This window comes from Mesoplodon densirostris, chromosome 1 (assembly GCF_025265405.1).
Source record: "Mesoplodon densirostris isolate mMesDen1 chromosome 1, mMesDen1 primary haplotype, whole genome shotgun sequence".
NCBI lineage: Eukaryota > Metazoa > Chordata > Mammalia > Artiodactyla > Ziphiidae > Mesoplodon > Mesoplodon densirostris.
Window position 1 is genome coordinate 94,666,300 of NC_082661.1, and position 144,179 is coordinate 94,810,478.

Here is a 144,179-nt window from a genome sequence, read left to right on the forward strand (position 1 = left end):
AATCATGACTTTTATATATCAGGCAGGTCATGTAATTTTGAAATAAATATTCAACTCACAGTGAAGCAGACTCACAGAGCCAAAAAAAAAAGTCCTGATGTGTAACCACTGGTAGCTTAAAAAAATTGCATTGAAAAATTCATGCATAGTATTTTACCACCAAATCACCCAATTTTATAGCATATGTTTAGGGAATAGGAGCACTAAACTCATCAAACTTACCTAATTTTGGATGCTTCATAAATAAATAATGAAAGAAAGTCGATAAATCCAAATCTCCTTTCCACATATTTATTTACATAAACTTATACTTTCAAGAATTTACATAATAATTTATACGGGGAAATGTTCTGCAGAGATTTTTGTTATCAATTCTTGTCAGAGCACTTAGACTTTAGCCAAATTTATGAATTTTGTTTTACACATATTGAAAAGGAGACAGGAAGATAGTGATTTCCTGAAAGTGACAAATCAAGATACTGGAAACTTGAGTGGAAAAAATTCTCGATTTCCACTTGGAAAGAGGACATCTGAATATCAGTGTTATTGAAGCCAGCAGTGTTATCAATAAGAACGGTGCAAAGAAAGAGGTGATATGGTCCATGGTGTCCTGGGGTCCTGGGGTCCTGCGATGATACATAGATATGAGCAGTGTTTAATAGAAGGATAGTCTGGCTATTATTTTACAAGCTTTGCTCCATGGAACAAATATTTATTTACCTATTTCTGATTTTTAATTAGTTTTTAAATTATTTTAAGTGTATGTTTTTGTAGTAAAATATAAGTATGCAGTTTTAAAATTTATTTTATTCCTTTAATTAGGTTACCCAATCTTGGGGCCCAGAAACTATTCAGTTTCTGTTCCCAATAACTGGCATCAGCTCACATGTGGTGGCAGCAAAACCTGAAAGATGAAGAAAAACTCTTGACAGGCTTCTTAAAAGCCTAGTTAAGAAGTAGCTCCAGCCTCAAATATAGGGGAGTAAGAATGTCACCGCAGGTCACCACAGAGGCCCTCCCCAATTACACATGACACTGAAGAGCAGGAAGCCTTTGAGATTCCCTTCAAATGGGAGCAGTGCTTTGTTCTGCTGGAGAATAGGCGCATGCCTGGAAAAACTCCCTCAGAGTTTGCCTTGAGTAAGTTCAGTAATTGTACTCAATGGAACACAATTTTCCCAAAGGCATAGGGATTCTCTGAGGGAAAACACTGGGCTCCTTAGAGAGTTCTTAGAACATTTCAGAATTTTCTACTGAGTTTGTATTATATACTCTTGGCCCACTTTAGAAAATAATATAGTATATTTTTGCCTTTAAATATATTTGATTTTCATTATACTTTCTCTGCCTAGATCCTGGAACTAGGGCACAATTTACCTCAGCAGAGTCTTCTATTTCCTTTTATGCATTACTTCTTTGGAAAGAGGTAAAATCACTTTGCTGACAAAATAATTTCCAGAACTTATCTAAACTGCATTCACTGATGCAACCAGGTTATTCTCATCTCTAAAAATCTTCCCAAATTTTGCTCTTCGTATTGAATAATTTCTTCCCTTTATAACCCTCATCTAGTCTGCATGGTTTGTATTATCTACATTATCTCCTAATGATCCGTTTGTTCTTCCAAAAAACAAACCTCTTCTTTTTGTTCCTTTGTCTGATTCTTTAAACGTGCACTAAATGTCCTCTTTGCTCTTTATATATCTAAAATGAGTGATTGCTCACTCTTCACAGGTACAAACCATCTTCTAAGAAGTCTAGTTTCACTAGTGAAACCAAATGAAGAGCCCTTATTCAATCAACTATGGCTCACCACACTCACTGATCAATTTCTCAATATGACCCTACTTAGCTCCAGGAAATGTTTTCACTCAGGTTTCTTAGATTATTTTTTTTAATCTGGGAAGTAAAAATTCTGTTTTGAATATGAGCTCAGTACTGTACCCATAATGGTGGAAGGGAGGGGTAGGATAGAACATAACTACACATCTTATGCTGACTGGTCAAGCATGCACAGGGAAATCAGACAAATGATCCTTTAACACAGCGGTCCCCAACCCCTGAGCCACAGACCAGCACCGGTCCGCAGCCAGTTAGGAACTGGGCCACACAGCAGGAGGTGAGCTGCGGTAGCGTGACGGAAGCTTCATCTGCTGCTCCCCATCGCTCCCCATCGCTCGCATTACTGCCTGAACCACTACCTGCACCCCGCCATCCTTGGAAAAATTGTCTTCCACAAAACTGGTCCCTGGTGCCAAAAAGGTTGGGGACCACTGCTTCAACCCCCTGTTAACTGGGGTGGGCAAAGTGGGATCTATGTGGGATTTCCAGAATGAGCCTTCCATTCTTTAGAATTCCCTCTGGTCCCTTAGAGTGTGCGTCCTTCAGTCTCAGAGCCGAGGACTTTTCAGAGTGGGTTGGAAACCCACTTAGTTCCTGTACCACTGTTCTCTCTACTCCCAGTCTTCTGTGGTTATCTATGACTCGAATTTATCTGATTCCTCTATGAATGAGCTGAGGGGGATGGGAAACGAGCTTAAATCACAATGACTGAGTGTCTATATCAGACAATCAGAAAATGCACACTGCAACATTGCCTACTTCCCAACACATACCCCAGGCATGAATTAAGCAACGGCTCTGTCTCTTTCTTGTCATCATAAATTGACCCATCCTGCCACCTTAACTTTGATTTTCATATGCGCCCAACTTCAAAAAGGGAGAAGGGAGAGAAAAAGAAATCTTATTTATAACACTTTTCTCCTGTAGAGATACCTTTGAACCCTTGAAAGTGGGACTGGCCATTTTCATGTTAATGGGTAGAAAAGCCTGCTGAATTGGGTTCTCATGGATAGATTTAAGGAGTATGTATTACTTCCCTGCTTAAAACCCTCTGACGGCTTCCGGTCACACAATGAAATCCAGTCTTCATCACACTCTACACGACCAAATACAATCATATCCCTGACTTCTCCAATCTTCTTTCTTACCACACTTAACTGAACATTCTTCTAGGGCTCTGTTAGCCTGACTGCTGTTCCTTGAATACACCAGATATGATCCTGTCTCAGAGTCTCTGTGCTTGCTACTCCCTCCTCTTAGAACACTTTTCTTCTAAAAGTTTACCTCCCATCGCTTGTCAACTGTCACCTCCTAAGAGAGGCTTTCCTGATCACTCTACTTAAAATAGCTTGCTCACACAGCTTGTATTCCTCATGTCCTTATCATTCATTAGCTGAGGTTGTATTATGTAAATCATCAGCGCAGAGACTTTATTCTATTCACACTGCCACATTCCCCAACATCTATAGCAATGCCTGGCTCATAGGAGTCAGTCAGTAAGTATTGACTAATTTTGTTTCTATTAATTGGTCACCGTATTAACTACTACTATATCTCATAAATGGGCTATGGTTGAAGTTCGTACTGCCTCAGAAATGCCACCCCTTGGTCCTGAGAGTGATGATGGAATGATGATTTGGATGCCTATGGAAGATATAAAGAGTAGATTTCACTATAGCATGGTTCTTATCATCCAAAATGGCTGAGAATATTAAAGGCAAAATATGACATGTGGGCTTAATTCATTCAGGAAAAACCATCAAGGTGACACATCTTCAGTCAGTTATAACCTGTGATCCATTGAAATAAGTTTGCATTGATATATTGTCTTTAACAACAAAGTCATCTGAAACATGGGTGGCATACCTTGAGGACAGATTTCTTTACCTCCTCCAGTAATAGTAATTCCTAAGATGAGTAGTTTTCCATCTTAGAATGATGTTATAGGGGAAAAAATGACTTATTTCTGTTTCGGGGCTCTCTGCCTTCATCCATTCTGACCAAGAGACAGGTTTAAGAGTCAGTTACTATGGAAGGTTTTCCAATTATTTTACTGAGGATCAAAAAGTTTGGGCCTCCCTGGTGGCGCAGTGGTTGAGAGTCCGCCTGCCAATGCAGGGGATACGGGTTCGTGCCCCGGTCTGGGAGGATCCCATATGCCGCGGAGCGGCTGGGCCCATGAGCCATGGCTGCTGGGCCTGCGCATCCGGAGCCTGTGCTCCGCAACGGGAGAGGCCACAACAGTGTGAGGCCCGCATACCGCAAAAAGAAAAAAAAAAAAAAAAAAAAAAAAAGTTTAAGGGACCTCCCTGGTGGTCCAGTGGCTAGGACCCCACGCTCCGAGTGCAGGGGACCCGGGTTTGATCCCTGGCTCAGGGAATTAGATCCTACATGCCACAACTAAGAGTTCGCACGCCACAACTAAAATAGATCCCACATGCCGCAATTAAAAAAAAAAGACCCCGCATGCCACAACGAAGATCCTGTGTGCCGGAACAAAGACCTGATGCAACCAAATAAATTAATTAATTTTAAAAAAGTTTAAGATGACTACCTATCATACTCAAATGGATCCACAACCAGAGAAACTTAGTAACATTTATTTAAAAATCAGCAGAGACTACTGTAATAGCAAATAAGCTTACAAAGCTGGCACATGAGTTTCCCAGTCCATGCATATGATGGCTTCCCTTTCTTCACATTTGAACAGAAGGTCTAGATGCCCATTAATATCTACTTTGGGGTAAGGGAAAAAGAAGGCAGGCACAGATGTTTGCTATCAACATAACATTCTCAAACAGAAAAAGACGTTCTCACATCCAGCTAAAGTCCTAGGAATTGCAGACTGGAAATTACTTTGTCAAGACTGACCTCCTCTTGGCTTATTTCCTCTGCGTTATTATGCTTACAAATCTTTTCTTTGGCTTGAGTTGCAGTACCACATGGCCTTTCTGGCACCATAGCCATGCTCATGCAATGGTAGCAGGTGGAATAGGAAAAGCTGTCCTGTACCACAAAGTGTCCCATGGATTTAAACACATTAAAATTTCTTTTGGCATTCTGATAAAAAATTAATTTAGTTAAATACAAGCTGAAAATAGTATAATTGACTTGAAAAGAAATATTGTGACTTGTATCCCTTTCCATTCTAAGAAATTTCTTCTCTGACCATGAACTTCATCTCAATAACAACATTAAACTGCCATGTGTAATTTCAATTAGATCCCAATTTTGACTAATATGTATGGCTCTTTATATAGTTGAGTAAAAAAACAAAACCCCTTATTTCTGTGAATTACAATCTGCACTGCATCCCAGTAGGTCCAACATTGTTTTGGTCTTTTTCCTTCAGTTGTGACTGTACTCCATATTCTTAAAGTTAGGAACATAAAGCCTGCAATCAGCTTATTAGTGGATTTGGTCATTATGCTCAAATTATACATCAATTTTACCTGGATTACTTGAAGCTAAGTAACAAAACAAAACCTGCCTCAATATCTGCTGCCTTAAAGGTTATTGAATTCAATCGTATTGAGATAATAGTTTTAAATTAACATTTATATTGAACTTTACAGATATGTTATTCTTAAATTACTGAAACTGGTTACTCAAATCATAGAAATGGCATCCCAACTAGATCTTCTTGCCTCCAGCCTTTCTCTTCTCTCTCATTCATTAGCTTGTCACCAAAATTGTTTCTCTAAGTCACAGCTTAGCATATATGTCTTCTTTCTTGGAAACTTGAGATGGTGGCTTCTGAATTACAGAATTAAGTTCAAATCCCTTTGCTTAGCGTTCAAGGCTATTTGTAATCTTAGATCAACCTACTGTTTTAACCTCATCTCCTGCATGCACTCTGCTTCTCCCACATCTACCTTCTATGCTCTGACCTTAACCAACAAACCATACATTTCTAGTCATGTACACACAAGCTTTCATGTCTCTAGAATTGTGTTCATGCTTTTTGCTCTGTCTGAAGTCTGAGATTCCTCCCCTTCTTCATTTGGTTAAACCCAACTTAACCAATATACCACCTCCTTTATGCAGCCTACTCCAATCCTCTACTCTTTTCCTTACCTCAGAAAGAAGTCATGACTGTCTTCTCCAAGTTTCTGCTTAAAGAGAGAGGTGTTACTAAAAAGTAATAATAAATTTCTTCCCCCTGTACCAGTTGAGCTATTGGACCTATAATATTTTGGGGTGTTCTGTTTATTTAAAACTGAAAAGGCTTCATCAAAGGCTTATGTGTAAAACCTGTGCTCCATTATTCATGTTAATAGAACATGTCCCATAATTGTTCATGTCGGCTGGGCTGGGCTGTTAGCCTTGTGATTCACCTAAACTGCAATGCTTACCCGTTCACACAGAGGTCGTTCACATAGAGTACTCAGAACTCATTGCTAGGCCGTGTCTGGTTGCCCTGATTTCCTTGGAACTTAGCTATAGCCCTGATCTCATAGACCCATTCTCATCTGCCCATCTGCCCATGTAGAGGAAATGAAGTGTGATTTGTCCTAGGATAGAGGAAGCAAAAAGATACAGTGGGATGGTTTTAGAGGGTTAGGGAAAGCTTCCAGAAGAAAGGATCCTTGAGACTGAAGTAGGAGTCAGTTTAGCAGTTAGTAAAAAAGTTAGGCAACAGGAAGGAGCAAGTCTCAGTGAGATGAGGTAAAAAACATCAGAGAGGCAAAAGTAATTCAGTCTGGCTGGAGCAGTGAGTGTGTAGGTGCATGTGTGTGACTGTGGCCTCTCCTGGGGAGAGAACATGAGAACAGGAGAGGCCAAATGTTCTAAGGGACATTTGTATGATAATTATCATACAAGGTAGAAAGTGATAAGTGCCATATGAGAGATAAAAATAAAATGCTAAGGGAGCTCAGAGGAGGGAGAATTCACACATTTATGTGTGGCTGACCTATTTTTACTAACACTATGATAATCTTAGCTATGTGGCTCATCTCAACCATGGCGATGTTAATTCTGCAACTACTTTGACCTTCTGTAGGGGACAGTCTTTATAAAAACATCCTATTTATAATATAAACTTGGTCCAACTACTGAGTGTCTGCAGGCTGACAGTGTAATGGCATCAAAGCTGGAGAGTTTCAGTGGGTTTAAGCTCTAGATGAGTGGAGGGAACGGAAATGGAGACTTAACATTAATCAGACTTGGGGGTCATAACTATTAGGTGTGAGCCAGTGTGGAGTTTTAATCACTGGCAGTGGGCAAAGGGAAAAATTGGGAGAATCAGAAAGTATAATTAATGTACAAATGGTAGGCTTTTTTTTTCTGGGTACAGTTGCTAATGCTTTACCCATGGAGGAAGCAAGTTTAATATGTGAAGAGACATCCTTCCTTTTACTATAAGACACCTTCTGTGCACCCTATCTGTGCAGACACCACCAAAATACAGGGACTATACCCCATCAACAGACCCGTGTGCATAGCTGGTGGTCAGCCTCTACTTTCCCAGGCATGAGCAGGCTCAGCTCCACTAGTTGGTGAGCCCAAATTTGCTAGGCCTGGTAAATGGATGTCCCAATGCACTAGATGAAGAGATTAGAAATAGTTTTTCTGCTCTGAGTCCAGCTTTGTGCTCAACTGAACTGTGACCATTTCTTTTAAATCCTGCTGAACTTGCCTAGCTTCTAAGACTAAATGTCACATCCTTCCATCTTTAAGCATATCGCGCTATCTTGTCAGCAGACATAATTATTACTTTCCACCTGCCCTGGAAATAATAGTGATCAGAGCCAACATCTTGTACTTAAACCTGAGCCTTCAACAAACATTTCTAAAAGGCAAACATAGTAAATGCAACATAGTGGAAAAGCTCCAGACTTAGAGTTGGAATCCCCGTTCACTTGCTTTAGTAATTATGATATGCTTTAGAGCATATCAGTGAATCTCTTTGAGCCTCTGTTTAATCATCTGCAAAATGGATTGTTCTGGGATTAAATGTGAAATATAAACATAAGGCTTAAAATGCTGCAGAAGGTGGGGTATTATTTATTGAAGATCAATGGATTTTTGGTATTGAGAAAAAATTTTGCTTTCCCCCCAATGGTGTATACTTGGACATTTATTATAGCCATTCAATCTATACATCAAAGTGAAGACTCCATTCTTCCAGACATGCAATTGGAGGCACTTCTATAAAGTGGAGATGAGTGTGATTTTATTTAGCTTTTCAAGGCTATAGGCCTGCAAGCTCATTAAAGAAGTGGTCATCTTGTTAAATTTAGTCAGCTGAAAATGAACCTTGTATTCCTTTTCTAAATGGTATATTATTCCATGAAATTCATTTTCATACCTTTCACGTAGAACATGAACGTTTAAGTGAAAGAACATTTCAGAAAGTAGAAAAACGGACAGGATAGTAATTACAACCACACTTTCCTTGTGCTGACAGCAGCCAACTCATTTATTAAGTCAATGTAGTCAAGTAACAGCAATATCACACTTGATTGAAATCTTGGCCAAGTCTGACAGATGTTCTCTACTCATTGTCAATCTCAAGTATGTTTTAATGTGTTTCAAGTGGCTGGAGCTCCCCTCTGCAGATGCCACTGTTGCAGAGATCATGAACAAATTCTTCAAGGCAATGGGTTTTGTATTTAATAAGTGGTTCATGGTAGGTAACGGGTAGAAATCATCGCTGGAAATGCAATCATAACTCTGGAAACAGCCGTTCTCAGTCTGCAGTTGATGAGCCTCCTTCTAATCAGTTAAGTTCAGAGTAGTGCCCCAAAGCTAGTCTGTGTGTATAACATCTCTGCCTAAAAAGTTGATAAGAGTATTTCAAAACCTCAATCTCTTTGGAGATTTAAGAAGATTCTGACTTTAGGAGACTCACAAGCCATAGAAACATTTAAAAAAATTGCTTCAGTATTTTTTACCATTATTCCTCAATGAAATTTCAATGTCTAAAGGTGAGAGAAGGAAAGCTTACAAAGTAATTCCTATTTACTCCTATGTATTTCTATCAATACTAGGTTCAGTATAAGGTTTTAGATGCTTTTTTAAAAAAAAAGTTTTCAGAGAAATAGTTTGATATTTCTACTGGTTTATAGGTCTGCTCATTTCACTTTAAAAATTATTACCTGTGTAGAGAAAAGCCATGAGGATAATATTTTCTTTGGTCAATCTCTATCTCAAACAAATGGTTTATATATTTTGTATACTATGCCATAAAAAAGAATATTGCTTAGCTGCTGTGGTGTATTAGTTTTTTCCACACCAGGATAAATCTACTTCCTATTACTAGTCTGTATCTCCAGTTTAAATGTAATAGTTCATTTCTTTTTTTTCCCTTATTCTTCTTTATACATCAGATATAAACCTTTTAATGAGCTAGAGTGTCTTTACATAATGGTCTGAGTTGAAAAACAATTCCTAAGAAATTACTTTGGTCTTATGATGCAGCAGTCGTTTAAGAGCAGAAAAACTTCTGAGAAAGGTAGGTGTAAACCTCGCTATAAGTCAGAGGACATGTGTTGGAGTCCTAATTTCATTTATCCAACACATTGTCTAAAGGGAATGAAACTTGCAAATATTAAAGGTTTTATCAGACTTTTGCTGTTTACAACTTTTCATACTTCACGCTTGATTTAAAATCCAAAGCCTGTCAGAAAGCCAGATGGCAAGTAAGGACATCTCTGATACATTAATATTGTTTAGCTACTGCAAGGTAGAAAAGGATTTCCTTGTTTTTGAGGAGGTGTAGGGTGGAGTAGAAGAACACCATTGCCCTGAATGTCTTCTGGGGAGTGATGATAGTGAGAGTTCCTGTGAAAAGATGATTTCTTAAAAAATATTTCTGTATTTTTATCTGTTAGGTTTCTATAGCTCCATCCCTACAAGTTTCCAGAGCCTGGTTGCTGCATAGAGCAATTAGCTTGTGCCAGAGAGCTAATGAGTAGTGAGAGAAATCTCTGGGTTAAATGCAGTCTGTGACAAACACAGTGGAATCTGAAAGAGCTGCTTGTTAGTTAGAAATTAGTCATGGGCTGGCCCCAGGGGTTATGGGTAGTAACTTTAGATCATCCATTCTCATCTTTCTTTGGGCAGCCTTGCCCTTCTCTCAGGCATGGTATGCCCTCTGGGGAGTTGTTAATGGCACTGCCAAGACTATACAACGTTTAAATGGAACATCAACTGAGGAAAAAATTCTTTGTGGCTTGGAAAGACAATCAATAAGATGGGTATGGAGGCTGGGAGGAGACCTTTCTTCTCTCCCAAAGAGAAGGGCAGTAAGGGGTGAGGTCACTCATTGTAGGCTGATTACTGAGTGCAAAGATGGTGGGTTGATTGAAGGTGTATAAGTAGACCACAGAATCTATTAATTTCGGAGAGTATATTTGTGTGTGCTCATTCGAATGTAAAGTTGAAGGGTGGCTTAGATCAACTGTAATATTTAAGCGGGCCTCTCACTGTTGTGGCCTCTCCCGTTGTGGAGCACAGGCTCCGGACGTGCAGGCTCAGTGGCCATGGCTCACGGGCCCAGCCGCTCTGCAGCATGTGGGATCCTCCCGGACCGGGGCACGAACCCGTGTCCCCTGCATCGGCAGGTGGACTCTCAACCACTGCACCACCAGGGAAGCCCTGCTGGCATTCTTTTAATTTGTGGGCAGGATACATGGGCTGAAAAATTCAACCTCTGAAAAAGTGCAGCTTTGAAGCTGTAAAAAGCCACTAGCTGCCTTAGCTGATTACATAGCAGGCTCTTTAGACTGCCAATCTCTCGGCAGGCATCCCTGCCTCATGTTTTCCTATTTATTTTTGCTGAAACTCTACCATGGATTTTAAGCTAAAAGAAAAAATAAACATGCAAGCATTTGTTTAAGAAGAATCTGGAAACTCTCTGATACGCTGTGTGAGCTGAGACACACCGGTGTGGTGGGTTATTGTATGCCACCAGCTGTAACCACTTAAGCTGGAGAGCACTTTATATTCTTCTTTAAGGCAATAATTGTTAAGTATATTTTCTGCTTGTAATCAATAGCTTTTATATTCAACATAATATTTCTAAACAAAAAGAGATGTTACGTTGAATGTGAAAGCCACTGATCCCAGGGAGCAAACGTCATTTCCACACGCCACTCCACATTACTAGTACCAAAATTGCATAGCGCTGTACCAATGTGACAAATGCTACTATCATTAACTGGTTCTTCAATCTTTGGGAACCAAGAAAGAAAAGAAATCTCATTCCCAAATTTCCAGTGAAACTTACCAACCCTTTTGAGTAGGGTCCCAACAAGGGTCCTCTTGCCAGGCGTCAAGCCAATGGAAAGACACTGAGTTCAGTTGGAAGCACAGGAAAACATTTTTTTCTTTGATCAAGGAAGGGAGAGATGTGAGTTCGTCCTCTAGAGCACAGGATCCTCATCAAAAGCGGTGGGCGGGGCTGATTTACAGGGATCTGGGCGGGAGGGGCAGAGTTCTCACTTGTCGGGTACAGCTGTGCTGCTCACGCTCCAAATCTCGCTCACGCTCCAAGTCTCGCGGTGCTGGCAAGCGTCTCTGCGCACGGCTCGCTGCCGCCATCTTGAATCACAGTGCCGTGAGCAGCGCTGCTGCGTGGAGGGTCTGAGATGCAGTCTTCCGCGCGGCTGTTTTGCACTAGGAGGGCCAGAGGCAAGGCCTCTGCTCTGGGCCCCCTATGAGCAAGGAAAATTAGACGAAGCACAAAGGAAAAGGAAAAGAAAAAAAGGTAAGACTTTGTTTTATTACCCAGATTCTATTTTTATTTCCTAGGGATCGTTCATGGGCTTTGCGGGTGTCAAAACCATGACTTGCATAGAAAAATAATGTCATGAATGTTATATAAACCAGAAAATATGATTTGAGGTTTTTTTTCTAGAGGTAGTGATGAGCTTTCACAGACCTGTGTGTGTTGTTTGTGTGTATGAACCTATTTATGGGTGTATGTGTATGTATAGGATCTCATGGAACACTTCCCACGTCTGTTCCATGACGGACCTGAACTCCCCATTACATCTACATCTGTATACCGTCTCACCCTGTCACACATATATACGTATATGACACATACGTGACCCGTTCCCACACACATATATTTATACTGACTTATACTGTTATACCCCCTTATCCCCTGGTCTTTCACATTACTAAGGAAAAAGATTTCCAGTGTAGCTGATTCTTGTCAGCAATATGGCCTCTGAGTGGAGTTGAAGTTTTTCCTCTGTAAAAGCAAGCTCTGTCATGTTACAGCATTTGTTTTTTAGCTTAGTATCGCTGGCCAGTGTGTAAAGTGGAGGCACCTGGCTGAGTTGGTAAATGATATGCGGTCCACCTGTAGCTTGCTGAGCTCAAAGCTTCATCCTCCTGGAGGAGAGAACACTCTTCTTTTACCTATGTGAAGATGCCATGGCAGAGATGTGTTTTCATAAAAGGGGAGATCTTTTGATCTGAACATCATTTCCTGGTCTACCAGTGACCTTGCTTGTATCATGACCTATGAATTTAGCTGATGAATTAGGCACTAGTATTTTTCATAAAATTTATAATTCACAAAAAATGATCATTTGTGGGTGATAAAAATCAGATGCAATGGATTATTTTCAAACTGAGAAAATAATGAAAAGATGTGAAACTTTGTAAAATGTAGCTAAGCCAATAAGAGGTGGAATTCAGATATCAGCGAGGAGAAGTGGAATAACCAATAATCTTTGAATTAGAAATTTAAAATATAATGCAGCCAATCTTGCATCATAGATTCCATCATGATATTGACCACTGTATACATAGTGAAATCATTATAGAAATTTATTTCTCCAGATTTGATACTTTGGAAATATATTCTGAAATACAAATATGAAGGAGTCAGGTAGATTAGAATGGGGATTTTTTTCCCTATACAAATAGATAGATCAAAGTTACATTAACAGTACATTCTTTTAAATGACTCTGTGCCAACAATATTTAATCTCTGGTCTTTTGTCTTAAAATACAAAATAATGTGAAAAACTTGAATAGCATCAGTTTTATACTTTGCTTTACATATGGAGTCCCTGAACTAAATGAAGGTCCTTATAAAGAGCTAATAGCTTATAAGCTGGCCATCTTGAAATTTTCCTCATGATCAGGATTTTTATTTCTAGGTCCACAGTCTCAAAGGCAGGTTCAGTGGAGTCACTAGGGACCAAACAAGATGAGACATCCAGTAACCTCTCACCATGAAAGCAGGTCCCTCTCGAAGGGGATACAGAGGAGAGAAGACAGCTCTCTGATTTTACTCTGTACATGAATAGACAAATTCAGGCTCCAAAAGAGACCACCTGCTACCCTTTATAGGTGCTAAGAAATACCAGGCTTAAAATTTAAGAAATATGATACTCTAAATAGAGAAGGGAAAAGACAGGTAATGAACTTTCAGAATAGACAAGTAGATTGCACTGGTTGCTATTAAAATTACACATACACAGGCAGAGAAACGTTCGCTCAAATTGTACAGGGATGCCGTAGTGCTCTAGGGTAATGCTTTTAACTTATAATGAGGCATTGTGAAAAATATCCCTCTTTTGCACCTGTGTCTATGGGTTTGGGGGCTCACTCACCAGAACGTGAACTGCTTTTGTGCGTGTGTGCATGTGTGTATGCGTGTGGGAGGAAAAGTCATTTGTTTCCTAGTGTTTCATTCCTGAGCAAAAGCCGCATAAGAAGAGTTGTTTGCTGTATGAAAGAGTATTTTACACCGTACTAAATCTAGGAGTTTATTATTTTGGGGACAGACTCACATTTCAGGGTAAGACCTGTATGCACCTTAGTGTATTCTGCCCTTTTCCTGGCAGAAACATCCTGTAGAGATCTCCAAATAGCAATTACCTCAAATCATATTACCAGAAAGTGTCTTATTCTCAGCAGAGAGGCATTATTTCCAAAACATGCTCTGAGCAGTCAGATTCAACTGTAAATCTTAATTCTCCTAATGCTCAGGTACTGAGGGGGTTTGTTGATGTGGAATAGAAGCACTAAGTAGAAAGTTATACATTAAATTTTTTTAACTGTTGTACTTGAAAAGTATAATTTTTTGCATAGTTTAGGAAACACATCTAAACCATACATTCCCCTATTCCAGTGTGATAATCCTAAAAACATTATTGAACCAGCAGAAAGGAAAGAAAATCAATAAGCAAATTAATTAATGATAATTAATGAACTGGATGAATTCATGACAATTTGTAATTCCTTGTACAGACATAATATGGCATGGATATATCGGTTACAGCAAACTTTATAACTACCAACCTCATCACAAATATCACGTATACACATGGTGTCTTTTATATTTTTGGAATTTTCTGGTTTTGCACTTCTTAATCTAATCCAAAAAACAACTGTAATTGCTTAGAATATGCAAAAAGTACAGCTTTTGCAAGCACTTTACGGGCTTAATTTAATCCGCATGGCCAGTGTAAGGTAAAAGTAGAACAGGATGCTTTAAAAACAAATGGCACTTTCAATTAGGGTAAATATATTCCTGCTAATATTTAAACCTGAAAGCTTTCTTAGTTGCAATATGCTATTGTGATAACTTGGATTATCACACCTGAGGATGAAACCTACTTAACATATTAGGTGTGCCTCAGACGAAAGCTTCACTCTTTCTTTTCAGCTCTGTAGAACATGGAGTTCTGAGTCATCAGGCCACATGCTATGAACTGACTCCTAATGTTTCTCATACTGTGACTCTTGTCTAAAGCTAGTGACCTGCTTTGCATCTGAATATATGTAGTCAGTTTATATATACTGATGTTAGAAATGAGAATTAATGGTTTTTATAAGCGCAGTTGAGAGAACATTCCATCTAAAATGCTGAAAACTCTAATTTAATATGTGAAAATGAAGCAGCCAAAAAAGAATTTTTTATATGTTCTAGGCTTCAAGCGGCAGCCTTTCATAAAAGAGGTGAGATGACAGACAGCAGATGGATTTATCTTTTAGCTACAAAACTACAAATCAGTTTCATATAAACAGATCTCTCAGCCAAAGTTAGCTTGACAGTAATTCTCTAAAATTCATCAGATCAAGGAAAGTGATTATGTCTGATGACATGAAATAATGTAAAAGTAGAATATATCACGATTTCAATATATGAGACTAGATAATCCATTAAATACAACCATTTTAATGAAAATGCTTTTCATGTACCATTTACTCTTTAGAATGATACATAATTCTAATTCTTTTCAGAATAATCTGAAACTACTAAAATATAGTTTTCAAGTTGCAAACAGTATTAAATGTTTTAAAAATTTTAGGAACATCAGAGGTCAGTTTGAGATTTTAAAAATATTTTTATCTTACTTATTAGACTAACATTTGTACTTTGAAACTGTATATGGAATTTAGGTAATTAAATTTCTTTTAAGAAAAGATACAAGATGCATTGTGCATAAAACGCTTAATCGTTTGTAGTTTAAAGCTTCTTTTACTTCTCTGTAATATTTGGGGGCAGACCCAAACCAACTCCCAAAAGTGATGGAGAGAGATTCTGTACATTACAGCAAGGCTCTCAGGCTGCCCTTAATTCTGGTATAATGACATCTGGCCAACATTCTAAGATGAAATTTTCAATAAATACTGGCTACTAACACAATTCATTATGGTTTCTCCTGGTAAAGGATGTGGGCAAAAATTGCTTTGGCTCTAAAAAAGCTTTCACTTCATTATGAGACTGGATCAATCACCATCAGTAGAAGATACTCATTGGGCTACTTCTTTTGCAGCTGTTATGCACTTCGTTATCAGGGCCTGTTGAAGGCACTAAGAAATTGTTTCTATTAGGCAGGCATTATTGCTAGACTCCTTTAAACTAAATTTGTTTTTAAGTGTATTTCTTTGGTAAAGAGATGGAACAATCAATCTGAACTGAGACCAGTGTGAGATCACCTGCTTATCCCTATAAAAGCAATGCCATTTAGATGGCATTTTATCTGTATTTCTGCAGAAAAATAAATGTAAATATATTTTTCCACTAAACTGAGAAAGGGAAGTCAAGTTACTCAAGGATCACTATGCATTTGAGCAAGCGGAGAGGTTAAATTTCATGTTCAGCCCCTCTCTCCTTCTCTTTTTAACTTCTCAAGGAAAATTTTTAAGGAAAATTTAAATGCTGCTATAGGTGGAGGTTGCAGTATAAACTAAAGCTTGAAACCATATCTACCTGTCTCATCATTTCATGTCTTTTCCATTGATTTTGTGTCTGCATTTTGGGGATCATACAAGGAAAGAATTAGATAAAACTTGAAATAAAGTTTTTCAGACATTGAAATGGGTTTTAATAGTCACCTCACCAAAGAGAATCTGATGTATAAGCATTATTTTGCATTTCACACATGTGGTAAACATAATATATTGTAGCAGATTCCTTTGGACATGCTATATTTAAATTTTTATTGCTTTCCTCTCTCCTGAGTCCTCTAGAAAAAAATTGTAGAATCTTATGTTACCCAGAGTGTCAGTCTCTTCAGTCTGATTCCCTTTATTATCAAAGAAAAATTCAAAAGGTCGTCTACCATTTCATAGGTAGTTTATTCTGAATGTGCCTGAAGAAAAGCATATAAATTAGAATATGTGAGCATGTTCAAGGGTTCTCACATGTCAAAGAAGTATGAATTATTATTATTTATTATTATTATTATTATTATTTTGCAGTATGTGGGCCTCTCACTGTTGTGGCCTCTCCCGTTGCGGAGCACAGGCTCCGGACACGCAGGCTCAGCGGCCGTGGCTCACGGGCCTAGCCACTCCGCGGCATGCGGGATCTTCCCAGACCGGGGCACGAACCCGTGTCCCCTGCATCGGCAGGCGGACTCTTAACCACTGCGCCACCAGGGAAGCCCAAGAAGTATGAATTATTGCAAATGAAAGAGATATTTGAGAACAAGCATGCTGCAGTGATTGAGAGTGACAAGTAAAAAATTCCAGAATAGAACTTCTGAACCATCCCCAAATATCCAACATGGGATTTTGTTTTGCCACATCTCTGCTAGCAAAATAAGAGAGGAAATTTACCATCACTTGTCAAGTTGCTCAGTATTTCATAACTGTTAAGGCACCAAAGCATTATTGGATAAGCTTATATTATTCAACCTTCTTTAAACTGCTTGGGTATATGGTAAATAATTGGCTGGAAAATACAGCTGGAAAACCTTCTTTAAAGTAGGTAATTCACAACTCTTCCATAATACCATACTTGCGTTGTATAGGAGTCTTGTCAGAAAACATTATTTTGCTAAATTGGTAGCACACACAGGTTTCTCTACAGGCCCTAAATGGAATAGAACTTTACACGTTTGGTATAGATGAACACCAATTTCACTGTCAGGTCTAGAGAAAAATTGACATTGTTAATGAAACACTTCTGAAGATTTGCTAAGTGGTTAACAAAGAAAATGAAGTAGGTCAGGGAGTTTACATATTTATACTAGTTTAGGCAACATCATGACTATAACAAATCAACATCATATAACAAATGACTCCTAGAATGTTTTAATGGCTCAAAAATATAGAAGTACTTCCAGTTTGTTTAAGTGCTTTGCTCCACGCAGCCATTCACAGATTCAGGCTGATAGTGGCTCTGCCATCTTCCTTGAAGCTTTTAAGCTGCCCTGGGTATTGACACCCAGCAGGTAGTAGGGAAAAGAATATGGATGGCTTTAATGGGCCAAGGCTGGAAATGTGAAGTTTACTTCCACACGTATTTTGTTGGCTAGCACTCAGTCACGTTGTCACAGCTAATTAAGTGAGGCTGAGAACAGTAGTCTAGATATGTCCAGGAAGAAGAGGTGAGCAGCCGTCTGGTCTAGGCAACAGAATTGCACAGTACTCATAGGACCACAGGAAGGATGATAGAACTTTATTTATCTGGATGTACAGAGATTGCCATAGGTTATGAGATGGGAATTTTAACTTCTGAGGTTGGGACAAGAAAATGGAATTAAGCCTGAATTAAAAATTGATGAAAGAAAGCTTGAATTTAATGATTGGCCACCAGCCATCTCGTGTTCTCCTCATTCTCCTTTCTTCTTTTCCCCTCCATTGTGCTGCTTTTTGGAGAATTGTAAATTATATCACAAGCTGTAAATACTTTCCAGTTTGATTCAGTCAGTGTTAGGTATTTTCAGCAATAGTATCAAAACTTTAAAAATATTTATTCATACTTATGTATTAATATATGGGTCCATATTAAAATTGAAATATTATACAGAATCTCAGTTTGCAAATCATGCAAAATTGGACCTGTTTTGGTTGAAGTAGGGACCCAGAGTCTCTCCCATTCAACGTGCTCTAATCCCCCCTCCTATCCCGTGTCAGACCTTAAAGCATCTCTAGGAGACAGAGTTGAATCAGCTGTTATACTTTAATATCACCAAGAGTCATATGGTAAGAGCCAGTTTTTGTGTACTTAATCCTGAATTCAGGTGCCACTATGTCTCCAAGTTTTCCAGCCCATTTGGGTCATTGTGTGATTCAGTTCCTTATGCATCTCAGCTTCATATATGGTATACTAATCAATATTTCCAAAGAATATGAGAATCTATTTCTTCTCATCACTTCTCATTTCAGTTTGTTAAGTCAGATGAATTCTCCATTGACCTTTTTCATTTATAATCTTTTACATTTCCTTCTGTTTGTTCTGAGTTGATCCAGATGGGCAATATATATAGCTCCTATGCCACAATTTTCATCTTAATATTCACAAAGGACAATTGCGTGAATAGACTTTTACTGAAGATGAGGGGTCATTCTGGAAGAAGGCTGTGTTTCATCCGAGCACAATAGAGAGACAGTTGACTCTGATCTTTAGCCACCTCCATCCTCAAACCCTTAAATGTGGCTAGACCAGCTCCAGGGACTCCCCACTGGCTGTTTCTCCTCCTCATGTCCCAGCCGCCTACCATCTTGCTGGGCCCTCTTCCCTGCTTCTCATGTCCCCTCTGGTTTTCCAGGTTCCTAGGACAGCTGTCACCCTCTCTCTATAGGGCAGCTAGGGGAAACTGAAATTTTTCCTTTTTTAATTTTGCAGAGTTTTTTTTTTTTTTTGGCTTATTCACAGTCTATTCTAGTCATGCCAAAGAAACTATCTATTCATATATAAAATAGCCTTTTAAGCCAGTTATTTGCTAGACAATACATTTCTTTACCTAAGAATTTTTCCACCAGATTTTAAAGAAACACTCCCTGCTCTTCTCTCCCACCCTAATCTGAGGCTTGTACAAGAAGAAGCTTTAGACGTAAGATTTTCTCTTTTGCAGCTCATGATTAAAGAAATATATATTGGAATGAACACACAGTAGGACCTGTATACAGAGACAAAGAAATTAGATAAAGTAAGACAATAAAGTCCATGTCTGGATCTCAATAGAGACAATAAATATACATGGGTATCATCCTCCACACTGTAATACCTCCTTTCTCTGCTTTCATTGTGGATACTACCTCTTGGGTTCCAAACTTTCTTTGCATTATTGTACCCTTTGAATGATTAATTTTTAAATAGAGGGGTTGCTCCTCAAATATGTTGAGCAGGAATCTTGACCAGGATGCTTAAAAAGAAAAACTCTTTTTCCTGATATATAACATTTATGATTTTTGTGATCTCACTATGCGCACATTTCTTGCTCTATTATCGCTTTCTGGGCTCTCCATCTGATTTCCATAATGTATGTTCATAGTGAACATGTTTATTACAACAGATTGCTAAGTTAACTTATCATGGCTTTTCTGCGTTTATATTTTCTCCTGATTCAGAATTTTAAGAGATACCAAGGCAAATCTGACAGTTCCCAAATAAAGCTGAAATTCTGTCTACAATGGGAGTACCTTGGGACCCTGACTGCCTTTGGCTCTATAAACGCATGCTGTATGCTAGTGTTGCATTGATCAGAATGAGTCCGCCTGCAGTGAGCCCTGGGCATGCTCTGGGCCTTGAAACTTAAGAGGAGTGAGGGACGGTGTAATCATTGTGAGAGCAGCTTAGATACAATTGATCGATCCTCATGACACCAACAATGAACCTCTCTCTAGAGGGGCATATTGCAGTTGTGAAGTCAAGCAAGTATAAGTGTGATGGGGTGGAACTTCAGTTTTTCTCCAAGTAAAGATACTACTCCAGAGGTCACAGCTGATGAATGATCAACTGCTCCATTCTTCGGGTTGTCTGCAAAGATAGGCTGGTGTTTACAAAAACGTATTGATAATTCCATGAAAGGTCTTTCTTAATTCTAAATATACACCTTTCCTTTGGGCTGAGAAAGAAAACTAATAAAAGATATTTGGCTTGCTGCAATCAAATATTGGGAACAATTACACTAAAAAAAATCTCTCTTAGGGCTTCCCTGGTGGCTCAGTGGTTGAGAGTCCGCCTGCCGATGCAGGGGACACGGGTTCGTGCCCCGGTCCGGGAAGATCCCACATGCCGTGGAGCAGCTGGTCCCGTGAGCCATGGCCACTGGGCCTGCACGTCCGGAGCCTGTGCTCCGCAACGGGAGAGGCCACAACAGTGAGAGCCCCACGTACCGCAAAAAAAAAAAAAAAAAAAAAAGATCTCTTGAAAGTGAGATGCTGATGGTCCAATGGGTTTGGGGTAGAATGAACCTTTACAAGTTAACATAGCGGCTTCTCCTGTAGTGCTTTGAATGAGTGCTAGTGGCCATTTCAACCTCTGGGTGGAACATCTCAGTGATGAGGAGCTTACCATCTTGCAAGACCATTACAGTTTTATTTCCTTGGAAATTGTACTGAGCTGAAATTTGTCTTCTTATTACTTACAGTTTTAGTCTTAGTTCCAGCATTTGGAGCTACTGCTCAGTTCATTCTAATCTTCTTCTGAAATATTTCAAATATTTGAATGCAGTTCTTATGTTCCTGCTATACCTCTACATTTCCAGTGTTTGTTAATTCTAATATTCCTCAAATGACATAATTTGTAGAACTTTCATTATTTTTGATAGTCTCCGAATAACCCCCGTGTGTTTTTGAAAATGTGGAATCCAGGACAAAATGCAGTGTTCTGGATTTGGAGGTAAAAATTCACAGAACAATGGAAGTATACCTTTCCTTTTTTGATATTGATATTTATCTACAACTCAGTTAATATGAGCTGTTTTAGCAGCCACATCTCATTATTATCTTATGACGGGTATTTTTAAACAAGAAGTGCGCTCTCACTCTGAAATTGTACATTTGACTTTTTGAGCTGTTATTCAGTCTTTATTCCCATCAAGTTGCATATTGCTTGTTACAATCCACTCGTCTAGCTCAACAAGAATTTTTAAATTTATTGTCAATTATTTTCAATAAATGGATCCATTCCTTAAGTTAGAGTCACCTATACTGTTAATAAAAATGCCTATCTATTTAGTAAAAATGCCTTATATGGTTAAATCAGATCACTGATAAAAATTGGAACAGGGTAGAGTGAATATATATGTCTCAGCTGATATCAGTGTATTATTCACTGTTTGGATTTAGTTCATGCAGCTATCAATCCTCTGAATTCTACTGTCATCCAGCCTCCAATTCTCCTAGAAAATCATAGGGAAATTGGTCATATTTCTTTCTGAAATTAATATCTACTCTGTGTAGGTTATTCTTCTTTTCTAACATAAAGATTCTATCTCATAGGAAATGAAATTGGCATGAACAAATATTGGGCATTTGTTCTCAGTGGAGCCATTGTAGCTGCTAGTAATTAGTTTTATCTGAAAAGTGTCCACAAAACATGTATTTAAAAGTTTATTCTCAAGAATTTTCAGCTACGGATAAAAGGAAGCAGAGAGGGTTGCAGGGACAAGGGCACTTAGCAGAAAGAACCATGAGAAGTTAGATCTACCTAAAGGACTCAATTCTAATTCTTACTGGTAGGAGAATATTAACATAATACTTTGTGTCTTAGCTTGAGCTGCTATGTCAAATTAACATAGACTGGGTGACTTAACAACAAATCCTTATTTCTCACAATTCTGGAGGCTGGGAAGTCCAAGATCAAGGTGCTGGCAGATCCAGTGTCTGGAGAGGGTCTGCTTCCTAGTTTGCAGATTGCTGTCTTCTTTTTGTATCCTCACATGGTGAAGAGCAGAGGGAGAGAGGGAGAACAGACTCTCCTGTCTCTTCTTATAAGGGCACCAATTCCATTCGTTCCACCCTCATGACCTAATTACCTCTCAAAGGCCCCTGTTCCTAATACATTCACATTGGGGGTTAAGATTTAAACATAGGAATTTTGGGAGACACAAACATGCAGTTCATGATATCTTGTAACAGTAAGATTGGTTCTGGAAGGAAGCCTGACCCTGATGGATTCGTTGCTGTGTTCTGTGAGGAGCGGGAGTATCACAGACAAGCAGAGCAGGGAGCAAGGAGGCAAAGACTCATGCTAGAATTTCCAAAATCTCCTTTCTCTCAGTTTTGAATATTGGGGATAATTTTGACTTTTTCAGTTTTTCTGCATCTTATCCTATTGTCTAAATATTTGCCAATAGCTGTTCCACAGCTGTACGTGGATGTTCTTTCCCTGCCCTTGCATACATTTCATTTCTGCTTGAGACTTAAAGTTAATTTAAAGCAACTTGGCTTTCTCTTAATCATCTTCTTATCTACTTTAGACTTCTGTCTTCTGGTAACCAAGTCTGCTCTATCCTTTCCAATTTCAGGATCACTGTTTGTATTATAGGAAGTGGAAGTAAAGTAGAAATTGAATAGCTTTGCTTTCTCTCTGCTTCTGGTAATCGTTATATCATGTATCTTATACTCTGAGGCTGTACCTTCCCTTTTTCCAAGCACTTAAATAAAGCAAATGTTCACTGTGTGCTGACTGTGTAGCAGATACGGAGCTATGTGTTTTATTTACATTATTTTTTATCCAGTCCTCAAAAACTCAGTGTAGAAATATTGTTATTTTCATTTTGCAGATGCAGAAACCAAAAATAAGAGAAATTAGGTAGATTTGTCAAGACCACGCAGTTAAAGAAACAAGAAGCCAGACTTAGAATCAGGTCTGTCTGTCTTAAAATCTTATTCTCATAAGCAGTATGTTCTTTGATGTCTTTTGAGAATTTTTAGCATTTTATTTATTTATTAAAATTAATTTATTTATTTTTGGCTGCGTCGGGTCTTCATTGCGGCATGCGGGCTTTCTGTAGTTGCTGTGAGCAGGGGCTACTCTTTGTTGCAGTGCGCGGGCTTCTCATTGTGGTGGCTTCTCTCGTTATAGAGCACGGGTTCTAGGCGCACGGGCTTCAGTAGTTGTGGCTCACGGGCTCTAGAGCACAGGCTCAGTAGCTGTGGCACACAGGCTTAGTTGCTCCGTGGCATGGGGGTTCTTCCCAGACCAGAGCTCAAACCCGTGTTCCCTGCATTGGCAGGTGGATTCTTAACCACTGCGCCACCAGGGAAGTCCCAGCATTTTATTTTAAAGCTTCACTCTAGGGCTTTTGCCGTCCTAATTATAGTGTTAATCTCCACACACACACACACACACCCGCCCCTCACCCCCAGGTTTGTGATAATTTGTTTTGTCTGTTTTTGGCTATGAGACTTTCCTTCCATTTTAAAAAATACATGCCTTTAAAAAAATCCAAGCTTATTACATTAATCTATCTACAGAAACATTGTTTTCTTTTGGTAATTTCCTGTTGTCCTTCATTTAGACTGTATTTTCAGGATGATTTTTAAAATCAGCTCATTTCACTTGAGCCACATATCTAAACTTTAGGAATTGATAACCTTTATAAATTATTTTAGGTCATCAAAGCAAGTCTGTCTATACTCAGCTGGAGCCAGTCCCCCCTGGTTCACCCTAGTGCTTTCATTAACAAGATGTTTCATGGGAGTGGAGGCCATTCTAAAGGCATCAAGTAAGCAATGCAGGGCCTGTGACCAACTCCCCCCAAAACTGAAGACGGCATTTACTGTAATCACATACAGAGTAGCACACATCTAGACACACTCGTCACTCAAAATCACCTATTTAAGTGTACTGGTTAAACGAGCATCTACAGGGGTGACGCTAGCGTAACGATAATTTTCTGGTTAATTCTGATCCCTGATAGTAATAGTTAGGAGAGAATAGTGTGGAGGAGGTGACAGATTGTATTGATACTTTATTTTTTAGATTAGAGTTTTGGGATTGCTCCTTACCAGATTATTACTCAAGCCTCATTTTCAGAATTTTCTAACCACATTACCTAGGCAGAATTTAGGGTTTTTTGGAATCTAGTCATTAATAAACTGTTCTGTAAATTAAAAAACACATAAATTTGCCACTTTTTAGAAGATAGCATGACTCTCAGAATTATAATTTTTCATTTATATTAAAGTTTTCTAACTGGAAGAGAACACAATTTTGCAAATATAATCAATAGATAAACTTACTTGCTAACCCAGTTGTTTTGTTTATACCTAAAGGTAGAGTTTTTAACTTCTCTCCCTTTTAAATGGATTCAGTGATTAGTAATTAGGTGTAAATGTGTAACTTTCTAATTTTTCTACAGTTGTCATGACAGTAAGCTTTCTTTGGGAAGCTCAGGTGTTTAGAGGTAGCTTTTTTCAAGCACTGAAACATATATAGCACTTTAATTCCTTAATATCCAAGTGTCCACAATATATGTAAAAAGTAACTTATGACACAGAAACAGGCGTGAAGTGAAGCTCTGGCTTAGGATGGGCACCTGGCCATCTGACTCTCAGCTGTGAAACAGGAATAATGATACTACTTACTTCATGCAGTTTAGTGAGGAGTATACGAGAACTCCTTGCAGATAAAACTATAAAGGCATTACTTATATAAAATTTGGCCTTGAATTCTGAGCACAACTGATTGCCACTTTAGTCCCACGAAACGTGTGCTGTGTCTTTCTCACAGCCCACATCCAGTGCCTGCAAATCCCTTGCTCTGATGTAACTCAGTAGAGAGTATCATCTTCCCAGTCAGGTATAGAAAGATATGCACAAAGGAGCTTCTCATTGAGTGTGTGTCTCTTATGTAAATCAGCACATCTTGTTCATTAACCCAGCTCAGGATAATCAGGCCACAGAGCCAGGAGCATATTGGAAGGGGTCCAGAAAGCTCCAAAGCCAGAGAGATGGAAGCATATTGGGATATGTCTGGAAACCAGAGTCTGCCTACTAAATACTACCTTCTTTCCCTGCAATCACTGGTTAGGGGAAAAAAAAAAAAAAGACATTGCCCCCAGGCCCCTGCTCGAAGAACTTTCAGATAAAGTCAGACAGAATCATCTCCCCTTGCTTTATGTACATCATAGGAACATTCTCAAGTAACCAATGCTGCATGCAATTTATTTTCTCTTACCCTCTGTTCTTCTGAATGACACCACTTGGCAGGAGGTTTTGCCACTTTCAGAAGGTTCAGGGCCTGAGTGGGTAGCAGGCTGCCTCAGTGGAGATTTATCATGTAGAATAATTCATCGAGCCATATGTTCCAATGAATATGTACAGAATGTTGTAAATACATCCACTGAATTTCTCATTTGCTACCAGAGGGAATCCATCGTTCACATTTTCCAGCAGAGCTCTTGACTGCAGATGTTAGAAAATATTTTGCTTTAAGTTTTGTTCTGACTGTTCCCTCCAGTATGATTTACCTGGTTTTTATTTTCAGCTAAAGTCTAAGCTTTCTGTGAGTATTTCATTTAGAAATGCCATAAGCTCCCTTGGGTATTCTTGGGCTGATAATTTCCACCAGAATAATCTCTCCAGGCGTTTGCCTGTTGTAACAGACACCACCTGTTTAGGCACTTGTTCCGTGTGATGCAGGAAAGGATTTTATTTTAACCCTGAGCTAAAGCAGCACAGCAATATGTTCTTGTAATTGCTAGAGGTCTTTGATACAGATTCAGTCATAGTCAGATAGTCTAGTCCATGTGCCTCTTCTATTTCCACCTTCCAGGCCAAGCCTGTGGTTGTTCCCTTTGAGTGACATTAACATCAGTTATTTTATTTAGCTAGATCTCAGTTCAGTATCAGCTGAGATCAAACACAACATCTAACTTTTGATTAGTGACCAAGAGGAGAGGGGGTTGATATTGGAGTGTGGATACTTTCGAGTTTGTCCTAGATAGGGTTGGGCCTTTTGGAGGCAAGCATAATAAAACATAGTCTGGAACTGGGAAGAAATAGAGCTAAGAAGGAGGCAGAGAGGATCAAGGAATAATTGTTTCTGCCTCTATTTTGTCGGGGATCCTAAAGATAGTTTGTGAGCCTCTGAAGATTGTTTGCTTCTGTCTTTTTCATATGTGTTTATAGTTAGTTTCCAAAGCATGAGTTTGGATGTCAAGACTATTTTAAGGCCTTAAAAATGGAGAACCGTTCTTTATTACTTGGTTGAGTCCCTAGTACAAATTATTTTAATCTGCACTTTTTCAGCCTGCTTTATTGATCAAATGCTACTCCATTTTCCATTCAGGATAGATAGAAGAAGATAAATGGAGAAAGTTAAAGGAGAATGAAAAATAGGAGGGTAAACTGTTAATGAATACCACAGAGAAAATAAGCCAGTTGTCTTTTTTTTTTTTCTTTTTTTCATTTTTACTCTGGAACCTCAGCGTTCTCTTAAAACCTTTTTTTTTTTGATTTTTTTTTTTTTTTTTTTGCGGTACGTGGGCCTCTCACTGCTATGGCCTCTCCTGTCGCGGAGCACGGGCTCCGGACGCACAGGCCCAGCGGCCACGGCTCACGGGCCCAGCTGCTCTGGGGCCCGAACCCGCGTCCCTGCATCAGCAGGTGGACTGCCAACCACTGCGCCAACAGGGAAGCCCTCTTAAAACCTTTTGATCTTCTTCAAATGCTAAGAGCTGCCAATGTTTCAGAGGAGATTGGATTCATATTGTAAATGAAGAGAAGGGAGACAGCGGAGGTGGAGTGTAAATTGGTTGTGGTTGGAGAGATAGCAAGTTACATGTGAAACATAATTTAGGTATTTGATTATTCATACCTCATTCCCACCTCTAAGCATGGAGTGAAGACTAAACAACCGAATTAGGAACTAAATAGCTCTCAAGTAGGTATCAGCTATAATTTTCTAATATAGTTAAAAAAATACCTTTTAATTTTTCACTCTCCCTGCTTCCTTCAACTGTCTAATAAAGGAGCATTCCTTCCCATTCATAAGTCCCCTGTAGTGATCTGTTAATAACCCAGACCAAAAAAAAAATGCTTGCCATTGGTCTACTACAATTGTGTGAAAGAAGCTAGTGACAGCCGACACAGCTGCTACCGAAAAAGACAGTTTGTTGGCAGTCTGACAGCTGTTGACTGAAAGTTTAAGTACCAAGGCCCTGAATGCCCTGCAGTAATCCTATAGAAATACTGGAAACTCACCAAGTTTAAGACACCAAGATGTGACTGTCATGCCTGCCTGTGCCTTCTTTTATCTAATGTAGCTTTATCTTATCAAGTTAATGTCATTTCTGAGGCAGAGAACAGGAACAAAAAAGAAGTGCCTTCCAGAAAACCAAATTCAAAATAGCACCTGGTTCCCTCATACCACGATTGTCTATAGCGTTAAGTTGCAATTGATGATGTGAGATCAGCAACCTGGAGTTCATTTAAAAAATCCCACTGCTACTATCATTTAAACCAATTGTAAATGTGCTTTCATCTCCATCTTAAAAATGCCCAGTGCTCAGCATAGTAAAAATAACCATTGTAAAATTTGTTTTACCTGAGAATTTCACAAATATTCAGTATAGAAGTGTTATACTACTATGTAAGAAATTTTATGATTTGTCAAATTATAGGGAAAATAAGAAAAGATGAGATTCTGCTTTAGACCTTGAGACCTAAAATTGAGAAATTTATAGATGTGTGTATAGCTCTTTCTATACTTATATAGAGTAATTGGAAATACCAAATGCGCATTTCTGTAATGTGAGTCTGGTTTACCAATCCTTTGTCACAAGGTTATAAGTAAAATCTATAGTCAAGAGTTGCTAGAATAATATCTTTGTTCTGATTCTGCATCATCTTTTAGTTTCTTGCTGTATCTCAAGCTGAATCAGGCTTTTTTTTTTTTATGTTGTGCTGGTCTCTTTCTTGTAGAACAGAGTGCTACACTAATTGAAAAAAAACTTTAGTTTATTTGCATGCAATTGGTTAATGTTCGGTCTCTAGGACACATCAACTTCAACTGCATTAGCTATTTCTGTGCCTATTTGTTACTACACATAATTGCACGATGCTGGAGAGACAGTTCTTTATGTGCTCTTCAAAATGCATGTAAATGCCTCCAGAAAAAAAATGTTTACTGCAGCTGCAATGGGAGGATTTATTTTTTTCAGCCTCCCTGATGTTAGGAGAAAATAAGAATAACTTCTGATTAGATTTCTACCTGGGAGACTTTACTTCATTACTCAGATTTGCATCTCTGATTGTTTCCCACAATCAACTATCACACCACTTCTCCACTTCAACCTGGAGTTGAGAGGTTTCCTTGTATCATCTTCATGATTTTGTTACGTAATTTAATCCCTGTTGCATGTAAGTTACATAGAGTACTACATCAGGCATTGTTGGGTAGCCCAAGAGTTAGTTCTGGAAGCATTAATAAGATTTAAGGAGGTTGGAGTGTTGAAAAGAGGAATTATAAGCTCATGAAATCTTTCCAGTAAAAGTTCGTAGGAGATGAGTGTGGAAGATGATTGTTAAATGGTGAGCAATCCGTGTTGGATGGAGTACAGTTGACTCTTGAACAACACAGGTTTGAATTGCGCATTCACTTATACATGGATTTTCGTACTAAATTCGTACTGTAGTACTGCATGATCCAGAGTTGGTTACCTGGATTGTGGATACGCAACTGTGGATATAGAGGGCCGACTGTAAAGTCATATGTGGATTTTCTACTGTTTGAGCTTGGTGCCTGTAACCCCTGCGTTGTTCAAGGGTCAACTTATATGTACTTGACAAGGTCAAAAAGAGAAAGGGCTGGATGGCTGGATGGCTTGTATCATGAAGGGTCTGATTTTGGACTTTATTTAGTCCATTCCATTGGGGATCATTCAGAATTCTGTTAAGAAGATTGATTTAGTAGTGGTGCAAACAATGGATTTGAAAAGGAGGGGGACTCCAGCCTATCCCTTCTCTCAGAGAAGGAGCTATCAGAGGTTTCTGTAAATTATGTGAGAGATAAGAGAAGTCTAGGTTAAGATGGTGACACTAGGAATAGAAAGTAGGGGATAAATATAAGAGGAAACGGGGAGGTATCATTTTAAAAGTTTGACCATTTACTCACAGCCACACAGTTTCCAGCATCAGTGATGGGGAATTTAAATATAAACTGAAGTGTTCCACTTGTGTGTTGTAGTGGAGTATTTCCAGAAGTAGGCAAGAGAACAATGTAAAGATCCAAGGACAGAGATAAATAAATATGTTTTTAAAATATATTGTATTTGAAGTTCCAAGGAATACATCTAGATGAATATATGAAGCAGGCAGCTGGAAATGTTTGTCTAGGACTTGGGGGAGAGAACAGAGTTGGGGGTTTGGAAGTAGATGGTGTGGGAGTGAATAAGATTTTCAGGGAAGGAATCAATATTGCTACACATGAGCTATTCATTGGCTTTGATGGTTATTTGAAAGGGCATGTTTTATTAGGATTAAGTCACTTTGGTTTGTCAATGTCTCATTAAGTAACAGATTAGTAAGTAGGCACATGAAGAGTGTGGGAAGGAGGAAGGGAACATAGGGCCATCTTTTATGGATGGAACCAAATATGCTGGTCTTGAAGACCTCAGCAGATCATTAAAGAATAGTATCCACAGTTTGCTTGGCATTTGTTTGTCTGCTTTTGCTTGCTTGTTTTTGTATTATACTTGGTTTAAAGATGAAGAGGATTCTGCTTGGACTGTTATTTAAACAATTTTTTTTTGGTTCTACATGAACATGTGGTTCTGCATGAACTCTTCAGAATACTTAGATATGGATTATATTTAACTGCTATATTTAATGAATTTTTAAAATTTAGTGGTGTAAACTGAATTGCAACACAGAGTTCATATTTTAGAGTTACTTTTTAGTTTTTTCATATGAGTATAGATAAATTTGGAAGTTAAAAGGATAAGTAGATGATAGAGTATTTGGTAACTGCCTAATATTCACTCAGTTTGATAATTTAAATCCCCTAAATTGTTGAAAGAATGAGGTATTCAGAAATTATTGTCGTCTCCAAAAATTATTTTTTAGGGACTTCCCTGGTGGTCCAGTGTTTAGGATTCTGTGCTTCCACTGCAAGGGACATGGGTTCGATCCCTGGTTGGGGAACTGAGATCCTGCATGCTGCATGGTGTGGCCAAAATAAATAAATAAGTAACTTTAAAAAATTATTTTTATTTTTCTTCATCTTCATTGACAATTGCTAAATAAAAGTGTATATATTTAAAGTGTATAACATGATAATTTGATATGTGTACACAATGTGAAATGATTACCACAATCATGTTAATTAACACATCTCTCACCTAACATAGTCACCATTTCTTTGTGTGTGTGTGGTGAGAATACTTAAGATCTACTCTCTTAGCACATTTCAATTATATAGTAAGTATTATTAACTACAGTTACTATGCTGTTCATTAGATCCCCATAACTTACTTATAAGTGAAGACTTCTGCCCTTTGACCAGCATCTCCCCCATTTCCTCCATCTCTCAGTGCCTGATACTCTCTATTTACTCTCTCACCATTCTACTCTCTATTTCTATGAGTTTGACTTTTTTTTTTCTTTTAGATTCTATATATAAGTGAAATCAGTGAAATCATACAGTATTTGTCTTCATCTGGCTAATTTCACTTAGCATAACATCCTCTAGGTTCATCCATGTTGTTGCAAATGGCAGGATTTCCTTCTTTCTCATGGCTGAATAGTATTCATATATATATATATCACATCTTCTTTATCCATTCATCTGTTGACAGGCACTTAGGTTATTTCCATATCTTGGTTATTGTGAATAATGCTGCAAAGAACATGGCAGTAGAGATATCTCTTTGAGGTACTGATTTTGTTACTTTTGGATATATACCCAGAAGTGGGATTGCTGGATCATATGGTAATTCTATTTTTAATTTTTTAAGAAACCACCATACTGTCTTCCATCGTGTCTGTACCAGTTTACCTTCCCACCAACAGTGCATAAGGGCTCCCTTTTCTCCACATCCTTGCCAACACTTATATCCTGCCTTTTTTTTTTTTTTTTTTTTGGCGGTACACGGGCATCTCACTGTTGTGGCCTCTCCCGTTGCGGAGCACAGGCTCCGGGCGCGCAGGCTCAGCGTCCATGGCTCCCAAATTTTATTTCATTGGTCAAGAACATACATATTTGAAAATTAGCCATGTGAATCTTTGCAAGATCATCCTCTTTTTCCTTCAAATATGTATCTTGTCTAAAGTAGTCTTTTACTTTGCATGTGTTCGTGTGTGTGTGTGTGTGTGTGTGTATGTGTGTAGTGGGGGGTTGCTTAAGAACTATTTACTATTTAATTAACAAAAGTATAGAGGATTATTCTCTACTTTTTGTATTTCAGAACCTAAAATTGTTAGCTACAACAAGTGCTCAATCCACTGTGGTCATCCTAATGACCAAATTATGAAATAAGATTCTTAATTGGGGTACATAGACATTTTTTTATTCTAGATCTTTTATAATTGGAAATATTGTACACCTAAGTTATGAGGAATTCTCTTTGTATTTTCTAATTTGTTGATATATATATTTTTCTGATTAAACATAATGCTGGTTGAAAAGCATTAGGCCAACTCCAAAACACCCTCACTGACACTTTGCAGAAAAAAAAATTTTGTGATAGTTGCAGTAGAAAGAAAACACCTATTCAGTCCATTGTCTGGGCAGTTGTTTCCTTGAAGAAGACCAAGAATCTGTCTGCCTACCAGCACATGACTCAAGTCATCCATTCTATTTAAGGTGAATTACTTTCGGTTTCCTTTGGCTGGAAGACTCAGAGGGAGAAGGGTCACAATCAAGCTCTGTTGCTCAGTACCACTTCTGCGGTCTTTTCATTGGCACAAGAACATAATACAATGGAGATATCAATCAATGCACATCTCAGTCCAAAAAACTTCCCTTGAAAATCAGATAACAGCATATGCTTCAGTCTAGCAGACTTTTCTACTTACCAGCAGACTGCAAAGGGTGATCACCAAGTGTTTTGTAAATGAAAAGTCTCACACCCTTAATGCATCCAGGCAGGGGATAATTCTGAAGTGGAATTTAGCAGAAACCATGTGAAACATCACAAAAGATTGTACGATGCCACACAGGTAGCTCCGTGGAACATAATGTGTTACTCACCACTGATCGTATTGCCTCCTGCCTGTCCATTCAGCACACGAGCCCAAACAAATAAGTTCTTGCTTCTCTAAAAGAAAGAGGCTTCTGTTTTATTCTTTCCTGATATTTACAATATCAGTTAAAAAATAAGTAATTTCCAGGAGAAAAGTGAAATAAAATTATTTTTCATTAGTACATTTCTGATAATGACATTAACTTAAAGACTTTCAATAATTTGGAGTAGTTCAGGGCAGTATGGCCTCACAGTGGTCCCATTACTATTAACAGGAATCGTGAGTGTTATTCCATACAAAGTATTGTGAGAATTTACCCCACAGAGTTTGCACACTGTGGAAACAGGAGGTCATTGGTAAAAACAGAATCTGGAAATAAAAGTTAACATGAAGAAGTCCATATTTTGATAGGGAAGCAACTTGGGAACAAAATAATATGATGGATTGCAGAAATATGGATGTTCAAATGGATCCTTGATTTCTTAAATATCTTGGGTTTGATCATTATCAGACAGTATTTGATGTCGCCCACCAGAATGTGGTTTAAGCCCTGTAAAGGAAAAAGCAAACAAGCGAAGAATAGGATAACATGCTGTTCTTGAAATGCAGGAAGTAAGAACTAGATGTTTGCTAGTCCAATTAAGACTTAAAGTTGAGTTATAACCAAAATGAATTTTTAGTAAACATTCATTGAAAACAAAACAAAGTTTAAAAAAGATAGTAAAAAGAAAAACACTCCAAATTTCAATTTAAGGTTGTTTTAGATTTTCCATAAAGTTACTTGAAGCTTTAACAAAGACTTAAAAAGAAATTTTCCAACTATATTATTTATTCTATCAATATTTAATTTCAAGCGCTCTTATTTAAATATTGGTCTCCTCCTCTTTGTAAATTATCATGTAAGTCTCCGTATATCTCCTGAAAAAAAATAATCTGTACTGGCTTGAATACCCACCCCCCCATTCATGTTCATTAGGAACCTGTGAGTGTGACCTTATTTGGAAATAGGGTCTCTGAAGTTGTAACCAAGTTAAGATGATGTCATAAGATGATTAGGATGGGTTGTAAATACAATATGACTGCTGTCCTTATAAGAAGGGGGAAATTTGGACATGGAAACACAGACACACAGGAGAATGCCACATGAAGACTGAGGAGGAGTACAATGATGCATATATAAGACAAAGAACACTAAGGTTTGCTGAAAGCCACCAGAGGGAGGCATGGAATAGATTTTTTCTCAGAGCCACCCAAAAGGAACCAACCTGCTGACACCTGACTTCAGACTTCCGGCCTCAAGAACTGTGAGGGAAGACATTTCTGTTGTTTTAAGCCACCCAGTTTGTGGTACTTTGTGATGGCAGTCCTAGGAAAGTAATACGGAATCATAGTTTACAACTTAGTGGGAGAAGTTTGTTCTGTCTTTTTCTTACTGAAAAATTTCACTCTAAATTGTGACTGCTGACATGCTTTGCTTTGGTTCTTTGAATTGAATTTCCAATATAATTCCTACTCTGAAAGTCAGAAGAGAAATCAGTTCCACTTCCTCAAGGACCATTATAAGAGAAGAGAGTGAAACACATATCTTAGGGTAAGCTAGATGCTGGTATCAATCAGACAACCTTGGAATCAGGCTTTGAAGGGAAGAGATGCTTTTATGAAGCCACCATATTCTCTATTCCTGCTGCCTGGGAACTTCCTGTGCATCTCAGGCTTCAGCACTAAGCTTGAGTGTTATTGCCATTTTACCATCTGAGAACGATGGATCTTTTTTACTTTTTGCCTTTTTAGTTCATGTAACAAATATAGAAGTAAGAACAAAGGAATAGTGAAAATAACTTTGTGGGAAATTTTAATAACTAAACAGAGCAAACCCAACTATTCATTCCATACCTTCTGGCTTTTGAATGTACGTAAGCCTGAAATAGATACTGTCCTCTGAATGAAACTAAAGCTTATCAGTTGTTATGCATGTACCTGGAACATATCTGTCTCATAAATACTGATTTCAGATTTCAAATACATCTCTAGTAGATCCTAGCTTATCATCACATCTGTTTTTTTCTTGCACTTGCCTCACCAAAATGTATTGCTTGAAGAGCCTTTTGAAGTTTTGACAAGGTAGAATTTTGCTAAAGGTGACCATCTTCTTTGTTCTCTAATTGAAGAATATTTTCATTTTTAGATTTATAAACACAAGTTATAATGATCAACCCAATTTTTTCTATTTTACATAATTTATATTCTTCCAGTTACTTTTTTTTTTTTTGCGGTACGCGGGCCTCTCACTGTTGTGGCCTCTCCCGTTGTGGAGCACAGGCTTCGGATGCGCAGGCTCAGCGGCCATGGGTCATGGGCCTAGCCGCTCCGCGGCATGTGGGATCTTCCCGGACTGGGGCACGAACCCGTGTCCCCTGCATCGGCAGGTGGACTCTCAGCCACTGCGCCACCAGGGAAGCCCCTTCCAGTTACTTTTGAATACACATATGCCTTCAGCATTTGTCTACCTATGAACCATAAAATCACAAAAGATGAAAGAATATTGTCACCTGTTCTTTTAGAAAAACAGGATGGTTCAGGTTTTCACTCACCAGTCTTGAATATTGTTCACTCACCAATCTTGTTCACGCACCAATCTTGAATTTGAGAATATTCATATAGAATATCATCATCTGAAGACTCATAGTCTAGGATTTTACTTATATATCAGTTTCATCATCACCATTCTAGTCTAGTACTGCTGCTTGTCATTTTACATTCATCTTCTGATTCATCTAATAATTGTGAATCATCATTCTCTGTCAATATTCTTCTCTTGCCAGTATGAGGAGAAAATAAAATTTCTGCATTCAGAATGAAAGAAAAAAGCACTGAAAGCCAAAAGCAGACTATAAAGATTGTCTCCAGGCTTCTTTTATCTTTTCTTAAAAGATAATGATGTAATACTTTGGTCAACTCAGTATGAGAATTTAAAGATGATGCAATAGTGATGATTTTTTTTTTTTACTGTTGCATCATCCTTCCAGATGATTCCATAATTTTTCTCTTATTCTTTTAATCTTAGCATTGTTGAGGATAATCAGTGATAATAGATGAAGCAGTACTTAGAGTGATGAAATAGCAAGTTGTTTCGAGATAAAAAGTATGTTAGAGTTACAGAAAGGTTGAATGGACCCATATTGTAATTGTGAGATAGAATGGATTTTATTCCATTAAAAAAGGCTAAATTTTCTCTTTGTTCTTTGCAAGACCTTTAATAAAGAATAAATGTCATGAAATACCGATCCTTACAAATAGTGAGCTCTCATCAAAGAAATTCAAAAGCTAAGATTGGATTCAGTGGACCCTGATGATATATCAAAACTTAAGGAAGTGACGATAAGGGGCCACTAGATAGATGTTTCAATAGATGGCAAAATAAGGATTAAAATTCTTCTCCTCAAGAATGTTGCCTTAGATGTTCCAGACAAAAAAAGGATCCTCCATTATATGGTCTTTTACTATCACATACTTCTCCTTAGTAGCACAAATCACAATTAAAACCAATTATTTGGCTAATGCCTGTATATACTCCATCTGTCTGTAAACTGCATGAGGGTAGGAACTTTATCATGTATTCGTGCTGGTATTCTCAACTACCCAACACAGAACCTGGCCCATACAAATTGCCCAGGAAGAACTGGTAAGTGAATGAAAGAAAAAACTCTAAAGGCCATTTTGTTCACCTACACAAATAAGAGGTCATATGGTCAGTCTATGCTTGTCACCTTCAGTAAAGGGAAACATTTTTTTTTTTTAAGACAATCCATTTGCATTTCAGAGAGCTCAGACTGTTACAAAGTTAGGCCACATAGTTCTGGAGTTCTGGAACCAGACTACTGGGCTTCAGTTCTGTCTATGCCTCTCACTAGTGTGACTTTGGGCAAGCTATGTAACATTGATATGGCTCAGGCTCCTCAACTTTGAGTTGGAGATAATATTTGTACCTGCTTTAGGAGTGTTGTAAGGATTAAATGACTTATTATGTAGTACCTACAAGAGTGTCTAGCTCTTAGTAGGCATTATATGAGCACTTGCTGTTATTATCATCATCATTGTCAAGTGTATTATTATTGTATTGACCTGAATCAGACCACCTAGTACTTTTAACCATTGATTCTCATTCTATTCCTAGAGTCTCCCAAAACTAGTATCTCCAATACAATAGCCATCCAACTACATAGATGTTGTTAGCTGTTTTTCTCTTCCTTAAACTGAATATTATCCTTGCTTAAGCGTTCCTCAAAATATTAATGTTTTCTGTCTCCTCATTACTCTGGTCACCTGTGTCTGAATGGTTGACCATAATTTGTCTGGCTTCTTCTCAAAATCCAGTGTCTAGCACTGGATGCAGTACTCCAAGGATAGTCTAACCAGCCTGGAATGCGGCCATTCCCTTCTTTGACCCAAACAGTTTTTTGTCCATCATCAAAGCTTGGGATTACATTATTTATTTTGGCAGACACAGCCCACTGTTGAATTTTACTAAAGTTACAGTTACATAAAATCTGCATTTTTTCCCCTCTTGTATGACTTCTCTAAGATATATACATTCCACATTCTAAGCTCCCATAATTTTTATTTTAAGTAGGTTATTTTACATTTAATAATAAAAATTATATATGTTTAGCAATTAAAATTTTTCACATAAATCATCTTTTTTAATATCAAAAGAAATTCATGTGGTAGAAGTTCTTGTAATTTCTATATTATAGCTGAAGGAACTTGGATAAAGGAAGATCAGGTAACTTTCCCAGGATAATATAACCAAACGGTGACAGAACTGTCACTATTAACAAAAATAAGATTATTTTTTACTATGATTTATGTTTCTGTAAACGGTTATTGTTATAGTTCATATGATTAGATTTGGCATTTGGCTAGATTTGATATCCCTTCCAGATTTATCTCATCAACTTGGCATCAATGTCTTCCTCTTATAATTATTAAAATGTTGAGCTGACTAGGTCTAGGACCAGGTCAATGTGGATTATCTAGAGGGCATCGTTAGCTTCTTAAATTGAAGTATAGTTAATTTACAATATTGTGTTAGTTTCTGGTGTACAGCAAAGTGATTCAGATATATATGTGTATGTATGTGTGTGTATATATATATATATATATATATATATATATACACACACACACATACATACATACATATACACACTTTTTCATATTCTTTTCCATTATAGTTTATTATAACATGTTGAATATAGTTCCCTGTGCTATACGGTAGGTTCTTGTTGTTTATCCAGTTTATATATAGTAATTTGTCTCTGCTAATCCCAAACTCCTAATTTATCCCTCCCCTCCTGCCTTTCCCCTTTGGTAACCATAAGTTTGTTTTTTATGTCTGTAAGTCTGTTTCTGTTTTGTAAATAAGTTCATTTGTATCGTAGTTTGGATTCCATATATGTGATATCATATGATATTTGTCTTTGTCTGACTTATTTCACTTAGTATGATAATCTCTAGGTCCATCCATGTTGCTGCAAATGGCATTATTTCATTATTTTTTTATGGCTGAGTAATATTCCATTGTATATATGTACCTCATCTTCTTTATCCATTCATCTGTTGATGGACATTTAGGTTGCTTCCATGTCTTTTTTTTTTTTTCTTTTACACATATATACTTTTTTTTTTTTTTTTTTTTGCGGTACGCGGGCCTCTCACTGTTGTGGCCTCTCCCGTTGTGGAGCACAGGCTCCGGACACACAGGCTCAGCGGCCATGGCTCCCGGACCCAGCCACTCTGCGGCATGTGGGACCTTCCCGGACCGGGGCATGAACCCGCGTCCCCTCCATCGGCAGGCGGACTCTCAACTACTGCGCTACCGGGGAAGCCCCACATATATACATTTTAAAAAAATATTCTTTTCCATTATGGTTTACCCCAGGAGATTGGATATAGTTCCCTGTGCTATACAGTATATATATATACACACACACACATATATATATATACCACATCATCTTTATATATATACACCACATCATCTTTATCCTTTTATCTGTCGATGTACGTTTAGGTTGCTTCAATGTCTTGGCGACTGTAGATAGTGCTGCTATGAACGTTGGGGTATCTTTTTGAATTAGAGTTTTCTCCAAATATATGCCCAGGAGTTGGATTGCTGGGTCATTATGGCAACTCTACTTTTAGTTTTTTAAGACACCTCCATACTGTTCTCCATAGTGCCTGCACCAATTTACATTCCCACCAACAGTGTAGGAGGGTTCCTTTTTCTACACCCTCTCCAGCATTTATTATTTGTAAACTTAATGATGGTCATTCTGACTGGTGTGAGGTGATACTTCATTGTAGTTTTGATTTGCATTTCTCTAATAATTAGCAATGCTGAACATCTTTTCATGTGCTTTTTGGCCATATGTGTGTCTTCTTTGGAGAAATGCCTATTTAGGTCTTCTGCCCATTTTTTCATAGGGTTCTTTGGTTTTTTGTTATTGAATTGTATGAGCTGTTTGTATATTTTAGAAATTAAGTTCTTGTTGGTCTTTGAAATCTTGTTTTTGAGTCTCAAACTTTTTTGAAATTTCTTTTTATTTAGAATCTCAGGCCATTGTCCTTTTTGAACTATCTGTAGTCTGAGTTCCAGAGTTCTCAGAAATTTGTAGAGAGAATATTTCTCCTCTTTTCTACATCTAAATACAGTCAACCTTGAGCAATGAATTCTCATAGATTTGCTCATATCATGCTTAAACTAATTGGGAATATACAGTGGCATTTATTCTCGCTTTTCTGAACACATGTAGAGGGCTAATATACGCAGTGATAAGAAGTGTGTGTAGTAGAGAGATATTGTTTGGATTTTTCTCTTTGCATGTGGTGAAAGCTTGTGAATAGACAGGCCACGTAGTCTGATTTTTAACAGTTCTTACATTGGCCTCAATTATTTGTCTGCTTATTATACTACAGGCTTCTTTGTGGACCCAAAATGTTATGTTTACCCTTTTTGTGCATATGCCGTTAAATTCAGTGTCCCCAAATGTTATGTATACATTATTATTTTTTAAAATATACATCATTAAATCCTACATCTCAAAGAAGTTTTCCTCTGGAGGCCATTTCTGTTTCACCTATCCCTCTGTTAACATTTTCTGTACTACCTTGTAATATACCTTTAATTAGCTAGTATCTTTTTATGTATTCACATCACATTTTTGCAAGGTAGATAAAAGAAATTGCTCTCAAGTGATGGGATTTTTACTTGCTGTGTTTCAGCTTAAAACATACTTCTCCCCCACAAAAACTAGTTTTATAAACATTTGCGAAGCTGGCTGCATAAAGGAAATTGCTGACACAACTGCATCTATAATCGTGCAAATGATATGACTACATGCGGAGAGCGAAGAAGATAGAAGCAAAAATTGGGCTGTATTTTCAAGTTAAGTCTCAGTGTGAAAAAAGAGACTAATGCCACTTAGTTATAATTTGAAGTATTTGGAATATTTTTACTTTGTTAATACTTGGCCAGAGTGCTCAAAATAAAGATATGTGTCTTAGGGACCAAATAGAGCTTTGTGTTATATACCAGTAGATTAAAGGTCTCTAATGATTTGGGAAGAGACAGAACATGCTGTGGTTTGGAAAAACTTACCTAACCTTCAGGTTCATTCTTTCTTTTTTTTTAAATTATAGAAGGAGTATTATAGTGCCTTTCTCTGTGGTGCCAAAGGGCTCATCATAATGTCTGCAAATTATATGTATTTTTAGATTATTAGATGATTATATCTGCTCTGTCAGACCTCAGTCTTTAACATAAAATCTATTCATGTGAACAGTTTCTGCAGCTCCAGATATTTATCTCTATTTTTGCAATCTCCTTATGTTAGGATTATAGTCCTTTTGAGTAGCTGTTTAAATCAGATATTTTTGTTTACTGAATTACTGATCTAGTGTACACTATCCCTTTCTTCCCCATCAGTATATCAGTATATCTGTTTTGTTGGATCTGTAGGCCTTATTAGGTAGAACTGATCTAACCCCATTCTCGTTTTCACTTACCACCTATGTGACTTTGAACAAGTCATTTACCACTTCTAAACCTCAGTTTTTAAGTCTCCAAAGTAATGAGGTGAAACCCAATCATCTCTCACCTGACCTAATCTAACCTCCAAGGATCAGTATGCTGGGTTTCTAAGATTCTGGTAATACTAGTATAACTAATACTTACTGAATACTTAATTGTGTGCTAGGCACTCTTCTAAGTACTTTACTTGTATGAAAGCCTTGAGTCTTTGTCAAAATGATGAGATGGATATTACAATTTTTCATTTTATAGGTGAGGAAAATTAGACACAGAAAGGTTAAGGAACTAGCCATGGGTCACACAGCTTAGAAGTGGCAGAGCTGGGATTTGAATGCAGAGATCAGGATCCAGAGTTCACTTGCTTACCGACTGTATCAGGATCCTTTTTTGGTAGATAGCTACGCTTCCTGTTGGAGCCAGCCTTAGATAAATCACAAAGTAGACCATGTTCCTTCTACTCCAGAGGGCATTTTCCTTCTTACTTCAAGCTTGTCAAGTGCCTCATGCTGCTCCCCCATATCCAGAGCTTGCCACTCTGAAACTTTTCCATGTGTGGAAGAGGTATGCACGAATTCTTTTTCCAACCTTGAGTGCTGTTTCTTTAGGATTCTGCTTTATGCTGAAAAACTGCTAAGCAAATTCAAAGTAAGGGCAAAACAACATGTTTAAAGGGGAGAGATGGTTCAGAAAGAAAAATATTTTTCTCTGAAACTAAATTTAAAAATATATGTCACTACCTGTGTGATTTAGCATTTGACCCACATCTGGGTTCTTTTGACACATACCAGTAAAATTAAAATTTTTTCATGTCCCTTTCTGCCTCCCAGTAAAACCAGAAATGGATGCCAGATGTCTGCCTCTTTTAAAACATCCTGAGTTTTCTTGGGATGTTTTAAATTTCATCTGGATCTTTGGTGCTGCATTGCTATGCTTGAAAAGACAAGAGTGTGATTTTAAGAATGCATTCCTTAAGAGTCATAATTAGAAATAAAACTAAAAATTAAGAAATTTCCATTTTAAGTTACAATATCTTTATAAAAAGTCAAGAAGGAAAATTTTATTAAAGTTATTTTACTTCAGTAAAATAGTTTAAACAAATTTAATATACTTTTAGTCCTTGAGCCTTGTAATTGCAAGCTCACTGAAACACAGTATTAATTTTAAAACTCTTGCAAAGCTGTTTGATTTACACCATTCTTGTTTTGTCAAGTTTGTGACTAGATAATCCTTTAGAGACAACTTTGAACTATTTGAACAAGCCTACTCTGAGATCATGTATAAACAATTTATTTATGTGTCATTATACCATCCACACTATTTTCTTTTCCTTTGCTTTTTATTTTTCCAGAGGATTATAGCAGATGTTTTAGATTTTGTGAGAAAGGTCAGGTTGTTCTCTTCTCTAATTGCCATTAGGAAGAATTCCAGTGAAAAGCTATTTGTTATACTATGCTTAGACAGTTGCATTTATACACTCGAAAATCAAGTTTACTTTGGGACAGTTATGGATGAAGTAATGGCTGCATTACTTAAACTGTGAAGAGTAAGAGCTCTTGATCCACAGTAGAAATAAAAATTGAACTGCTTCTTTGGTACCTTGTGCGCAACTTCGATCTTGGCACTACGCACTCTACTCACATTGCCCATCTCCTTGTCTGTCCCTTCATTACACTGGGAGCTCCTCAAGACAGGAATTGTTTTTACTCATGGGAGCATCTGCCTTTCTCAGCACAGAACCTACAACACCACAAGGTACTCATCTAATGTTTTTTTGAAGGAATGAATAAAGATATGAATTAATTTTTTGCCATTTCAATTAGTAAGTCATTTATTTTTCTAGCAAACCAGTTACCATATCATGGGTGGACATTGTGAGATACATTCACAATCTATTTGTGTCTGTGCATATGTAAGCAGTGAAGCATAAGTATTGAGAGGGATGGTGGTTTTGTAAAGGTATAAGATAATATGTAATATAATACATATGTAATAGAATAACATAATAAAGGTGTATGATAGATTTGGGTGGAGAGAGCTTTAGGCTATAATTTTCTAAGAAATCAGAAAATGAAGACATGATTTTATATATACTAGTGAAGGCTTGGTTTAGTTTTTCTTTTTTTGTGTGTGACTTTTGAGTATTTTTAGTAATTAGAGAAAAATCAATCTTTGAGGACCTGTTGTGTTTTGGGAGAGGTACAGCTAAGAAATCAATACCAAATAACTCTGAAGATGTGGTTCCAGTGGTCCTATTGTAGTAAGGATACTCAGGAAGAAAAGTACCCTCAGTTGGTCAAGGGGCTCATGCCTCACTAACTCATCTAAATCTTGAAATTTCTATGTCTTTGTTTTAGCCTGACTTAATCTAACTGGACTAAGCCTAACTTAGTCATCTTAGACAAACTTTATACTTCCTCCCAGTAAGTCATTTGTTTCAGAAGGAGGGAGCAATTTATGCAGCCTACAGAAGATGTTCAGTTTAATTTATAAGTTTTTATTTAGTTTTTAATTAATAGAGATAGTCCTCGCTAGTTTTCAGAATTCAACAGGAATGACTGCCGGTGTGGAATAATGAAAGGCATGATGATTAATGGGAAAACTAATAAATCTTATTGACAATTCCCCAACAATTTTATGGTGTCTTCAATAGTACCATCCTTATTTGTAATTGTATTTAGTTTTGATACTTGTCTTTCTCCACTACTAAACAATGAACTCTTTGAAGGCAGGGTCCTCTTTATCTTAGCACAGTGCCTCATTGATTGAAAGGATGCCTGAGGTAAGATAGAACAAGAATATAGTTCCTATTGACAAACTGCTTGAAATTAAACTTGTCTAATGCAGTCATCTCTAATCATATGATCGTTGGTGCTAATTGGTATGCTGGGCTGGCAATGATCGAGACTGCACTTTGTGATACAGTTTACATCTTGTCAGGTCATCTTAAGGTGCTGTCTATAAAAATTAAGGAGTTCTTAAAACCTGGAATAGATCAGACAAACCATGGATCATTGATCCATGATCCTTGGTTACTTCCATAGAAATTCAGTTGGAGAGGTTTTACCAAGTAAACTGGCACATGCTACTTTTCTTTTGCCTTAATAATATCATAGTAAATTCTAACTCATAGCTCCAAGTCTACTTGCCTTCATGCAAGTGAATTCTATCACTCTTGTGTGTCAGCTCAATGACTATAAAGTAACCACTGACAGAGAATGAAATTACAACATAGATATTTCAGCCATTATCACCTGACTTTGTTTTTAGTAGATAACCTAATCTTATTATCTGATAAAGGGCAACCTGGATCCCATGCATTTTTTTCTGAGAAAAAATATTCATGCAGAAGTAGGTCTCAGGGGACTTTTATCATTAAAACTTTTGATAGAAATGACCAAAAATCAGGGTATTGGAAGGTAATTCCGTATGAGATGATTATTTATCTGTGGTTTCTCAGTGCCACTCCTGTCATACTTTTTTCTGTCTGCACAAGCGCGGCTCAGATTTTTAATGTACATTTTCCAGGACCTCTTGCCAGCTTGCCTGCTGCTACGTCTATCGATAGGGAATATTGTTAGAAAATCAGAAGGCTAGAAATTGGGAAAACTTCCTGTTTTGGGCTTCAATGACATTGCAGTTGTTGGCAGTCCCTGGAATTTTCTGGGAGTTTCTGGAGCAGCAGAAGTGGTGAAGTGACTCTGGACTCCAGTAGCCTGGATAGGAAAAAAGAAAATCTTTTCAGTAGTTCCTACCCAGGTCCAGGTGACACATATTTGACAGATCTGGAACTGACTACAACAGCATCTCTAAAGTGGAGTAGCAGGTACAGACTAATGGGTTCCAGCCTAGAAGTGTTAGCAGGCTCTGATTTCAACTCTCCTTCTCATTCTTTTCCATCCACCCTTCCAATATAACTCATTCCCTATATTAACTTCTCTCTGTTTGATATACCTAGAGTGCCTTATGGTTGTTTTGAGCAGACACTGTCCTTTTAGATATCTTTAGATGTCTATTCATTAAACAAAAAATTACCAAATACCAATGTGTACAGTGTGTACAAAGACATATGTATAAGTATGGCTAAATTTGTTTGTTTTTGAGAATGAATCTCCAAACATGCTGTTGAGTTATACATATTGTGAAAGCAAAGCCCATATACAATTGCATTATTTCTTGGTTCTCTCAATGATAATATCTAACTTCCATCACTGGGTTGTGAGCTTTGGGGGGATGAGAACTGTACTTTATTTTTTTTATTTTTTTTGTTTTTGTTTTTCGTTTTTTTTTGCAGTACGTGGGCCTCTCACTGTTGTGGCCTCTCCCGTTGCGGAGCATAGGCTCTGGACGCGCAGGCTCAGCAGCCATGGCTTACCGGCCCAGCCACCCCGCCACATGTGGGATCTTCCCGGACCAGGCACAAACCTGCGTCCCCTGCATCGGCAGGCGGACTCTCAATCACTGCGCCACCAGGGAAGCCCTGTACTTTATTTTTATATTCCCAGAAATTAACTTAGTAACACAGTGACCCTCTTTCCCCCTTCTAATCCATTCTTAGACTATAGGCAGTGTGGTTTACAGAGTAAATCTCCTCTTTACTACTTTAAATCATTCCATGTCTCTTCTCTGACCTTAGAATAAAAATCCAAGTTTTTTAGTGTGGCTTTTGCTTGGATCTTTACGTTTTGAGCATTGTTTACCTTTCCAGCTTCATCTCTTGCCTCTTGATCAGACTCCAAACTTTTTGTTCTACCTGGACTGAACAACTTACAGTTCTGCCAAAGTCCCACACTGTGTCTCACTTCTGGGCATTGTCATATAGATGACCCTTTAAATCTGAACACTGTCTTCCCTTATTTCACCCCGTTTTCCGATGTATTTTTCCTATGTGTGCATAAGTTTTCAGCTTTTTAAGTATTGTTTTTCTTCATACTTTCCCAAGTCCTCCAGTCTGGCTTAGAAACCTTTCTAAATACTTCCAGTGCATTCTTCCCCTCTGTTATCATAGTATTTAACATACTGCTTTGCAATTTCCTGCTTCATTACATCACAGCATGTCCAGTAGGACTTTTTGTTAGGCAGGGATATCAGATAAATTCCTAAAGCTGAAGAAGATCAGTACACCTGCATTCTAAAGATGCCAGAAATCTGTTTCCAAGCTTATCATGCTTTTCAGACTTCCCTATAATCCTCACTATCAACCCTACCAACCTTTAACCAACCTGCATAAAGAGGAGTCTAGACCTCCAGAGGAACGGATGGGTGTCTTTTCTTGGTTGGAACAAGAAAGTCAATGAGAGATAGTGTGACATAGACCCAGAGGAAGTACTTTGAATTTTTATTTCTTATTTGGGAGAGAAGTAAAAAGGCAGTCTTTCTCTTTTCAGGCCAATTAAGAAAGTTTGCTGGTGGGGTTTATGTGTCAACTTGGCTGGCCACAGTGCTCAGATATGTGGTCAAACATTATTTTGAATATTTTTGTGAGGGTTTTTTTTTTTTGGTTGAGATTAACACTTAAATGGGTGGATTTTGAGTAAAGCAGATTGTCTTCTGCAATGTGGGTAGGTCTCATTAAATAAGTTGAAGGGCTGAATAGAAGGATAGACTGACCTTCCCCAAGCAAGAGGGAATTCTGCCATCAGACAGCTTTCAGACTTGAACTGCAGCATTGGCTCTCCTGGGTCTCTAGCCTATTGATCTTTGGACCAGAACTGCAGCATCAGCATTCGTGGGTCTTCAGTCTGCCAGCCCACCCAGCAGATTTTGGACTTGCCAGCCTTCTTAATCACATGAGGCAATTACTTAAAATATATACATCTATCTATCTATCTATCTAGATACATATCTATCTTAATCATCTATTGATGATTCTGTTTCTGTGGAGAACCCTGATTAGTACTGAGGGTTATCAAGGGCTTGAATGTATGTGTAAGCATGGAAGACTGATATTTCATTCATTGTCTACATGTTTTCTGTGCTTCACTTGTAAGCTCACCCCAAAAGTAACAGAGTGGAGCACAGTGAGAGAGTTGTTGCCCAAGGATGTCCCATGGTTCCTGAAGATTAGGGCCACTGAAGAACAGAAGACCAATGCCAGCTGCTTTCCTGGAGCATTCTAAAGGCAGGATGTTTGTTGGCTGGAGCAGCCCGCTATGGCAAGAGGAGCAGAAAGGACAGCAGTGTTGCAGTGTGAAGTCACTCCATTTGGTGTGGCAAGTATTCCTGGGACTCCTGTGACCATGTAGACATTGTGGAAAAGAACCAGGCTCAAGAACTGCTTGAAGGTGCCCTTCTCAAGGCATTATACTGGTGGAATAAGAAGATCTAAACAGGAAAAATGATGCAATATACTGTCAGGGCACAGATCCTCTTGTGGTCACTCAGCCTACACTTGTGCAACTCAAAATGTCTGTCACATAGGGTTCCTGCCACACAGGGGTGGATTATAACAGTGTCCCATAAAACATTTGTTTTCTTTCCTCTTTTTACTCTTATAAACGGAATGAGCCAGAAGCTCCATGATGAGAAAGAGGAAGAAAACACCCTCAACCTAGCCAAGGTCAGGCTTGTCCCAGTGGCATGCTAGTAGGACAACTGTTTTGTATTGGATACCGTGAGGTTAGCCAACTGTGAGGTTTGGGGGCACAGTACACGCAAGGCTTCTCACCACTGGTACAAATTTTAAATTTAAGTGTTTACCTAAACCACTCTCAGTTTCAGTAATTTGTTAGAAGGACTCAGAACTCACTGAAAGATGTTATAGTCACAGTTACAGTTTTTTCCAGCTAAAGAATACTGATTAGAATCAGCCAAGAGAACACGTGCATAGGGAAGAGGAAAAGTACCAAAAGTGGAGATTCTGTTGTCCTATCCCCATGGAGTCACAACAGAGTTGCTTACTTGGCATTGATGGGTGACAGTATGTGTGGGGTACTGCCAACCAGGGAAACTCACCTGAGCCTTGTTCAGAATTTTAATTGAGGCTCCGTGGTTGACTATCCAATGGCTGACTAGAATATGCATCCCCTCTGGAGGTAGAGTGGATACTGTGTGGCCCAAAGCCCTCATCATAAATCACTTGTTAGTCTGGGGGCCAAGGCCCCCAGGTAAACAAAGATATTCTTCTGAGAGATCACCTCCCAGATGAGACAAAGGCAAGACCTCTCTTTGGGTAAGGTTGTATTCTTTGCTACACAGATAGGAATTTTGATTTAAGAATTTCTGGTCACTGAAAGGGACATGTAGATAGAACATGTTTGAATAAAGGCATTCCTTGAAAGCAGTTTTTACATCTATTGAATTTAGACTTAAGATATACATGCATAACTGGATTATTCTTAGCTAGAAGTGAGCTCTGTGAAAATAGGGATGATATCTTTCTTGTCTCCATAGCCCAGCACAGATACTGTTCGTATAGGCCCTAAAGAAATATTTGTCTGCTGAATGAATAAAGACCTATCACAAAACACTAAGTAGACTATCACTGCAGAGCTATTCTGGTATGATACAGGTACTCCTGATGATCAAGATAGAGTTATAAATGGTCAGGCCTCAGTGATAAAGTCACCACCTTCAGTCTAAATAGAATAAAGAGAAAGAAGACTATGATATTCCACTCATTACCTTATTAGCCTTGTAGAGGTAGCAAAAATATCTAGGAGTTACTGTAGAGAGACAACAACTGCTTGTAAGTTTCAGATGCAGCCTTTGTCTCTTCCTTTTGTTTAATTTATGACCAGAGCCAAGCAGTTAATAACATAGGATTTATGTCTTGGAAGCTTCAAAAGACAGGTGATGCTTCTCTGGAAGGATTCTTTCAGGATGGCTTTAAGCCAGTGTATGTGTGGTGTGGCATGACAAATGCATTCCAAATTGTATAGAGTTCACCATTAGTTTTAATACTGACATATGGGGACAGATTGTAAAGTTTTGACAAAAACGATGTTTTATGACTAAGATTCATGAATAATGCCTTTTCTTTTAAACTTTCGATTTTAGAATAGTTTTACATTTATAAAAAAGTTGTGGGGCCTCCCTGGTGGCGCAGTGGTTGAGAGTCCGCCTGCCGATGCAGGGGATACGGGTTCGTGCCCCGATCTGGGAGGATCCCATATGCCGCGGAGCGGCTGGGCCTGTGAGCCATGGCCGCTGGGCCTGCGCATCTGGAGCCTGTGCTCCGCAACGGGAGAGGCCACAACAGTGAGAGGCCCGCATACCGCAAAAAGAAAAAAAAAAAAAAAAAGTTGTGAAGATTGTACAAAGAATTCCCATATACCCTGTACCAAATTTCCCTTATTATTATTATTTTTTTAAAATTTATCTTTGGCTGCGTTGGGTCTTTGTTGCTGCGCGCGGGCTTTCTCTAGTTGTGGCGAGCGGGGGCTACTCTTCATTGCGGTGCGCAGGCTTCTCACTGCAGTGGCTTCTCTTGTTGCAGAGCGTGGGCTCTAGGCGCACGAGCCTCAGTAGTTGTGGCTCACGGGCTTAGTTGCTCTCTGGCATGTGGAATCGTCCCCGGCCAGGAGTCTAACCCGTGTCCCCTGCATTGGCAGGCAGATTCTTAACCACTGCGCCACCAGGGAAGCCCCTTCCCTTATTATTAAGATCTTAGATTAATATGGCACACTTGTCACAATTAATGAACCAATATTGATATATTACTATTAATTAAAGTTTATACTTTATTCAGATTTTCTTAGTTTTTACCTAATGTTCTTTTTTAGTTTCAGGATCCCATGTTATATTTAATCAACATGTCTCTTGAGGCTCCCCTTGGCTGTGACAGTTTCTCAGACTTTCTTCTCTTTCTTTTTTTTTAAATAGCCTTGACAGTATGGTCCAACTATTTTGTAGAATGTTTCTCAGTGGCATTTGCCTCATGTTTTCTCATGATTAAACTAGGGATATGCATTTTTTGTAGAAAGACCACAGAGCTAAAGTACTATTTTCATCACATCATAAAAAAGGTGCATGCTATCTGCATAACTTATCACTGTTGACTTTGTGACCTTGAACACTTATTTTCAATGAGGATGGAAAGAAACTCACTATGTGCAGTGCATACTCAAGGAGTGGAGAGTTATGCTTTACCTCTTTGAGGGTGGGTTATCCACATATTATTTGGGATTTTTCTAGATGAGATATTTGTCTGTTTTCCTCCATGTATTCAATTATTTACTAATATCAGTATAGACTCAGATATATATATTATACACTAAGTTCTAATCCAATCCTGCTGTATTATGTTGCTCTAATTGTTTTCTCTTTAGAAATTGGGACCTCACTCAGTTGCCTTCCATGTCCATTTGACATATCTCTAACATGGTGTTTTTTGTTGAGCACTTCCTTAATTTTTGGCACTGCAGGAAGATCCAGGCTTGTCTTATATATTTCTTGCCCCAGCTCTGGAGCTCCAAGGAGCCCTGGTTTCCTTTTACTGGAGAATAGTAGTAGAAACCAAGTGCTTTGTGATAGGTGTGCTTGTTGTTGCTGGTGCATCATTTTTTTCTGATTTGTCAGTGCAGGGAAATATATGTATATATACCAAGCTCTTTATATATACATATCTATAAATAGGCTAAACATGAGTTTGTAATATATTAGGCTCTAATCAATCCATTCCATGTTTCATTCAAGCCTTCTCTCCTTGCTTATCACAATCTCCCACTCCAAAGTGAGAAACATGACTTACCTTCTGCCATCTATTTACTTAATTGTCCAGTTCCAGTACAGTGGTTTCAGAATTGCTAACCCACCTCCCTATGGAAACAACTTTATTTAGCTTACACTGCTTATATGTACTCCTTCTGCCTTTTTTCTTATAATCTCTACACTTCTACAAAGTTACAAAGGTCAACATGTTTTTCCCCCAACCTGTTTAGTGAGATTGTTTCATACACATGTGATAGGATTAGATCTTTTTGTTATAGTTCATCCTGGAATACCAGGAACTCCTAAATGAGTTTGCCTATGTACACCACATTTTACTCTTTGTGCTGTAAATTCTATGGGTTTTTACAAATGCATAGTGTTGTATAACCAGTATTACAGTGTCATGCAGAATAATCTTACTGCCCCCCAAATCCCATGTGCTTCACTTATTCAATCCTCCTCTTCCCCCCAACTCCTGTTCCATTTGCCATTCCTATGTTTTGTCTTTCCCATAATGTCATATAAATGGGGTCATATAGTATGTAGTCTTTTCAAACTGGCTTTTTCTACCTAGCAATGTATATTTAAGAGTACTCCTTTTTTATATATTTTATTCCACACAAATAAGTCTAGATTTTTTTCCATCTGTATTTAGGAAGAAATTTTATCTTAGGGGACATAAACTAGCGCAAAGAAATGTAAAACACTGTGAAATTCAGACTATGCTAAATATCTTCTGTTTGCCCTTGCAAATCAACTTTTCACATTTCTCTTCTGTATTCGAATCCTGGAAGGCTGACTTGTGTGAAGTTCATTGATGGCCTCCTTTGTCCTCTGATCTTGAATAGACTAAGCCAATGGGTAGTCCTGCAGAAGATAAAGGGGAGGTGGAGAGCAAGACTGTGGTTTTACTATCCTTGCTCTCTCTCTGCCTAGCGTCCTGGTTACATGTCTTAAGATCACTGTTCTATTCAAGGTGGACCTCAGCACAAAATTTCTCATTCTGGTTTCTATCAATAGTAATCATCTCATCCCCTTTTCTCCTTGGACCTAATGGTGATAAGAGGATAATGGTATTGCATTATCTCTTCTGATTTCTCTAAACCATACCCACCCTTTTATAAACAAATCCTTTATTAAATTCTTTTTGAATTATGCTCTTTTGAGAGTACCATTTGTTTACTGCTGGGATCCTAACTGATACATAAGCTGATCCAGGCTTTGCTTCATGAATACCCAGACTTGACTTCATGAAACATACCTCCTGAAAAAATACAGGAAAATACCTTGTTTTACCGTATACAACTATGCATGCACTTCATTCCTTCCTTCATGCCCTCATAGATCCAGGATCATGACCAACTTCTCTTAAGGGTATTAACTGAGAGGGAGGCTAGAATACTAGTCCCATCTCAGGCTTTGTCCTTGTAGCACCTTAGTTAAGGTTAGTCACTAGTTGTTCTCTGTCCATTTTTTTACCCTGTTTTTTTTTTTTTTTTTTTTTTTTTTTTTTTGCGGTACATGGGCCTCTCACTGTTGTGGCCTCTCCCGTTGCGGAGCACAGGCTCCAGACCCGCAGGCTCAGCGGCCATGGCTCACGGGCCCAGCCACTCCGCGGCATGTGGGATCTTCCCAGACCGGGGCACGAACCCGTGTCCCCTGCATCACCAGGTGGACTCTCAACCACTGCGCCACCAGGGAAGCCCTACCCTGGTTTTTAATGAGAGGAATTCCTTTGTGCATGAGGCATATTATAAATCCTCAGGATTGAATATTGTGAATGACTGAGGTTCTTGTCTAGTTAATAGCTTGAATTATAAACTTTTTTTTTCTTTCTTTCTTATAGGTAAAACCTAGAGCATCTGGCTTGATATCCTCTGCCTTAAGATTTGGAATGCCTCTCTCTGTGGTCAGGGAATGTAAACCCATACTCAAAGTTTATACTGATTCCAGTAAAGTCAAATCACTGTCTGCTCCACAGTAGAAGGTGTCCAATGAAATAGACCTGCCAAGAGGTGATTAACTAATCTTTCCCTCAAATGGTGTCATATCAAGGGCTCAGTTTAATTTTTTCCTGTTGGAGTGTTGGGCAGTGGCAATATTTAGACAAGGCTTTGTGAGGAGGAGCAATAGCTTCTATCTTTGCCATCATGGTCCTGCTATTCATTGGTCATTATTCAAACACTACAGTGGATGAAGAGTTTACCATAGGAGAGAGCATCATGTTGACTTTGTGAGATAGAGCTCCCATTGTGGTAGATGTTTTTCTACATAACATTAACACAAGACACACAGATCTGCATTTTTTGGTACTCATTTCCATCATACACGTTTTCCCTAAGACTTTTCCCCCATGATTTGCAGCCTTATTTTTTATCAAACTCCTGATTAACTGGCCAAACTATTCACCTCTGCCCAGATTAAGTGCATATTTATACCTCTGGCTATCTTCCTCTCTGCCTTTGAAATGAATATCTAAGTGTCCGACTTGGAGCTCTGTCCACAGAGAAGATTATTATTTACCCCACAGACTCACCACATAACATCCTTACATATCAAGAATACTTTCAATATCATTGGGTTCCTGAATCAAGGCAGCTTGCTCAGGCTTCAGACTCCTCTACTATTGTGGACAATTCTTTAATTTTTAGCCTTCAAATTCACCATATAAATGGTTAGAGCAATAGTTCCTCAAAATACAAAGTAATGCTGCCTCCAAACCCCAACATGCTTACTTTTTGCTATGCCTCTTTTTGAGTTGTAGAAAGTTTGAAGTATATTAACTTACCTTTTACTTTATATATAATATCTTATGCTCCAGGCCATTGTAATTCTAAAAACTTAACTGATAAGGTAGGCTCCTGAAGGTTTGCGGCATTGATTTTTTACCCTTCTGCATGCGTGTGTCTTATTAGGACAGTACTATTGGCATGGTGTTGATACCGTGGGCATAGCGTGTGAAATTAAAAGACAGCATTCCTGCAGACTATGTTATGACAAAGAACCAAAGAGTTTAACATAGCTCTAAGGCATTTCTGTGAATGTGTACTGCTGTCCTTGTCATGTAAATGTAAATTTATTCCAGTGCTCCCTGACATCAGGAAAAGGATACTGGCCATGTTAATATCAGTATATAAGTGTCAGATGTCTTATTGATGTGCTCCATTAAAAATCCACATCTGGCAAAGCAGTTACGATTGAGGCCATCAGCTAGTTAAGCATATAATAAATAGTTCACCATTATTTACTTATTCATCCTTTATCTTTGTAGGAATCTAACAGATTAACTGAACAGTTCTTTGCTGTGTGCCATCACCCTGTATCCTCAAACCTTTGATGATGGCATTGAATTCTGTAATTCTTTTCTATTTGAGATATCATTTCTAAGTTACTGCCTTGGTTGTTGGGGGGGGGTTGTGTTTCAGGGATTTCTGTTTAATTCTTCCTAATATATCAAACCCGGCTCTACAAACATGAATACAAAGCCAATGTGGGTTCGGCCTGCTTCTAAGTATATCTATCTCAAGTACATATTCAGAGACTGGAAAATAATTTCAGGATGTGTTTATGTGTCCGTCTTGTTCTGTGCGAGTTGGGTTTGGACCAAAACTCTGTTTTTCACCTGGCCTCCGTAAGCTCCCATTCTAAGCCAGAGACAGTGTTGGTGGTTTGGATATTCTGGTATTGGTGTCACCTCAGACCTTGGAAGGTATTTAACCTATTTGTAACTTTTGGATATCCTCTCTTCTCCAGTTCATTGCTGTGAAATGGAAGAATTATAGACTTGCAATCACATTGTACGGGTGTTCCTCAGAGGGGCTGGACCTTCCCTTTAATCGATGAATTCTGAATCTGTAAACTGACTTCGATCTGGAACTGGTGGAAGGAAATTTTCAATTGTGGGAGTTGCTGCAAGTCTTCTGATCACCAGCTCTTGATTTTTATGCCCATTATTAAGTAACATTAAGTAACATCCATTAAGCTTTCAAGCTACCTTCTCCCTGGAGCAACAGGGTATATTAACTGTTACTACAGATAACTTAGGTCAAGATATTCCGATTGCTAGTCTAGTCTTTTTTTTTTTTTTTTTTCTTTTTGTGGTATGCGGGCCTCTCACTGTTGTGGCCTCTCCCGCTGCAGAGCACAGGCTCCGGATGCGCAGGCCCAGCGGCCATGGCCCACGGGCCCAGCCGCTCCGCGGCATATGGGATCCTCCCAGATCGGGGCACGAACCCGTATCCCCTGCATCGGCAGGCGGACTCTCAACCACTGCGCCACCAGGGAGGCCCGCTACTCTAGTCTTAATGCCAGTTTGGCAATTATCTTCACGTTGCCTCAAGTGGTTAAGTTCTGCCAGCACTGACACTTAGGAATCTTAACATTATCACTAATTTTAGGGAGCTCATTTTAATGTCAGTGTTTCCCACTTAACACCAGCCTGCATAGAACAGCTCCTACTAAAGATGCCAGTGCTTTCCTGTGAATTCCTTATTGCCTTAATAAAGGAAGTGTCTTCTGGGTCTTCTTGGAGAATATAGTCTAGTGGTTGATTTTCAGATCTTACATAATATATCCATTCTAACAATCTCGCTTCCCTGTGCCTTCTGATCCTTTCTTTACAATTATGTTAAAGACAATTCCAGAATTCCCAACTTACTAAGTAAGATATTTTCAAGTCCAGGCATGAGGAAGCCATCTCAGGAAACTGTTATGATCAACTCCAAGGGTCCAGACAAGGGAGGCAGTTTTCCTCCAGTAGGTGGAAATAAGCTACTCCTGTTGGCCAGGAGAGTGAGATTTAAGGTTCTAGGTTTTTCAGGATTCTCCACCCAAAAGTTCCCATCCTAGGTAATAGGCTCCCATTATTTTCCTTCAGAGCCCATAATTTGAAACAGGAGATCTTTGAGAACATACTTTTAGTCTCCTTTGCAGCTCTGTCTCTTTTTTTTTTTTTTTTTTAACTACTTTATTTATTTATTTATTTTTGGCTGCATTGTGTCTTCGTTGCTGCATGCGGGCTTTCCCTAGTTGTGGCAAGCGGGGGTTACTCTTTGTTGTGCATGGGCTCTAGGCGAGTGGGCTTCAGTAGTTGTGGCATGCAGGCTCAGTAGTTGTGGTGAGCAGGCTCGCAGGCTCTAGAGCACAGGCTCAGCAGTTGTGGTGCACGGGCTTTGTTGCTCCGTGGCATGTGGGATCTTCCTGGACCAGAGCTCGAACCCGTGTCCCCTGTATTGGCAGGCGAATTCCTAACCACTGCGCCACCAGGGAAGTCCCTGTCTCTTTTATAATTAGATCCCAAGCCTGATTTCCTGCACATTGCACCCTGAAGCTATAGAAGATGAGAATTATTCTGAAGCTTCATAGGAACTTACTGGCTTTGATAATATTCCTTCTGCTGGCAATTAACTGTCCTGAACATGTCATTTTCTTTTAGCAAGATCTCCAAGCCATAAAGAGCAGCTGCCCTATACCACAGTTCTCTCTATTATTATTGCTCCCATATCAGTCACATGCAACTTTATTGTGATACTCCTCATTCCAGTGGAATTACCTACTTATCGCCGGCAATGGGGTCTCTAAGATTGTCTTAGGAGAGTGTGATTATTCCAGAAATCCCACCTTGAGGATCAGCTTGGTACAGCCACTCTTGGTACCAATTGTCTTAGCCTGGATTTTCTAGTAAAATAGCCTGAGGCTATTTAATTAATAGCCATTAATTAAGTAATTAGCTAGTTAATTAGACTTTTTAATCCCAGAGCAGTAAGAGTGAGGGGGAAAACAGAAGTAAGATAAAGAAAAAGAAAAATCAAATATAAGCTAGTGTGTGACTGAGCTGCCATATTGTTTTACAAGAAAATACTACACAGCCAGTTGCTTGGTCACGCATAATGTCTCTGGAGAGGTAGTATGATACTACTGTAATTTTCATAAGTCCATTGTGGGGGAGGAAAGCTGAAGACTTTATCTACTGGCTCCTCCTCGTCTTTATCTCTCAGTGGTCAAAGTTCACCTTATAGGGCATTAATTCCCTTACACTTCTAAATTATGTTTCCCTTCCTCTTTGGGGAATCAGAGAGATTTAATGCCATGTGCTATGGCTCTTCAACTGAGCATAGAAATGGTGCTAGTAAATAAATCCTCCTTGGATTTATTCAGATAAGACTTGGGCACTGCAGCTTCTCTGCTTCCTGCCAAGGCGGGGGCATGATGCAGGCCAGGCTGTAACCCAGCTCTAGTTACTCCAGTTTCCATCTCCTTAGGTGGTGGCAGCTAGGGCTTTTCATCGAGCAAGTATCAGAGGGTGTTGATTGCAGGTGGGAATGAGGAAATCTCTGAAGACACATAAATTTGCTCTCATACAATACTGAAATAGAAAACTATGAAGAAAATTAATCAATGCAAAAACTATAGTAACAACACATTATTTTTCCTTTCTGTCTCTTTCAATACTTTCCTAAATTTAGCTAATAAATTAGCTACTTATTGCATATTTATTGTGTACCAAGTATTCTGATAAACCTTTTACATATATTATCTCCTTTCCGTTTTTCAACAATGTAAGAAAGTCCCTACTATTGCCCCCCTTCTAAATATAATGAAGTTAAGACTTAGAGGGGTGAAGGAACATGCCCAAGTTTATATAGCTAGGAAACAGTGGGGCTGGAGAAAATTTCAACCTAGCTAGTGGGCCTCCAGATCGTCTTTTCAGTAGAGCTGTGAGCAGTGCACATGGTTCTTATAGATCTTGTTCACCTTTTGCAGTTTTCATCTTTATCTTTGTATAAAGCCTAGGGAAAAAAAAAACCTAGAAAGCCTTAAGATAATAAGGTATATAGTACTATAGTAAGGTAAAATTAAGATAACAATATTACTTACATCATAGTTGTGATAAAGTTGTGGTAAATAAATTAATCCAGGAGAAAAGCTTAGTTTATTTCTGGTAAATAGTAAGAGCTCAATACCAGTTAGCTATTACTACTCTTATTATTGCCATTATTATTACTATTAAAGTTGGTCATTTCTGTTACAAAAATCTAAGCATGCTGTATTAGATGGACGATAAATAAAGGTCATTCAGAAAGAGTGATGCTTCTTATACTGAGTGATTGATAAAAGCAAATTATAGATAGTTCATTCCTAAGAGAGGACATCATGTTATCCTGCCTGTTTGCACCCTGGTCACTCTTAACTTGCCTTTTTTTTTTTTTTTTTTTTTTTTTTTTACTGAATCCTAAACTTTCTTGACTCCATCTCATAGAGTTTTGTCCTCTGGCCTTGAGCTTTGTCTGTGTTCCCATTTTAAGACCTGCTTTCTGGGTTCTTACTGCTTGAATGAAATTGGGGACTCAATCCTGACCCATTTGGCCCATCAGAACATAACCCTGGTTTGTACTAGCTCTTGGCTTGGCCCTCCTCTCTTGAGGTTTTTTCTGTGCATTCCATGCACTAACATATTGTTCTTTTCCTCTGTGATCCTGATATCAGCAGAGAGAGGGTCCCTCAGTCATTCCTCAGGCATTACTGTACACCTCCATTTTGGCCAGCAGCTTCTAGACTCTGAGCCTTGCGCTATGCACTTCAGAGGGGTGCTCCTATTTTGCCAAGTGATTACACCAGTTTTAGAAAAAATTATACTTATTTCTTGGAATCTTGAGTTTAGAACTACACAGGCCCTTCTTGGTAATCTCTGAATGCCCAGAAGGTTATCTAGGAACACAGACCTGGGGCCCTCAATAGGGTTGTCAAACTTAGCAAATAAAAACACGGGACTCACAATTAAATGTGAATTTCAGATAAATGAGAATTTTTCAAAGTATGAACTAGATCCCAGCCATTGCTTGAGATGTATTTATACTAAGAAATTGTTCCTTGATATCTGAAATTCAGATTTAACTGGAGTCCTCTATTGTATCTGGCAACCTTATCACAGAATGGCACCTCCTATCGCATTTATCATTAGAGACAATCGTTTAGGTCCCTGTTACCTGACAACAATTGAGAAATAGTCATTCCTCCTATAACTTACTTTTATCTTGATCTTGACTCTCTATCTCCTTAGGGTGGAACTGTCCTAGGGTGACCTTACATCTTGTTTTGTGTGGAAAGTCTCACTTTGTTTCCATTGTCTTGACACAATTGCTAACTATCCTCTTTCCCTTTCAGAAGTGTCTTGGTTTGGATGATAAATTATATGGCGTCATGGATGCTTCATTCCACCCTTGAATTCCTGCTGACCCTATTGGTAAGTAAATTTTCAGCTTCTTTCACTCAAAGCCACACTCTAATCTCCAGAAGGTGCCACCATTCTGATGAACCTTTACTTCATTTCCACAAAGCACCAGGTTACATACACCATGCTGCTTAAGCTAACATAGACGAATGACTCCTGAACAACCATTATTAGTTACAGTATAACTTTCTGTACTTTTTACCATGTGTACAGAGAACAGCAGAACTGAGCAAATTGTTTGATGAATTCAGTAAATATGAGTGATAACGCAGATGTCAGGTGAAAAGTATTCAAATGTCATTTGTTTGAAGGTATTTAGGTAATTTGCACTTAGTTTGTAAACACGTGATGAAGATGATGTCTGTGTATGATACATAGCACCAGTTGATTAGACTACATTTTTAGAGTAATTGTGCAGAAGTGAAATAATTTTCTTTATATTGCCTTAGGTCACCATTTCCATTTCACAGTGTCGACTAAACACAATTCTTGTATCAAACAATAAAATATTCAGTCAAAGAATAAAGTTGCAATTTTATCCCTATGAAATGTCAAATAACTTGAATGATTGATTTCTCCCCTTGATTTATCCATTTATATTTTATATTCAGGTGTACGCGTGTTTGAGAAAAAGTCTTATAGACACAGACTTTTATGCACACCCATAACAATATGATGCTGAGTCAGAATCATCCTTTTATAAGCATCACATAAATAGAATCAGGTCCCATCAGAAACCAAAATAACTGTCTCCATCTTTTAACAAACTAATGAGGGAAAAATGCTGCTCTTAGTTAATATGATTTTTTTTACATGTATTGATTTCATATAAACCAAAATCTAGGGTGTTCAAAACAGAAGGAAAAAGAACATCTCTCAGTAAGAATTCATACTGTAAAAATATTTATTTCTAAATGTATCTTTCACTTAAATGTTAAAAAGTTATTTAGAATTACTAGAGGAAAACAAACATGTCATTATATTTCCTTTATGTTAACTCATCCAATATAAGTAAATGAAATGCATTATTATATCTTAGCAACCATGATTGGGTTTTATTTTTAGATAGTAAGATAATAGTTGTCTTATTAAATCTAAATCAGAGGCTCTTTAGGAAAGCTTAATTTGAAATATTGCTGCTAATTTTACCAGTATTTTAATGACCTCCAAGGAAAACTGTGAATGTTTTATGAATATTTAGAAATAATGCAGATATTTCAAGAAGAAAAATGGAAATAAAAGGAAAAAGGCGTCATGTCGTAGTTATGTCATCAGTGTAGAGAAGGCATCAGTAAGAAAATTCCAGGTGAATTGAAAATGATCTTATGAGGAGCAGACATTAAGATGACCCCGACTGTAGTATGGAGAATGGGTAGGAGGCGGGTTCAAAGGCAGGAGAAGAGAGATCAAATTATAAACATTAAATATACCCAGTCTTTTTGTATATCAGTTTTTTTAATATCAGTTATATTCAATAAAGCTGTTTTAAAAAACATTAAAAAGGACTGTTGCAGTAATTCTAGTGAAACATGGTTTTGTTTTGTAGCAGAATGATTGTGGAAATGAAGATAGAGAATGATTAGATTAGAGAAATATTTCAGAGGTAGAATTTGTGGGTGTTGTTGAATGGTTGAGTAAAGAGGGGGAAGTGTAGGGAATGCTGAAGAACCAAGAATGACTTCTAGATTTCTTAAATGAACAGCAAAAGAGTGCTGGTACCATGTGTAGAAGGGGAAGCCTAGAGGAGGAACACATTTCTGGGGGTAGGAATCAAGAGTTCACTTTTGGACAAGGTAGATCTGCAGCATCACTGATCTTGCCAACAGAGCTGTTGGTTGACCTCAACATACACATGGTCTTTTAGATCATGGGGGCTGATGAGATCACCTAGGGAGAGAACACGGAGAGAGGAGAGAAGACAGCCAAAGCCAAATTCTGAGGAGGGCAGTATTTAGGTGCTGTTAGGAAAGAAGGAATTGATTCAGGAGAGAGAAGTCAGGATGGTTTGGGGAAACCCTAGAGAGTGTGATGAGAAGAGAGAAGTCAAGAGGTTGGAAGGCTTCAAAACTCAAAAATCCATCTGGAAGGTCTTGTAGGATAAGAATGGGATATATGAATTCTTTGGATTCAGGAATTTCAAGATATTGGTGAATATACCAGTACCAGAGCTGGGGGACAGGTTTGGCTAGAAACCAGATTGGAGGATGTGAAGTGTGTGTTTGAGGAGAGGAGGAGGATGCTGTGCACATATATAAAGCATGGTATGTGCTGTCATAGCTCTGCGGCAGGAGCACAGAGAAGGTCTGACGGTTCACGGAAGGCTGCACAGCTGAGGAGATGGCAGCAGTGTTGTGTCGGTACGTCAGTCTAGCTGACTATTCTATGTTCTGAAATATACTCATTTAAAATGCGTTTAGGTGGAGCTGTGAAATGTGTTACACATCCCCTGCCTTCTTCCACCGAGGATGCCGAGCATAATGCAACTGTTGGTCACAGTGACTGCCTCTTTCTTTTCTTTGGCAGGCTTCAGGTCTTCCGAGTTAATGAAGGACACTGAACTTGTATTCTAAATGGTTTCAGATATCTATGCTTTAGATTTCCTGGGTGTGTATTCATGCGTATATGCATGTGGGTATGCACATGTATGTGTGTATGAGAGAGAGAGAGAGAGAGAGAGAGGAAAATGCAACCTGGGACTCAAATCCAGGTTTGTCAGCCTCCAAAACCCATGCCCTTTCACTATTCCAGTCCATTTCTCTAACTAGTAATAAGACTTATGCATTCAATAAATATTTTTGATTACTTTCTAAAATAACAGAACAATCATGACAGCTAACCTATATAAAAGCTTACTTATGTGGGCAGGTAATGTTTTTAAGAACTTTATATGTATTATCTCATTTAATCCTCACAACAATCATACAAGATTCCTTTTTACAGGTGGAGCAGTTGAGACTTGGAATGAATATATAAATGTTTAGAGGTGCCACATCTAGGGAGGGGTGAAATCAGGTTTCTAACCAGGCTATTTTGCTCCAGGGTTCTTTACTCTAAGATACTACTAAAATGGAAATCTTGACAGGCAAATGGAAAAGGAAACGCAGAAAGAAAGTCGTTATTTCTTGAATGTAGTAAGCTGAGAGAGGTAAGCAAAGAGGCCGCAGAGGGAGGCAATTGGCATTTCATCACTAGCGTTTTAAGCCCTGTTCAAGAGTTTGGATTTTAATCCAAGCAATGTCAGTGCCTTGGTGAATTCTGAGCAGTCAGTGATGAGATTTGCTTCTCATCTCTGGTTGGCATCGAGGATAAAAAGTGAGCAGTTTCTTCTGTAGAAGTGTAATTCACATAAGCTTTGAAACAACTGTTATAGACATGGAGGCTTTTCTTGTCCTCATCTTATTTCTTAGACCTTCTCACTGTGTGATGTCTTGGTGAAAACGATAATTACGATTCCAACAATACCAAATAAAGCTACAAATGCAAAAGCGGTTAATAACAGTAATCAGAAACTTGAAGGGAGAAAAGTAAAAGAAATCTCCACACAAAGTCAGCTTAAGTCATAGTTTACAATTTTTTTTTTTAATTCCTCTTAGGTTCTAAATAAATGTTTCATGAATATGTTCAAATGCAACTTCTTCGGTGAAAATCTTCTTAACTCCCCATTCAGCATTAGTTGCTGCATCTTATGTTTTCTCATCATAATCTATTTGACTTCTATTTAACCAGTTATTATCCTGTACTATCATTTGTCTGTTTACATGTATAACACAGTTTGTTTCAGTTTGTTTCAGCAAAGATTTGTGTTGCACTTTCAGTGAAGTAGTCACTATGCTAAGATCTCCACATCATGTACTAAGTGACTTAGAGGCCTATAATCAACACTGAGTTATTGTAAATAGGATATGCAAATCTTTTAAATTTGTTACCTAGCAAAACCCAAGTATAATATATATGAGAAAATGGAACTCTTTATTATCCTCACTTGATGCACACTTTTTAGAAATATTTAATTCAGTCTTTTAACTTTCTCTTATTTGTTGGTCAAATCTTGAATAATTCCAGAGCCAAGATTCATAAAGACAATATACTTACAAATGCATGCCTATTTAAAAGGGAAGATATGTCTTAACCTTTAAAAAAGCAAATTCCTGAATTTCAAAAAGGAAGACAAGTTTTAACATTGTATTTTATCAGATAGATATAACCTGTCAGTAAACTGATTGTCAAATAAGCCCTTCTACTCTTGCAAAATTGGCAAGAAAGAAAAATGTGTCTGTAGTGTTGATTGTCTTCTACTGGAAAGTATAATTAAATCTCACTAGGCTAAGTGGACTTATGACTACCTGATTATAATACTCAGGAAGAAAGAGATTGTCTACTTACAAAGTTAAATTGAAGCATATTGAGTCTTCAATTACAAGTGTTGACATTTCTTTTCAAATGCAGGCCTAGAAAATGTTTATGGTATAAGTAATCTGAGAATGAGAATATCTTAATAAAGGGTAAATCATTATAGAATAAATATAGAGAAAAATGGATTACCGACCAATCTTCCAGTGAGTCTGAAGAGTGGCTCATCTGATGTGAAAAAAACTCTGAAGACACAGATCAACTTGAGATGTTGTAGAGCAGTTACACCATTGTGACATTTATTCAGAAACAATTCTACAGAGACAGAAGAAACTAAGTGTTCAAACTTCTGATTTTAACATTTCAGTTGTATTCAGTTGCTTCATAAAGGTATAATTTGTGTGTAAAATACATAAGAACCATCTTCTGTGGTGTGGAACTTTGTCTCAGTTTATGGGTCAGGGAGTTTTTATTTTAGGCAGAATCCTTGAGATTGGAATTTTAGACTCTAATTCAATCTACGTGTTTTAAAATTATGGATATAGATGATATAAAATAGGTTTTTTTACATAGTTATTACATTGTAGAAGTTATTTTTAAAATTGTAATAAACCCTTAGTGCCAGCTTTTCACATAAATGACTAAATTTTACTGGTAACTGGAGCTTAATGTTTAAATTCCCCAAGTTTATGCACTTTAAACAATATTGTTGAAAAAAAGACAAAATAATTTGGTTTTTTTCTTTTTAAAATAGAGGCTTCAAATATAACAGCTTTTAGAAACGATTCAGGAATATTGTTAGGAGCATTCCCTATTAGGTTATAATACTCAGCAAAATTTATGATATGTTTTTCAGCTTTTCAGTCTCCCCATTTGCTGGCATATGATGGGTTGTCCATATTCCCTTCTATTATGATGTTTTCCTCTAGGAGAATCTCATTTCCTTTCTATTTTAATCTGATAAGTCCACTTAAGTCTAGATATCAGAGAATCAGCAGTTTGAGAATTTTGTCTTAAGAGAAAAGCAACTGAGTGGGAGGAGGTCAGAATTCCGCTATTGGGTAACAATGAATAAGGGACTCTTCTGTGACTCTAGGATGTGTGACATTGTCTTTAGTGTTTTTAGTTTCCTTTCCCCATTATATTCCAGAAGTTTGAGATCCAGAAGGCAGTTTTCTGGATAGCCAGGGCATTATTAAATAGTTAATAATAACTAGATAGTCAAAATTACTGTGAGAAATATCCTACCTCCACTAATTTAACAGGTAAGTTATACTTTAATCTGTAAGAGACTTTAAAGTTTTACTTGAACATTTCTAAGTTATTGATTAGATGCTTGAAAAAGACTAGGAAAAATAATTCAGGTTTGACAAATTACTATGTGCAGTTTCATAAGCAATGGACAAAAAACATAGGCATTTTCACCCATCTTCGGGCAGATGGTGAATGGCAACAGCAGACGTTTCAAATATAGATGTAGCACATATATATTGCAAACAGCTGTAATAGCTAAAATACATGCCAGAAGACTTAATCATTCTGGAATTTTTTCCAATACATGCTAGCGTTCAAAAATAGACTTCTCTTTTCCTACAATCGCTATAGAATTCTTTGAAATAGGCAAGTGCATCTATGATATAGGAACTTCGCTGTGTGCTGATTAGGCTGTATTTTCAAGGCTCCTTGACAACTAGTTGATTAGCAAAATTCTCATTAGTTATGATTTGGTATGCATAACTCATGACCAATGTGACTTCTTGTTTTTGCTACTGAGTTGGCTGAATCAAGTCTTTTGTTATGTGTAGACCTTGCCAGTACAAATTATCTGGGTGAAAACTAAAGAGCTGAAAAAACTGCAGATTTTATGTTTATCTATCTGTCATCAGGAATAGAGGACAGCTAAGATTTTAAGAATATATATATATATATATATATATATATGTATACACATATATACACACATATACATATATATACACACATATATATGTACACATATACATATATATATTTAACAGTTATATATACTTAACTGATGGTGAACTTACATTAATAATTTAAATTAAAAATTCTGAGTATGTGTTTCTTAGTTGAAAGAGTCCTTATTTTGTTTGGAATGAAAGAAATAACAAAGTTTCTCAGAAGAGATAAGGAAATGTAATCTATATATATCATTTAAAAATTCTGGAAAAAAATTATCAGCAAACAAAGTCATCACTAAAGTTCTTAGACTACAGATACTATTAGCTTTCCTGGAGTCTTCACTGTAACTTAAGAGAAGAAGGTAGCTAGGTCAGCTGATACCCATTTGGCAGCAAAGTGTGGGAGAAGGTGCATGGGTTGCAGTCCGTGGATCTCAGTTAGTCCTGTCTGACATGTGTGACCCTGTATGAATTTCACCAAGTATCCTCATCAGTGAACTGGGGATGATGAAAATATTATCTTACCCAGAAAGGATTAAAAGAGTTGATGGATGTTAAATGCACTTTGTAAACTCCAAAGTGATATTGAAATGCTAGTTTATGTGTTACTTAGAGGATGTGAGTCACCATTATTTCTCATTTTTCACAGTTTGATGACATTTCAAGTAGCTAAGAACTCTGGTTAGATATTGTTTTTTTAAAATTTAATTTAATTTATTTATTTTTTAATTAATTTATTTTGGGGGGGGTACACGGGCCTCTCACTGTTGTGGCCTCTCCCGTTGCGGAGCACAGGCTCTGGACGCGCAGGCTCAGAGGCCATGGCTCACGGGCCCAGCCGCTCCACGGCATGTGGGATCCTCCTGGACTGGGGCACGAACCCACGTCCCCTGCATAGGCAGGCGGACTCCCAACCACTGCGCCACCAGGGAAGCCCTTATTTATTTTTTATACAGCAGGTTCTTACTAGTCATCAGTTTTATACACATCAGTGTATACATGTCAATCCCAGTCGCCCAATTCATCACACCACCATCGCCACCCCCCATGGCTTCCTCCCCTTGGTGTCCATACGTTTGTTCTCTACAACTGTGTCTCAATTTCTGCCCTGCAGACTGGTTCATCTGTACCATTTTTCTAGGTTCCACATATATGCGTTAATATACGATATTTGTTTTTCTCTTTCTGACTTACTTCACTCTGTATGACAGTCTCTAGATCCATCCACGTCTCTACAAATGACCCAGTTTCGTTCCTTTTTGGCTAGATGTTGTTGACATTCCCTTTTCTTCCTGTTGCAAATAATTTCTTTTTATTCTGCTCACTCTGTGATTATTGCTTTTCTGTACACATTCTTCTTTCCTATTTTACCTCTCCTGACCATACCCCAGGCATATCATGATTACCATCTTTATCATCTCAACGACCTCAAGATTTTAGGAAAACTTAAAGTCTGAAGCTTTTAATCATCAAGAAAATAAGGACTCATTTCAGAGTGGATATAAAGCGTCAAACATTAGGAAGAGTAGATTATGGATGTTCTAAGTCCAGCATTTTGAGGCTTATGTTCCTAAGGATACAAATTAAATTATGTGAGGTAATTATTATTTAAACAACACAGATTTACTGTGTAGTATTGCTTTAAACCAACAAATGACTTAGTAATTCAACAGGATAGACCTAAAGGGAATAGTGCTGCCAAGAAGGAAATCATTAAATATATTGGAATTTTAAATAGAGTCATTTCTTCCATAATGTGCTATGTGTGTTCTTAAAAATAAATACATTATGGAATTTCATGAAATAAAGATAGCATTGGGGTTGAACTCAAATCCTATACAATTTTATAAGGAAATAGACTTAATAAAAACATAAAGTACTACAACATCTTACTTAAAGAATCTTAGATTTCAAATAAACACAGGAATAATACAGTAGATATAGATAAGCATTGATTGCAATTTACTTTGAAAAAAGACATTAAGTTTGCTTGGTATAAATAAATGCAGTGAAATGTGGTATTTGTGGTACCTTCAAGAAATGGAAGGAAGGACATCAGTATTATGAAGGCAAAAGTGGTGACACTGGAGTTGACACAGGTGGTTTTTGCTTGGTCCGGCAGATGAGACCAGATGCTGGGTAGTGGCTTTCCGTGGCAGCCTTATGTCTGTACCCCGAATCTTCCATAAGCACACTTCAGTCCCCCTTAGGACAGATGATGGCTGTGGTGTATCCAACCCTTGTTTCAGTTATTTTCCCACTCTGTCTTTGATGGTGCACATCATGGATTTCCTTAGGTCTGTTCCTTCGGAGCTGTAACATGCTCTCTCATTTCTTTCAAAAGGTTTTCTTTAACTTCTCAATATCTAAGACTCTCTGATCTTTATCATATTTAGATTGTGTTATTTGATACTTTAACAGGAAAAGTACATAAACCCAGGAGTATAGCATAATATATACTTATAGGGCAATACATAGATAAATAGATTAAGGAAGAATATAAGGTGTATGAATATTTTGTGTATGCCTCTGCAGATCACTGCGTTCAACTGGGTCGTGTGTTTCTCTTTCACACAGTGTTCTTTGGAGTAGGATGTATAGCCCCTTGTGAAAAATCAGTATGAGATAACTGTTTTGCTGGTTTTATTCTCCTATTTATCCTCAGCATATTAACAAATTCAACCATTACAGATAAGCATTAAAACAGAAAGAAAAACAGTACCATTTTCTAAAGCATAAGATTCCCCAAGCTGAATGTGATTGATTGTAAAGGAAATCCATGCATCATTTAAGAAGTTGGACTAAAATATTTCATTTGGTAATTTATCAACAACTCCCCACACTGTCCCTGTAGAAGATGAGATAAAAATCCTCTCTGGGTAAGATGGAGAGGCAAGAAAGTTGGATGTAGTTGAGGGTTCTAAGAAGATCTGTGCCTTGATACTCACTGCTTTCCTGGTATACTCTTGAGAAGGGAGAAAGAGATGACACCAACTACATCTGTGGATCTAAAAGTAATAGCGAATCTGTTCCAATTTTCATTTAGAAACCTAGAGGCACCATGGCAAGAGAGCCAAGGGGATAGAATTGCCTGAAGGCAATTCATGCAGCCCCATCAAATGCCATGACCCCAAATAGTCATGAAAGAACACCTAAATATGTATCTGCTCCTGGGAAGGTGCAACGGAGTGAGAGGCAGTAGACCTGAAGTGGATGCATGGCTGCAATGAGGTCTTGGTGGTGGATGGCTACATGGACCTTATAGCCAGAGAGTAGACATCTCAATTGATGTAGGGAAGCAGATATCTCAACTGATAACAATTTGGAGTGAGTGACAACAGCAGACATCCAGATGGGGTGATATTTATATTTCAGTGGATGCTCTACAGGCAGACAGTGACAGGGGATGAGCTGCCTTCCTCTAATGTTATTTTCTTTTTAACATCTTTATTGGAGTATAATGCTTTACAGTGCTGTGTTACCTCTATTGTTATTTATTCATTGAAAAATCAAACATTTATTGAGTACCTAGCATGTTCTAGGCACTGTCAGAAAGTGCCTGGATCTACATAAGCCTTTAGATGGCATCCTACAGAGAAAGCATTAACTTTCTGTCATGCAGCATACCTTACATTACACATATTTATTTTGTATTATCTGTGTCCCTTCCACTAGAATATGTGCTCCAAGAGAGGAATTTTTAAGCATTCCTATTGCTTATTACAAAATCTAACACATAGCAGGTGCCCAATAATTACTGATTGAAACAAATGAATGACTCAGGAATAATGAAACTATGCAAACAGATATGAATTATAGAAAAATAAAAACTTGTTTTGTATATCTGAGTTGATGGCCAGAAGATTACTATCTTCTATAGAGTCACATAATACCATTAAGTCATAAAACTGTCTTTATGTATCTGTCTTTATGTATCTAAAGGAAGTGGCCAGTGAATGAAGGCAGAAAACTTTTCTATAGGTGTGTCCACCTAGTGTTGGGGAACACTAAGCAACACACTGGGGAACAATGTGCCTCATATGAAGAGATGATAATAATAATGATAATATAACAACAACTACCTTAACTATCTTTCCATAGTCAACTAAAATTTATACATACATAAATCTGTGGAAGGATATCTTCGTTTGGTGTTAAGGTCGGAGGATGTGTGTGTGTGTGTGTGTGTGTGTGTGTGTGTGTGTGTGTGTGTGTTAGTAGTTCAGTTAGGAGGAACATAATTAGTATGGATGGTATTGACTGTTATCTAGACCTCTGCCACCCATTATAATCATTGCTAGCCACTTGCAGCTATGAAGTACTTTACAGGTATCTAATCTAAATGGAAATATGCTCCAAGTGTAAAATGTACACTGGATTTCAAAGATTTAGTACAAAAATATAAAATATCCAAATAATTTTAAAATATTGATTACATGTTGAGATAATATTTTGCATGTATCAATATTTGTTTAAATAAATATATTCCTAAATTAACTTCAACTGCTTCTACTTTTTTTTTTTTTTTTTTGCGGTATGCGGGCCTCTCACTGTTGTGGCCTCTCCCATTGCGGAGCACAGGCTCCGGACGCGCAGGCTCAGCGGCCATGGCTCACGGGCCCAGCCGCTCCGCGGCATGTGGGATCTTCCCAGACTGGGGCACGAACTGGTGTCCCCTGCATCGGCAGGTGGACTCTCAACCACTGCGCTACCAGGGAAGCCCCATTTTTTTTTTTTTAACAAATGAAACTTCAATTTCAGAATCATACATGGGTTGAGTATATTATAATTAATATAGAAGGTATTCACTTCCACATGGTTTCAATGTCAAAAGTAAGCAAATGGGGGGTATAAAGATAGGACTGTAGATACCACAGGAAGTATAAATAATTCAGACATTTATAAAAGAAATATATTTCTAACTGTTGCAGGCAGGGCAGAAGCTTACCCTCTTTAATGGCTGAATTGGTCTGAACTCTCTGATGCTATCTATCCAGAGTTAGTTGAAAGGATAGTTTCAGGAATTACATGACTAACACGTGCATTTAAAAACTCTATTTAGGGGCTTCCCTGGTGGCACAGTGGTTGAGAGTCCGCCTGCCAGTGCAGGGGACACGGGTTCGTGCCCCAGTCTGGGAAGATCCCACATGCCGCAGAGCGGTTGGGCCTGTGAGCCATGGCCGCTGAGCCTGCGCGTCCGGAGCCTGTGCTCCACAATGGGAGAGGCCACAACAGTGAGAGGCCCGCATACCGCACAAAAAAAAAAAAAAAAAAAAGAGAAAAGTGTATTTGGAGAGAGTTATCTGGTATATGTTTGTTTTAGCAAAGATGAAAACTAAAGAGGCAAGGTTCAGTGTTGCACAATGACTAAATGGAACCTAGATTAAAACTAAGGTTTTGTGGTCCTTAGATTTTTCCTCAGTAGAATCTAAAGGCAGGAAAAAAGTTCCAAATGTCTTATAATCTCCACTGCTCCAAGGACCAAGTTATGTTAGAAAGATTAATTTCTTGTTAATTCGTATTTTTCTCTTTGGCCACCAATATCATGGTTTCTACAATTAGAAACATTCTGAAAAATGAAAAAAAGTTTTTTTCAGGCAGCAGTGTCTCTATTCATTTTACATCCCATTAGCTACTCCTTCCATTGCAAAAAGTATCAGAACCAGATTTGTGTCACATAGATGTTATGTTGTCAGTTTTTCAATACCTATAATGGAAATTACAGAAACCAACAGGTCTTGAATTCTAAATTTTATTAGCAATATTTGCTTGGTTGACTCTGGTTTTTTTCTTCCTATTCAGGGAACACTTTCTCTGTAAAATATGATTGTTTTCATATTGCTTCATTAATAATTTCTCATTTTCCTTTAATACATATTATAATGTTAAATTTTCTCAAGTCATTGAAATGACTGACAATGGCTATTGTTTTTCTATTTATCCATTTGTGAACTTCTAAAGTTTTAATTCTTTCTTATGATTGTAATTATTAATATTTTCTCATAGGACCTTCCTTCTGATTTAGTTTTCTATATGGCTTCATAGTTTTCCTTTCTCTTTCCTTCCCTGCTCCTAGGACTCAGTGTATTTGTTGTCATTGTCACTGGAATTAGAAGAGGAAAGGAATGTAATTGCCTGAATTTGCCTTAATGTTTGCTCTGAGAACCAGATAATTTAGATTTAGTTCTGTTTACCAAATATACTAGCTGCCTATTTTGTGCAAGGCACTGTGTTATGAGAAGGTATAAATGTGAATGATGCTATCAAAAACTACAGATTTATGACGGAAAAACAGAATCTGCATTTTCTTTGCAGAGGCTGAAAGCCCATAACTTGTGTTTTTATTTCTTTTTACAGAAATTTAAACAATTCTCTTAGAATGCAAAGTGAATAGCATTTTTACTTTAAAGATATATTTTTGTGCATTAATACTTAACATTTTTCCCAGTTTTACTGAGAAATAATGGACATGCATCACTGTGTAAGCTTAAGGCATACAGCATAATGATTTGATTTACATGTGTGAAGTGATTATCACAGTAGGTTCAGCTAACATCCATCATCTCATGTAGATACAATATAAAGAAAAGAAAGAAGAAAAATTTAAAAAAATCTTTTTGTGATGAGAACTTTAGGATTTACTCTCAACAGTTTTTCTGTATAGTATATAGCAATATTAACTATAATCATCATGTTGTACATTACATCCCTAGTACTTATTTATCTTATAACTGGAATCTTGTATGTCTTGACCATCTTCCTCCACTTTTCCTTCTCCCCACCCTCCTCATCTGGCAATCACATATCTGATCTCTTTTTCTATAAATTTATTTGTTCTTGTTTTTAGAGTCCACATATAAGTGAGATCATATAGTATTTATCTTTCTGACTTATTTCACTTAGCATAATGTCTTCAGAGTTCTCCATGTTGTTGCAAATGGTAGGATTTCCTCATTTTTATGGCTGAGTAGTATTCCATTGTGTGTGTATGAATAACTTCTTTATCCATTCATCCACCAGTGGACACTTAGGTTGTTTCCATGTCTTGTCTACTATAAATAATGCTGCTGTGAATATGGGGGTGCAGATATCTTTTAGAGTTAGTGTTTCTGTTTTCTTTGAATATATTACCAGAAGTAGAATTGCTGGGCCATATAGTAGTTCTTGCATTCCAACAACAATATACAAGGGTTCTCTTTCTCTACATCCATGCCAGCATTTGTTATCTCTTCTTTTTGATGAGGCCCTTTCTAACAGGCATGAGGTAATATATCTCATTGTGGTTTAAATTTGCATTTCCCTGTTGACCATATTTTCATGTACCTGTTGCCCTTTTAATGTATCTTATTTGGGAAAATGTCTGTTCAGGTCCTTTGCCATTTTAAAATTGGGTTATTCGCGGTTTTTTGCTCATGAATTGTATAAGTCCCTTATGTATTTTGGATATCAACTCCTTATCAGATATATGGCTTGCAAATATTTTTTTACCATTCTGTAAGTCTTCTTTTCATTTTGTTGATGGTTTCTTTTGCTGTACAGAAGCTTTTTAGTTTGATGTAGCCCCACTTTTTAATTTTGATTTTTATTGTTTGTGCATTTGTGTTTCAGTTCAGTTATTGTGTTATAAAATTTCTGTTTTTATTTTTATTTTTTGTTGGTCTCTATTGCTTTGTCAGTGTTCTCAGTTTTCATGTGTTTTTTTTCTTAATTTCATTTAGTTGTCTGTGTGTTCTTGCAGGTCATTAAACTTCTTTTTTTTAAATTTATTTTTTATACAGCAGGTTATTAGTTCTCCATTTTATACATGTTAGTGTATATATGTCAATCCCTATCTCCCAATTCATCCCACCACCCCCCCCCACACCACATTAAACTTCTTTATGAGAGTAATTCTCAATTCATTTTCTGACAGGTCATAGATTTCCATTTCTTTAAGATCAGTTATTAGAGCTTAAGTAGTTTCCTTTGGTGGTACCATATTTACCCTGTTTTTCATGATCCTTGATTCCTTACATTGATATCTGCACATGTAAGTAATGTGGTTCCTTTTCCAGACTTTACAGGTTTGCTTTGGCAGAAATGGATCTTCAGTAGTCTGTTCAGTTTGGGTTTCTGGGTGTGTCTGCTGGTATTGTTGTTGGGCAGGTGGGACCTATTATTATGGTCTGTATTTTGGTGAAACAACTGTTCAGACTCAGAGGTTGGGGATTGGGAGTGTGCCACCGGCTGAGAACAGTTGGACAGGACTGCTGGCTTGGTTCCCTACCCAAGTGAGGCTTCAGTACAGGCTTTGCAGTTGCTTGGGTTCTCTGGACAGGCTTAATGGTTGAGACTGGGTGCCATATTCAGTTGTAGAAGGAGCTATGAATTAGATTCTCTGCCCTGGCAGGGGAGCAGGATGAAACCCTGGGCCTGTACACCTCATTGCTTGGGGACTCAAATTAGGCAGGAGTGTGTATTGAATTCCTTGGTCAGGTGAGGCCATTGGTTTTGCTCTGCAGATGGGAAAAGCCATGGGCTGTTCTCTGTTCAAGTGCCACTGTAAGCATGGCTGCTGAATGGACTTTGCAGTTTCCCATGTGCTCTGGTTAGGTTCCCTGGTCAGACATGCTAGAGGCCATAGTCTGTAATGAGTGGGGCTACAAATTGGTTTCCCTGTCCAGGCACAATAGAAGAAGCAGCAGCTTTAATGCTGGTAAAGCTCCTTGTTGCTTTGACTCAGGCTGATCTGTGCCTCAAAATCCCTGGCTGAACAAGAGTCCACTGGTTTTGTTCTGCTAACCTTCAGCGCTGGCTGCCCTTTTTTGGCTTGAGTGCTGCTGAGCTGTACAAATTCCCCATGTTCTTACCAGCCCTTCCGGTCAGATAGGGCCAGGAGCCACAGAGGGTAATTGGAGCTATGTCTCAGCTTCCTTGCCTGGGTGGGAAGGAGAGGAGCTGCTCTAGGAAACTCTCGATTTCTCAAATAAGTTCTCTGGATGGGAGGTTCCAGGAGCTACCCTCAGCCTTGGCTATAAATTAATCCCCTTGCCCTTGCATACCATGAAAATTCTCCACACCCAGTACTGCCTTTGCTCTGGGGGCGATCAGCTTTGCCTGTCTGCCTCTGTGCTTGAGCACCACTGGACCGCACACTTCCCAGGTGTTCTCACCAGCCCCTCTGGCTGGACAGGGTGCCTTGCCTGGACGTGGGCTCTAGGGATGGCAGAACTCCTTGTCTGAGGATCTGAATCAAGCAGCTCTGCACACTGCTGAGTTCCCTGGTCAGAGTGTGCCGCCAGTTTAGTTCTGCAGATGAGAAGAGTTGCAGGTTGGAATTACTGCTTGGACAGTGCAGGTACAAACGCAGTCTGTAAGATCCCTGTGCTGGTTGTTGCAATCCCTCCTCCCTGCTCTGTCACAGTCAGATTCCCCTGCAAATCCCTGTGGGGTAAGATCAGAGTAGTGGCTCCCACAAAGCCCGGGCAGGGCTGATTGTTCCCCTGGGGTCTCTTTTCCCAGAGGCTCTGGGGAGACCTCTCTGTGCAGTGCTGCAAATGAACTGGGGAGGGGCAAGGCGGTCAACATTTAGCTGCTTCTCTTACCTTCTAATGCAGTCTGGTGTCTTGTTCTTGAATAGTGGTTAGTTGTTCCTCTTGTGAGGGGGAGTGAAGTCAGGAACAATTTACATTACCATCTTGGTGACATTGCTTAATATTTCTTTAACACACACACGTGCATTCCCCCACTCCACTTTTCAACTTACAGTTTGTGAATAATGCTGATCATTCCAGTAACTTACACTAAGGAAACCATTACAGCTAAATGTTTGTCTTATACCTTATGAAACAAGCATGAATGAATAAAAGAAAACATGGAAATTTAAGGGAACACTTGAAAATATCTGATTTGTATTAAAAAGTCATCACAAAGACTGAACATGCTATTCAGGAATTATTCAGTGCTTTCACCCCAGGTGTAATTTGCTCTTTTAAAATATAATAAGACATTTTAATTTGCAGCCAGGTCTGAACATGTTTTGTTTTTTTGTAAAACCTTCGCCATTCCCTGCAGCTAAAAGATAAATGATCAAAGATGGGAATAGTAATTTTTATGACTTCCTTTTTAATTGAAGGTTGCATTGAGGCAGCTTAGTTACTGTGCTTAAATGTGAAGTGGAGTTTTCCATCTCCATCCTAAATCTCCATTTTACCCCTGGTAAATAAAACCATAATAGTATATAGAGTGGTTGATAACCAAAAATTAAGTTTCTAGTTTTGCTTCCCAAAGAAAATATATTGGCTATGCTTATATCTATTCATATAGAATGAAATGGACAACTTAGACACTTAAATGGGTATTTCATTAAAAGTTTTTTTAAAAAATTAAACAGTAGTAAATAGCTAAACTGTAATAGCCACAGTATCTTTTTATAGATTATAGCTAATGCTGTTTCATACTTTTATACAGCAAGTGTAGCAAGAGTCATGGTTCATCCCTCTGGGGAGTATGTTTTAGGTCAGACTTCAGTCAGGCAGTTCTGTTCTAGACCCAGAATATAGTATTTCCCTTCTTGTCCACCAGGGCAGAATGAGTAACAAGCATTTTACTGAGGAAAGCAGGCAGGAAATGCAGAGTGCCTAACCTGGACTTGGAAAGCTATAAGATCGCTCACTGCTCATAAGTAACCAGTGGCAGTCTTTTTTTTTGTTTGTTTTTTGCGGTACGCGGGCCTCTCACTGTTGCGGCCTCTCCCATTACGGAGCACAGGCTCCGGACGCGCAGACTCAGCGGCCATGGCTCACAGGCCCAGCCGCTCCGCGGCACGTGGGATCCTCCCGGACCGGGGCACGAACCCGTGTCCCCTGCATCGGCAGGCGGACTCTCAACCACTGTGGCAGTCATTTTTGAGAGCAGAAAGAAGGAAACCAAAGTCTCCTTAGAAGTACAGTTGGTAAAAACTCTGAACCTGAAGTGAAATATAATCAATCATCTTTAGAAGAAATGATTTTGCAAGTAATAAGTTCACTGATATACTAGTGAAATGACATACTAATGCAGGTAAAGGTGGGACAAAATGCTATTGAGAACTGAAAATTAAAAAGTATAAGTGGAACCAAAAGGTTTTTAGCTAAATTCTTTAGCTGAATTAAGGCATGTCATTAGGTCTTTATGAATAGAGATAGGATATTTATTTTATATTTCATAACCCCATCTTCCTTATATTGAGTTTTATGTAATTATGCTAAAGCCAAGTGGTTAAGTGTATAGTAAAGTCTATGTGGTTTTCATTTCATGAAAGGATTTCAGTCACTTCCGCACCTCCATAAAGTCCTGACTCAAACAGCCCTCTCGAGATGGAGTGGGGTCAGGTAACTACAGCATTTCCCAGCAGACGGCCAGTTAGGTCTGAGTTACTGAGGTAACTTACAGCTTTTAGCACTGAACCCCATTTATTGTTTCCTTTCACCCTTTATGGAGCCAACCAAATTAAATATTTGACACAGAAGCCTTTAAAGCAAAAACCATTTATTGGATGGCAGCAGTCAAAACAGGAAAGGGAAGCTAGCCCTTCTGGGATCCAGAGATATGGATGGTACCTCTCAGAGTAGAGGTGCCTCTAGGTTTGATATAAGGAAACAGCAAATAAATTGGAACGAATTTGTCTTTGACTCGTGGTGGTTGCCTGACCAGCCTGGGTCTCCATGGTGATTTTCCAGGAGAAAATATGTGAGAGTGGAAACGGGTCTCATTTTAGTATCAAGGGAACCCTCACCTTTTTGGTTTTCTGTGCTTAGCCTCAAACTGCACAGCAACACACCTGGGCCCTGTGTATAGAATGGAGTCAAGTGTCAAACTTGTGTATAGAATGGAGTCAAGTGTCAAACTGGCCACTTTATCCATTTACCGTAATATTGAAGCCCTCTGACTGTGTCCCTTTGGATCTTGTCTTTGCTTTATATTTGTTGGATGAAATTACTTGACCTTTTTCATGGTGACTTAATGTGGACCCTTGCACACACACAACTCCCCAACACACAGTTTTACCCAAGCAGGGCTCCTTGACCTTTATTATATCCAGGGAAGACTTCTGTGTTGTCTTTGTCTCCTTCTAATCCAAGGCAGGCCAAAACATGTAATGTTTCTCTGATGTTTGACCAACAAAATTACTTAATTCATCTTTTCTGATTAGATAATTCATGCACAGTGTATACATTTCAACAGACATAAAAATGTGTATACTGAAAAACCTACCTTTCTCTTGTTCCCATAACCCAATTTCCCACATTCCTCTTACAGGAGCAGGCTCTGTCATAGACTGATACGTCACTGACATCAACTTCATCCATAACTTTCTAGAGACTCTATCAACTTTTTTCTTTCTTCTCTCCCTCCCTCCCTCCCTCCCTCCCTCCCTTCCTTCCTTCCTCCCTTCCTTCTTTCCTACCATGGCATCATTCTCTACACGCTGCTCTGCAACTTGCTTTTTGTTTAACTTAACATTATGTCTTTGAAATTGTTCCTTATCAGTTTATAAAGTGACCTAGTTCTTTTAATGGATACCGTATTCTCTTGTATAGATACACTTTAAAGTATTGATCTTACTGATGCTCGTTTATGTTGCTGCCAATATTTTGTATTACAAATAATACAGCGCTGAATATTTTTGTACATGTGTCTTGTAGCTTTTGTACCTCTAGAGGTAAGATGAAGAAGTTGGTATATTTATATTAATACTACCTTCTACCTTCTTTTCTCTTCTCCCAGCTATTAAAATTTCTAACATTTCCCAATACTGGATTTATAGTATTTACATTTGCTTCAGTAATAATAACCTGTCCATTTATTCTAGTCTTAGTCTTACAGTTTAACAGACTTGGTGCTCATCATCAGTCCTTTTGACAGTGTTTCTTCACTCACTCCTTATTTGACTGAAGTTGGTTCTTTAATAGTTTCTTCAAGAAGGCATCTTGAGAACTATATTCCCTGAGTATTGTGCGTTTAGTGTTGTTTATCCCTTTTATATTTGCATAACAGTATGAATGCTAATTAAATCCTTGGCTCACACTCTGCTGATCTCTTCAAAGACTTCATTGCTCTACTAGATTTTAGTATTGGATTTTGCCATACAGAAGGAAATGTGACACCAATTTTACTTATTTCTAATTTAAGTGACTTGACCTTTTATTCTGGATGTCCAGAGAATTCTTTATTTATCTTTGATGTCCAATAAATCTTTAAGTCTTTATATTATTCTTTATCACTTATTTATTTATTGGTTTATTATTGGTAGGATATGATGCACTCTTCAAACCTGTAAATTTAAATCTCCTTTTCTTTTAGGAAAGTTTCTTGAATTTTATTTATGTATATTTGCTCATTTATCATTTAACATTTTTTCTTTGAGGACCCCAACTATTCAAATGTAATATATCCTTTGCTTTTCCTCCACATGTAGCATTTTTTATTATCCCTTTTATCATTTTCTTAATCCTTTGCCTTCCATGTCTTTTACTGCGTATTCACAATTGTCTCATATCCTTCTTGCTACTCCCAAAGTAGCCTTCATTTCCATGATAAGCTTAGTTTTTATTATACCCCTTTCCTAAATTGTGCCAGCTTATTTTTTTTTCTCTTAAGTTGTCTTGTCCTTCATGTTTTCACTCAGATATTTATATGAAGCACTTAATATGTGCCAGGCACTATTCTAGGGGCTAGTGATAGAGCAGTGTAAAAGGAGACAAAAATTTATCCTCTCACAGAGCTTACATTATAGTTGGTTTTTGTATCTCTGCTATGATTCTGTCTTATATATGTGATTACCTCATTGAATTTCTATAAAATTCAATCCAATATTTTTTATCTGCCCCATGAAAAATGATTCTTTTGAGTACAGTTTTTCTACCATCTGTTTTTCCTTTTTCTTTTAAAATTTTTAATAGCCCAATCTTATACAGATGTCTATTATGGGTCCTTTTATCACTCATCTTTGACTGACGTCATTAATTCCTTCTAGACCAATTATTTACATATTTTTTTTTGAGGGGTGAGAGAGATATCAGATCCATGTTTTAGTCTAGGGGTCAGCAAATTATAGCTTGTAGTTTTAATATGGCCCATATCCTTGTTTTGTACAGCCTATGAACTAGCAATGGGTCTTCTATTTTTAATGGATTGGAAGGAAGAGAAGGAGGAAGAGGGGGAGGAGGAGGTTGTTACAGAGACTGTATGTGGCCTACAGAGCATAAAATATTCATTATCTCATCCTTTGTCGAAAAAGTTTGCCAATTCCTATTTCATGATAACAGCAGTTCGTGTTGTGAAACAAAATAATGTGTTAATGAGTTTGTTAGCCTTCATTTATTCCAGGAGATTGAGATTAGCAGTGCAAAGGAGCTTTCACCAATCTCTCCTCTAGCTTGCCTCAGAAATAGTCTGCTTCCTTCAAGTATGGCTCTGTGTGTGTGTGTGTATGATTTATCTTTCAGCCTCTATTTTATTTATTCCCCGTTTTTAGAGACAATGCTAAAGTTGGTCAGAAAATATGTTGCTACCAGCCCATATATCATATACAAATTTCATTTATGCAAATGAAAGATTATTGATACTGCTTACAAGTATATGTCACTTGCTTTGGAAAATAGTGCTCCGATGCCTTTATCTGAGACCTACAGCCATGGGTGTATTCTCAGCGATTGTTCCTACACTTCTTTTGTACTTTTTCTACATTTTGCAGCCTTCACTCATGTATTGTGATTTGACATACAAATGTTAAATCAAAGGTATACAATGGATTTCTATTTCTTATTCTCTTAGTTGTATTTATATGATTATTCAACAGAGAAAAGGAAAACACCTACCTTAGTCCCATATTTTAAAATAAAATGTCTACACTTTTATAAACATACAATATCTTTACTTTGGAATATGTTGTCAGAAAACTTTCAGGAATAAAGATAGTAAAGTGAAATAGTAAAGATGATAGAAGTGTAAGTTGATATTACTGTGAATGAACAGTAAATTCTTATCAGACTGCCTCATAAATATCTAAGAAGCACACAGTGCTATTTTGGTTGCACACCATGGCAAATCCTTCAAAGCCCTATGTGGTTGGTTAATTAAATTCCACATAATGATTTAAGTGATGAGAGGGATAATTTAAGAAAAATGTGAATGAGTTGAATACTCTAAAGATCAGAGTTAGAGAGACTTGTTATGTAAATCAGCAAGTCATCAGTACCTACACTGTTTAAGGCACTGTGCTAGATGCCAGTTTATTCTATACTTGGCATCAAGAAGATCATTACACTCTACCAAAGGCAAGAGGAAATGGTTTCAACTAGAGATGTAATTGATATAAAATGAATCACTTAAAGTGAGAGGTTAAAAAAAAAAGAACATATACAGGGAAAACTGCAATAGTAATCCTCTTTCATCTGTAGTTCCGTTTTCTGTGGCTTCAGTTAACTGCAATCATCTGTGGTCTGAAAATATTAAAAGGAAAACTCCAGAAATAAAAAATTCATAGTTTTAAATTGTGTGTCATTTTGAGTAGTATGATCAAATCTTGTGCTGTCCTGCCCGGGATGTGGATCATCCCTTTGTCCAGGATATTCTGCCCATTAGTCACTTAATAGGTATCCCAGTTATCAGATTGACTGGGGTATTGCAGTGCTTGTGTTTAAGTAACCCTTATTTCACTTAACAATGGCCCCAAAGCACACGAATAGTGATGCTAACTACCTATCAGTAATTACTTTAAACATGAATGGATTAAATTCTCCAATCAAAGTGCTTCCTTTAAGTGAAAAGTTAAAAGTTCTCAACTTAATAAGGAAAGAAAAAATACCACATGCTGAGGTTGCTAGGATCTGTGGTAAGAATGACTCTTCTATCCATCAAATTGTGAAGAAGGGAAAAAATTCGTGCTAGTTTTGCTGTCATACCACAAACTGCAAAAGTTAAGGCCATAGTAATTAAGTGCTTAGTTAAGATGGAAAAGGCATTACATTTATACAACAAGATATTTGAGAGAGGCAGAGAGAGAGACCGTCTTCACATTACTTTTATTACAGTATATTCCTATACTTGTTCTATTTTATTATTAGTTATTGTTTTTAATCTCTTACTGTGCCTAATTTATAAGGTAAACTTTATTATAGTTATATGTATAGGGTAAAACATAGTATATATAGGATTTGGTACTCTCCATGGTTTCAGGCATCTACTAGGGGTCTTGGAACATAGTCTCTGCAGATAAGGGGGGACTACTGTATTTGAAATAATGAGGACCCTGGGAATAAATAAGATAGTGAAACTATCATGACCATTAACTTTTCTTCTAAGGCTCTTGACACATAGGGAGAAAAAATTAAGATAGCTAGATGAGTCCATTTGAAAGTGTAAATGGAAAAAAAAAGTGAGATTAAGTTCATATTGGAAGTTTGTTTTAGCTGTTCTTCACGCATATTAACCTACACAGTGAAGTTAAAACCCTTTAAGTTTCAGATTGTGGATCTTATTTGAAATCAACTGGACTTCGATTCATTTTCAACATTTTGCAATTGCAATGTGTTTCCAATATAATTAAAAAGTAAATTTGTTCTTTGTTCTCTCTCCCACCCTCATTTTCATGGAGGACATGAATTCTTAAAAAATTTGCCTGGTAACATTTACTTCTTTTCTGCTCCATGAAGGAATATAATTAAAACAGTGAAAAGCATTGAGCTTATGGTTCATAATGCACCAATTCATGATCATGTATTAGCATTCTGACTAAAGTAAAATACCTCAAGAAACTGGAGAAAGATTTCATTCTCACCCTTCTCTTTATATGTATGGTGAGTTCTGTGATTCAGGCAGTGTTGCAGCCGAGAGGCTATCGTAAGTGAATGCTGCTTAGGAAGCTATTCAACGGGAGTTTTTAAACAGCTGTTCCCAAGCTTCATTAAGACTCATTATGAGTTGTCATGTAATGGAGAACTTATATTTTTTGATGATCTCTGCATACCAGTAAAGATAAAAAGTATGTCTTAAGGCAGAACTAAAAAGAACAGAAGTTGGTACATATTAAAAATAGATTACTAAAATGCCCTAGTTAGCTGGCACAGACCTTAAAAGCTCAGTACAATCATTCAGATTTAAAGGGAAAGATAAAAAGTGACTAAACTCACTGAGCTTTTAATACATCAACTGTTATATTTTTGGGAAAAACTCTATTCTTTTATATGAAAGGTACCTGGGGGCCCCAAAGATTGATTTGCACCTCTCATGATGGGAATTCAGAGAGCTGGCATGGTCATGGCTGAGAAAGGCATCCTGATGGCTTTTCTAATTGTTACCTTGGTTCCAAATGCAGGTAAGAGTCACATCTTCTCTCCATGCATCACACCCCAGACACCTTTCTCACACCACACAAAGTGAAAGGTGATTTCAATTCTTGGTCAAAGCATGAGGATCATTGATACATCTAGTTCTGTATCCACAGGGATCTCCAGAATGAATATATACATAGAATGAACTTGGCAAGATGCATTTGCAGGGACAGGAGATTAAGGGTATTAAGGGTTTGAAGTTTCAGAGGTGTTTTTTATAGAGCAAGCACACTATTTTATACTTATATTGTCAATAAAAGTAGCAAAGATTTTAAAGGGATGTCTTTACAGTTTGTGAAAGGTAAGAAAACACCAAGTATCTATATCAAATGTAAAAATGGCTATAAATTTGAGTAAGATGGTAAGGATAATGAAAATTAATGATGGTTATTTTAGCACTCCAAACCATTACCTAGAACTGCCATTCTTCCATCAAATGTAGTACTTTCTCACAACAAGCACTGTCACCCTGAGCAATCCTGTCAGGGCCATCTGTGTGTATCCAGGTCGTCATGGCGTAGTGTCACCTGCAGCCCTCCTTCTCATACCCAGTCACACTCATCCAGAACTCAATATCCCTTAGAAAAATCAAGAAAATGCCAAGCAAATGTTTTCTTTTGTGAAGAGGAGACAATGTTTTTAGCAGGTACACTGCACACTTGCCAGTAGCAAACAGAAGAGCAGATTGTCATGAAGTTCAAGAGAGCTTGGGGCTGCTCAGAGATAACATTCCTTCATGACAGAGAGCCAGACATGAAGGTGGTTTTAGGAAGAGTGCTTTGGGAGCTAACAAGTACGTACAAGTTTATGTAGCCACAAATGCTGCAGCAAGCTGAGTATGAGGGTACCATCTAAGAAAGCGTGCAGAGGCAGAATAAGAGAAAACTAGATCTGTGTGCCCAGCAGTGTAGGAAAAAGTGTCACGTCTCTTTTACTCCAGATTAGTATGAAAGGGAGAGAGTTGGTGTTATGTGGAGAAGAGGCTGGCTCCCGGCTAAGGAGCAAGGTCAATAAAGGGAGAGTGCGTAAGAAGAAAAGAATATTTCTCTCGGTTCTTGAAATGTCCTCACATTGTAACCATTTTGTTTCTGGAAATCTTTCCAAGGTAACTAATTATCTTTTTCAAGTGTTGCAAACCAGATTACTGAACAGCTTCATATTTGATAGTCTTCAAACCAGTATCTTGATATCACCAGTAGGTGTGTTAAGAGTTGGGGGACACGGGAGAATTTAAGGAGCGTTTGCCTATTTCATGTACCGAGGAGTTATCCAGGAAGTATAGGAGCTTCTTACTGGAAAGTTCTAATTGCTGTTGAGACTGCTCACAGATTAATTTGAAGTGGCAAATGGCAATATTATTGTTTTCCTAATCCCAGGGCAGCACATCTAATCTTCTCCCTCACAACAGGCTTTCTCTTCTTTCTATTCTCTCATCACCGCAGAACTTTGAATAGTATCTGCAGTTTCAAACCATGCTTTCATACCTATTATTTCACAACCCGGTGAAAAAGGTAGGATCAGAATTACAATCCTCATTTTATAGGTGAGGATACAGGTCAAGGAGGCTACGGGAATTGGGCAGGCCATGCAGCTAGTTAACCACTGACCTGGGACTTCAACACAGGTGTCCTGAATCTAATCTTGAAAACATGTCCTTTCCAGTATTACACACTGCCACACACCCAATTATAGAAGAGGAGATTCCTAAGGAAGAGATGATCTGTTTTTGTTCAGTCTGTTTTCTAGGATTCCTGAGAAGATTTTTGAGATCAAGCCTAGAATGATTATGATTAATTCTTGCCAACTGAGCAGACATATTTTGGAAGTTCCTGCAGCTATTTTTTGTAGTTGTATTTTATTTTATTTTTTTCAATTATTTCTATTATAAAGAAATTGCCTGTTAAATATACAGTGCTTTTAATAGTAAGGCAGTGTCTGCATGACTAGCTCAATATGTGAAAAGATGACAGGCAATTTAACTTGGCTGTGTAGACTCTGGTTCTGTCTTGTGATGGATAATACTACCTTAGTTTTATGCTGCATTTCTCAGTGTTGCTAAGGATTTAACAAACTGTGCATGGCTATGTGAACAACTTGTTCTCCCCATGAAAGATGGCAAGCATGCTGTGATGACAATACCATGCAATCAGTTTTCAGGATGGGTCCTCTCTACTCTAGATGCAGCTACTGAAATAAGAATGGAACAAAATGGAAAGGGCTTTGTTAAAGTAAAATTGGACTCGGATGCACCGAGTCCCATTTTGTGCATAGTCTCTTTTACTTAGTAAAGAGACTATGACTTCTTTCCTAAGAAGTCATAGTCTTTCATTGTGTATTCTTATAAGGTTATCCCTGAAGGTTAACATACAGGATTTTTGTTGCTTTAAGTAAGTAGCAGTTGAAATGTTTTTCTTATATATCATGCCTGTGTTTCTCTAATGAAAGTGAACAATTATTTTGCCATGCTTTTCCAAGCAACCTTACTTTCTCCACATGACAAACTCTTTCTTGTATTTCGCAAGTAATTCAGACTTCCATTTTGATAATCCTTGAGTTCAGAAGGAGATGGGATTCAGATAAATACCATTTAAATATAGTTCATCATGGGCTATTCACTGGAATAGGTTTTATGTCCTCTCTGTATTATTTGACTCACCATCAAAGGTACAATTTGTTCTCTGTTTTCAATTTAGTGTATCCTGAGTATTACATGGTGTGTTAATTTGAAATATGAGTACCACAGGGTATGGAAGGAACCACAGAATTTAATGTGAGTGAATCGGAGTCTTAGGACCATGAGTCAGACCAGCCTTTGCCAAGATGTATTCAGCAGAACAGATCCTGTAGTATGAAGAGGGTGGGTAGGGATGAGAGGGAGGAAGGATATTTGAGAAATGCTATATGCCTCTCTTTGGAATTAGTAATACCATTAGCATATTAATGGCCTTCAGAATTTCTAAAGTGGACAATTTTGTTTAACTTTGTTTAATTCAGTATTTCTCAAATTTATTTCAGTCAGTCATAAATATCTCATCAAGTTTTTATTACAGGCCAAGCTTTCTTCAAGAAAAACATGTAAAAATCCTTGTCCCTATGGAGCTCACATTCCAGTGGAGGACACAGACAGTAACAAATAAATATGAAAAATAAAAAGTCAGATAGTGCAAAGTGCTATGGAGATTAAAAAGAGAGAGAGAAAGGGGATGAAGGAGTGGGATTAGAGGTGGAAAAGTTGGATATTTATTTAACCAGAGAATCTGTATTATAAATGAGTAATACTTATTAAGGCCTACAGAACTAGAGTCTGCAGAAAACACTCTGAGGAACAGAGTTGGATCCTCAGTCAAGAACCTTGGACAGCTCACTTTCTAGGTGCCTGTTTCATGTTTCTTTATAGAACATGATTTCTTTAAAAAGTACCCTGTATCCTAAATGTATTTTTTCTAAATTTGGCTAACAATACCTGTGATATGTGAGCTAGTGCTGACACAGTACTTAAACATTTTAAAACCAGCTTTGTCCTTTGAGGGAATAAAATAGGTAACCAAAAGTCAGATTAATCACCACTAGATGTCGGTGTTATCATTGGGTAACAGATATGATCTTAAACCTCCTTAGCAGGCATGGTTGACCTAGATAATTTACTGCATAAGTAGATATTAACAATTACCTTCCGAGTTTTTAAAAATATAACTGCACAACTTTCACAAGCAGTTCCTAGATGATAAAAACAAATAATTTGGAACAAGATTTAAAGAAAACATAAGAATGTAGGCATATACCTGTTGCTCAAGCTAAACAGTTAATTGAAACACATTTTGTTCACATTTCCTCAGTGTCAGTTAATGTATTCAGGAAATCTCTCCTGAGCAACTAGTATGTGTCAGGTTCTCGACTAGACACCAAGAAGGGTAAAATTACTAAGCTAATGTCCCTTAAAACAAGGGTAGTTAATGATATAATGTGACTTATATTGGTCAATATATAAGGTCAGTACATTTTTAGAGATACACATAAAGCAGAGGGAGAAGGATGAAGATAAAGGAGTGGCATAACCAGCTATGTAGACAATTCAGTGGCAGTAAGGAGGACTGATTTTCAGGGGACAAGTCTGGGGGCATGAAGGCCTTAGGGGACTTAGGTTGGCAAATGTGTATACTGTCTTCACAGACAAATTAGAAGCCATCAGGTAGTAACTCTGTCAACATCCATCAACAAATCTGCAAAACTACCTGCATATTGACTATTCGCCTTTCCTCTCCTTTTACTATGGCATAGGTACCTCTTTTTCTATGTAAGGCTAATGTATCTACCTGTCCTTTAGCCCTCATACCCTCCATCAGGGGCCTTGTGGCACTGAGCATCCTTAACCATCAATATCTTCCTCTTTCTCAAGTTCCTTCCCTTCAGGATTTATGCTCTGTTGTCACCAATCCTAAAAAACAAAACAAACCAAGCTACTCAACCCACCTATCCGTGAACTTCCACTGTTTCCACAAAACTCTTACAATTGTCCCCTAAAGGCACTGATTACACTTCCCACTCACTCACCCCGCAACCAGCAGCAACTCACCTCTCTTCACACAAACTGCTCCCAACAGTGGTTACCATGTCTCCAAGTTCAGTAAAGCTCTTTCATCCTTTACTTTGATGGTTTCAGAGCATCTGCCACTGTTGAACATTTCTTACTCTTTGAAACATCATTTTTTCACAACACTACATTTTCCTGGTTTGCCTCCCTAATTATTAGCACTGTTTGTCAGACATTTCGTTGCCTTCTTTTCCTCTCAGTTATTTAGTTTAGTCTCCCTTCCACCCCCGGGCCCCATTCTCATTCTTTGCACTTTATCCACAGGTCATGCTTATCTGCCTTGCATCCAGCCCAGTTCTCCGTCATTTCTCTCCTAGTGTCTTCACATCCAACATATTAAAAATTAACATCATTTTCTCTTAAAACTTGCTTCTTCACCAATACATTCCAACTTTCCTGCTGTTCAAATTAGAAAGCTTGACATCATCTTTGATTTTTCTTCTTCTTCTATGACTACATCCAATAAATGCACATACACTTAAACTTATTTATTTACTGAGTGCCTACTATGTGCCAGGTGCTCTGGATATGGTGGCAAACAAGGCATGCAGATCCCTGACTTCATAGAGCTTACAGATGAGTAGAAGAAGCCAAGAACAAATATGCCAATAAGTTATAGACAACAAGTTGTGGTAGATATTTTGAAAAATACGTTGTGAGTAAAAGTATTTAGAGTCTAACACTAAACAAGGTGTTCAGGGAAGTGATATTTAAACTGAGACCTCAAGGATGGTAATAAATCAGTTATGGAAATTGGGGAAATAGTGTTTCAGGCAGAGGGGAAATGTGTAAAGCCATTAAGGTGGGAAACATTTACCACTTGTTTGTATCTCTCTGTGCTCAAGCCTCTAAATGCTTAATATGGTTAATAAAGCCCTTTAGGGTTGTGAGCCTGACTTGTCCTAGCCCCACTTCTTGCTCTGGCACTTCAGTCTCTTTGTTCACTTTGCAAGGGGCTTTGTTTAGTCCCCCCAGTATGCTAAACTCTCTCTGACTTTGAACTCTCCCACAAGCTTTTCCCTTTGCTGCTAGGAATGATCTTATTGGACTGTCTCCTTTATTTGGCTAGTTGAGACTCATTCCTCTGGTCTTCTCAAGGGCTGGCCTTGCTTGACTGGCAGCTCCACCCCCATCTCCTGGTAAGAGACTGTCTCACAGAAGCTCCTATGCTCCTCTTCATAACTAGTTTTGCTCTTGTTTAGTGTTAATCTTCTACGCCACACTATAGACTCGATGAGGACAGGGACTCTATCTGTATTTTTTTAAACTCTATCCTCGGTGCCTAGTACTGTACCTGCCATATTATAAGCACTCAATAAAAATTTGTTGCATGAATGAATGAACAGAATGAATGAAAAGATACTTAAAGATAGGCAGATGTAGGGGGTCAGATGATCACCCACAGGTGCTACCCATATTGATGGACAAGTTTATGTGGGAAAGGTATGTGGATCAGTTTGAGAAATTTTGGATTTAAGTTTAGGAGTCAGAATCTTCATGTGTAATGTTCTCATTAAAAAAAAACAAACTCATTTGACTCCCCCATCCTTCCTCAGCCCCCATTTCATTTCTGCTGTTCTTCTTGGAGAAAAAGTCCTCAAATAGCTATCTCTAATTTTCTTCACTTCTGATGTTCTGTTAACCCATTTCAGTGAGGCTTTTGTCCCAACCACTCAGCAGGACCTGCTTTTATCATTGTCTCTAATAGCCTGCTTGTTTCAAACCCAGTGGCCCATACAGCTTACTTAGGAGCACTGATACTGTTCATCGTTCCTTCTTTCTGGAAACACTTTCTCCTTTGGCCTCTGTGTTCTCTTCACACCACACTGTTTTTCACTTTTTTGCTAGATTTACCTCCACTTCCCAAACATCAATATTGAGGGACCCGAGGTCTCCATCCTCAACTTTTCTCTACCTGTGTGTTTTATCCAGTGCTCCAAATGCTTTGCGAAGCATCTATTCCCTGGTGGGTTCCAATATCATATGTGTAGCCCTGATCTCAGTCGGGAACCCCAGACTCACCTATTCAATTTTTAACTTGACATCTGCACTTAGATGCTAATTAGACATCTCAAATGTAGCACAGCAAACGGAACTTTTGAATTTCCTCCGAAATCTGCTCCTCCAGAAGTCTTTCTCATTTCAGTAAATACAACTCCTTCTGCCAGTGGCTTAATCCAAACATCTTAAAGTCCATCCTTGACTCCTCTCTTGCTCTCACATCCCGCATTCCATCTATCCCAGTCCTAAATGCTCTGATTGTGAAATATGTCTCCTCACCATCTTCCCCATGGTGAAGTAGGCTAACCAGTCCCTTGATTCTATCCATGCCCCACAAAGCCTGTTTCTGCACAGCAACCAGAGTAATTTTTTTTACAGAAGTTTACCAGATGGTAATACCTCTGTTTACAAAATCCTCTAGTGGCTTCTTAGCTCACTTTGCCCTTACCATGGCCTTCAAGGCCCTATATGATCTGTCCCCAGTCTACCTTTCTGACTTATCTCATTCTGTTTTCCTTCTTGGCAAAATGTACCCTAATCACGTTGACTTCTTTGCTTCCCTTCAGTACTCCACAACAGCTCCCACTTCAGACCCTTCGCATGGTCTGCTCTTTTGCTGGGGACGCTCTCCAGATGTTTTAACATGGCTCACTCCTTCCTTTAAGTCTCTGTTCAAATGTTACTTTATCTGAGAGTCTTCCTATTAATACCTCATCAAAAAAGAGAATCTTTTCTCACTTTCTGTCCTACCCACCTTAATATCATAGTACTTACCATGTTTGACACATAATATATTTCTTTATTTTAGATAGTATGCACATAATAGGCACCTAAATGAATTCAATCAGAATTCTAACTAGAATTTAGACTTACGGTTCAGATTTAGACAACCTATTATGTTTCCTTATACATGATTCAAACAAGGCAAAAAACTGAAAGCTCTTTCATATGTGTCCTGTTCTTCAGATGGCATGTGGACTCCTAAGGATAATTGATTATATGATAGGATTATGTGGTTCCTCATTTTGCTAAAAATTTAAACTCTTTTTTTCCATGTCTGTTCCGGTGCTGTTTCCCTAGGTTACCCTGATTATTCAGACTTATTTAACCTTCTGCGCTCATTCTTCATATTCTTTCAGTTTAGGGTGCCCTTAAAGTTCATTTGCATGAAGAAAGCAGCAGCACTGTCAGTAACTTAGTTTTCTAAGCCAGTCTGATTCTTTCAGAAAAATTCTAAAAGGGTTTACCTCGCTTTTTTAACCTCATAACATTTTCAAAACAACAGCAGAAATAATTTGTAAAGAGTTATGCAGTAATTTCCCAACACCTCTCAACACCATGTGCCAGCTGGTGCTCTCAGGGTGAATGGCTGGGTAATGGCTCAGTTCCCAGGGAGAAGGAAATGAATATCTAAGCAAGTTTTTTGTTTTGTTTTTCAGTGCAGCTAAATTCCCATAAGGCAGACACTTTGTTTTGTTCCAGGCTTTTTTTTCCCTGGGCCTAGGATTGTGCCTTGCATTTTGTGGATATGCTAAAAACAAATCTAAGTAAATGAGTGAATAAATGAATTAAAATTAGCAAAAGGAGTTCACATAAATAGAGAAGCAAGGTTGTTTTCTGGAAGGAGTCTTAAATATGATGTGTGAGATATGGGTCTTAAAACGTGGTCAGGATAAGTAAGCCACAGGCTTCGTTCATTCATTTGTAAAATGGAGACAATGATACCTCATAGGACTTGTTGCGTTGCAAGGATTAAGTGAAATAGCATGAAATATGTGGCACATACCAGATACTAGATAAAAGTTTAGTTTTTTTTTAGTCCCACCAGCCCCCCGCCTTCTTATTCTTTGGGTCATTATGTAATAGTGCTAAGGAGTGGAATATTTATTTGATTGGGAAGAATAATGGGATTAAAGATGGAATTGAACAGGAATAATTATTTTCTTGGGCCATTTCTTCTTTGGTTACTTCATAGTTTCTCGACCTTATTTTGGGCTGGATAATTTTTTGTTGCAGTTTCAGGTTGTCTTTTGCATTATAGGATCTGTAGCTGCATCCCTAGCCTCTACCCATTAGATGCTCAGAGTACCCTCCCAGTTGTGACAGCCAAAAATGTCTTTTAGACATTACCAAATATTCCCTGGTGGGATTGGGATAGAGGTGGTGGGAGATAACTCCCAACTGAGAACACTGATTTATTGCAACAATGGGATGAATTAGAGTTTCCCAATAAAAGGGTGTCCTACCAACCTTAGAAGAAAACGTGATTTAGGCTGGGCCCTAGGGTAACATAAGTAAGAAGGGGGCTATCTGATATTAAGTCATTTTTCTCTCACTTCCTCCTGCTTAGGGGCAATAAATGCAATTCATGCTTATTGTTGACTTTGGTTCCAGTTTCCTGAAACCGGCAGTTTGCAGTTGATATTCTGGTATAATTATTAATAATGCTCCTTTTTATTCTCGAAAGTGTTCCTGTTTGGACAGTAAGTTTTATGGTCAGTTTAGCTTATGTAGTGACCACTATTCTAGATGCTGGAAATTCAGTGGTAAAAACATACCCATTTGGAGCTCATATTACAAGTGGGGAGGAAGAAAATAACTGTGTTGTGTGATATTGGTTAGTTACAAGTGTCATAAAAATGCAAAACATGGAGTGAGGGAGTGCCAGGAGTGGACTAGGATATTCCTTTAAATAATGTAGTTGGGAAGACTTCTTCCAGTAGTGCCATTTGAGTAGAGACCTAATGATGTGTGGATGTGGGTCAGAGTTCTTAGGGCTCTCTCTAATCTAGACTTAAGTTAAAGGAGCAAAACCTTCACTTTAGTTTTATTTTCACATCATACACATGAATCTCCTAAGCAAATCCAGGTTTTGTATGGCCTTAAGATTATACAGTGCGGGTGGAGCACTATTAAAAATGTAAAATTACAAATGACAATTAGATGAGAGGCCCTAAAGCTTAAGCTTCATTAGTTTGATGATTAATCCACTTCTGGGGTCAGAGCTAATCAAGGGACTGGGGGCAGGGCCCTGTCTGGAAAAGAAGAATGAAAACTTCCCTGAGGGTTTACATCTCCTCCATCAAGCAGGGAGAGTGGTGGGCCTGGTGAGAGAGGGGGAGGATCCTGAGGCACCACTAACACCCCAAATACCACGTTTTTGCATAATATTGACTATTCATAATTTCTTATGGCTGGGTTATCCTACCTGTACCCCTCACCATTTACCCACAACATTTGATTGTGGGTCAGCAACTGTATGTCATTTTGTGAGATAGTCCACAAAGGAAGCTTTGAGGAATAAGTGATTTTTTTTTTTTTTTTTTTTTTTTTGTGGCACGCGGGCCTGTCACTGTTGTGGCCTCTCCCGTTGCAGAGCGCAGGCTCTGGACACGCAGGCTCAGCGGCCATGGCTCACGGGCCCAGCCGCAGAGCACTAACCCGTGTCCCCTGCATCGGCAGGTGGACTCTCAACCACTGCGCCACTAGGGAAGCCCAGAATAAGTGATTTTTAAAGTGTTATTAATGTCTCTAATGATAGCTGACAAGTAATTAGCCTCAAAAATATTCTAACCAAGTGGGTTGAGCAATTAAACCTGTCCAGGAAAAGTAAAGGATGTCTCATTTGATAAGAGAAGAGTAGGTTCCATGCAGTTTATTCCTTTAAATGAGCTACTTCATTGTAGGCAGATTCAGAAGCTCTATGTTCTTTCTCTTAAACCCTATAGCTTCGAGCTATGGTCCTATTCAAAATCTGTCAGCTGAGGTCTTAACCATAACACCAGTCTTATCTTTTCAAAAGGATTGGATCAAAATAGCTTAGTTTTCATCTGAGTTTAACAGGGAAAATGGCCTGTGGCTGTCACTCTATAATGAGAACTTTCCCTAGTGGCCAGCACTAAAGAATACAGTGATGTGTTGACTTCACGTTTATCATCAGAAATTCTAATCTCTAAATATGTAAAAAAAATCATAGCTCTTCAGAGAAGTGATATGAGTTAGTAATATAATTCACTATTTCACCTGTAGGAAGAGTTTAATGAGAACTAAATATTTCTTCAGCCTAGATCAAAATCAAGAGCAGTGGCTCATGTCGTATATCCTTAAACATCAAACGCTGCTCCAGAGAAGCAGTGTATCATGGAACGAACAGTTTATGTTCATGACAGGCTGCATTACTAGATATTATATTGGGAACAAAACAAATCAAATTTAGGCATTTGTACAAAGTTTGAACAATGGAATTTTCCTATGAGCTCTGAATTAGTATTTCAGCTACCAAACCAGAACTACAGTCTTTGTTTTCACATTTTTTCTTACATTATCAACAAGCGTAAAAAATATTAGTAGTTTTTGATTTGAATTTTTCCCTGATGGAAGTGTGTCCTTTAATATGCAAGGAAGGTGTTTGTGTTTGTCTTCTTTCTGTCTAAAAACTTGGAGAAGCTGAGTTTTTATTTTTACTTGGTAGATTATTTTACTCTATTTCAGTTGGCATTTTTCCCCTCTATCTTCAAATATGTTAGCATGTAGAATTTTGGAAGTATCTTGTACCAGTGCAAGTATTGGTTTCATTATGACACTGTGCATATTTATCTGAGTGAGAAATGGATCTGAAAATTGAATGTGATTAGAATAATCACTTGTAGTAGTGTCAGTCAGTCTGCCTAGATGGGAATATAAAACAGTTTGGAATTTCTATAAAAAATGTTTTAAACAAATTGTGAGCAAAACTAGTATGTGGCTACATATATATACACGTGTATATATAACAGTTATAGACAGGAACTACTTCTATATTTACTGATTGTTTCACACTTCTTCAGAGAATTAAAATATCATATAATGGTACCAGGTATAAAATTTACATTTGGTTCTCTATTTTGACATACATTTTCCCTAAAATTAAAAAAAAATGAACCAACTCTCTATGGTTTAATATCTATACTGAATTTTGAGGATTTCAGTATAATTAGGATTACCACATGGTTTAGGTATGAAAACACATTTTAAAAAATTGAATATTACATAATAATATATATAAAAGCAAAAATTTAGAAGAAAGCAACATATTTAAAAAACAGGGCTTTTGTTAAATAAGTTACTCCTTACACATAAAACTCTTTGAGGCATAGACTCTTAGCTCCTTCCCTTTATCTATTCCTACCTTCTCACTTTGTAACAGAATCCCAGATACTAAGTGGATACCAACACGTAGTGACATTTCTCAGAGTACCTGAAACTGGTGTGACTAAGTTCTTGCCAATGAGGTGTAAACAAAGTGTTCTATGGTGCTTCTGAAAACTTTTCTTAAAAAGGAGCGGCCTTGCCTCTCTTCTGCCCTTTGACCAACTCATTGTCTGTCATATACATGTGATGATTGGCGTTCTAGGATCCATCTTGGTTGACAAGACTGAAAACAACATCTCAGAAATGGCAAAAACTTGAGCTTGAAGGGGTTCAGGATGTTTATGGACTTTACGGAAATGCTCTACCAACCTCGAACTATCAACCTCTGGAATTCTTTTGTGTGTGAGAAAAATAAACTTATACTTTGTTTGAACCACTGTTATTATTTTTTGCACGTGGCCCAGTCTCTTCCCAAATGGTATGTAATATAATCATTTAAATCCCGTTTTTAAAGAATATTTAATGGCATGGGGAAATTAAGGTTGTATGTTAAGTAAAGTAACTAGATTAATTTGTTAATTAACAGACAAATAAACCAAGCTGCTGACAGCTTTTATCATTTTTACTTTCTTCTTTATACTTTTCTGTATTATTAAAATTTTCTAAAATGAATATGAATAAGTAACATTGTGAAGAACATTTTTGTACATAAAATTTATATACATTGTTGCTCACTTCCTTATAAAAAAGTAGTCCACTTAGAAGTGCAGGATTAAAATGATTTTTCATACATTTTGGCAAATCAGTATCTACAATGATTTAATCTAATTGGCCCTGAAGCCAGTGACATAAAGAAAGTGCTATTTTCTTGCTTTATAACAAAAGAGTATTATTTTGAAATGTTAAAAATTTGACTATAGGGCTTCCCTGGTGGTGCAGTGGTTGAGAGTCCGCCTGCCGATGCAGGGGACGTGGGTTCGTGCCCCAGTCCGGGAAGATCCCACATGCTGCGGAGCGGCTGGACCCGTGAGCCATGGCCGCTGAGCCTGCATGTCCGGAGCCTGTGCTCCGCAACGGGAGAGGCCACAACAGTGAGAGGCCCGTGTACCGCAAAAAAAAAAGAAAAAAAAATTGACTATATGTTAGCTTCATGTTTTTTCACTTTTTTATTAAATTCGGATTTTTTCCCTATAAAGATTATTGGTGAAGCATTAATAACCTGAACTAGATGTGTGAAAGAAACAGAGGCGTCAAGGACGATTCCAAGGTTTTCAGCTTGAGCAACTGGAAGTATAAAACCTGATGGAGAGTGGTAAGTGTAGAAAGAATCCTGCAGACTAAATTTGGGAAGCATATCTGAAATTTAGTGCTTTTTAACAAATGGAAGTATAATTGACCTACAACACTGTGTTAGTTCCAGGTGCACAAAGTAGTGATTCGATATTTCTGTACATTACAAAATGATCATCACAATATGTCTAGTCACCAAGTGTCACCATGCAAAGATATGACAATATTATTGACAGTATTCCCCATGACTCTAAAATTTAGTCGAGTATGTTAAACGTGAGATGTCTTTTAGAAATCCAAGTGGAGATGTAGCGTGGGAAGATAGATATTAATTCAGAATTCAGGAGAGAGGCTTAAGCCAAAGAGATAAACCTGGGGTTCGTCTGCTAGTAGATGATTTTTAAAATCATGAAGTGGATGAGGTCATCATGTCAAGGAGCATGTTAAAAGAAGAGATGAGAAAAAAATGAAGCAAGAGAAGAATTAAGAGGCTGTGGTCTCCTGGAAGTCATGGGAAGTTTTTTCATTAGGAAGAAAGGCATGATAAAGTCTCTCAAATGTTGATGACAGTACAGATAAAATGAGGGCACATGTATTCAGCATGTGGAAGTCATTGGAAACTTAATGAGAGTGGTTTGGTGAGGGGTGGGGACCAAAACCTAATAGGAGAGGGTTTAAGGGAAAATTGTAGGAGAGGAAACTTGGAGAGAGTGAATATAGACTGCTCCTGCATGGCATTTTGCAGTAAAGGAGAGGAGAGAGGTGGGGACAGGAGCTGGCACAGAAGGTGAGGTCTAGAGAAAATTTTCCTTTGTTTTGTATTAATATGGGGAAAATAACATGTTTTTATACCACTAGCAGTGATCCAGGAAAGACAGTAAAATGAATGAAGCCGGAGATAGAGGGAAGAAGGGCTGGGAGTATATCCTTGGAGAGAATGTGATCAGGTATGCATGTGGAGAGACTGGCTTTAGAAAAGAAGAGTTCACTTATAGGAAGAGGCAGAAGGGAAGGTTAAATGGGTGCAAATACCAGTAGGTGGTAGATATAGGGGTGCTTGTTAGCAGACTCTCCTTACTGATTGCTTCAATTATGTTCAGTGAATTGAGAGGCAAGTTCATCAACTGGGGAGTGAGGGTAAGCAAAGAAATGTTTGAAGTTTGAGTAAAAAGGAAAAAGGATCAGCTGGTGATAGTGGAGAGTGAATGGACCAAGGAAACACAATATGAATGACAAGAAACATTAAGGGTCCACCTGAGGTTTGTGGTCATAAATTTAAAGTGGAGCCAGTCAGCATGGTTATGTGTTTTTCTTGAGTCACTTTCAGCTGCTTGGGTGCAGGCATGAAGTAGGCTGAAAATTGGATTTAACCTGGATTGTGGTTTAGCCAAAGGAGTATGAGGAAGGGAGAGATGACCAAAACAATTCTGTGAGAATTCGAGGAGATGAATATAGTGAATGTCCATGGAATTAAATGGAGTAAGGAGAGAAGGAGGCATATTGAGTGGGTGAGATAAAAAGAATCAATGAATTGAAAATCCCATTTAGATAGAAAGATTGTAGGATTTAGGATACCAAAGGGAATGAATTGGAAAGATAGGGGATGGTTACCTCAAGTATAACACAGGAATGAGTAGCTAAGGTGGGGTGGAAGACAGGACAATAAGAGAGGAGTTCAGGGAACTGAATTTTTAAAAAAATCTTGAAACTTGATTATTTTATAACTTCATAAACTTTTAATTTTGAAAGATAAAATTGGAAACTTCTTTACATCATACATCATCATGTATGAATTGAGGTAAGGCTGTAAATTTCTGTTAGCATCCATTTAGGGAAAGAAATAGTATATCTGGATTTTTTTCCTAGAAATGAAGAGCTGGAAAGTAACACTAATTTTGATGTTAGTTTGATATTTTATAGGGTTGAACCATACAAAATTGCTGATATTCAACTATCTTTAACCTATAAAATGGCAATTTCCTATGTTTAACATATTCTATATATACGTATGCGTACAGTTATGTACGTGCATCAGTAAGGTAAAATTGCTCAAACAAAAGTAAAAGAAAAACAGGTCTGAGATTCTGTTTAGAAATAGACTTTCTGAAAAAGAAACATGAGTTTCTCTTTTAAGAAGAAGAAAAATTAAGGCAGAGCAGGCAGACAAGAAATGGTTTTCATTTTGTATTTTTACAGCCTTCCTCTCTGGGCTCATTCTCAGCAGATTCATTATCAGAAGCTAGATGTCACTGATATTTTTAATATTTTGGTTATAAAAATAATACATGAACACATCTTTATTTTCAAAAGATTCAGACAGTATAAAAATTTATGTAGTAGAATATGAAAGTTATTCTCTCCTTTTCCTTCCTAAACTTCAACTGCTTTTCCCAGAGTTAACGTCTGCAAAATGCTTTATCTCCTTTCTATGCGTTGGTCTGTATCCAGCTATATATATAAACACATTCCTCCCCCCTCCACCTCCTCCACCTCCCCTTCTCTTCTTCCTTCTCCTTTCACATAAATGGTAAAATAATACCGGCATATTTTTAACTTGAATTTTTCACTTAGTGATATATTTTATAGATCTTTTCGACGCCAAAATGTATAAAGCTACTTTATTTTAAATGGTTACATTTGTACAATAGTATTAATGTATCATAATTTATTTAACCATGTCTATTTATGGATTTTAGCTTACTAGAAATAAATGATAATAATAATATGACTTTCAGGGAATATTGTGAGAGCTGAGAATGTCAATATATGTAAAACATTTATGAGAGTACCTGGCATGTAGTAAGCACTCAAGCTAACACATGACAAGGAGAATTTCTTGGCTTAAGAACACTCTCCTGCGCCAGGACACTTGAAGCCCATCTTACATGGTTCTAGTGTGGACCCTTGAAACTTAAACATGATGATGGTCTTCAGTAAATGAGTTGGAGATGCATTAACTATCTTGTCAGCATATTGAAGAAGGGGTCAGAGGAGAGGGAGGAGAGAGTTAGAATGTATTTTTTTAGGGGAGATTAAAAAACCCACTACTTTACCAAAAAAGTCCAGAGGACCCTTCCTTCAATGAAGTAATGAAGAATGGACTTGTGAGGAGAACACTAATACGGTCTGGGAAGCTCAGTGTTTGTTATCTTCTGAAGGCTGGTACTAACAGTGGAGTAGACTGCCATGGAACTGGACTCACAATGATAGATTCGTGGGAAATCAGAGGCCAAGAGGCATTTCTTAGGCACTGGAGGTGAGTGGGATATAATTACTATGATGGTCAGCAGGGTTAGAGTGGTAATCTGGTTGCCTTAATCTACAGTGATCTCTGGCAATGACTGTTAGACCCTGGTGTTTCTAGGGTGAGAGAGATGGGCAATCAATTAGGGTATTTCTTGACTTGTATAAAATATAGTAATAAAATAAAATAAATAGCAGGATGGAAAGAATCTGTTTTTGACACAATGAAAAATCCAGTGCCTCACCCTGGTTCAAAGAATGATCCTGTTCTCACTCCTAGATGTAATCAATTGAAGAAAAGGCCAGGTCTCCTTGAGGAGGATTTTGCAACATCATCACAAGAATATACAAAAAATATTCCCTTATTTTCCAGTGAGACCTGTGGCAATTAACCAGGTTGACTGCATATAGGAGGAAGGAGAAATTCCTAGGTTTTTGAGAGATGTGGGATGCAGAGTTTCAGTTGACACTGATACTGAGAGATCCAGAATGCTATCACACCTCCCTGGTTAGAGGTAATAAATGGACTCACTGATTAGTAAATCCAAATGAGTCTATAAGCCATTCTGTCCCTGGTTCCCAAATGGAATTTCAGAGATTGACACTTCCCTTAAACTTAAAAGGTACAAGGGCGGTGGTTTTAACATAGTCCTGTTTAGTTCACCTATGTGGTTTATACAAAAACAGATGAATTATAGCATATGTGGGTAAATCACTGTAAGCTTTACCAGATTGTATCAGCAATTACTGCTGTTGCACCAGATGTGGTATTTTTATTGGAGCAGAAACATAACCTCTGGTACTTGATGTGTGACTATTGATGTGGTAAATATGTTCTTTTCAATCTGTATCATTAATGAGGATAAAAATGGGAAGGACCACAGTACATAGTCACTTTGTTTCTCCAGGGCTATGTTATATACGTGGTTCTCTGCCACAACATAGTCTGAAAAATCTTTGATAATTTCTACATTCTACAAAATTATCACTATATTGATTATCTCAAGAATCAGACCTGATAGAAAGGAAGTGGCCAGTATCCTGGATGCTCTACTAAAACACATGTATAAGAGAGGATGGAAGATGAATCCTGTAAGATTCGGGGACTTGTCAAATAGGTGAAATTTGGGGGAATGGTTTGGGTTGGGGGGGGGCGTGTGAAACATCCCATCAAATTAGAGAACAAATTGTTGCATCTTCTACGCTTCAACTCTGAGAAAAATGGACAGTGCTTGGCTTGGTACACTTGGACTTCTTTGAATTTTGGAGGCAACACCATACTTGGGAATAATCCCTCTAACGGCTATTTGATTACTTGGAAGAATGCTGGTTTTGTGTGAGGTCCAGAGAAAGAAAGTCTTCTTCACCAGCTCTAGGCCATTGTATAAACTGTCCTGCCCTTCAGGGTGTATGACCCAGCAGATCCAATGGTACTAGAAGTAAAAAGCCCCATGAGAGAGCTGTTGCAATTCACCCAGACACCTAGAAGAAGGTGATGCCTTCAGCAGCAGAAAACTTTAAAAATCAGATTTGAGGAGGCTATCGAGCCCTTTTAGAGACTGAGTCCCTTTTCATGATGCATCAAACAACCATGAGACTGAAGTGACCTAGTAGAAGGGTTTGTCAGATCCACCAAGTAATAAGGTCTGGCAGATACATAGCAATTTATTGCATGATGGAAATTTTATAGTAGGGATTAGACCCAAACAAGATCAAAGGACAGGTAAACTGATGCCTCTTCCTCCACTTATACTTCATGGAACATTCCTTTTAGCTAGCTGATGGAGTAGCAGAGAAATTTGGCCCTGTAGACTGGCTCAGTAGTTTAGTGTGAACCAGATGGAATACTGGTGCTCTACAGGCCCACTCAAGGGTAGTTCTAAAAGACATTGATGTGAGGAAATTATTTCATTGGGCAGAACCGTGAGGAGTATACCTAGTTTTCCACTTTATCTGGAAAGAAAACTGGCCCGAAGTAAGACTGTGATTTCCCATGCAGCAGAGCATGCATGGCCTTGCTTGTTGGTTCAAGGCAGGGGTTGGCATGTCCTGAAAGCTATACCTGCTCCATTGTCTGTTTTTACATAGCCTGTGAGTTAAAAATTGGTTTTATATTTTTAAATGGTTGGAAAAAATTCAAAAAGAATAATACTTCATGATGTGTGAAAATCATATGAAACTCAAATTTCAGTGTCCATAAATAACATTTCATTGAAACACAACCACACATTCATTTATGTAATATTGATGGCTATTTTTGTGCTGTGGAGGCAGATTTGAATAGCTGCAACAGAGATTGTATGATTCACCAAATCTAAAATACTTACTATATGGACCTTTTATAGGAAAAGTTTATGGACTCCCTGGTCAGTGGCTTGGGAGAAGAATGACTAGAATATTACAGGCAAGGATATTTTTAAAAGAGCTATATGGATGAACTCATGGGGATGGATGCATGGATGTCTCATGCCAATGCCTAGCAAAAAGAATTCACTGTGGAGGAGACATTGAACAACGAGTGGACAGGATGTTTCATATGATAGATGTATGCCAGCCTTTGTCCTCAGGCACCTTATTGCTTACCATAAGGGCCCATAAATTGAATAGCCATGGTAGTACTGATGAAGGCTATGCATGGTACCAACAGCATGGGCTTTTTACCCAGGATGCTGTAGCTGCGGTCACTACTAAATGCCTGATGTATCAGCAGCAGGGATCAATTCTGGGTTCTTGACAGGGTACATCACTGAGCAGACCAGCTCTCCATTTAGTGTCAGGTTGTTACAGTAGATCCTTTCCAGCCTGGTGGGGGGAGTGATTCATTATTACTAAAATTGACACTCAGTCCCTATATGAATTTACCTGTTCTGTGGTAGCGTAGTGTACTTGTAGTGTAGAACACCACTACGTGAGTTTGGAGAAGGTCAGACTTACTGATGTGGGATACATCAAAACAAATCCTCAGACATGACTGTGGGATCTCTTCATCAAGCAGCCAATCTGATGAGTAGATCCTACTCTTTGAAATCATCTATTTTAATCTCAGCAATGGCTGCTTGGAAATGATGTACTGTAAAATTAAACTACTGTCCTTCAGGATGCATTATATGATTTGACCAAATATTTGAGGCCATATCTTCAATAGCTAGAATACATGGATTCAAGAACAAAGGGGAGGAAGTATGATTGATCCTTCTCAATATGACTTCAGTGACCCACTCTAGAAATTTGTGCTTTTTCCCCCCACAAATCTAAGGTCTCTGGATTAGAACTTTTGGTTCTCAAGCTTCTACCAAGGATACAGTTAGGATTCTACCTTCACTAAAGTTCTGACTATCGATGGACAATTTATAATTCCCCTTTTTAGGGCCTGACAAGAACCCTAGGATTTAAGCTTGGGAATTCTAGAATTGGTGGTAGAGAAAGGAGAATATTATGACTTGCACTTGGCTGTCGCTCTGGGTACCATAACTTATTCCACTAACTCTTTTGTATCAAGCATTTTTTTAAAGACTGTGGCTAACCACCAGTTTGAAAAGTTAGTGAAAGAGTGGTTTTAATGTGGGACACTGATGACTAAGAATGGTACAAAGAGTAAACTGCAGCCAGTGCTTCAGTGTGCTGTCACATCTCATTGATCTACATCTGATTTCAACCCTAGCATGTTGGAAAGTTCTGTACACACTCAGACTCACATGGACATAGCACTGCTGTAGGTGCAAGCTGTGCTTTTCTCTCTTCTTTCTGAAGTCATTGGAATGCAGTCAGTGTGTAAGTCAGCACAGAAATATGGGGAACTTAGTGCTCTGAGGGTGACCCTCAACCAAAGTGGGTCAGGAAACGGTATATAAATGTTCACTTTCCTCTCTTTTTTCATGAGCAATTTGGGGAGGCATTATGGGAAATTGAGACTCCATTGCCTACCACATCAGCCTACAAAAATTCCATACCCTTTACATTCACTTTTCCTCATCTTCTGTGTCCCATTTCCTTACTCCTGTTCACTGTGATCACTTTCAACGTAAATTACCTACATTGAAATTTCTTTGCCATGCTCTCCTTCACAGTAATTCAAACTAAGACAGTATCATCTGAAATATTAAAGTTTAAACAGTTGTTATGTGGTCAAACCTATTATTCTTTTCCTTTATGGCTTCTGTGTGTTGTGCTTTCCTTACGAAGCCCTAATTTAAGATTATAAAAATATTTGTTAATATTTCCTTTTAATACTTTTACAGTAATACTGTTAATACTTTTTATAGTATATTGTCTAACCACTGATCAATCATGTACTTTTGTCTATTTTATGAGATATGAATTCAGTGTATTCTTTAATAAATGTAGTCAACTATCCTCTCACCATTTTCTAAATAGTTCATTCCCTTTACAAATTGACTTTGAATGTCACTTGTATAGTATACACGATTCCTACATAAATTTTTATTATGGTTTGTTGGTCTACCTTACTATCAGCTTTACAAATTCTATTTAAAAATCCCTTTGAGGTTTTCGATTGAGATTATTGATATCACATTGAATTTATATATTGATTTGTGGATGTATAGCATCTTTACTGAACTTTCCCATTCAGGAATTAATCTACTTAGGGTTTCTTTTTGACCCTTAGTACAGTTTTGCTCACTTACTTATTTTCTTACTCTGCATACTTATATTTCTTGTAAGGTTTATGTGTATCTTATAGGTTTTATTTCTTTTTACATAATTTGTTAATGTGATCTTTTCTATTGCAGTTTCTAGTTGTTGGGGAGTGTGTAGGAGATGTGGTGTACTAGAGAACTATTGCTTTTGTAAGTTGACATATCAGGCCATCTTACTGAAGTCTCTTATTATATTTTTTTGTTCATATAGGTGGATTTTCAAGGAATATAAATTATATCATCTGCAAGTAATGAGAATTATTTTCTTATTTTCTATTATTTTTACACATGGGAGAGTACACACGTGTACTAAATTGACCATTTTCCTCACTGACTTCTAAAAAATATTTCCAGATATGAACCAAGCAAATTTTGAGTCTATATGAAGATAAATTCTGTGTTCAGGAAGACTAAAAATTGAAGCTAACATATAAGAATAGGAATCCAGTCAGGAAACTGAGTTGGGGAAGAGCCAGGAGTCAGAGAATGACCAGAATCTGGTCTCAAGACACAGTAAGAATCAGCAGGGATCAAAATCAAGGAGCAGAAATTCAAGCCAAGATACAGGAATGCTGAAAAATTATTCCTTTTCTGTGACAGAGTGTTTAATTTGAAAGGCAGATATGAGGTGATCAGAGGTTGGAATGTACTAGCTGGGAATTGAGGTATTGCTAGAATCATAACAGTGGAAATCTATAAGGGATAAAGGAAGGTAAAGGTCCAACTGAAACGTTCAGAATGCTCTCTACTTTTGTGGGATGTCCTTTTTTCCCTAGGCATTGTAGGGGCTATAAGCACACTGCATATGTAAGTTCTGCTTTTTTTCCCTTTCTGTGAAGAGTTTGCACAGAGAGTCTACCCAGGATTGCTGTTGAATGGCTAAGGCTTGGATTTAATAATTGACTGCTAGTAATAAGCAAAGTAGAAACCCTGTAATTTTTCATCACTGTTAATTATCATTTTGAGTAAAAAGGTGAAATCAGTCTTAACATCCCTTTCAAAAAAAGATATGATTTTTTTTTGAGAAGTAGAGTAATATAACTACCAATCAGCTTCCTTATTTCCATAATGTCAGGTGATGTCTGTCAACTCCTAGCTTGAAGTGTAACTCAAGAGCCTGTGACTATTAAGTACTAGCTTAAGAAAATATTTATAAGTCCTATTACTATATATTAATAATATAATTTAGAAAATATTATTTCATATATATTATCCCCACATTTATGTTTATTTATTGCAAGCATAGAGATAGACAGGGTAGACCATATTAATTGTTCAGAAGAAGAAAAAATTCTTACACGTGGATAAAATGATAGGAATGAAGTAGTACCAGCCATACTAATTAAACTAATACAAATGAGTATAAATAAAAGTATGAAATAATAAGGGTGTATTTTCTGACATGGCAGTGTAGTCAAAGAGACTCTGGGAAAAGTGCCATCAGCCCCATTAAATATAAAACCAGAAAATAGTTTCAGTCACCCTTGACAGAATAAGAAATGTATTGGGACAAGCCAGCTGCGTAGAAAATTTGAAAGGAGGAATTGATGAATAGGACAGTCAATGAAAAACTGTTATATTGAGCAGGTGGTTCACTAGTCTGTAATAAGTAGAGTGAGAATAATAAAAATTTTTGTATTCAGTATTAACAAGAATATGGCTGGGGCTTCCCTGGTGGTGCAGCGGTTGAGAGTCTGCCTGCCAACACAGGGGACATGGGTTCGAGCCCTGGTCCAGGAAGATCCCACATGTCACGGAGCACCTAAGCCCGTGCACCACAACTACTGAGCCTGCGCTCTAGAGGCTGTGAGCCACAACTGCTGAAGCCTGCATGCCTGGAGCCCGTGCTCCACAACAAGAGAAGCCACCACATTGAGAAGCCCGCGCACTGCAACGAAGAGTAGCTCCTGCTTGCCGCAACCAGAGAAAGCCTGCGTGCAGCAATGCAGACCCAACGCAGCCAAAACTAAAATAAATAAAATAAGTAAATTTATTTTAAAAAAAGAATATGGCTATAATGGAAAATGATCTGAAATAGAAAATTGTAGAGAGAAAAATGAGGAGCAACACAGGTAAACCTTCATGTGTTATTATATTGAAAAGATGAGTTTTAAATGAAATATTAGTAAAAATAAAAGGGAGATGACTGAAAAGTATTGATATTATAGAACTGTAAAATTACAAGTATATTTTAATGAGAATGAAATTCTAGAAAAAATTTATGACCATAACACATTACAAACTGATTCATCATTGTTAATTCTGCTATGATAAACACCACCATGAAAAATTATGGTTCATCCATTAAAGCTTTTGGGAAAAGGTCTTATTTGTATATCAAGTATGTAATGTGGATCAGTATGTAATTGTTGCCAATACAAGAAAGTTTAGGGTCAATTGTAACAAATAAGTTTAACATTGAGCTTTAATGCATTGTTTTCTTTAGCTTATTCAGGAAAATCTGTGTACCATACACTTGAGTATAGAGAGGAATGTATTCTTTTATCAGGAAGCATTAAAATATTTAGTGCTTTAAGGTTAGAGCCAGGGCCAAAATTAATGAACAATTTGCAAGTTTAGCAGGTGTAGCAAGATTCAAATTTCTTTTCAAAAGATAGAATTGAAATGATCAACACCTATGAATAATTAGCTTTTATGCAAAATAGTAATTGCCAGAACTCTCAGGTATTTGGGAAATAACTGTTTCTCATTTTGACAAAGTGAAATGTACATAATTGGTCATGCATTGCAATTTACTTCTCCAATTTATCTACAGGGAAGATTGTAAAGCCTTCTTTATTCTCTGTCAAATACATTGTAAAGTTATACTAGCTTGATCATAATTGGTCCAGAAGTGAAATTTAGTTTTATTTTAGTTTTAGTTTTTACTTTTCTAGAAGTTTCATCAGCTCTGGGAGAGATGATTTTTTTGTTCAGATAGAGGGGCAGAAGCTCCCGGGACTTTATCAAGCAGAAGGACCTCATGTTTTCTGCTGGTCACTTAGTTGCTACCAGTGAAGGAATGAAAGGGTACTTCCTCCTCTAGAATTGGGCCATAGTCCTGCAGTGTGGAAATTTTAGAATGCCAGCTACATTCTGAAGTGTCCAGCATCTCTCAGCTAATTTCACCCCGTGAATATGTATCTTGTCTGACAAATTTTCAACTCTTACAAACACGTATATGTTCAGTACTCAGAGATATGTAGGAAATATCATGACAACAAAAGAGGTAAGAGAATGGTAAAGCACATAATTGAAAAAGGCAAATCATAACACGACGTTACCAAACTCCTCTGAAAGATTTAACAATATTTTATCGAAACTATCTATGAAAAAATGAAAATCAATGCTTTCCTCTCAGGTAGTATAGGAATAGTTAATAAGTGACACCACTGCAAATCAATGGCAGAAGCAGAATTAGAAATAAGCCACTCATTCTTATACTTTGGATATAAGCAGAACAAAGATAATGAAAAACAGTCTATTCTTTCATAACGCTGTAGTACATTCCTAAGAATTATCAAAGTTCTGTTATAAAAATTTTAACAAGAAAAAAATGATTATGAGATAGAATTTCAGATTTGAAATACAACTGTTTAGCTTTTAAAAATTAACTAAGTATAATTTGTGGTTCTATTTTGTTATCATAATTTACAATTAACATTCTGGTTGATCAATACTGACAAGAAAATAACTTAAGTGCCACTAAGAAAATCCTGAAAATAACTCTAATGAGGTCTTCGATCAAAAGTAATGGGCATTTCATAACAATGAGGATGGGTACAATTACAAAACAAACAAAAACAAAACAAAAAATCTCTGAAAACAAGTGTTGGTGAGGATGTGGAGAGGTTGGAACATTTGTGCACTGTTGGTGGGAATGAAAACTGGTGCACCACTATGGAAAACAGTATGGCAATTCCTTACAAACAAACAAATAAATGAATTTACCATATGATCCAGCATTTTCACTTCTGTGTATATCCCCAAAGAACTGAAAGCAGGGACTTGAAGAGATACTTATAAAGCCATGTTAATAGCAGCACTATTCAAAATAGCCAAAAACCAGAAGCACCCTAAGTGTCCATTGTCATATGAATGAAAAAACAAATGTGGCATATACATACAATTAAATATGATTCAGCCTTGAAAAGAAGGAAATTCTGACACATACTATAACATGGATGAACCTCGAGGACACTATGCTAAGTTAAATATGTTAGTCACAAAAGAACAAATACTGTATGATTCCACTTATGTGAGGTACCTAGAGCAGTCAAGTTCATGGAGACAGAGTAGAATGATGGTTTCCGTGCACTGGGGGAGGAAGGGATGGGGAGTTTTCTAATGGGCATGAAGTTTTCAGTGTTTCAAGATGAAAAGAGTTCTGGAGATTGGCTGTACAACAGTGTGAATGGAATTAATACTACTGAGCTGTACACTTAAAAATGGTTAAGATGATAAATTTTTTGTTGTGTATTTTACAATAATTTAAAATTTTAAAAAATGTTACGGGTTTTTACAATTACCATTAACACAAGCATAAATACATCATTACGTATATGCATTGTTATTACTATTACAGCACAATCCACACTCACCAAAGGTAGACAAAAATCATGAATTTACAATTTGATCACTCAACCTCTCATCACCAATGTTCTCAATTATCAGGTAATGACTAATAGCAGCCTCTATAAAACAAATTGCAGTTCAGAATTATCTATTTTGTTTGGGGCAATTTGTATTATAAAGACTTTTACACTATAGGAAAAATATTTTGGCTGAGTAATTTTGTATCTGGGCTTTCATTTCAGTGATACTTAAAATGTTTATATAAGAATACTTTGGTATGTGAATGACTACTTTGTAACTAAATACTCCACTCTGATTTCAGTCCCAGCATTTGTTTTCATTGTTGCTATGATTACACTGGGACCCAGTGGCTACCTGAAGTGACAGCATTTTTACTTTTATATATTAGAGGACATTATTGGCTGCCACTAAATTGATATATCCTAAAATTAAAAAGCTAATAATATTCTACATCTACTATTGTATTTATATGGAATTATTTTGACCAGTTATTTGAAAACCTTATTTTTTTGGCAGTTATTTACAGTGGGCAGTCATCTTCATAGACTATGGCTTGATTCTTAAGTTATTCAATCAATTCAGACTTTGATTTAATACCACAAAAATAGCATAGTATAACAGAGTAACTGTAACAGGCTAATGAGTAAAGAGGCAAATTTGATCTAAGAAATGATGCATGTGAGCCAGAGAAGTCCAAAGAGCTCCACAAAGAATTTTATAAAAGGACGTTTCACATTCGTTTGAATAGTGAAAAGCAGTGAAAGAATAACTAGAGAAGTATTAGTTATGCTGAGCTCAGAAGACCTGTGCCTTAGCATTTAGTACCATATTTGCATTGCGTGAATTCTGTCTTTGTGGGTACTCACCTGTATAATTGTTGTATTATCAGTAAGTGTAATAGCACATTCCCAGTGAAGAAATTTTGAGATGATATTTTGAACATTTCTTTCAGAATTTTCATGTGTATATTTTGGTGTACATTCTCAGATTGGTTCATCGTGATACTGAATTAGCATATAAAAGAAGCTCATTATTTAGTTTCAGCAAAACAATATTGTCCAAAGTGTTAAACTAGTACTATTAATTTAAATTTTATTAGGTGCATTATTGTGTTTGTATTTGATTTTCATATTTTTACCTATGAACTATAAGCACTAGAAAATTACTGCTGACTTTGTTTATATTCATTTAAGAAATATTATAATAAAAATAACAAGTAAATACTGGCAACCTGCCAGAATTTTTACTTTTAAAGGGTGTATGCATTTATAGACGAACTAGGATACAGTGGAATATTCTGATGTTTAATGTTAGAGAATATCATCCCTGTGTCTTTTGTGTTTTTGTAATGTAAAGTTACTCTGTCTTTGGGAATCACAGTGAACTTATTCATCCAGAGTTATGTTTCATGATTCTTAGAAGAAAGACTAAGGAAGTTATAACAATATGAAAATAGATATGCAATTATATTGATACATAGAAAAGACTACTAGGATTTCAGCCAATCGATAGATGATTAAAAGATTCATCTATGATGAAAAGCATAAGGTATTTGATAAAGTACTTCTCTGCAGTTAGAAGTGACATTCTAAGAAAATCAATAGTACATTCATTTTTTATTTTGCATTTAAGTGATTTGGACAAAAGGTTTCTCTCAACCTGTTAGCCATTTTAAAAGGCTTGGAATGAGTTTAAATATTTTGAACAGATCTAGATTGTGAAATAGGTCTTCAGATTTTGCAGCCAAAAATAAAAGATTGAGGCCAAAGGGTAAAGGACAATATGGCTTAGACTTTAAATGGAAAGAGAACAGAGACAAAGAGAAAATGATCTGGCATTATGTGCTCACATCAGTGGCAGTAATTAAGCTTTTCAGTATCATTAGATATGATGACAATAATTTATAGCCTTTCATGGTATTTCACATGCTAGGCATACAGAAGCATATGATAGCAGGACCCTTAATATTTCTCACTGTTATTTTTTCTAAGGAAATAATGACATTCAATTGTCATGAATTGGGGAGATACCCAACACAAATTTGGATTCTTCAAAGGAGAAAAGATGGAATGTCTTATGCCTTTTAACCATCTGCAAAATATATGGCAGTAGTAAAATGCTTACAAGATATTGAGGTGAATATTTCTAAGGGTACAGTATTTAAATTTATAAAAGTTAACTTGGCATTATATTAAACACTGAGTTAATGTACCATCAGCCTAACAACTGCACTATAACATATTATGCCATAGTGTTAAATTGAACCAAGATATTCCAGGTTTTGATTGTGGGAAATCAGTCACGAATATTTTCTAATGCTGTGGTTAGTGCAGAGGAAAACCCCTGCGTGGATACTTTGGGAATTCAGTCCCAATGACAGGAAAGAGTTAAATATTGAATTTAAATGAATATGATGGTCAGCCTTAATGGATAACTATGTTTATTTTCTCTCTTGAACATTAAATTAAATTGAAGATCCAATTTTTATTTGGTTTTCAAGGCATATTTACAAAGAACTTTATAATAAGTAAACTAGATTTTTTTCCCTTGATTTTGAGCTGAGTCTTCACTTCAAACGACCAAGTTGATTATAGTGAAAAGGCAATTGCAATTTCAAAATTGATGTTTGAATTCAAGTATTATCAATATAGACAGATTCTTTAGCATAGTGCTCTGCAATTTTGAAAATCTGTCAGATACCAGTTTTTGAGGAATTGCTTTAGAGAGAGTTGACTCACTAATCTCAAAGGACATGACACAAGAGCACAAGGTCTTGTACATTTCACAGGGTTTAAATATATTGTAAATGTTATAAAAGTTAATGTAGCTAATTTTATCTTCCATAACAGATAGCTAGAGTGTAACCTGCCCTTGGGTTATGCTCAGGTGACATTTTTGTTCATTCCAGCCAACAGTTTTTGTTCTCTGGCTGTACTTGTAATGCAGGTAATCTTCTCTTAGAGTTTAAGCCAGAAAGCTAGTACAGAAGCAGAACAGCTACTCTGTGTCATCTAGTTGTTATAATAATAACATAAACACTACATTTAGCCACATTTCAAGGTTCCTTTCTACTTATATTGATAACTCTCTAAAAATTACATTGATAACTTCTCTAAAAAGTGGTATATAAGTGCCATAAAATCCCCTTTCCCCAGTTGCTGAGCTGACAATTAGACTCTTTTTTCCAAAATAAAGCTTTAAGTTCACAGAAGTTAGTCATAAACAGGTCTAGTATGTCCAACAGAGGCTTTTAAATGAGGGATGTAATCACAAGAGAATCAAGAGCACCTGCTAAATAAGGAGATAGAATGAGAATGTAAAACAATACACTTACTCATATTTATCTGATTGGGACTTCCAGACTTAGCAAAATAAAATCCTTACTCCCCAAATGACTTACTTTTCTCAACAGACATATTTAATTCTCACATCTAATGCTATGCAATCTGATGATGCATTCAGCTAATCCTTGATATCTCAGAGACTAAGCATATAAGATGAATATTATCCATGAATTCCCTCACCTTGTTCCCAGTTAAACCTTTTAATATTTGTTCATTAAAGTATAGTTTTGGGGGGTAACAAATGGAGTACTGGGAGTGTTGATATTAATCTGAATTCCAGTGATGGCTGTCATGATGGATAGACTAAATGGAAATATTTGGGAGGAAGTTTAGGAGGATTTGGAGACTGATTGGATATGGGAGATGAGGTAGATGCTAACTGTTCAGCAGTGAGGAAAAACAGTGTCATTTAGTGAGATGGAGGATATAGAAGGAAAATAATAGAGAAGAATAGAGGAATAGGGATAATGGGAGGAGGAGGAAGAGGAGTTCAGATTAACATGTTGGGTTTGAGGTGCTTCTGCTACATTCAAGTGGAGATTTCATAAGCAGTATGATATACAGACTTGGATTTTAAGAAATGGGTCTTGGTTAGAAGAATAGATTTTGGATTTGTGAGTATAGAAAGGAACTGAGTTTCCAAATGTGGGAGAGATTGACCAAGTACTGTGTAGTTGACAAAAAAAAAATTCTGAAGAACACCATCTTTAAAATAATGGGTAGAGGAAGAAGAGTATCACAGAGGAACTGAGGAGAGACCTCCTGAGAGTTCCTGGCTACAAGGGAAATATTTTCCAAACTCAAAACCCTTAACAGTCAGTCACATCTTAGCTTTCTGGATTTATTTCTGGAAACCTTCCTGTTCACTGTTAACTTCAGTAGGATAAACTGTTGTTTCCCTCACATGCCATGTACTTTCTTTCTTTTTATTGTGGTAAAAAAAAAATAAAATCAACATATAACATGAGATCTACTTTCTTAAATTGTTGTATACAGTACTATATTGTTAACTATATGAACATTGTTGTAAAGCAGATCTCTGGAACTTTTTTTTATTTCGTATGACTAACAGTCTATATCCATGGAACCATAACTCTCCAATCCCCACACCCTACTCCCAGCACCTGGCAACCACCAGTAGTCTACTTTATGCTTTTATGAGTTTGTCTACTTCAGATATTTGTGTAAGTGGAATCAGGCAGCATTTTTCCTTTTGTGGCTGGCTTATTTCACTTAGCATAAAGCCTTCAAGTTTTATACATGTTGTAGCATAGGACATGATTTCCTTCTTTATTACAGCTGAATAATCTTCTAATACATAAACTTACCACATTTTCTTTACCCATTTATCCATCAATGTACATTAAGGTTGTTTCTACCTCTTGGCTATTGCGAATAATGCTGCATGAACATAGGAGTGCTAATATCTTTTTTGAGATCCTGTTTTCAATTCTTTTGGATGGATACCCAGAAGTGACATTGCTGGATCTTATGGTAACTCTTTTTTAAATTTTTTGAGGAACCTCCTACTGCTTTCCATAGTGACTGCACCATTTTACATTGTCAATCGCTATTGAAAGTGCCAATTTTCAGGGGTTACAATTTCTCTACATCCTTGACAACACTTGTTATTTTCTTTCCTTTTTAAAATATACATAATGGCCATTCTAATAGGTGTGGGGTGATACCTCATTGTGGCTTTGATTTACATTTCCCTGATGATTAGTGATATTGAGCATCTTTTCAAATACCTCTTGGCCATTTTTTTGTCTTCATGGGAGAAATGTCTATTCAAGTCCTTTTCCCATTGCTTAATTAAGTTATTTGTTTTCTTGCTGTTGAATTATAGGAGTTTCTTGTACATTTTGTGTATTAACCCCTTATCAGATATGGTTTGCAAATATTTTCTCCTGTTCTATAGCTTCCTTTTTCATTCTGCTGATTGTTTCCTTTGCCTGCACTGAGGTTTTTCTTTGATGTAGTTCAGCTTATCTATTTTTGCTTTTGTTGTCTGTGCTTTTAGTGTCATATCCAAGAAATAATTGCAAGACCAATGTTATGAATCTTTCTCTCTGTTTTCTTCTAGAATTTTTCCAGTTATAGGTCTTATATTTAATTCATTTTGAGTTGATTTTTGTATATCATTTGATATAAGGGTCCAATTTCATTCTTTTGCATGTGGATATACAGTTTTCCTACACCATTTTATTGGATAGACTGTCCTTTCCCCATTGAATATTCTTGGTACCCTTTCAAAGATCATTTGGTATTGTATATGTTGGTTTATTTCTGGGTTCTCTATTCTGTTCCATTGGTCTATAGTTTGTGCATTACCATACTGTTTCAATTGCTATAGCTTTGTAATATCTTTTGAAGTCAGGAAGTATGTGACCTCTAGTTTTATTTTTTCTTCTCAAGATTGTGTTGGTTATTTGAGGTGCTTTGTTGTTCTATATAGATTTTAGAATTGTCTCTTTCTGCCCAAAAAAATTCCACTGGGATTTTGATAGCATTCCATTGAATCTGCTGTTTTTGGTAGTATGGACATTTTAATAGTATTAAGTCTTCTAATCCATGAACATGGGATATCTTTCATTTGTTTGTGTCATTGAATTCTTTTAGCAATGTTTTGTAGTTTTCAGTATACAAACCTTTTGCTTCCTTGGTTATGTTTATTCGTAATTATCTTATTCTTTTTGGTGCTATTGTAAATGAGATTGCTTGCTTAATTTCTTTTTTAGGTTGTTTATTAAGGCCTCCCGAAGTACTGTCTTTACCTTACTAAAAGAAGAGTTTAATGGCTCAATAAAAGTCCTTCCTTTCAAGATATTAAACCATAGATGAAGCATAATGAATTTAGGTACTTTTCATAGAGATGAAAGCAATGTAGATTGCTTTAACATTATTGTTAAATTACCTTTATTTACCTTTAAAAACATCATGAGGTCTCATAGTTAGGCTGAATTGCATAGGGCTCTCAGATACCACAAATTTTCTCAAGAAAGAGGCTCATGTCTCAGCACAAAGGCTCAGAACTGAATATTCATAATTGGGTAAATGTGGTTTATACCAATGACAGTGAGGAGATCATGAGAGAAAAAACAGAGACAGAGAGAGATAGAGAGACAGAGACAGAGAGAAAGGAGATATATGATAGTAAATATTTTCTCAGTTAGAATTTTATGGCTTTGAGGGGATTATAAGAAACTACTATGAACAACATATGCCAACAAATTGGATAACCTAGAAGAAATAAATTCCCAGAAACATACAGCATATCAAGCTTGAATCATGAAAATAGAAAATCTGAACAGACCTATACGTAGGTGTAAGGAGATTGAATCAGTAACCAAAAACCTCTCAAAACAAAGAGAAGCCCAGGGATACATGTTTTTTTTTTTTTTTTTTTGCGGTACGCGGGCCTCTCACTGTTGTGGCCTCTCCCGTTGCGGAGCACAGGCTCCGGACACGCAGGCTCAGCGGCCATGGCTCACGGGCCCAGCCGCTCCGTGGCATGTGGGATCTTCCCAGACCAGGGCACGAACCCGTGTCCCCTGCCTTGGCAGGCGGACTCTCAACCACTGCGCCACCAGGGAAGCCCTTGTTTGTTTGTTTCTTATAGTTGAGTTGTAAGAATTCTTTTCTTCATATATTCTGAATGTTAACCAGTTATCAGATACATGATTAGCAAGTATTGTCTCTCATTCTGTGGGTTGCCTTTTTGCTCTATTGATTGTGTTCTTTGATGCACAGAAATTTTCAATTTTATATAGTCCAATTTATCTTTTTCTTTCTTTTGTTGCCTGTTCTTTCAATGTCATATCTAAAATCATTGCCAAATCCAGTATCATGAAGCTTTTCTCCTATGTTTCTTCCAAGAGTTTTAGCTCTTAAATTTCAGTCTTTAATGCATTTGAGTTAATTTTCATATATGGTATAATATAAAGGTCCAACTTCAGTCTTTTGCATGTGGAGTTGAATACACATCCTTTTAAAACTTGGTGAATAAAATAGAAAGTATATATATGTGTATTATTTTGACTGCATATTGTAATATGATGGTCATCTTCACAACCATCAAAAGTGGATAGTACCACTTTTTTGTGAAATACGATTTTTATTTGAAAGAATGATGGTAAAATTTCATTGTTCAGATTACAGTATTGGCAGAGATTTTTCTTGAAAATAAATGAAGTGATCTTGCTGCTTGAACATAAACAACTGTGGTAACAATTTCTTGCCAATGATAAAATTCAAACTTTGACATTAATTAGAAATTATAAACTTTTGGAAAATTTAATTATCTGTCATCCACCATTGTGATAGCTTTCCAGCTTGACCTCTCTGTCAAAATTAGTAGTGATATTCACAAATGTATTTTTTGACATTGTATTATAAAATGTGTCAATACTTAAAAGATCTCAACTCAATAAAGCAATATATTTCAAATGACCAATATTTAATTGGTGTTACAAAATCATACATGATTGAAAAGCTTATTTAAAGTGCAAATTAGACCAATGGATTTTAATGAAACAAAATACAGAAATTCAGTGCGAGAGGTTCAGATTCCACATTGCAACTATTCATTAAGAACTAACATGTATTGAGTTTTGGTATAATATCAAAGGAGAATATCTATAATTACCTGAAAAGACTATCAAAATATTGCTACCATTTATAACTACATATCTATGTGAGGCTGGATTTTCATCACATTCTTAAAAAACAGTAACAGATTAAAAGCAGAAGCACATGTGAGAAACTAGCCATCTTGTATTAAGCAAGACATTAAAAAGATTTGAGGAAATTCAAACCATGACATTGTGCTTCTATGCCCTCTCAGCGAACAGAGGTAGGAAATATTTATATGTATATAACATTCATACATGTAAATATCTGACCAGTATGCATCTATAATATTTCTGTGTGTATCTATGCTGTTGTCTGAATGTTTGTGTCCTCCTCAAGTTCACATGTTGGAATCCTAACATCCGATGTGATAGTGTAAAAAAGTGGGGCCTTTGGGAGGTGTTTAGTTCATAAGGGTAGAGCACTCATGAATGAGATTATGGCTCTTATAAAAGAGACCCCACAGAGCTCCCTAGCCTTTCCACCATGTGAGCATATGAGAAGTCTGCAACCCAGAAGAGAGCCCTCATCTGACCATGCAGGCACTCTCATCTCAAATGTCCAGCCCCCAGAACTGTGAGAAATAAATTTCTGTTGTTTGTAAGATACCCAATCTGTGGTATTTTGTTACAATATACCCAAATGGACTAAGATAATCTGTAATAAATGTGTATTATAAAATCATGAGTTTATACCAATACTTTCTATTCTATTCCAGTACCTCAGAGCTCTTTTCAGCCTTCCTTCTTTCCATGTTTACAAATATCTTCTCTGCTAATGAGAACCTTGACTCCCTTTATTCTTCATATTTTATTTATTTGTTCAGTAAAATCCATCTCTCAACTACACTGGCTGTATCCTCCCTATAACCTCGTCTACCATGCAAGTGTGATAGTCTTCTCTCAAACAGTTTTCCCTCTGGTGAGAGAAACAGGTCATAAGCAAGGAAAAAAAAATACACACACACACACACACAAACATACACACACACACATTATAGTTTCAGATAGTTACAAGTATAGTGAAATGAAAAAAAAGGAATGTGATAAAAAGCTAGAAACATTAAATAGATGATTAGGGAAGCCATATCTCGGGGGATGACTTTGGCCTAGAACTCCAGTTTTGAGAAGGAGCCAGCCTCCTGAATACCAGGGGTCCTGTCAGTGGGAGATGTGAAATTAGCAAAAAGATTGAGGCAGAAAAGAACTTACTGGGTTAGGCATGCCTAATCTATTAATACAAGTAACAGAACACTTGACTAGCTTGATCAAACCTAGGTTTACTTTTCGAGATAACACAGAGTTTGGAGTAGACAGATTTTAACAGGGATTTTAACAGGTACATTTGGCTTAATGTACTCAGGACCAAGTCTCTGGGATTCTCTTGAGTAGTGGTATGCTGGAGCAGCCTGTAAGAGCCAGTTGTTAAATTTTCAGGAATTGGTGAGCTGGTGGTGAAGCAGACATCATTAAAAATTAAATTTTATGAACAATTACATTATTTTAAAAAGGCAACACATACTCAAAAACTCATCACTTCCTAATTATTTTACTACATTTCACTATTATATATACACTTAAGGTTATTTATATCTATTGTAACTGCATGGTGGAAATACTATATAATGGTATGCTTACTGCATGTATTTTCTTAAGTTGATGTTAAGTGATGTCTCACTGTGGCCTTTACATAGAACAAGATGGGGGTATTTACACCAAGGAAGTCAGCAAATGTGATATATAAGAACTCGCCCCACTCCCTACCTCCTGCACAAAAAACTGGTTGTTAAACATTTATTAACACATGTTTGCTCTTGAGACTTTTTCTTCATGGTAGCAAAATGTCTCCTGCAGCTCCAGGTATGAATTCCAAAAGGTCAAAGAAAAAGTGAAGTGTTGGGATGGAGGTGGAAGGTAAGAGATGGTCCGGGAAATGTGATTCCTGAACTAGAAAAGCAAATATGCCACAAGCCACTTCTAGCTGGATGATATTTGGGAGTCGGGCTGGAAGTGTGGGTTGCCTAGGCCATTCAGGGGCTGCCCCAGAGTTTGAGGGCTACAGAGGACTCTGATGCACAGGGAATAAGGAAATAATGGAAGAATGATGCAGATGGAGTGGTAAAACAAACATTATTAGAGAGCAGATGGTGTTTTGTAACCTGCCCTCCCACTTAATACATGACAAATCTTTTTATGTTATTAATTATTCTTCTACAACACAGTTTCTAAGACTATAGAGTATTCCATTATTGAATTCTTTCTCTAAAAAAAATTCAATTAATGACTTAGAAAATCTTAATATTATTTAGTGTACAGTGTTTACCATTCATGGTCAATACCTCAGACCACCTTTACTTGTGTTTCATGGGAAAAAGAAAGGGACAAGAGGTAATCTGGTTAAATGTAGAAATTGGAAGTATTGTCAGGAGAAAAAATAGCTATTTTCAGGTTTTGATTATGGTATTCACTTGGTGAAGTATAAGAAAAAAAATTAGGAAATACAAGACAATTTTGACACCTTAGCCTTAAGCTTCTGCATTAAAATAAGAGGAAAATAATGTTCATTTATCAAGGGAAATAGGTTACATGCTGAAGCATGAAAACCTCTTCACACAATCAGATGTACTGCCGAAAAGGAATTAATGGTATTCTACTTATTTTCATTGAAATAAGGTTAGAGACTCCAGCTCTGGTAAAAATTTAGCAACTGAAGGCCCCAATTGAATTAATTGAACTTTCCCAGGAAGGAGAATTCTAGTTATTGCTTTTCTATTTTTCCAAACTTGTTGCTATTAAATTACAACAGGCACTTACAGCCTGTGAAAGCACTGGCTTTGGCACTGAAGGGTGCTCGGTTCCTACACGAACTTCCTATGAGGAAAGGTCTGTGATTTAGCTACATTTGAAAGTTGGAGACTCCATCCATTTTAGAGCTTTTAGTTTCCGAAGAAGAATGAAAAATAAAGGTTTTAATATGGAAAATATGGGACCTTTTTGTTTCAGAATACATTTTTTCCCCTTTAAGCCTGGTTTCAGAATTGAGTGCTGTCAAACCTGTCAGGGAAGCAAAGATAATTTCTAGCCTAAGAGAAGACTAATTTTAAATGCAAACCAGGGGAATAATGGGGCATCAAAAATCAAAATGAAGGTAAATATTGCTAATCTCTTTCCATTGAGGAAAAGTGCAGTGTAAATTAAGGAATCAGGGTTTTTTTTCTCCCCCTCTTTCAATGAGATGTCAAAGTAGGGCAGGCTCTTCATATCAGACAAAAAATGTGCTGGAGTTGAGATTTTCTCCCCTGTTGTCACCAATAAGTAGCCTGAAATAAATACTGTATTTTAAAAAGAAATTTGACTGATAGCTCCTGTTTGCCTTTCAATTATCATTTCATTTTTATTTCCTATAGTTCAGCATTTTCATTCAGAAAGCTACATTTCTGGTCAGAAAGGGAAACTTCAAGTGGAATCAAATAGTAAAAGAATGAGAGAGAAAGTTCGCCTGTACATATTCCAAATGACAGAATTACAGATGATATGTTAACCTGTGACATGCTATTCTGTTCTTACATTTTTTGATAAGTCAGGAACTCTAAGAATAATAAAAGTGTGAAAAGCATAGATACTGTTTCCTGAGAGAGCTTCCTTCCATCTATCTAGTTGCACTGCAAAGAACACGAGGAACCTCAGAAGCTGTCACCTTTTTGAAAAGCATCTTGACATTTCCAAAAGGAAAAGATTGGCTACATTTTAAATTCTTTACATGACTTCTCCAAAGAATTTATTGGATGCTTATAATGTATCTGATATTCTTTCAAGCCCTGTATTAGTATTATTGTCTTGTTTAATCTTCACAATAACTTTATGAGATAGTGATATTATCTCCTTTTATAGATGAGAAATTGCGGCTTGAAGAGATTTAGTAACGCTATACAGCCAATAAGCAGTAGAATTACATAAGAGCCCATTCTTTTTTTTTTTTTTTTTTTTTTTTTGCGGTACGTGGGCCTCTCACTGTTGTGGCCTCTCCCGTTGCGGAGCACAGGCTCCGGATGCGCAGGCTCAGCGGCCATGGCTCACGGGCCTAGCCGCTCCACGGCATGTGGGATCTTCCCAGACCAGGGCACGAACCCGTGTTCCCTGCATCGGCAGGCAGACTCTCAACCACTGCGCCACCAGGGAAGCCCAAGCCCATTCTTTTAATCATTACAATTAATTGTTTCCCAACACAAAGCACATGACAAAATGATAGTAAAAAGGCAGCTATACTACAATAAATGGAATATGCTTTATCCTCACCATCTGAGACCTTTGTTTGTAACAAAGGTCTGAGATCTTTGTTTGTAACTTGGTACTTTGTTTGTAACTTGGTACGGAGAGGCAGAGATGGGGATGGGTGGAGCCAGTTATCCATGCTGTGGGTTTGTATGTTCTTACCAGTGGCAGACTACACATAACCCATATTCTTAAGGAAGTTTTGCATGCTAGAGTTATATTCATGGAAATGATGCCTTAAATTCTAAGACAGACTAGAGACCAAGCACTTTTCAGATTAGGAAGAATGGGCTATAATGGCAAATTACAGGAGGGTTACCTGAGGAGATACAGAATATAACAGATGAATTGAAAATTATGACCTGACTTTGGAGATTGTTATTGTGAAAGTAGATGAGTTGATTTCTTGAGAACTGTCCTCTGGCGGTATATTGATCAGGCTTTTGACAACATATTCCACTGAAAAATTCTGAAATGTTTCATTTTCTTGAATGGTCTAAGTTTTAAAATATTTAATCTACTTCTTACATTTATGTATGGCTTTTCTCATAGGAAATAAAGGCTTTTTTTTTTACTAATATAAGTACTAAAATGATAGATTACTTATATTTACTGTGAGAACTTGCTGGAAGTGGAAAGTATATACATATATATGTAAATTATATTTTTAACAAAACCCGAAACAAAATCCACACTTGAAACCCTATTTTTTATTGATTAATTACATGTTCAAGCAGGTATCACCTTCTAAAAGAATAGTGGAGTTTTCCAAGGGAAAGAATGATGAAGAAATTACCATGAGAATATTACAGAAGAAAAGGGGGTATTTGTAACTTTAACCTATATGGCAATTTCTCATTACCTGAATAGATGCAGTTAATAAGAAAGAGTTTCAGTGAGATGTACTCCCCTGTTGAATATGTTCTGGTGTCTCATGTCACATGAAACCAGGAAGTGGGTATATAACTGTTTTATGAAATCAGTCATGAAATATTTATGAACATTCAGAAAAAAATAAAATGGACTTAAATGTCAACCAGAATATAAAAATAGTATGATTTTTTTCTGTTAATCTTTGTGGAAAGTTTATCTTCTTTCAGCTGTAAATGCTATACTTTCAGTTATTCTGCAATATCATAGTTCTATTACATTTTGCAAAGTCTCAAGAAAAATTCTTTAGTTGTGCGATGCATCTTATTGTTTTTCATGTAGTCACAAATTACAAAAATTCAGAACTAATTTGAAATAGCAAAATATAAAATATGAATATATTTCTATTTTAAGCAAAAATGCAATTCTTCAAATCTCTCACTTTAAAAAATTTAAAAATTCATAATTCAAGGTTAGAATTCTGAGTAAATTATAAGCTATATTTATGCTTTTGCCACATGGCAGAAATATTTTCAAACTGTGTTTCTGTGTATCTAGATATCTGTGTTTTTGCTATTTGCTGTTTTTAAAGCAAAGCTATTATAATTTAAGAGCATTTTGAAATAATGGTTCTGAAGAACTTAGGGGCAGGACAGGAATAAAGATGCAGAGGTAGAGAATGGACTTGAGCACACGGGGAGGGGAAAGGGTAATCTGGGACGAAGTGAGAGAGTGGCATGAGAGAGTGGCATACACTACCAAATGTAAAATAGATAGCTAGTGGCAAGCAGCCACATAGCACAGGGAGATCAGCTCGGTGCTTCGTGACCACCTAGAGGGGTGTGGGATAGGGAGGGTGGGAGGGAGACGCAAGAGGGAGGAGATATGAGGATATATGTATATGTATAGCTGATACACTTTGTTATAAAGCAGAAATTAATACACCATTGTAAAGCAATTATACTCCAATAAAGATGTTAAAAAATAAAAGCATTTTGAGAATATGCTATATAGCAAAGTCATAAAAGCAGTCATGAAATGATGGTACTAGCCCAAGGGCAGACATTTTTTTCCTAAAAAATAACTGTAGAATAAAAAAGATGATGAAATATTCTTGTGACTATATTATTATTTATTAATATGTTGTACCTTAAAAGTATAGTTAAAAACAAATATATGCTGTAATGGCTGGAGAATTGTGATCCTTCAAACAATCCCTTTATTTATTTATTTATTTATTTATTTAACATCTTTATTACAGTATAATTGCTTTACAATGGTGTATCAGTTTCTGCTTTATAACAAAGTGAATTAGTTATACATATACATATGTCCCCATATCTCTTCCCTCTTGAATCCCCCTCCCTCCCACCCTCCCTATCCCACCCTGCTAGGTGGTCACAAAGCACCGAGCTCATCTCCCTGTGCTATGTGGCTGCTTCCCACTAGGTATCTATTTTACATTTGGTAGTGTATATATGTCCATGCCACTCTCACACTTTGTCCCAGCTTAGCCTTCCCCCTCCCCATATCCTCAAGTCCATTCTCTAGTATGTCTGCATCTTTATTCCCGTCTTGCCCCTAGGTTCTTCTGACCATTTTCTTTTTTTTTTTTTTTAAGATTCCATATATATGGTTAGCATACCGTATTTGTTTTTCTCTTTCTGATGTACTTCACCCTGTATGACAGTCTCTGGGTCCATCCACCTCACTACAAATACTCAGTTTCGTTCCTTTTTATGGCTGAGTAATATTCCATTGTATATATGTGCCACATCTTCTTTATCCATTCATCTGTTGATGGACACTTAGGTTGCTTCCATGTCCTGGCTATTGTAAATAGAGCTGCAGTGAACATTGTGGTACATGTCTCTTTTTGACTTCTGGTCCCCTCAGGGTATATGCCCAGGTGTGGGATTGCTGGTCATATGGTAGCTCTATTTTTAGTTTTTTAAGGAACCTCCATACTGTTCTCCATAGTGGCTGTATCAATTTACATTCCCACCAACAGTGCAAGAGGGTTCCCTTTTCTCCACACCCTCTCCAGCATTTATTGGTTGTAGACTTTTTGATGATGGCCATTCTGACCGGTGTGAGATGATATCTCATTGTAGTTTTGATTTCCATTTCGCTAATGATTAATGATGTTGAGCATTCTTTCTTTTGTTTGTTGGCAATCTGTATATCTTCTTTGGAGAAATATCTATTTAGGACTTCTGCCCATTTTTGTATTGGGTTGTTTGCTTTTTGATATTGAGCTGCATGAGTTGCTTGTCAGTTTTGGAGATTAATCGTTTGTCAGTTGCTTCATTTGCAAATATTTTCTCCCATTCTGAGGGTTGTCTTTTGGTCTTGTTTATGGTTTCGTTTGCTGTGCAAAAGCTTTGAAGTTTCATTAGGTCCCATTTGTTTATTTTTGTTTTTATTTCCATCTTTCTAGGAGGTGGGTTAAAAAGGACCTTGCTGTGATTTATGTCATAGAGTGTTCTGCCTATGTTTTCCTCTAAGAGTTTGATAGTGTCTGGCCTTACATTTAGGTCTTTAATCCATTTTGAGTTTATTTTTGTGTATGGTGTTAGGGAGTGTTCTAATTCTTTTACACGTACCTGTCCAGTTTTCCCAGCACCACTTATTGAAGAGGCTGTCTTTTCTCCACTGTATATTCTTGCCTCCTTTATCAAAGATCAGGTGACCATATGTGCGTGGGTTTATCTCTGGGCTTTCTATCCTGTTCCATTGATCTATATTTCTGTTTTTGTGCCAGTACCATACTGTCTTGATTACTGTAGCTTTGTAGTATAGTCTGAAGTCAGGGAGCCTGATTCCTCCAGCTCCATTATTCATTCTCAAGATTGCTTTGACTATTCGGTGTCTTTTGTCTTTCCATACAAATTGTGAAATTTTTTGTTCTAGTTCTGTGAAAAATGCCAGTGGTAGTTTGATAGGGATTGCATTGAATCTGTAGATTGCTTTGGGTAGTAGAGTCATTTTCACAATGTTGATTCTTCCAATCCAAGAACATGGTATATCTCTCCATCTATTTGTATCATCTTTAATTTCTTTCATCAGTGTCTTATAATTTTCTGCATACAGGTCTTTTGTCTCCTTAGGTAGGTTTATTCCTAGATATTTTATTCTTTTTGTTGCAATGGTAAATGGGAGTGATTTCTTAATTTCACTTTCAGATTTTTCATCATGAGTGTATACGAATGCAAGAGATTTCTGTGCATTAATTTTGTATCCTGCTGCTTTACCAAATTCATTGATTAGCTCTTAATAGTTTTCTGGTAGCATCTTTAGGATTCTCTTTGTATAGTAACTTCATGTCATTTGCAAACAATGACAGCTTTACTTCTTCTTTTCCAATTTGGATTCCTTTTATTTCTTTTTCTTCTCTGATTGCTGTGGCTTAAACTTCCAAAACTATGTTGAATAATAGTGGTGAGACTGGGCAACCTTGTCTTTGCCTGATCTTAGTGGAAATAGTTTCACTTTTTCACCATTGAGAATGACGTTGGCTGTGGGTTTGTCATAATGGCCTTTATTATGTTGAGGAAAGTTCCCTCTATGCCTACTTTCTGCAGGGTTTTTATCATAAATGGGTGTTGAATTTTGTCAAAAGCTTTCTCTGCATCGATTGAAATGATTATATGTTTTTTCTCCTTCAATTTATTAGTATGGTGTATCACGTTGATTGATTTGCGTATATTGAAGAATTCTTGCATTCCTGGGATAAACCCCACTTGATCATAATGTGTGATCCTTTTAATGTGCTGTTGGATTCTGTTTGTTAGTATTTTGTTGAGGATTTTTGCATCTATGTTCGTCAGTGATATTGGCCTTTAGTTTTCTTTCTTTGTGACATCTTGGTCTGGTTTTGGTATCAGGGTGATGGTCGCCTCATAGAATGCATTTGGGAGTGTTCCTCCCTCTGATATATTTTGGAAGAGTTTGACAAGAATAGGTGTTAGCTCTTCTCTAAATGTTTGATAGAATTCGCCTGTGAAGCCATCTGGTCCTGGGCTTTTGTTTGTTGGAAGATTTTTAATCACAGTTTCAAGTTCAGTGCCTGTGATTGGTCTGTTCATGTTTTCTCTTACTTCCTGGTTCAGTCTCGGAAGGTTGTGTATTTCTAAGAACTTGTCCATTTCTTCCAGGTTGTCCATTTTATTGGCATATAGTTGCTTGTAGTCATCTCTCATAATCCTTTGTATTTCTGCAGTGTCAGTTGTTACTTCTTTTTCATTTCTAATTCTGTTGATTTGAGTCTTTCCCCTTTTTTACTTGATAAGTCTGGCAAATGGTTTATCAATTTTGTTTATCTTCTCAAAGAACCAGCTTTTAGTTCTATTGATCTTTGCTATCGTTTACTTAATTTCTTTTTCATTTATTTCTGATCTGATCTTTATGATTTCTTTGCTTCCGCTGATGTTGGGGTTCTTTTGTTCTTCTTTCTGTAAATATCTTTAGGTGTAAGGTTAGGTTGTTTATTTGAGATGTTTCTTGTTTCTTAAGGTAAGCTTGTATAGCTTTAAACTTCCCTCTTAGAACTGCTTTTGCTGCATCCCATAGGTTTTGGGTCATTGTGTTTTCATTGTTATTTGTTTCTAGGTATTTTCTGATTTCTTCTTTGATTTCTTCAGTGATCTCTTGGTTATTAAGTAGTGTGTTTTTAGCCTCCATGTGTTTGTATTTCTTTCAGATTTTTTCCTGTAATTGATATCTAGGCTCATAGCATTGTGGTTGGAAAAGATACTTGATACGATTTCAGTTTTCTTAAATTTACCAAGGCTTGTTTTGTGACCCAAGATACGATCTATCCTCGAGAATGTTCCATGAGCACTTGAGAAGAATGTGTATTCTGTTGTTTTTGGATGGAGTGTCCTATAAATATCAATTAAGTCCATCTTGTTTAATGTATCATTTAAAAATTGTTTCATTATTTTCATTTTGGATGACCTGTCCATTGGTGAAAGTGGGGTGTTAAAGTCCCCTACTATGAGTGTGTTACTGTCGATTTACCCTTTTATGGCTGTTAGTATTTTCCTTATGTATTGAGGTGCTCCTATGTTGGGTGCATAAATATTTTCAATTGTTATATCTTCTTCTTGGATTGATCCCTTGATCATTATGTAGTGTCCTTCTTTGTCTCTTCTAATAGTCTTTATTTTAAAGTCTATTTTGTCTGATATGAGAATTTCTACTCCAGCTTTCTTTTGATTTCCATTTTCATGGAATATGTTTTTGCATCCCCTCACTTTCAGTCTGTGTGTGTCCCTAGGTCTCAAGTGGGTCTCTTATAGACAGCATATATATGGGTCTTGTTTTTGTATCCATTCAGCCAATCTGTGTCTTTTGGTGGGAGCATTTAATCCATTTACATTTAAGGTAGTTATCAATATGTATGTTCCTATTACCATTTTCTTAATTGTTTTGGGTTTATTATTGTAGGTCTTTTCCTTCTCTTGTGTTTCTTGCCTAGAGAAATTCCTTTTGCATTTGTTGTAAATCTGGTTTGGTGGTGCTGAATTCTGTTAGTTTTTGCTTGTCTGTAAAGCTTCTAATTTCTCTGTCAAATCTGAATGAGATCCTTGCTGGGTAGCATAATCTTGGTTGTAGGTCTGTCTCTTTCATCACTTTAAATATGTCCTGCCACTCTCTTCTGGCTTGCAGAGTTTCTGCTGTAAGATCAGCTGTTAACCTGATGGGGATTCCCATATGTGTTACTTATTGTTTTTCCATTGCTGCTTTTAATATGTTTTCTTTGTATTTAGTTTTTCATAGTTTGATTCATATGTGTCTTGGCGTGTTTCTCCTTGGATTTACCCTGTATGGGACTCTCTGTGCTTCCTGGATTTGATTGACTGTTTCCTTTCCCATATTAGGGAAGTTTTCAACTATAATCTCTTCAAATATTTTCTCAGTCCCTTTCTTTTTCTCTTCTTCTTCCGGGACTCCTATAATTCGAATGTTGTTGCATGTAATGTTGCCCCATAAGTCTCTGAGAGTGTCCTCAGTTCTTTTCATTCTTTTTTCTTTATTCTGCTCTGCAGTCGTTATTTCCACTATTTTATTTTCCGTGTTACTTATCCGTTCTTCTGCCTCAGTTCTTCTGCTATTGATCCCTTCTAGAGTATTTTTAAGTTCATTTATTGTGTTGTTCATCGTTGCTTGTTTTCTCTTTAGTTCTTCTAGGTCCTTGTTAAATGTTTCTTGCATTTTCTCTCTTCTGTTTCCAAGATGTTGGATCATCTTGACTATCATTATTCTGAATTCTTTTTCAGGTAGTCTGCCTATTTCCTCTTCATTTGTTAGGCCTGGTGTGTTTTTACCCTGCTCCGTCGTCTGCTCTGTGTTTTTGTCTTTTCTTTTTTTTTTTTTTTTTTTTTTTTGCGGTATGCGGGCCTCTCACTGTTGTGGCCTCCCCCGTTGCGGAGCACAGGCTCCGGACGCGCAGGCTCAGCGGCCATGGCTCATGGGCCCAGCTGCTCCGCGGCATATGGGATCCTCCCAGACCGGGGCACGAACCCGTATCCCCTGCATCGGCAGGCAGACTCTCAACCACTTGCGCCACCAGGGAGGCCCCTCTGTCTTTTCATTTTCCTTATCTTACTGTGTTTGGGGTCTCCTTTTCACAGTCTGCAGATTCATAGTTCCCGTTGTTTTTGGTGTCTGTCCCCAGTGGCTATGGTTGGTTCAGTGGGTTGTGTAGGTTTCCTGGTGGAGAGGATTAGTGCCTCTGATCTAGTGGATGAGGCTCGATCTTGTCTTTCTGGTGGGCAGGACCGCGTCTGGTGGTGTGTTTTGGGGTGTCTGTGGCCTTAGTATGATTTTTCGAAGCCTCTGTGCTAATGGATGGGTTCACGTTCCTGTCTTGCTAGTTGTTTGGCATAGGGTGTTGTGCACTGTAGCTTGCTGGTTGTTGAGTGGAGCTGGGTCTTAGCATTGAGATGGAGATCTCTGGGAGATTTTCGCTGTTTGATATTATGTGGAGCTGGGAGGTCTCGTGAACCAGTGTCGTGAACTTTGCTTTCCCACCTCAGTGGCACAGCCCTGACACTTGGCTGGAGCACCAAGAGCCTGTCCTCCACACAGCTCAGAATAAAAGGGAGGGGAAAAAAAAGAAAGAAAGAACAAGATAAAATAATATAAAGTAAAATAAAATAAAGTTATTAAAATAAATAATTTTTAGGAAAAAAAAAATTTAAATAGTAAACAAAAGAAACAAAAAAAAAACGGACAGACAGAACCCTAGGACAAATGGTAAAAGCAAAGCTATACAGACAATGTCACACACAGAAGCATACACATACACACACACAAAAAGAGAAAAAGGGGGAAAAATATATATCGTTGCTCCCAAAGTCCACCTCCTCAATTTGGGATGATTCGTTGTCTATTAAGGTAGTCCACAGATGCAGGGTACATCAAGTTGATGGTGGAGATTTAATCCGCTGCTCCTGAGGCTGCTCGGAGAAATTTCCCTTTCTTTTCTTTGTTCGCACAGCTCCCGGGGTTCGGGTTTGGATTTGGCCTGCCCTCTGTGTGTAGGTCGCCTGAGGGCATCTGTTCTTTGCTCAGACAGGACGGGGTTAAAGGAGCAGCTGATTTGGGGGCTCTGGCTCACTCAGGCCAGGGGGATGGAGCGGTGCAGATGTGGGGCGAGCCTGCGGCGGCAGAGGCTGGTGTGACGTTGCACCAGCCTGAGGTGCCCCATGCGTTCTCCCAGGAAGTTGTCCCTGGATCACGGGACACTGGCAGTGGCGGGCTGCACAGGCTTCTGGGAGGGGAGGTGTGGATAGTGACCTGTGCTCGCACACAGGCTCCTTGGTGTGGCAGCAGCGGCCTTAGTGTCTCATGCCTGTCTCTGGCGTCTGCGGTGACAGCCACGGCTCACGCCCATCTCTGGAGCTCCTTTAAACAGATCTCTTAATCCCCTCTCCTCGCGCACCAGGAAACAAAGAGGCAAGAAAAAGTCTCCTGTCTCTTTGGCAGCTCCAGACTTTTTCCCGGACTCCCTCCCGGCTAGCTGTGGTGCACTAGACCCTGCAGGCTGTGTTCATGCAGCCAATCCCAGTCCTGTCCCTGGGATCTGACTGAATCCTGAGCCTCAGTTTCCAGCCCCCGCCTGCCGCGGTGGGTGAGCAGACAAGCCTCTCGGGCTGGTGAGTGCTGGTCGGCACCGGTCCTCTGTGCGGGAAGCTCTCCGCTGTGCCCTCCGCACCCCTGTGGCTGCGCTCTCCTCCACGGCTCCGAAGTTCCCCCCTCCACCACCTGCAGTCTCCGCCCGTGAAGAGGCTTCTAGTGTGTGGAAACCTTTCCTCCTTCACAGCTCCCCCCCACTGGTGCAGGTCCCGTCCCTATTCTTTTGTCTCTGTTTTTCCTTTTTTCTTTTGCCCTACCCAGGTATGTGGAGAGTTTCTTGCCTTTTGGGAGGTCTGAGGTCTTCTGCCAGCGTTCAGTAGGTGTTCTCTAGGAGTTGTTCCACATGTAGATGTATTTGTGATGTATCTGTGGGGAGGAAGGTGGTCTCCGCGTCTTACTCTTCCGCCATCTTGAAGCTCCTCCCCCCTTTATATCAACATTGTTTCTTTAGGAAAATTGTCAGGTATTAGTTAGTGCATTTAAATGATCATTCAGATAAAATACAGCTGATCTTGATTTTTTAAAATCAAAAACTGATACTATAATGTGTAAAACACTGGGCATTCATGTTAGGGTGTGCATAGTTATAATCTAAGGTAAAGTCCTGAAAGTCCATTAAAACTATATTTAAAATGACCTGAAGTCTTTGCTTCACTGTGATGAGATTAAAGTTTAATCAATTCCTGTGAAGGTAAATGGGACAGCCATAGTTGAATTACATCAACCATAATTCATTCCTGGCTTGGGCTGGCACCTTTCTTCCCTGAAAAACATGGTCAAGTGTAAGAGAGTAGATTTCTGTTAAGAAGGGAAAATGAGACATGGGTGAACAAGCCATGTCTGTTGGAAAGAATATGAAAAAGGTAAAATAAAGTTATATGTGCAATTGGGGTTGCAGAGAAATTGCCGTAATACCACTAAAGCTTCTGTTTCTCTCTGTATAATATATACATACATACACACACACACACACACACACACATATGCACAGAGCTTATGCATGTTGGGAATTTCACAAAAAGTAATTTTTCCATATTCCTTAAGTGGGTGTATGCATCCATTGTTATCTTCAAACATACTGAGGTGACCGAGTTTGAGATTTCTTCAGTGGCCGATTAGCTGTGCAAGTTCTGCTTTCTCAGTGGTGACGAAATTCTTGACTTTTAATGATGTTATGACTGCATAAAGATCTCATTTTATATGATAGTGTTAGAATTACCAGGGTCTCAACACCAAAATGTTAACTATTTGATTTTTCTTCAACTGTATCCCTAGTTTTTATCAGACTGAATATAAAGATAGAAAAGAGTACATTTTAGGAAAATATCTGACTTTTCTTCTGCATTCATCTGTTCTTATAAGACCTCACTGGGTATGTTTCACTGCAGTGCACTGTTAAAATAGTGTCAATTTTATTTCATGCTTCACATACCTGACTTTATTTTATAGGTGGAGATCTCTAGAATGGCTGAACTACTCTTCGGAGTCACACAGGGTAAAATTCCAGACCCATGCTGTCCTGTGTGCTTGTACCTCCCTTAGAGACAATCATGCTGAGCCATAATTTCGACTAACATTTTTGGCTTGATTACATGCAGGTTTACTTTTTCATCTTAATGGACCTGGAGGAGGGGGAAGAGAAGCAATTTTTGGTTTGATGAGGTGCCTAGCTGACACTTAGGCCTGGATTTCTAAAATGTCCTGAAGCTAAATTCAGAAGAAATGGAGTTGATTTTTGGTAGGTCCCTGCTGCCTTTTGAATGCCACTTTATCCACTGCTATTGGTTTTGATAGGGCTATTATATAACCTGTTATTATTAAGTTCTATAACCTTGGGCTGGCTGTGATTGTGAACTTTCTCTTGATAACTGGCTCAGATGCCTTTTACTATTTTGGTTCTGGGGCTCGGGATAATACATATCTGTAAGGTTCTACTTTATCAATTTGTATTAATTGCTTTGAGTTGAAATTAAAATTTATTTGGACATGGGAGAGGCTTGCACATTCCTAAATGTCCAGTTAAGGCCATTTATTAATGGTTAAAACGTCATAGGATGCCAAGAGTAAATAAGAAGAAGATGAATACCTCCTTTCCTGGTAACATTTTCTTCACCTTCCTGTCCTATCATATAGATTAATGTGTTGTTTTGGGAAAGGGCTGAAATTGGATAATACTCTGAAAGGCTGAGTTGAGGAGAAAAGGGTTTCTTGGAACCCATATGTCTTCATAAAAACTGCTGACTTTTGAGACAGGCTGAGGTGTAGTATTGTCTGTTTTGCAGATGGCTGATAGGCTGCAAGAGGACGATAAAATCTCCAAGGTTACTCCCATCCAGATTGATCTTTGCTTTCATTTAAGTTGTCCTAGAATCACAACTGCAAAGGCAATGGTAACAGAAGAGTCTCAATGTGATATGGAAAATAGAATCGAAGTAATAACCAGCTTAGCTACAAATTTAAGCAAGCAATATAAATATTAAGCAGAAAATGCCTACAATTCCTCTTGCTTTGTTAGTGAAGAGCTCAGAGTCAGTAGGAAATGAGATAGGTCTAAATATGTGTGACAGTAGCGCAACAAAATTTGTTAAAACTGAATTATAGAGTGACAATGAACTGGAAAAGTTGGCAACACATGGAATAATGGCAAGATACTCTGAATTGAATGGAGTCAAGTGGTAGTAACAAATGAAGGAACAAAGAAGGCTAAGGTTGGCCTGGGTGAGCCTTGGAGGGAAAACTGCCTTCATCTTGTGCTGCAGAATTTCCATGAATAAATGGAATAAATGTTCAGGCTAGAGCAAACAAGTCTTATGAGGGTTGTCTGAAAAGTAATGGTGATAAAAATGACTGGATAGCTACCTATCATTTTAGAAAGCATGGGAGGTAAATACTATTTCAACCAGAGTTAGACATTTTAAGGGAGGAAGGAATTAGGACATATGAAGAAATGAAAATTATGCTAAAGACAGGAGCATTCTATAAGAAAAATCTTGACAGTGTAAGGCATTTTATTGATACTCTAATACTGTTAGTTAGCAATGTATGTGTTTATCGGTTGGGATGCCTTTTGCTACAAGTAATATAAAAGCCAATTTTTTAAAACTGACTTTTAAAATAAAGACATTTATTTCCTCGCAAAATTTATAGTCCGGTGTTAGGCCTTCCTAATGGTCTTAATTAGGGACATAACTCAGTTTTACTTCTTAGATGTTCTTTAATCTTTAAGCAGGCAGCAAGATGGATTTAGTTAATCTGGCTTTATATCCATGCATAGCACAACCCACAGGAAGAAAAGTGTATTTGCTTTTGAGATCAGGCATGGTTTCTACAAAGTCTCTAGATAACTTCCTTTCAGGTCATACTGGACACCATTGCATCTAATAAGCACCCCAAATGGATGCAGGATGGGATTAACATGAGATCAATCAGATCTACTCCATAGACGAATTCCCTGGTTTCACTTGTGAGAGACAGTAAATAAACAAATTTGTAGTAATTTGGAGCAGTTAAAGTCTGTGATAACAGACAACTCTAAAAATCTCAGGAGCTTAAAGCAACAAAAGTTCCTCACTTGCTATCTCCATATCATTTTGGTCTACTCATTCTGGGAGTCAGGCTAAAGGAGCATCTTTCCTATCTGGAAGAGTCTATTGTGAACTATATTAGCTTTTCCATCAAACCCTCTTGACCCTGTGTAGTCTATCTCTCCCTGCACTCCCCATGTCCTACAGAAAACTGATCTGTTTTTGTTAGTATAGATTAATTGGAATTTTCTATAATTTTATATAAATGCAACAATGCAGATTGCATTTTTGTGTCTGGCTTTTTCATTTAGTAGAATGATTTTGAGGTTCACCCATGTAGTTGCATGTATCAATAGTTAATTCCTTTTTATGCTTAATAGTATTCCTTTGTCTTGATGTACCACATTTTGTTTTTCTGTTCACCTTTGAGTATTTTCTGCATTTATCTGTTTTGTATAAAGCTGTTATGAACTTTCATGTGCAAGTCTTTGTATGGATATATGCTCTTTTTTCTTATGTAAATATTATAATTTTGTTTGTAAACATTCTAATGTATTTAAAAAATTAAACGTAAAATATGGTTTTATATTTATCCAGATATTTGTTAATTCTGTTGCTTTCCATTTCTTCTTGATAATCCAAGTTTCGCTCTGTTATCTTTTCTCTTTAGTGTAAAGAACATCCTAAAGTATTTTTTTCTTTTTCTGGTACAGTTTTTTTTAGTGAAAAATCTTCTTAATTTTATTTTACTTGAAAATATATTTACTTGCCTTTGATTCATAAAGGAGATTTTTGATGGGTATAGAATTCTGGGGTTTCAGGGGTTTTTTTGTTTGTTTGTTTTTTGTTTTCTGTTTTGTCATCACTTTAAAGATATCGTTCCACTGTTTTTTGGCTTCCATAGTTTCTAATGAAAAGTACACAGTAATTCACATCATTGATTCCCTGTATACAGTGTGTTGATTTTCTCTGGCTGCTTTCAAGATTTTCTCTTTGTTAGTAGTTTTACTATGAAGAGCCTAGCTTTGGTTTTCTTTGTATGTACATGATTTGATGTTCAGTGAACTTCTTCAATAGATAAATATATGTTTTTCACTAAATTTTGAGGAGTTTTCCACCATTATTTATTCAAATATATTTTTTCATTCCCATTTTTTCTCTTTCTGTGACTCAAATTACATGCATGTTAGACTTGGTAAATACTGTCTCACAGTCTCTGCAGTTCTGTTTATTCTCTATTTTCTTTCACTTGGATATTTTATGATCCATCTTCATGTTTGAAGTATTTTTTTTTCTTCTGTCATCTCTATTCTGCTTTTCAACTCATCCATTAATTTTTTCTTTTAATTTTAGATCTTGTATTTTTCAGTTATGAAATTTGGTCTATTTTTATATATTTCATTTTTCACTGAGAATCTCTATTTTTCTATTTATTGGAAGTGCATATTCCTTTACCCTATTGGTTACAGTCATCATATCAATAATGGCTGCTTTGAAGACTTTGTATGATGATTTCAACCTTTGGATCATATCCATATTTGTCTCTGTTTTGTTTTGGTTTTTCTCCTTAAGAATGGGTCTTTTTTTTCTCTTTGTATTTCAAGTAATTTTTTATTGTTTCCTTAATAGTATAATTGCTCTGTTGTCACAACTAGAATGCTGTTGTATTACTTCAAATATGTTGATTTTTTTTATCAGAAGATAATTTTCATATACTTAATCAAAAATTCTGTCTTGTTTTTGAAAATTTGGGGCAGCTTGAATTTTAATCTCTTATTTTAGATTTCAGTATAATCTCCTATTTAAGATTTCAGTATAAACTCATAGATTTGAGTTTATGCTGATCATTCATGGTTCAAAGATTAAACAAAGATTTGGATGGAATTTATTCTCAGAACCTAGAGCTTCCCTTATTTGTTTCTCTCCTTCCCTGGATTTGTCTTTTACTTTTAATTGTTAATGATTGGTCTAGGCTCTGTCCTCTGGATTCTCAGGCTAGAAAGATTGTGGGTTTTCTCTCATAATTTTAGCTTCCTTGTATTTTGCCATGACTGTGTTATGCCCTCAATATAAAGCCAGAAAAATGGGGACCTACCTGATTGTAATCCTTTCTGTTAAGTTTACACTCCTTTAAAATTTGTCTGCTTTTTCCTATTCTCTAGAGATTTTAGTTAATTGTTTTTTCTTTTAATATTTCATACAGAATTTTAGAAGCTTACTCCATCATACGGCATAAGAAATCTGCCCTGTTTTTTAAAGTTTCTGCTTGACAGTAACACAAGTTACTTTCATTCACATTTCCTTGACTTAATGTAGGTATATGGCCATGCATATCTCCAAGAGGACAGAGATTGTAACCCTATAATATGGCCATAGATGAGACCCTGTTTGTAAATAGTCTTGAAGACTACAGACTAACACATCTCAGAATTATGGAAAGGAGAAATAAACCTAAACTTTACTCAAGAGATCCACTTTATGACACGTTCTACAAAATGGTAGATAAACTTCTTTCAAGAAACTGGGGGGGCTTCCCTGGTGGTGCAGTGGTTGAGAGTCTGCTTGCCGATGCAGGGGACACAGGTTTGTGCCCCAGTCCGGGAGGGTCCCACATGCCGCGGAGTGGCTGGGCCCATGAGCCATCGCCACTGAGCCTGTACATCTGGAGCCTGTGCTCCGCAACAGGAGAGGCCACAGCAGTGAGAGGCCCGCGTACTGCAAAAACAAAAAAAAAGAAAAAAAAAAGAAATTGGGGAAAGATTAGATATGGTGGTTAAGGATATTTTAATCCTTATCTGTGAAGTTTCAATTTTGTATAAATAGAACACATTCATGTACTACTTGAGTAATAAGACCATAACTTTTAAAAGAGATAAATTTGAGTACTTGGAGGAAGAATGAAGAGAAAAATGGTTGACTGTAAAAATATTTTTTTTCTTTTTTTTGTATTATGATGATTTTAGATCTTATGATTAGCAATATCTTCTTACTCTTCAGGCTGCTAGTGGAACAAATAGTTGATAAATAAGGGATATAATAATATCTAAATGATTATGGAATTTGTTAACAAAATAAATTTTTATTTCATCAGACATTCTTTTTTTTTTTTTTTTTTTTTGCTGTATCCAGGTCTCTCACTGTTGTGGCCTCTCCCGTTGTGGAGCACAGGCTCCGGACGCGCAGGCTCAGTGGCCATGGCTCACGGGCCTAACTGCTCCACGGCACGTGGGATCTTCCCGGACCAGGGCACGAACCCACATCCCCTGCAAAGGCAGGCGGACTCTCAACCACTGCGCCATCAGGGAAGCCCTCATCAGACATTCTTAAGACCTTTATTTTAAAAGATACTCTCCATAGAATTTAACTAAGATAACTTCAGATGTAATTTAAAATTTATTAGGAATTATCAGTTAAGAATGAAGGTCAAAGTTTAATTGCGTAGTATTTATTAAGTAACTTATTTGTGTTTCCAAAGAATAAATACTATTCAGTAATTTATAAAAAAATATAACCTAATATTTAAGCCTTAATAAATATATATGCCTTAATAATATGTAATATGCAAAATCTATAATTAGGAATATAAATACCATTATTAAATAAGACAAATTTAATCATTAGTTTCATGTATGTTTTACTAATATAACTTATTGAGTAGAAAAGAATCAGTATATTTAAAAAATACCCAGTTTGTCTATATTAAATAAAATGAAACTAATTCTTTTTCACAAAAAGATATTGATCTTACACAATTTTTAATGTTTTTTATTAAGATGCCAATGATCACCATTTCACCTAAAAGGAAAAATTGTCAGTTCAAATAAATAAATTTAATCCACATAGTTTCCCAATTTCAGCATATGTACCTTTTTCAATAATTCCAACTGAAAAATCCATTGCATAAACTAAATCTCAGGCAGAAATTTTTCTGAACTAAAGTTTTCAAAATTGGCCAATCATATGGGTCTGACAAAGGATCACACTGTTTATCATTTGCATTTTCTTGACGTCCAGTGAGATTGTCTATCTTTTTATATCTATATCAATAAATGGAGTTGTATGAATTATCTGGTCTCATCTTTTGCCAACCTTTCTATTGAATTTAATTGTTACTTAATGATATGTAGAGATTCTTTGTATATCTTTAGTATTAATAATTTCTCAGGATCTGCACTGTTACTATTTTCATCCTCTGTGGCATGTCATTTTATTTTATTTATGATATTTGATAAACATCACATAATTGTAGTAAATTTTTGTAACATCTTTATTGCAGTATAATTGCTTTACAATGGTGTGTTAGTTTCTGCTTCATGAAAAAGTGCATCAGTTATACATATACATATATTCCCATATCTCTTCCCTCTTGCATCTCCCTCCCTCCCACCCTCTCTATCCCAGCCCTCTAGGTGATCACAAACCACCTAGCTGATCTCCCTGTGCTATGCGACTACTTCCCATCAGCTATCTATTTTACGTTTGGTAGTGTATATAGGTCCATGCCACTCTCTCATTTTGTCACAGCTTACCCTTCCCCCTCCCCATATCCTCAAGTCCATCCTCTAGTAGGTCTGTGTCTTTATTCCCGTCTTAACCCTAGGTTCTTCATGACCTGTTTTTTTCCCTTAGATTCCATACATATGTGTTAGCATACGGTATTTGTTTTTCTCTTTGTGACTTAATTCACTCTGTATGACGGACTCTGGGTCCATCCAGCACACTACAAATAACTCAGTTTCATTTCTTTTTATGGCTGAGTAATACTCCATTGTATATATGTGCCACATCTTCTTTATCCATTCATCTGTTGATGGACACTTAGGTTGCTTCCATGTCCTGGCTATTGTAAACAGAGCTTCAATGAACATTGTGGTACATGACTCTTTTTGAATTATGGTTTTCTCAGGGTATACGCCCAGTAGTGGGATTGCTGGGTCCTATGGTAGTTCTATTTGTAGTTTTTTAAGGAACCTCCATACTGTTCTCCATAGTGGTTGTATCAGTTTACATTCCCATCAACAGTGCAAGAGGGTTCCCTTTTCTCCACACCCTCTCCAGCATTTATTGTTTCTAGATTTTTTGATGATGGCCATTCTGACCGGTGTGAGATGATATCACATTGTAGTTTTGATTTTTTATTTATTTATTTATTTATTTTTTTTGTGGTATGCGGGCCTCTCACTGCTGTGGCCTCCCCCGTCGCGGAGCACAGGCTCCGGACGCGCAGGCTCCGGACGCGCAGGCTCAGCGGCCACGGCTCACGGGCCCAGCCGCTCCGCGGCACACGGGATCCTCCCAGACCGGGGCACGAACCCGCATCCCCTGCATCGGCAGGCGGACTCCCAACCACTTGCGCCACCAGGGAGGCCCTGTAGTTTTGATTTTCATTTCTCTAATCATTAATGATGTTGAGCATATTTTCATGTGTTTCTTGGCAATCTGTATATCTTCTTTGGAGAAATGTCTATTTATGTCTTCTGCCCATTTTTGGATTGGGGTGTTTGTTTTTTTGTTACTGAGCTGCATGAGCTGCTTGTAAATTTTGGAGATTAATCCTTTGTCAGTTTCTTCATTTGCAAATATTTTCTCCCATTCTGAGGGTTGTCTTTTGGTCTTGTTTAAGGTTTCGTTTGCTGTGCAAAAGCTTTGAAGTTTCATTAGGTCCCATTTGTTTATTTTTGTTTTTATTTCCATCCTTCTAGGAGGTGGGTTAAAAAGGACCTTGCTGTGATTTACGTCATAGAGTGTTCTGCCTATGTTTTCCCCTAAGAGTTTGATAGTATCTGGCCTTACATTTAGGTCTTTAATCCATTTTGAGTTTATTTTTGTGTATGGTGTTAGGGAGTGTTCTAATTCTTTTACACGTACCTGTCCAGTTTTCCCAGCACCACTTATTGAAGAGGCTGTCTTTTCTCCACTGTATATTCTTGCCTCCTTTATCAAAGGTCAGGTGACCATATGTGCGTGGGTTTATCACTGGGCTTTCTATCCTGTTCCATTGATCTATATTTCTGTTTTTGTGCCAGTACCATACTGCCTTGATTACTGTAGCTTTGTAGTATAGTCTGAAGTCAGGGAGCCTGATTCCTCCAGCTCCATTATTCGTTCTCAAGATTGCTTTGACTATTCGGTGTCTTTTGTCTTTCCATACAGATTGTGAAATTTTTTGTTCTAGTTCTGTGAAAAATGCCAGTGGTAGTTTGATAGGGATTGCATTGAATCTGTAGATTGCTTTGGGTAGCAGAGTCATTTTCACAATGTTGATTCTTCCAATCCAAGAACATGGTATATCTCTCCATCTATTTGTATCATCTTTAATTTCTTTCATCAGTGTCTTATAATTTTCTGCATACAGGTCTTTTGTCTCCTTAGGTAGGTTTATTCCTAGATATTTTATTCTTTTTGTTGCAATGGTAAATTGGAGTGATTTCTTAATTTCACTTTCAGATTTTTCATCATGAGTGTATACGAATGCAAGAGATTTCTGTGCATTAATTTTGTATCCTGCTGCTTTACCAAATTCATTGATTAGCTCTAATAGTTTTCTGGTAGCATCTTTAGGATTCTCTATGTATAGTATCATGTCATTTGCAAACAATGACAGCTTTACTTCTTTTCCAATTTGGATTCCTTTTGTTTCTTTTTCTTCTCTGATTGCTGTGGCTAGAACTTCCAAAACTATATTGAATAAGAGTGGGAGTGGCCAACCTTGTCTTATTCCTGATCTTAGTGGAAATGGTTTCAGTTTTTTACCATTGAGGACGACGTTGCCTATGGGTTTGTCATGTATGGCCTTTATTATGTTGAGGAAAGTTCCCTCTATGCCTACTTTCTGGAGGGTTTTTATCATAATTGGGTGTTGAATTTTGTCGAAAGCTCTCTCTGCATCTATTGAGATGCTCATATGGCTTTTCTCCTTCAGTTTGTTAATATGGTGTATCACGTTGATTGATTTGCGTATATTGAAGAATCCTTGCATTCCTGGAATAAACCCCACTTCATCATGGTGTATGATCCTTTTAATGTGCTGTTGGATTCTGTTTGTTAGTATTTTGTTGAAGATTTTTGCATCTATGTTCATCAGTGATATTGGCCTGTAGTTTTGTTTCTTTGTGACATCTTAGTCTGATTTTGGTATCAGGGTGATGGTGGCCTTGTAGAATGAGTTTGGGAGTGTTCTTCCCTCTGTTATATTTTGGAAGAGTTTGAGAAGGATGGGTGTTAGCTCTTCTCTAAATGTTTGGTAGAATTCGCCTGTGAAGCCATCTGGTCCTGGGCTTTTGTTTGTTGGAAGATATTTAATCACAGTTTCAATTTCAGTGCTTGTGATTGGTCTCTTCATGTTTTCTATTTCTTCCTGATTCAGTCTTGGCAGGTTGTGCATTTCTAAGAATCCGTACATTTCGAAGAATTCATCCATTTCTTCCAGGTTGTCCTTTTTATTGGCATGGAGTTGCTTGTAGTAGTCTCTCATGATCTTTTGTATTTCTGCAGTGTAAGTTGTAAATTCTGCTTTTTCATTTCTAATTCTATTGATTTGAGTCTTCTCCCTTTTTTTCTTGGTGAGTCTGGTTAATGGTTTACCAATTTTGTTTATCTTCTCAAAGAACCAGCTTTTAGTTTTTTGATCTTTGCTATCATTTTCTTCATTTCTGATCTGATCTTTATGATTTATTTCCTTCTGCTAACTTTGGGGTTTTTTTGTTCTTCTTTCTCTAATTGTTTTAGGTGCAAGGTTAGGTTGTTTATTTTAGACGTTTCCTGTTTCTGAAGGTAAGATTGTATTGCTGTAAACTTCCCTCTTAGAACTGCTTTTGCTCCATCCCATAAGTTTTGGGTCGTTGTGTCTCCATTGTCATTTGTTTCTAAGTATTTTTTGATTTCCTCTTCAATTTCTTCAGTGATCACTTCGTTATTAAGTAGTGTATTGTTTAGCCTCCATTTGTTTGTATTTTTTGCAGATCTTTTCCTGTAATTGATATCTAGTCTCATAATGTTGTGGTTAGAAAAGATACTTGATATGATTTCAGTTTTCTTAAATTTACCAAGGGTTGATTTGTGACCCAGGATAAGAGCAATCCTGGAGAATGTTCCATGAGCACTTGAGAAAAATGTGTATTCTGTTCTTTTTGGATGGAATGTCCTATAAATATCAATTAAGTCCGTCTTGTTTAATATATCATTTAAAGCTTGTGTTTCATTATTTATTTTCATTTTGGTTGACCTGTCCATTGGTGAAAGTGGGGTGTTAAAGTCCCCTACTATGAGTGTGTTACTGTCGATTTCCCCTTTTATGGCTGTTAGTATTTGCCTTATGTATTGAGTTGCTCCTATGTTGGGTGCATAAATATTTACAATTGTTATATCTTCTTCTTGGATCGATCCCTTGATCATTATGTAGAGTCCTTCTTTGTCTCTTGTAATAGTCTTTATTTTAAAGTGTATTATGTCTGATATGAGAATTGCTACTCCAGCTTTCTTCTGATTTCCATTTGCATGGAATATCTTTTTCCATCCCCTCACTTTCAGTCTGTATGTATCCTTAGGTCTGAAGTGGGTATCTTGTAGACAGCATATATATGGGTCTTGTTTTTGTATCCATTCAGCCAGTCTATGTCTTTTGGTGCGAGCATTTAATCCATTTACATTTAAGGTATTTATCAATATGTATGTTCCTATTCCCATTTTCTTAATTGTTTTGGGTTTGTTATTGTGGGTCTTTTCCTTCTGTTGTGTTTCTTGCCTAGAGAAGTTCCTTTAGCATTTGTTGTAAATCTTGTTTGGTGGTGCTGAACTCTTTCAGCTTTCGCTTGTCTGTAAAGGTTTTAATTTCTCCATCAAATCTGAATGAGATCCTTGCTGGGTAGAGTAATCTTGGTTGTAGGTTTTTCTCCTTCATCACTTTAATTATGTCCTGCCAGTCCCTTCTGGCTTGCAGAGTTTCTGCTGAAAGATCAGCTGTTAACCTTATGGGGATTCGCATATATGTTACTTGTTTTTTTTTGCATTGCTGCTTTTAATTTTTTTTTTTTGTATTTAATTTTTGATAGTTTGATTAATATGTGTCTTGGCATTTTTCTCCTTGGATTTATCTTGTATGGGACTCTCTGTGCTTCCTGGATTTGATTGACTGTTTCCTTTCCCATATTAGGGGAGTTTTCAACTATAATCCCTTCAAATATTTTCTCAGTCTCTTTCTTTTTCTCTTCTTCTTCTGGGAGCACTATAATTCGAATGTTTGTGCATTTAATGTTGTCCCAGAGGTCTCTGAGAGTGTCCTCTGTTCTTTTCATTCTTTTTTCTTTATTCTGCTCTGCAGTAGTTATTTCCACTATTTTATCTTCCGGGTCACTTATCCGTTCTGCCTCTGTTATTCTGCTATTGATCGCTTCTAGAGTATTTTTAATTTCATTTATTGTTGTTTATCTTTGCTTGTTTCCTCTTTAATTCTTCTAAGTCCTTTTTAAATGTTTCTTGCATTTTCTCTATTCTATTTCCAAGATTTTGGATCATGCTTACTATCATTATTCTTAATTCTTTTTCAGGTAGACTGCCTGTTTCCTCTTCAGTTGTTAGGCCTGGTGGGTTTTTTCCTTGCTACTTCGACTGGTGCGTATTTTTCTGTCTTTACATTTTGCTTATCTTACTGTGTTTGGGGTCTCCTTTTCTCAGGCTGCAAGTTCGTAGTTCCTGTTGTTTTGGTGTCTGTCCCCAGTGGCTAAGGGTGGTATAGTGGGTTGTGTAGGTTTCCTGGTGGAGGGGAGTAGTGCCTATGTTCTGGTGGGTGAGGCTGGATCTTGTCTTTCTGGTGGGCTGGTCCATGTCTGGTCGTGTGTTTTGGGGTGTTTGTGAACTTATTATGATTTTAGGCAGCCTCTCTGCTAATGGATAGGGCTGTGTTCCTGTCTTGCTAGTTGTTTGGCATAGGATTTCCAGCACTGTAGTTTTCTGGTTATTGAGTGAAGCTGGGTGTTGGTGTTGAGATGGAGATCTCTGGGAGATTTTCACCATTTGATATTACGTGGAGCTGGGAGTACTCTTGTGGACCAGTGTCTGGATGTTGGCTCTCGGACCTCAGTGGCCCATCCCTGACACCTGGCTGGAGCACCAAGAGATCATCCCCCACATGCCTCAGAGTAAAAGGGAGGGGAGAGACAGAGAGAGAGAGAGAGAGACAGAGAGAGAGAGAGACAGAGAAAGTAAAGTAAGATAAAATAAAGTTATTAAAATAAAAAATAATTAAGAAAAAATATTTTTAAAGTAACAAAAACAAGAAACGGATGGACAGAACCCTAGGACAAATGGTGAAAGCAGAGCTATACAGACAACATCTCACACAGAAGCATACACATACACACTCACAAAAAGAGGAAAAGGGGAAAAAATAATCTGTCGTGCTCTCAAAGCCCACCTCCTCAATTTGGGATGATTCATTGTCTATTTAGGTGTTCCACAGATGCAGGGTACATCAAATTGATGGTGGAGATTTTATCCGCTGCTCCTGAGGCTGCTGGGAGAAATTTCTCTTTCTCGTCTTTGTTCGCACAGCTCCCGGGTTCCAGCTTTGGATTTGGCCCCGCCTCTGCGTGTAGGTCGCCGGAGGGCGTCTGTTCTTCACTCAGACAGGATGTGGTTAAAGCAGAAGATGATTCGGGAGCTCTGGCTCACTCAACCTGGAGGGAGGGAGGGTACGGATGCAGGACGAGCCTGTGGTGGCAGAGACCAGCGTGACGTTGCACCAGCCTGAGGTGCGTCCTGTGTTCTCCCGGGGAAGTTGTCCCTGGATCATGAGACCTTGGCAGTTATGGGCTGCACAGGCTCCCAGGAGGGGAGGTGTTGAGGGTGACCTGTTCTTACACACAGGCTTCTTGGCGGAGGTAGCAGCAGCCTTAGCGTCTCATGCTCGTCTCTGTTGTCTGCACTGATAGCCGCGGCTCGCGCCCATCTCTGGAGCTCCTTTAGGCAGTGCTTTTAATCCCCTCTCCTGGCGCATCAGGAAACAAAGAGGCAAGAAGAAGTCTCTTATCTCTTCAGCAGCTCTAGACTTTTTCCGGACTCCCTCCCGGCTAGCCGTGGCACACTAACCCCTTCAGGCTGTGTTCACACAGCCAACCCCAGTCCTCTCCCTGGGTTGTGACCTCCTAAGCCTATACCTTAGCTCCCAGCCCCCACCCGCCCCGGCTGGTGAGCAGACAAGCCTCTCGGGCTGGTGAGTGCTGGTTGGCACCACTCCTCTGTGTGGGAATCTCTCCACTTTGCCCTCCGTGCCCCTGTTGCTGTGCTCTCTTCCGTGGCTCCGAAGCTTCCCCCCTCTGCCACCTGCAGTCTCCGCCTGTGAAGGGGCTTCTAGTGTGTGGAAACCTTTCCTCCTTCACAGCTCCCTCCCACTGGTGCAGGTCCCATCCCTATTCTTTTGTCTCTGTTTTTTCTTTTGCCCTACCCAGGTACCTGGGGAGTTTGTTGCCTTTTGGGGGGTCTGAGGTCTTCTGCCAGTGTTCAGTGGGTGTTCTCTAGGAGCAATTCCACCTGTAGATGTATTTCTGATGTATCTGTGGGGAGGAAGGTGATCTCCGTGTTCTAGTCTTCCACCATCTTTTCCTGTCTCCTGTGTAGTAAATTTAATTCAGTATACTTTTCCTTCATAGATTTTTTTTCTATTCACTCTTAACTAATGAAAAATTTTAAAGATTTTCTTCTATAACTTTTACTAAATTTCTAAAAGTTTTCCTTTCCCTTCTTGGTGTTTAATATACCAGGATTGATTTTTTTGGTGGGCTTTAAGTAAAGGATATACTGTTTTCTGTTTGGATAAGCAATTTTACAAGCAACATTTCTTGAATATGTATATCTTTTCTTGTCCCCTGGCATGGGATATCACCTCAGAGTATACCAAGTACACATATCTTTCATATGTTACTCTTTTATAATTTCTTCTTTTTTACTCTTTCCTCTTTTTTAAGTCTTGGAAATGATTTTTAGGAGAAATGCTCTTCTCACTATTTATACTCTTGTGAAATATCCTCCCCTTGAGTGTGGGATGTATTTAATAACTTCTACTAGAATGCAGCAGAGGTTATTAGGTTGTAAAAAGTCAGGGG